A 136921-nucleotide genomic window follows, 5' to 3' on the forward strand; every position below is an offset into this window, starting at 1 on the left:
TGAGGTCCTGTTGATGCCTGGCTGTAACAGTCCTCTCCTGAAGATAGATCTATAGGGAGGGGGTCAGTAGTCTTCTTGGTATATTGGCCAAGAGTCTAGAAAGTCAGTGTTGGAAAGATCCAATCATGGAAGCACCATGTTCAAGCCTGATGCCCCAGAGCATCGTTGCAGGAGTTCCTCAGGGAAATGTCCTCGGCCCAACTGCTTCATCAATGACCTTCCCTCTATCATAAGGTCAGAAGAGGGAATGTTCGCTGATGATTGCACAGCATTCAGTTCCATTTGCAACTCCTCAGATAGTGAAGCAGTGCATACCCAAACGCAATATTCCTGGACAACATTCAGGCTTGGGCTGATAAGTGGCAAGTAACATTCACACCACACAAGTCCAGGCAATGTCCATGTACAACAAGAGAGTCTAACTATCTCCCCTTGACATTTAATGGCATTGCCATCACTGAATCGCGCACCAACATCCTAGGGGTCACCATTGACCAGAAACTTAACTGGACCAGCCACATAAATATTGTGGCTACAAGAGCAGGTTTAGTATTCTGCGGTGAGTAACACATCTCCTGACTCCCCAAAGTCCACCATCTGCAAGGCGCAAGTCAGGTGTGAGATGAATTACTCTCCACTTGCCTGGATGAGTGCATTTCCTACAACACTCAAGAAGCTCAACATCATCCAGGACAAAGCAGCCCACTTGATTGGCACCCGATCCACCACCTTCAACATTCACTCCCTCCACCATTGTTGCACAGTGGCAGCAGTGTGCACCATCTACAAGATGCAATGCAGCAACTCACCAAGCCTCCTTCGACAGCTACTTCCAAACCTACGACCTCTATCACCTAGAAGGACAAGGGTGCAGACACATGGCAACACCACCAAGTTACCTTCCAAATCACACACCATCCTGTCTTTAGTTTAGTTTAGTTTAGATTAGAGGTACAGCACTGAAACAGGCCCTTCGGCCCACCGAGTCTGTGCCGACCATCAACCACCCATTTATACTAATCCTACACTAATCCCATATTCCTACCACACCCCCAACTGTCCCTATATTTCCCTACCACCTACCTATACTATGGGCAATTTATAATGGCCAATTTACCTACTAACCTGCAAGTCTTTTGGCTTGTGGGAGGAAACCGGAGCACCTGGAGAAAACCCACGCAGACACAGGGAGAACTTGCAAACTCCACACAGGCAGTACCCAGAATTGAACCCGGGTCGCTGGAGCTGTGAGGCTGCGATGCTAACCACTGCGCCACTGTGCCGCCCATATATTGCAACTATATCGCTGTTCATTGTCTATGGGCCAAACTCCTTAACTAACAGCACCCTGGGAATACCAACACCACAAGGACTGCAGTGGTTCAAGCCAGGGGCTCCCCATCACATTCTTAAGGGCCATTAGGGATGGATAATAAATGCTGGCCTTGTCAGTAACAGCCACATCCCATGAAAAAATATGAAAAAAGGATGGATCACCCATCATTGACCTAGGGTCTGGATTTGGACATGACAAAGGCACACACAGCCCAGTCAACCCTGCAAAGATTTCCTCACTAGCATCTGGGACTTGTGCCCAAATTGGGAGAGTTATCCCACAGACTAGTCAAGCAACAGCTGGAGAGAGTCATACTCACAGAATCATTCCTTTGTCAATGTCCCAGAGTCCTCCATCACTGCCCTTGGATATGTTGTGTCCCAACGGCTGGACAGACCCACCAGAGGTGGCAGTGCAGTAGTATGTTGTGGTGAGGGAGTGGCTCTCGGTGTTCTCAATGCTGATTCCAGATACAATGAAGTCTCATGTTATTAGGCCAAATATACGCAAGGAAACCTCCTGCTGATTACAATCTATTGCCCTCCCTCAGCTGATGAATCAGTATTCCTCCATGTTGAGTACCACTTAGAGGAAGCACTGAGGAGAGCAAAGGCAGAGAATGTACTCTGGGTGGGGTACTTCAATGTGCATCACCAAGAGTGGCTCAGTATCACCACTACTGATCAAGCTGGTCGAGTCCTGAAGGACATATCTGTCGGACTGGGCCTTCAGCAAGTGGTGAGAGAACCAACACGAGGGAAAACGTATTTGACCTTGTCCTCACCAATCTACCTGTCACAGATGCATCTGTCCATGACGGTATTGGTAGGGATGCGCTCCACACAATCCTTGTGGAGACAAAATCCTGTTGTCATACCGAGGGTCATGTTGTCTGGCATTTGTGCTAAATGGGATAGATTCAGATCAGACCTAGCAGCTCATAACTGGGCAGCTATCAGCAACAGCAGAGTTGTACTCCATCCCTATCTGTAAGCTCTTGGCACAGCATATTCCTCACTCTGCCATTACCCTCAAACCAGGGGACCAACCCTGATTCAAGGAGGAGTGTAGAAAAGCCTGCCAGGAGAAGCACCGTGTATACCTAAAAATGAGGTGCAAACCTGATGCAGCTGCAATGCAGGATTACATTGTATGCTCAAAAGTGGAATAAAAAAAAACATGGAATTGGATTAGAGAACATGGGGTTCATCTCTACAGGGAATACAAAAAGATGTTAACAAAATTGCAGAACAGACATGTAACTGGGAAATGAGGTGTTTGCTTTTTTATTCATTTGTGGGATGTGGGCAGCAAAGGCAAGGCCAGCATTTATTGTCCATCCCTAATTTCCCTTGAGAAGCTGGTAGTGCAGTCCTTGTGGTGAAGGTACACACAGAGTGCTGTTACGTAGGGAGTTCCAGGATTTTGACCCAATGACAATGAAGAATCAGTGATATATTTCCAAGTCAGGATGCTGAGTGACTTGGAGGCGAACTTGCGGGCGATGGTGTTCCCATGTGTCTGTTGCCTTTGTTTTTTTTTGTTGACTCCTTTGCACCATGCGGAATGAAATGTGATAATAGAAACGTTTCATTAAAGTTGTGGAAAAGAAAAAGAAGAAAACACACATTCATTCTCAACACTCACTCATCAAATTCACTCATTAATCTTAGAATTGCTGCAGCTGGCTTTGTCTGCAACAACTATGCTGATTTAATTTTTTTTAGCTTTGTCAGGGATGGTTATGTGTGGGTTAGACCCCGGACAATGCATCAGCGATTGCATTGCTTTTTTTTTCTGCAATGCAACTTTAACCGTTCAGGTTCCAGCACTTTGAAAAATTTTCTCCCTATAGTGTCAGCGGGTAAAAAATTGTTTATTAGCCCCTGTGAGGTATCTAAGATTTCCTCCGGCCCTTGTTCTTGCTGGGGTCTGAATTGGATTTGCTGAGTTTGATTAGCTTTGGGTTTGGGATCTGATCATTGGGTCTTTTAGTGGTAGATCCACACTGACACACTGTTTTCTGGTGAGTCACACAAGTGCTGTTTACTTTAGGGCATTTTGCCTTCTCTTTTCCCTTCACTATGTGGAGGATCTCTTTGCTAATGTGCCCCATATTCTCTGGGATATTCCTCCTCGCAGGTGTCTGTCCAGCTTTCACTGCACTCCCCTGTGGCACATCAACTAGGTGAGGCATCACCCTCATTGTTGTTTTGCCTTTTTGGGAACTTTCCTTGTCCCTGCAGGTTTCTGTAAATGCTGTGAGCATCCTTGGTGGAGTACCTCTTTGGCTTGCATTTAAGTAGGAGAGTGTGGGGTCTAATTTCTTCAACGTTTCAGGGTTGGCTAACTAGACAGTCGGGGGTTCCAGTTGGGAATCCTCCCGGCCCTCCTCTAACCTGTCCTCACTGTCCTTTTCATCCCCTTCCTTCTTAAATGTCTGACAGACCTGTGCTGTCTGTCCCCTTCCCAGCTGTGATATTGTTTTAACATATTAATGTGGCACAGTCTTTGTTTTTTCCTTCGGTCTGTGGTATCAATTAAATAATTTACCTGGCCAATCATTTTTGCCACTCAGTATGAGCCACTGAACTGGGCTTTCAGGGGTTCACCCTGAATTGGGAGTAGTACTAATATATGGTCTCCAGGCCAAAATGTTCTGGCCCTGGCATGTTTTTCTGCCTGCCTTTTCATAGCTGTCTGGCAGTTTTTTAGGTAACTCCTGAGCCACTGCATAGGCTCTCGTGAGCTGCTCCCGGAACATGGAAATGTAGTCTAACATGGGAGACTTATCCCTCTGTCACAAAAACTTCTCCTTGATTAGCTTAAGAGGACCTCTCACCTCATGTCCGTAAACTAATTCAAAGGGACCAAAGCCGGTAGACTCATTGGGTGAGTCCCAAGTGACAAACAGGAGAAATCCCAGCCCTCTGTCCCAGTCATGGGGGTAGTTTAGTTTAGTTTAGTTTAGAGATACAGCACTGAAACAGGCCCTTCGGCCCACCGAGTCTGTGCCGACCATCAACCACCCATTTATACTAATCCTACACTAATCCCATATTCCTACCACATCCCCACCACCCTACTATTTCCCTACCACCTACCTATACTGGGGGCAATTTATAATGGCCAATTAACCTATCAACCTGCAAGTCTTTGGCATGTGGGAGGAAACCGGAGCACCCGGAGGAAACCCACGCAGACACAGGGAGAACTTGCAAACTCCACACAGGCAGTACCCAGAATTGAACCCGGGTCGCTGGAGCTGTGAGGCTGCGGTGCTAACCACTGCGCCACTGTGCCGCCCATCTCATCGCAGTATGCCCTGATCATTGTCTTTGGGGTCTGGTGGTACCATTCTAAAGCCCCTTTTGACTGTGGGTGGAAGGCTGAGGACTTTAGCTGGGTTATGCCCAGGTTACTGTTTGAATGATCGCAGACATGAAATTTGTGTCCTGATCTGTCTGGATCCCAGCAGGCAGCCCATATCGGGTAAAGAATTGGGTTAGCCCCTCCACCACTACCTTGGCAGAGATAGTTCTTAGTGGAATGGCCTCTAGGAATCGGGTAGCCACATCCATAATGGTGAGGAGATATGAGTAGCTCCTTTTTGTTTTCGGCAGGGGTCCCACATAACCCACCAGCACTCTGCTGATGGGTTCACCAAAAGCCGATATGGGAATTAGGGGTGCAGTTTTTATTGCAGGTTGGTGCTTCCCCACAAACTGGCACGTGTGGCAAGTTATACAGAACTCCACCACTCCTTGTGGAGTTTTGGCCAGTCGAAATGCTGTCTTATGCAGGCTTTGGTTTTTCATACATCGACATGGTCAGCCATTGGAGGTTCATGGGCTATTCTTAGTATTTCTTTATGGTACCTCGGCAGCTCCACTATCTGAGGAACCACTGTCCACTCTTTGTGTGCAATTCTGTGAGGAGGTTTCCACTTCCTCATCAGCACCTCATTCTTTAAATAGCAGCACTCTGGGACTCCCTCTGCTTCAGCTTCACTTTGGGCAGTCCGTGCTATCTTTTTAAACCCTGGGTCAGCTTGCTGAGCCTCGACCAAGGAAGACCTGTTTGACACAACCTTTGGGCCCTCTAACTTCCCAAAGTAGATTTCAGACAGCCAGACAGTAGGGTCATTTGTCTGCAGTGCCAGTTCAGCTGCTTTTGACAGAGCTTGTTTAGCCATGGACCAAGTCACCACACAGTCAGGGAAAATGTTGAGGACCTTCTCCTGCAACTGCTCTGTCTCCCTGACTTATTTCGGTCTCTCAAAACCACTGGGACAGCTACCACCTTTGCCCTGCCAGTGCATTACCCAGGAGCAGATCGACCCCATCCATTGGCAGACTAGTGACAATCCCCATGGTTACTGGTCCTGAAACAAGGTCATACTCCAGGTGCACCCAATATAAAGGCATGGACATATACCGCCCTCCGATACCATTCACCATCACTCAAGTGTTCATGCCTTTTCCCAGCAGAAGGGATTGGGTGGCCTCTGTATCCCTAACTATGACTATGGGCTTGCTTGCCTCACTTGAGGGGTATGGGGTCACTTTTCCTTGGGACGCAAAATCCTGGTAACTTTCATGGATTTTGTTACATTTTCCCACACTCACTGCGGTAGGTTTACTGTGTCTTACTGCCACAGTTAAAGCCACAGTCTGGTCTGCTGTGCTTTCCATCAGGGCCCCTTCTCCTGCACTGGTCTGGTGTGTCCTGATTAATTCTATAGGTTTTCCCCGTAACTTCCAGCAGTCAGCGCAAAGGTGACATGCCTTGTTACAATGGAAACACACAGGTCTTCGGGTCTCACTCCTGCTCTCAGTACCATCCTTTTTGGCCTGAGTAGGGCCCCCTGTGTGTCCAGCTTTCTCTTCTCACCCATGGCTGTTCAGTCTCCTATCACCCTCCCATCTTTTTCCTTTTTGGGTTTGTGGGGGTGACTAGGGAAGGGTTTCCCTTGGGGTAAGGGCTTCTGTACATGGGTAAATTCATCAGCCAGGATTGCTGCTTGCCTGGCTCTTTGAACCTTTGGTTCCTCTATGTGGGGTTTAATAGAAAGGGAAAGTGAGCTTTTAAACTCCACGGGAAGGATCACCCTTCTGAGGTTTTCATATGTGGGCTATACTTTAAGTGCCCATATCCACTGGTCAAAAGCAAGCTGCTTAACTCTTTCAAACTCAAGGTAAATTTGTTCAGGCTGCTTTCAGAGGGTCAGAATTTCTGGTGGTACGCTTCTCTTACCAGCTCATATGCCCCCAGGATAGCATTTTTAGTATCTAATAATCTGATGAACTTTCAGTGAGTAAACCTCATGGGCTTTTCTGATTAGTTTGCTTTGTAATAAGAGTCCAGCTCTCAGCCGGAAATTTCAGTTGTCTTGCAAGCTTTTCAAAAGTGACGAGAAATGTTTCCATATCCCACTCATTGAACTTTGGAATCAACTGGGAGAATTTTAAGAGCTCAGCACACAGTCCTGAGCTCGGGGTAGCTTCCTCACTAGCCTTGCCTTCACTGGGTACATAGGCTCTCATCCTAGTTAATTCAAGCTGCCTTAACTCTCCTACTCTTTCTGGAAAGCTCTCTTTTTTTCCCCTTTCTTCACCTTCTTTTCCCCTTTTCTTCTATTTCGTTTTCCTTTTCTTGACACTCTCTCTGCTCTTTCTCTCTCTGGAATTCTAATTCTAGTCTCCTCTGTTCTAATTGTATTTTAGCTAACATTACCCTGTCTGTTTCTGTCTCCAACCATGTTTCTGAATCTTCAGGTTCAAGTGAAAACTGGTTGACCAGTCTTAGGATTTTGGATTTCCTAGCTTTTGGATGGAATGTAATCCCTAACTGCCCAGTTACATTCCTCAACTCTTCAATGTATAGGGCCTTTAACCTGTGCAAAGTCCTAGCTTGGGAAGGTACTGGCTTCAAATGTGGGCATGTTAGTATTCTGACAGTGAAAACCACAAGAAAACCTGTATCAAAGTTTTAAACTTTGTTATGGTCCTGTAGTTATTTTTCTCTGGGGAATATGTGGCGTGTCTTTAAGACAGCAAAGGATCAGTATTGCTTTAAAAACTAGCAAGCCTCAGGAGTTGGAGAATGTGCATTTTGGTTGCTGTTGGATACAAGCATATGAAAAGGGAAGCAACCAGCTTCAAAGAATACATCCTGGTTACCCGGCAACAGCCATTTGGAGACTACGATTCCAAGGGTACACTCTCGTTACCTTGGATACAACCATTTGGACTGAGCATCACGCGATACATTTGTTACAATTCAATTTTGAACTGGCTTTTTAGTTGAAGACAGTTTGTTCTAACAGAGAACACAGACAGACAGCTGGTATTAGCCCCTGAAACAAGAGCTCTCAGCCATTTAAACTGAAGGAAGAGAATTTAGTCTGTTTAATTATTATTATCTCTCAAAATTCTAAAAAAAACTCAAGCCAAAACAGAGATCTCTGATAATTTAAACTGAAGGAAGGGAAGTTAGACTGGGACAATCTTTTATCATTCAAAAATCCTAAAGCCAAATTCATTTATTTAAAAATTGTTTACAAGTCATTAATTGTAGAAATTCGCTGAAGGAAGGAAAGCATAACTTACTGCTGGAATTAGATTATGGATTGTTCTACTGTGGAAGAACCTTTTTCCCCCATCGGACAGCTGAGAGGACTTCAAGCACTGTAAGTTTGCGAGGAGTCTAATTTTTTCTATTTTAAATGTTGTTTATATCTTAATAGTGTTTAAGAATTTAGTTTTTAAAAATTAAACAGTTAATTTGTTAATTTAAAGACACCTGGTTTGGTTAGCCTCATTTGGGGGTTAATAGATGGTCAATTTGGCTATGGTTTTCTTTAATTTGGAAAGTTTAAAAATTATACGTTAGGTGATCTGTGGAGGGACGGGATTAAATTAACAGTGCATTTCTCCCACCACAATTAGAATCGTATATTTTGATTGGGGGCTTTGTCTTGAGGGGTCGGTTGTAATAACTTTTTTTATGAGGAATCAATTTGATTTCCCACTTTCAATTTCTCATTTGTCATTGGATTATGATCGCAGACGAGCCCCCAAATTTCTGTTACGGCCAGGTGAGGAGAAGGTCATAGAAACATAGAAAAATAGGAGGAGGCCATTCAGCCTTCGAGCCTGCTCCTCACAAACTTCCCTCTTGCTCTTCCTCTTATTTGACTGCAACAGGGTTTATTCCTTTTTTTAAATAGTAGTTATGCTTACCACCTCAGTGAGTGTTTTACCTTTCTCCTTTAATGTGAACATGAAAGAACCAATCAGACATGTTTTCTTGAGCTTAAACAAGAAAGAGATGAGTTTATTATACTTAACAATCTAAAACCATTCTAAATAAAATAATAAATAAATATGCTATACATTCACGTGAATCACACACACAAACACACAAATAGATTACAGAGTGAAAAGTAGATTTTGTGGTTGGATTAGAGTCCAGAATAAATAAGAAAAAATTAAATACACAGTCTGTGAGGTTGAATAATTTGGTGGGCTTCCAGCTGAAGTTGTATTCTTGAAGTCTTTGGCTGGTCAAAGTGGACTTTGTGGCTGGCCTGCTTGGCTCAGGGTTTTCTTGGAAGCAGATTTGTAGGTGGCTCTCTTCCTCTGGTCTCTGTCTGTAGCAATCTGTAGGCTTGGAAGGTCTTCAGTCGCAGCCGGTTTTCAAACTTGAGTTGTTATCTGAAGAGAGAGGGAAGCTTTTCTGCTGCACTATCTCAGTTACTGCTTGTCTCCCTTTGTTCAAGGACACTCCTAGCTTTCACAGAGATGAGCAGACTTTCACATGATTGCCTCAGTGTACTCTCTGGAACCTTCTAATGAGATTCAAGGTTTGGAATTGGCTCCCCAGGCCCCAGGATGCCAATACTTACACTTGGAGGGGTTTGCTCTTTCAAAGTCAAGGTGTCAGGATTGCCTTGAATGCTGTGATAATGAAACAATCTTAGGTAATTCAATCACTTAGAGCAAGCCATTGTTCTGTGTCCATGCTCATCAGACATGCGTCTCTGGTTGGAGGATTTGGAATGTGAAAAGGTGTCTCAGATACAAATTGCAGTGGCTATCTTGGTTGCCAGTTTTTAAAAAAGTTAACTGCAGGCTTTTTTTCATTAAAAGTTTAATGTAAGTTTCCAACTGATTAATTAAAATTCCTCATTTGGCATATTGTTTTTCTTGACAATGGTGTAGGATTCAGTGATAGTATTGCCCTTATGGTATTGCCATTAAATTTCAAGGGCAGGTGGTTAAATTCTGTCTTGTTGGAGATAGTCATTGCCTGGCACTTGTGTGGCATAAATATTACTTGCCACTTATCAGCCCAAGTCTGGATGTTGTTCAGGTCTTGCTGCATGCAGACATGGGCTGCTTCAGTAGCTGAGGAGTTGCGAATGGAAGTGAACACTGCAGTCATCATTAAGTGCTGCATTTTGGTACGAGGAATAAGGAGGCCACCTGTTCCTTTGAGAATAATTAAAATGGGTTGAAGGCACAAAGGGATCTTAGGGGCACAGATTCACAAAACATTAAAAGTAGCAACATAGGGTAACAAGGTCATACAAAAATGTAAACAAAGCACTAGCGTTCATTTCTAGAGGAATAGAATCAAAAGCAGAGAAGTTATGTTAAACATATATTGAAACTTAGTTGGAGCACACTTGCAGTATTCTGCACATCTCTGGTCTCCATATCATAAAACTGATACAGAGTCACCGGAGAATCTGCAAAAATGGCTGACATGGATGATACCAGAACTGAGAGATATACCTATCAAGAAATACTGAACTGGCTGAGGCTTTTCTCTCCAGAAAATATGGAGAGATGGCCTGATAGAGGTCTTTAACATTATAAGGGGATCAATAGGGTATATGTAGAGAAGGTGGGCTGGATTTTATCCTGCCCTTGGAGATGAGAACAGAGGCGGGAGATGTGACACACAAATGTGGATGACATCAGGCAGCATTCCTGAAGTTGTCGTTCCCCCATGCTATTTTGTCTGTCGTGGGCTCAGAAGCCAATTATGCCAGGGGCTGCCTCTCGCCTCCACTGGCATTTTGCCGATGTCGAAGGAGCCCATCGCCATGTGAAGACACCACCAGGTCAAACCTGGCAGCCTCCTAGTGGGCTTGGGGGGAAAGGGGAGGTTGGTCCCTTCTCTGAGGGCAATCATTGGCCCACAGAGGTTCCGCCCAGCAATGATGGCCACTCCCGCGGCAAGACCCCTTCTCTCCGTCTTCAACAACAGCCTGCCAGTTTGGCCCAGACATTGCTGATCTCACTTACCTTAGTCTCAGGGTCTCCTCCATCAGTGCTACTCCTGGCCTCCTGCAGTACCGGCAAAGGCCACCACTCCCAATTGGCCAGCAGCTCTGAAGGCAAGATTTTTAAGGGACAGCGTCCCGCTAGCAGACAGTTAATTGGCTGCCTGCCATGCAATTCTGCCAATGGTTTGATGGGGGGCTGAGGTGGGGTCACCCCCTCATCCACCTACTCCCCGTGGGACCCGTCAGCAAGATAAAATCTGGCCTGATGTTTCAACTTATCTAGGAGTCTAACAGTAAGACCCATAAACGCAAGACTGCCACTATCAACAAAAACTTGCATTTACATAGTATTTTATCTTAGTATCTGCTGACACACAGAGCCATAAAAGGTGTGCAGCATAAAGAGTGTAAAAGTTAGGAGTTTGGTACAAGTGAGAGTTCAGTGCAGAGGAGGAAAAGGGTGCTGTTTTTCTCCAATACTTGTAGTGGTTCATGTAAGTTTGAGGCAGAAAGTATTTAAAATGTTTGTCCAGTGTTTTAGGGCTTAATGCAAGATAGTAGAAAAAGAAAAAACCTTACAACAAACTAAAATATAGATATAAGTGATAATAATTGTCATGCTAGGCCCCCACCTGCCAAGAATGAGGCACATTAATTTTGTCATGAACATTGATTTTAAACTGTTACTGGAGTGAAGAAAGGACTTATTAAACAGATCAGCTGTGGCTGGAAAAGACATTTGCATATTAACAGACAGTGATTGGAAGGACAAAGGACCATTCCCTAACACATTTAACCCACAATGGACCTTGATCAAAAGTTATTGTGTGTAAGAGGAGCTTTCCAGAGACTGCTAAAGTGATGTAATCCAAGATATAGTCAGACCAGTTGGTCACATGACTAACCTGTTTGGCAGCCTGGGCTTTCTGAATTGCACAAACAGTTTGAACTCAAAGTCTGTTTGCTCCTGAACTGAGATCAGGAAACATACCTTTAGATTAGAAAATTGTACAAGTCACTCTGCTATTTAAAAAAGTTGAGGGGGGAAACCAGGGAATTGTAGTCCAGTTAGCCTAACATTTGTTGTAAGAAAAATTACTAAAGTCTACAAATTCAAAAACTTTCAGAGAGCACCAGCATGGATTTGTAAAGGGTAGGTCATGTCTGATGATACGGAGTAAATTTTTTGAAGAGTTGACCAAAGTAGTGTTCAGGGGTATGTCTATGGCTGTTATTTATATGGACTTCCAGAAGGCATGTAAGAGAATGTTAACTAAGTTGAAGTCCATGGAATTGAAGGCAAATTATTGGCCTGGTTAGGAAATTGGCTGAGCAGCTGGAGATAGAATAGTAATAAAAGGCAGGCTCTCTAATTGGCAGTATGAGAGCAATAGTGATCCACAAGGATCTGTGTTGGAGCTTCAAATATTCACCGTGTTTATTAATGGCTTAGATGACGGAATTGAAAGCCCATATATCCCAGTTTGCTGCTGACACTAAAATAGGCAGTATTGTAAGTAGTGTGGATAAAGCATAAGATTACAAATACTAATAGATTAAGTGAATGGATTTATGTAGTCAAATGTGAGGTCAACCAATTTGGACCTAAAAAAAGGATAGAACAGGATACAAGTGGTGAAAAGCTACAAACATTAGAGGTCCAAAGAGACTTGTTCCATACATTGAGATCATTAAAATGTTATGAACAGGTACAGAAAATAATCAAAAAGGTGAACGGAATGCCGGCCTTTATATCTAAAGAAGTAGAATACAAGGGAGTAGAAGTTATGTTTCAGCTAAACAAAGGCCTGTTGAGACCACACCTGGAGTATTGAGCGCAGTTCTGGGCACCATACCTTAGGAAGGATATATTGGCTTTGGAGGGAATGCAGTGAAGGTTTACCAGAATGATACCTGCACTCCAAGAGTTAAGTTACAAGGAGTGATTACACAAACTTAGGTGAATATTCCCTGGAATTTAGAAGGTTATAGGGTGATTTAGTCAAAGTTTAAGATATTAAGGGAACATGTGCAGCAGATAGAGAGAAACTATTTCCACTGTTTGGGGAGTCTAGGCCTAGGGAATATAGTCTAAAAATTAGAGCCTGACCTTTCAGAAGTGAAATTAGGAAACATTTCTACACCCAAAGGAGGTTGAAGGTTGGAACTTTCTTCTGCAAACAGCATTTGATGTGGGATCATAAGAAATAGAAAAGAGTAGGCCATTCAGCCCCTTAACTGCACTTTTCTGCTGACTGCCCCATAACCCTCAACTCCCTTCTAGATCAAAAATTTGCCTAACTCAGTCTTGAATATATTCAATGACCCATTTAAATCTGAGATCTCTAGATAATCTAAAGGTATTAAAGAAATATGGGGAAAAGACAGGCATATGGAGTTAGGTCACAGATTAACTTGAGGGACGAATAGGCCAGCTCCTGTTCCTGTGCCTAGGTGCTTCACCAACCAAAATTTGACCTGAATCAAGGAGAGAAGGAAAAACCTGGCAATTACAGGCTAGTCAGTTAGTGATGGGGAAGCTTTTAGAAACAATAATCCTGGAGACAATTAACAGCCACTTAGATAAACATGAACTAGTAAATGAGAGCCAGCTTGATTTTATTGAGGGCAAATTACGTTTGACTGACTTGACGGAGTTTTTAAAAAGAGGAAGTAAGAGGGGCTCGATGAGGGCAGTGCAGTTGTTGTGTCTATGGACTTTCAAAAGGCATTTGATAATATGCCACATGGGATAAAAGGGGAAGTAACTGCATGGGTACAATATCAACAGTAAAAAGCAAGTTGTGGTGAATGGCTGTTTTTCCAGACAGGAGGGAGATGGTGATCCTTAGGGTTCAGTACTAGTACCGCTGCTGTTTTTGATATACATTAATGATTTGGACTAGAGGGTACAGGGCACAATTTAAAATTTTGCAGATGCCACAAAATTTTTAAAAATGTATAGTTATCAGCAAGGAAAGGTGTTAGATTTCAAGAGGACATTGACAGGCTGTTGGAATGTCCAGACATGTGGTAGATGAAATTCAATGCAGAAAGTGAGTTGATGCATTTTTGTAGGAAGAGCAAGAGAGAATACACGTTAAATGGTACTATTTCAAGTTGGTGCAGGCTTGGGCTCGATGGGATGAATGGTCTCCTTAGAATGGGTTACAGAAAGACAAAAACACCTGGCTGCGCTTGTGCATGAATCTTTGGAAGTGCAGGACAGATTAACAGAGCATATGAGATTCTGGGCTTTATAAATAAGAGGCAGAATACAAAGCCAAAAAGTTATGTTGAACCTATATAAAACACTACTTCGGTCCCAGCTGGAATATTATGCCCAATTCTGTGCACCACACATTTGGAAGTGCATGAAGGTTTCAGAGAGGGTATGCAGGAGATTTATTAGAATTGTTCCAGGGATGAAAGATTAGTTACATGGACAGACTGGAGAAGCTGGGATTGTTCTCCTTGGAGCAGAGTAGGCCAATAGGAGATTTGATAGAGGTGTACAAAATCATGAAGGGTTTAGACAGAGTAAAGAGAGAGAAACGGTGTTCAATGGCTGAACGGTCAGTAACCAAAGGGCACAGGTTTAAGCTGATTGGCAAAAGAACCTGAGGCGACATGAAGAAAAACCTTGTTATGCAATAAATGGTTAGGAATTGGAATGCACTCTGGTAGCTTTCATAAAGGAATTGGACAAATACTTAGAGAAGAAAAATGCAGGTATATAGGGAAAGAATGGATGAGCAGAACTAACTTGATTATTCTTCAAAAGAGTTAGCACAGACCCAATGGGTCAAATTGCCTCCTCCTGTGCTGTACTGTTCTACGATTCTCTGTTTCCAAATAGATGTTAGGAAAGGTATACAAATGATTGCTGTAGACATCGGTTTTAAAGAGCAACTTAAAAAGGTGGAGTTTTATAGGGAGGGAACTCCACCTTGAGGGGCCCAAATGGCTGAAGGTACAGCCACCAACATTGGGGTGAAGGGAATGTGGGTTGCACAAGAGGTCGGAGGTGGAACAATGCAGAGTTCTTGAAAAATTGGAGGAAGTTAGAGATAGGGAGGACCAAGGTATGGAAGGATTTGAACTCTAAGATGAAAATTTTAAATTGGAGTCATTAGAGGACCAGAAGCAAATGTGGATTATTGAACAGAGGGGTAATGGGTGAATGGGTCTTGGTGCAAGTTAGGATATGGACAGCAGCGATTTGGATGAGCTGAACTTTATGGGAGATTGGAAGATTGGAGGCTGATGAGAAGAGCATTGATATAGTTGATTCAGAGTTGACTAACATGGATGAGGATTTCAGCAGCAAGCGAGTGGAGACAGACACTCTCTTTACAAAACGTTTTAAACTCTCAAGTGCTTTCCCACTAAAATTATCAAAAAGGTAATGAACCTAATGTACCAAGCTTTGGGGAATAGTTTACTGAAAAAAGTTGATTGCTGGAAGAACAAATATTGAATATGCAACTTTGGTATATATATTTAAAACTCAAAATTCCTGAGACCATTCTTTATTTCTTAAAAGGGACCATCATAACCATTGCACCTAAATGAATCATGAATATTGCACCCAAATAAATCATTACATTTTACTATATAGATATATTAATTAGCTCTATAATCAATGAGATCAGTAAGATTGCTGTACAAAAAGATAGTTACAAAGATTGCCTGATTTACAAGCTTAAATTAAAGCATTACAAATTTCCAGGAGAAAAAGCTAATCCTTATTTCCTCTGCGCTGATGAGATATATGTTGCAATTTAATAACATACTACACTGGTCCCGAATAATGTTCTTCATTTCTACAGTGCCTATGCTATTTTACTTCATGAAGGAAATACATTTATCTTGTGTCTACAGTGATTCAGCTACTCAGTTGGACCTTCTTGCTTTGTAACCATTGCTGGTGTCTGCACGCTCAAAAATTGCGATAGTGTAATGTTTAACACAAACAAAAAACAAGATTGATTTAATTCAGTGATCATAGAAAACCAAATTACACAGAAGGTCAAGTCAGCAACTTGAAAAGGAGGACTAGTCAATGTTCCAGGTAGAATACTTCATCAGCACTCCATTGCGATGAAGAGTTTCACCCAACACATTAACCTATCCTCTTCATTCAGCTTTTGACTGCCCTGAAGTTATATATTGCATTTCCAGATTCTTTTGATCTCTATTGCCTTTGAAAAAAATAAAATTTGGGAATATTTCCAATAAACCCACAGTCCTTTTAAAAAATAAAGGATTCATCTGAAAAGATCAGAGAATTTTTGAGGCTCAAAATTGCAAGAAACAAAGCAGTCATTTTGTTTGTGGAACTATTTCACTTCTCAGGTAGTTTGCTTAGACCCTAGACACCTTCATGTTATTAGAGTACTTCAGATCACAAATCGAATATAAAAAGAAACACGGAGTGGGTAATGATGGGATGTGCCACTCCTGGTGTGAACCTCACTAGAGAGTAGCAAGGGTGGGGCATGTCATAGGAACAATTCTAATGTCACATGCCCCATTTCCAACCAGCGCTCCCCTCTCTCAGTGCTCTTATGGTGGTATCAGAGCCTCATAAAAGATATTTCTATTCAAAAATACAGTATGAAATGTCATCAAGAAAGATCTCCTACAAACAAAACAGAAAATGCTGGAAGTACTCAGCAGGTTTGAACAAACATTCTGATTTCAATGCTTCGGTCTGTGACCTATCATCAGAACATTTGTTCAGACCTGCTGAGTATTTCCAGCATTTTCTGTTTTGTTTCAGATTTCCAACATCTGCAATGTTTTGCTTTTGTGTTGTGGAAGATCGATCTTGACATTTTCATGCTGTTTTTGCAACTCAATGAGCAGCTGTTCAAGGAAAGTGCAAATGCAGCTTGTGTGCAACGGACTGGCATCTCTCACAGTACATAGATTTTATACGCTTAAGTACCACGTAACCCAAATTAACTAGTTACCTCTCCTCACCCCTTAATAAATATGAGTGCATGAAGGAATTGGTTACTCTCACCGAATACAAGTACAGATGGTAGGGAATGCTCTTGTACTGCTGAATTTATCCGTACCCAGGACTTTTAAGGGTATGCGCAACATTTCCATGGTGTCAAAAGAAAAAATGGATGGGATATAACCCATTTAAACAAAACATATATTCAAGCTGTTAAAAAAACATGAAAAATCAAGTATATCCCAGATTGTTTCTCAGTTTATGGTCTTTTTCTTGGTCACATGTCCTGTACTGCTTACAATCCATTTGAAATCACTATCAGAAACCGGATTGCAGAACAATGTTACTCTGATTCACAGCTCGTTTGAGGATCCGGTATTCAAGGCATTCTAGAGTTGGTGGATGGGCATGGAGTTCAAATTTATTGGCAAACAAGCAGTCTTTTTCATTCAACCACTTCAAATCCTCAGGTCCATAAATACAAATATTTCTGACATAGTGACCTGCAAGACAGAAAAAAAATCCAATGTATTATTTACAGTCCAAAGTTTGCAACTGCATTAGAAAGCCCTTTAGCACTCAATTGTGCCACACATGATAGCATTTATAGGTTATTCCAGTTCAGTAACTGTCACTTCCCAGGTTTAATTATTACATCCCCACCCTCAAACACAATCACATACGAACATATTAAACGCAAATAAAATAAAAAATGTTAGACAGCGTTATTGGCTGTGACAACTCAGCAGGCCATTGCATGTATAAAGAATGCAGAAGATGGCAAGGTGCCAGAACTGAGAAATAATGGAACCTCTGACCAATAGTCAAACTTGTTGCAAAAACAAGAAATGCTGGAATCACTCAGCAGGTCTGGCAGCATCTGTGGAAAGAGAAGCAGAGTTAACGTTTCGGGTCAGTGACCCTTCTTCGGTCAAACTTGTTGCCCTGGTGCATAATGGGCATAGAGAACAAAATATACAATTTATTCCACCAGTGTGAAGGCTTCAGCACTCAAGTTGATTAAAAGGATTTCCCTCAGAAGTAACAATGTATTAATAAACATATCTTATGTTTAAAAAGTGTTTACTCATCAAGAGAAGCCAATAAGACAGGAGAAATGTTTAACAATTTTATCTTCATGCCACAAGTTTGGTAATACAACAGACAAATAATAATTACACACAAAAATTCAGGCTGAGGAATAATTTTGAGAGAGAGTATGGGGTGTGAAATCCTCTAGTTGCTATATGAAACATCATTAATGCATTTGCACTTGGCTACGACGTTCCTCATGGAGACAGAACAATTCACCACCCTTCCCCAGATAATCCAGTGGAATGGACTGCCCTCTAATTGAATGTCAGTCATACCTTCTGACTCACACAAAGCAGGACCCAGCTTTGCCAACAGGCAGCTCTGATCATTTCTATCCAAAAAGTTTAAATATTGACTTTAACATTGCTGTCAAAGTAGAGGTGAGGCACTATTTATGCACAAATGCCACTGCCACTTACAGGCAAGAGCAGATGCATGATTAAATGTGAAAATAAAGATATTGCTGTCAGATGCACCACTCCGCTGTTAGCTTCATGAAAATGGCGTCTGGCTTCCCACTCAAATGCATTGAATGGCGTGAAGATCCTGTACTTGCATTGTAGATACAATGCAAACTCATCACAGAAAGTTAGGTCAAATCATTTCAAGTCCAAGTAATCTTTTAACAGCATGTCAAGTGTTAATTATTGCCAGTCAACCTCTCTGGCACTGAAAATTAGCGATTACATGTGTAAGGTCTCATTCCTTCAGATTTTGAATGTTGGAAATTTAAAACATCTGTATATTTTTTTACTTTGTATCTTTTCTCTCTTCCTCAATCCAATCTTTTTGTACCTGATTTGATATTGAATTCACAGTCCTAACTTACACTTCCTTACCCAAACTTGTGCTGTCAATTTCACAATCCTTCAATCTGTTGACCCTTTTCCTCTGTAGGGTATCAACTGACGTGATGGACAAAGATACACTGAAACCAAAGTCTCGTATAACTTCACTTTATTAGTACTAAAATCACAAAGCATACAAAGGCTTACAACAGTTTATTTAGGCACTAAATAAGTACAAGTCTCACTTCTTGTACAAGATACTACCCGTCAACACAGAGGTGATCAGTCTCTTGTCACGGTTGATCACTGAGCCTCCAGACTGAGGGTACTGCCTTCGAGAGTTGTTCCCAGATTCTCACTGAGAATACCCTCCAGTGTTAACCCTTATATATTCTTTCAAGGCTCCTTGCTTAACCCATGACTCACATGATCTTGTTTTGCACAAATCTTCAAGCATTATCTCATCTTTGGCAAGCATTAGCCATTTAGCCACCTGGACAGAAGTCCAGACTTGTTTACAATAACCACCGTTCGTTCCCCTATATCTGTTCCTCTTTTATCTATTCTTGTTCAACACTCTAATCTAATGGTCACATATCCCTAACCATAAGCTTTGACATGTCTGTTAGCTTACTTCAGCAAGTTCTGCACTTATCTTTAGCTGCCTTAGAGCATGCTGGGTATAAAGCGTTACTTGACCAACTTTTCAGGGCTACAAATCTGATTGGTTAAGGAGATGCGCAGTTGCTTGTGCTGTTCATTCAGATCCCAGATGTCCTGTAGCTAACGCTACATTGTTCCTGGAAGTGCGTGATAGAAACTATCAGAGCAAAATACCACCAACATTAAAATGGGCAAGGGCAAGTTTAATTAACAGCAAGCACTGCAAGTCAAGCAGTTACAGGAATTTTTGGGCCATAAGAAATAAAAGGGTCAACGACTGACATAATAGAATGCTGCACATTAGGCCTAACAGCACTTAATCTAAAATAAATCCTCTCAAGGTATGGGTTAAAAGTAGGGTTACCAACTCTCCAAGGTTGTCCTAGTGTCTCCAGGAATTCAAGATTATTCACTAAAGTAAAAAGCAAATTACTGCAGGTCCTGGAAATCTGAAATAAAAACAGAAAGTGCTGGAAATGCTCAGCAGGTCAGGCAACATCTGTGGGGAGAGAAGCAGATTTAAGGGGCTGAATTTTACTAGCCCTCCAGCATCGGGGATCATGGCAGGGGAACCTGGAAAATTCTTCCAGGGTAGGCCTGCCATGACCCCCAACCTTGAGAACGTCCCGCCACATTTTACCAGTGGCCTCGAGGCCTCAGTACGGCTCCCCCGCCACTTTGCGGCGGAGCCCTCATTTCAATATGTTAAGAGATTAATGAATGCAAATGAAGTCACCATATCCCGGCAGCCATCCGAAGCCAATATTACAGCTGCTGGCCGGAACTCCCATGCCTTCGGAACTTTGTTCGGAGTTCTGAGGCGAGACACTGGTGGGGAGGGGCGGGGGGGCGGAGGAGTGAAATTATCAGGATGGGAGGCGGGTGGGGAACAGAACAAACACTTTGTATTAGCCGTGGGGATGGTGGGAAGGGGTTAAAGTGCAAATGTGACAAGGTTGGGGGCGGGTGGGGGAGGAGAATGTTTGGGTTGGGAATAAAAAGTAAATTTTCATGATATAGGCCAAAAAAAACAGTGGAGCAGTGTTGTGGGGGGGTGGGGGGGGGGCAGGCGTTGGGAAAGGGCCTCCAGCTTTTAATTTTTTTTTAAAGAAAATGCACAATATAACTTTAAAAATTAAGTTTTGTTCTAAGGGCTTGAAGCCCTTTAAAAATGGCGCCTGATGTTGTGGACACCCCCTCTACTTCATCGGGGGCAGCCGTTCTGCCCCCTCCATTTAAATGAGCAGCCATGCGAAATATCGTGGGGGCTCAGCGGCGCGCGTGTGCCGCACCTTCTTTTAAGCTCACTGCCGAGAACTGCAGAGAGCTTATACAATTCAGCTCAACGTTTCAGGTCAGTGACTTTTCATCAGAACTCTGTTCTGACAAAAGTTCACAGACATGAAACGTTAACTCGGCTTCTCTCTCCACAGATGCTGCCTGACCTGCTGAGTATTTCCAGCACTTTGTTTTTATTATGCAAGATTATTCACCTGGACACTGCTGCAAGCGACCCAGACGAAAAATCAAAAGGCAAATTAAGAGCGTTTCTCCGCCCCCTCCTCCCTGTTTTCTTTGAATACTTTTGTTTATAGTTTAATTGGTATAATATTGAGGTTGGGAAAGAAAAGGGTGGGGCAGTTGGAGACAGGAGGCCAAATGAAGAAACCTTCAGGAATACAGCCTCAGTCGGTAACTAGTTCAGGCTAATTATGTGGGGGAGCAGGGATATGGGAGAACCTTTTCTTTAAATTGGGCACATGGTTTCATTTCATTTTTATATTATACTAACTATAAAAGCCTTTGTTCTCTTATGGAGATTTTGGTTATTGGAAACTCGGTTACGCAATTTTTAGAATGCAGTGCCAGATCTCCTCTTAGATGGTGACCTTTTGAGAAAGATAGTTGCCGAGATATGTGAAGTGTTCTAACTGCAGAGATCAGTGACTCAGTGTAACCTGGAACCAGCTTAGCCAGTTTTCATTATCAATTCATAGTCAGCAGTATGTTCTAAAAAAAAAATCAACTAAGGAGAAGTAGAAGTTGCATAGTGTCTCCTAGAGCGCATCTTCATTATTCTACAGTATGCATGTGTGCAGCTGAGTATATTTGAGAGAGGCTTTGCAAACAGAACCAAAATACAATTTGAAGATAGTTTGCTTGGTTTTGACTCTAGATTTAAAATATCAATACAAAGTTATTTCTCTGACTGCCACATCAGGCATGAAAATGCACACATAATTGACAGTTGCAAAGTTATTTCAATGATTTTAAATTCACAAATCAGTAAGGCCCTGATATTAAGGTAAAGGTGGGTTATGAGATTGGGGTTGGAGGGGCAAAGGCACGTGCCAAGCCCGGCATAAAATCAGAGGGTCACATTCAGTGATTTTATATTGACTGAGACAAGAAATTTTAACTGAGATAAAAGCAAAATGCTGCAGATGCTGGAAATCTGAAATAAAAACAAAAAGTGCTGGAAATACTCAGCAGGTCTGGCAGCATCTGTGGAGAGAGAAGCAGAGTTAACGTTTCAGGTCTGTGACCTTTCATCAGAACTGGCAAAGGTTAGAAAAAAATTAGGTTTTAAGCAAGTGAAGGGGAGGGGGATGGGGGAGGGAACAAAGGGGAAGGTGTTCGATAGGGCAGAGGGCAGGAGAGATTACATAACAAAGCTGTCCTGGGACAAAGGCAGAGAGTGTGTTAATGCTTGTGGTGAAAGACAAAGCATTAGTCCAGAGAATGTTAATAGCAGAATAATGAGCAGCTCTGACTACATGAAAAACAGGCACATGGTTAAAAAATTAAATATAAAAAAGTCAGTCATGCTCCGAAGTTATTGAACTCAATGTTCAGTCCGCAAGGCTGTAGAATGCCTAATCGAAAGATCAGATGCTGCTCCTCGAGCTTGCGTTGATGTTCACTGGAACACTGAAGCAGACGAAAGACAGAGATGTTGGCATGAGAGCAGGGGGCAGTGTTGAAATGGCAAGCAACTGGAAGCTTAGGGTCATGCTTTCGGACTGAGCAGAGGTGTTCCGCAAAGCGGTCACCCAATCAATTTAACTGAGGTTTTGCATCTGCAAACAACACAGTGGGTGTGCTGTGCATCTGCATTATACAATCTGAAGTCCACTAAAGGACTGGAGCAGAAATAGAATCGAGAAGCCAGGTGGTGTACAAGATGGATCCCTGCAGAGCAAGGGCTGCACGCAGATGCCTCACTGGAATTTGTGCTGTATGCAGTTAGGAAGAGGTGGGGCATACTTTTCCCCAGTAATGGGAAGAGGGCATCTGCTGCTATCAAGAAGGCATAGTTGGAAGTGGCTGAGGTAGTGAGGAGCTGGAGCATTGTGCCCCGGTTTTGAGTGCAGTACAAGAAACAGTTTAATGACCTAAGCAGGTCAGGACAAGTGAATATATTTGCTGATTCACCTTCATCCTGTGGTGTAAACCGCACCCACCGCCCGTCTTGCCAAGCATACTCCATTATATCACTCCTAACAGCCAACCAAATCGGAACTCAGTGATGCCATTTGATTCTCTAGCCAGCGGAAAAGCCCCTGGGAAGGACAGCATTACCCCTGAAATAATCAAGAGTGCCAAGCCTGCTATACTCTCAGCACTACATGAACTGCTATGCCTGTGCTGGGACGAGGGAGCAGTACCCCAGGACTTGCGCGATGCCAATATCATCACCCTCTATAAAAACAAAGGTGACCGCGGTGACTGCAACAATTACCGTGGAATCTCCCTGCTCAGCATAGTGGGGAAAGTCTTTGCTCGAGTCGCTTTAAACAGGCTCCAGAAGCTGGCCGAGCGCGTCTACCCTGAGGCACAATGTGGCTTTCGTGCAGAGAGATCGACCGTTGACATGCTGTTCTCCCTTCGTCAGATACAGGAGAAATGCCGTGAACAACAGATGCCCCTCTACATTTCTTTCATTGATCTCACCAAAGCCTTTGACCTCGTCAGCAGACGTGGTCTCTTCAGACTACTAGAAAAGATTGGATGCCCACCAAAGCTACTAAGTATCATCACCTCATTCCATGACAATATGAAAGGCACAATTCAACATGGTGGCTCCTCATCAGAGCCCTTTCCTATCCTGAGTGGCATGAAACAGGGCTGTGTTCTCGCACCCACACTTTTTGGGATTTTCTTCTCCCTGCTGCTTTCACATGCGTTCAAGTCCTCTGAAGAAGGAATTTTCCTCCACACAAGATCAGGGGGCAGGTTGTTCAACCTTGCCCGTCTAAGAGCGAAGTCCAAAGTATGGAAAGTCCTCATCAGGGAACTCCTCTTTGCTGACGATGCTGCTTTAACAACTCACACTGAAGAGTGCCTGCAGAGTCTCATCGACAGGTTTGCGGCTGCCTGCAATGAATTTGGCCTAACCATCAGCCTCAAGAAAACGAACATCATGGGGCAGGACGTCAGAAATGCTCCATCCATCAATATTGGCGACCACGCTCTGGAAGTGGTTCAAGAGTTCACCTACCTAGGCTCAACTATCACCAGTAACCTGTCTCTAGATGCAGAAATCAACAAGCGCATGGGAAAGGCTTCCACTGCTATGTCCAGACTGGCCAAGAGAGTGTGGGAAAATGGCGCACTGACACGGAACACAAAAGTCCGAGTGTATCAGGCCTGTGTCCTCAGTACCTTGCTTTATGGCAGTGAGGCCTGGACAACGTATGTCAGCCAAGAGCGACGTCTCATTTCATTCCATCTTCGTTACCTCTGGAGAATACTTGGCATCAGGTGGCAGGACCGTATCTCCAACACAGAAGTCCTCGAGGCGGCCAACATCCCCAGCTTATACACACTACTGAGTCAGCGGCGCTTGAGATGGCTTGGCCATGTGAGCTGCATGGAAGATGGCAGGATCCCCAAGGACACATTGTACAGAGAGCTCGCCACTGGTATCAGACCCACCGGCCGTCTATGTCTCCGTTTTAAAGACGTCTGCAAACGCGACATGAAATCCTGTGACATTGATCACAAGTCGTGGGAGTCAGTTGCCAGCATCCGCCAGAGCTGGCGGGCAGCCATAAAGGCGGGGCTAAAATGTGGCGAGTCGAAGAGACTTAGTACTTGGCAGGAAAAAAGACAGAGGCGCAAGGGGAGAGCCAACTGTGTAACAGCCCCGACAAACAAATTTCTCTGCAGCACCTGTGGAAGAGCCTGTCACTCTAGAATTGGCCTTTATAGCCACTCCAGGCGCTGCTTCACAAACCACTGACCACCTCCAGGCGCTTATCCATTGTCTCTCGAGATAAGGAGGCCAAAGAGAACACCCAAGTAAGTTCAGCATCACCCACCCTTCATTCCCTATGCAATTTTTTAACCTCCTTACATATCCATCCACTGCTGCCACTCACCCCAATCCTTAAATCTATGGCATGCATTTGTCTGTCATCTGCACCAAATGCACTGCATCCACTGGATGAATACATGACATTCAGTCACATACAGCTCTGTTTATTTTCACCCCTGGTAGGAATAAAGAATGCAAAACACAAGGGAAGTAACTAGAGGTGGACCACACAAATTGTCCAGCTCACTGATGCAGAAGAGGCAGCCTTGGAGACAAGTTGGAGATGCAGAGGCAGGGAGCTCGCAGATAGCTGGTGCCAGACTTAAAAATCTGACATGCATGTTGTCTATTTGATCAATGACTAAACTATGAGAAGACTGTGTACGGTGATCAATAAGATAGTTACTTTACCATGACTAATTCATAGCTTTTTGTCATCTTCCAGGGTCATCATGCATAAAGTGTCGCCGGAGATACATCGGGGGATTGGGGGAGGTGGTGCTTTTCATTTGGTATGTGTTTTAATTGCTATAGTTAACTGAACCTTCTAGCTATCCAAGGGCATTTGTGGCAGCATTGTACATGGCTGGATCAGCAGCGGGTAGCCCATTTCCACATTCCTCCTTATCCAAAAGGTGCCTGACGGACCCCTTTGTCCTCCTCCAGTTACAATCTTCTGTACTGTACAACGTTGTGCAGAATGCAGCTGGAAAGTACTGTAGAGCACCTGTATGTGTGCCTGTAGCTCATCATTGCTCTATGACATGTGGTGGTCACATGGCTCTCGTTGCACTCCTGCACCTCATTGGTGGGATTGCTCAAAACGTACCATGAATCAAGTTTGAAGCTTGTCTCGTAAGCCAGCCCCTAGTTCTGTTCCTGGAACCTTGGACTGTCTCAGTATGAAAGCATCATGACAGCTTCCAGGGAATCTGGCTCATACCTGCATGAATCTCTTCTGTAGTTGCACACCAGCTGCATGGAGTAATATCCTTTGTGATTGATTAAAAAATCCTGATTGCTGTGGTGTGGTGGTGCATCAATGGCACCATGCATCAGTGGGAAGCCAGCCAGAGAGATGTATCCCAGTGCCTGCTCATTCCAGCTATTGTCTTCATAGGGAAAGTGTACACAACAGCCCTGGCAAATAATTCATCTGTCAGCTGCCTTTTGCCCTTATGTGCAAGGGACTAAGAGAACTTCAATGAGTTTCTGGTAGCACACTAGAAGGAATCAGAGATAAAAATATTGTGGGCAGTGGTCACTTTCACAGTCACTGGTAATGCATGGCTGCCAGGTCCAGTAAGGAGCCTAGGAGCCTGTAGATGTCTGCCAACATTTGAAGTGACAATCTCAGCCTGCAGAAATACTGCTTTTCTGAGAGGTAAGGAAGCTGAGCCTCTTTCTGTACACCCCGTTACATGAGTAATGCCTCCCGTGACCTCAGCCCTTCTGCTCTGCTGACCCCACTACAACATGCTGTACCACAGTTAAATCGGAAAGTCAGCATATTGGAGTCAGGTTGAGGCTGCACTTCACGTCTCCAATTTTAAGTATGCTGCCTACCCCAACCTACTCATTCTTGTCTGTTAAAATTCCCTTCTAAAACTAGTAATGCAGGTTAACAAAACCATTAACAGTGTAGAGCAAAGCAGTGGGGTTCATTTCCAGAGAAAATTAATTCAGAAACCAAGAAGTTATTTTTAAACTTGTATAGAACCTGTTTCTGTCCTTGTAACATCCAACACTACCAAAAATAACTTGCATTTATATTTTGCCTTTCACCTAATAAAAACATTCCGCAGGAGCATTAATCAAACAAAATTTGATCAGTGATGTTATGGAGGTGTAAGTAGGCAGTCTTGGTGATGGAGGGGATAGGGGGTCAGAAGCTCAGTTCAGGGTAAAACAGCATGCCAAGATTACAAACAGTTTGGTTCAGCTTTAGACAGCGGCCAGAGAGAGGATGGAGTCCGTAGTTAGGGAACAGAATTTGTGGCAGGGACCAAAAATGTCTTCCCAATATTTATGAACTATTTATAACACCATGAACTGAGAGAAGTACCTATACTTTTCTCCAGTAATTGATGAGCTAAAGAACATGAGACGGTTTAATGACCCTTTTAGCTATATGTTGCATAAAATACAAAATATCACAACACCGTTTTTGGAAATATTGCCCTATTCAAATGCCAAATACTAGACTTATTCTCAATCAAGAGCAAACATTTATATTGAACCTTCCACATCCTTGGAGCATCCCACAGTGCTTCACAGCCAATTGACGGGGATGGGGTGGTGTAGTGGTAATGCCACTGGACTAGTAATCCAGAGGCCTAGACTAATGCTCAGAACATAGGTTCAAATCCCCCCATGGCAGATGATGAAATTGGAATTCAATTAATAAAATCTGGAATTAAAACGCTAGTCTAAAGGTGACCATGAAACAATTGTCAATTGTTGTAAAAATCCATCTAGTTCACTAATGCCCTTTAGGGAAAGAAATCTGCCATCTTTACCTGGTCTGGCCTACATGTGACTCCAGACCCATAGCAATATGGTTGACTCTTAAATGTACTCATGAAATGGCCTAGCAAGCCACTCAGTTGTATCTAACCACTACGATGTCTAAGAAAAGGAACAAAACTAGACAAACCACCAGCATCGACCTAGGCACTAGAAACGATATGAGCAGTAGGACAGCTAGTGAAGTAAATGAGGAGGACATAGTAAATAAGGCCAGTAGGACTAAGAGGAAGAGCAGGCAGGGAGATGTTGCTGAGCACAGCGGGACTGGTGGTCTGAAGTGCATTTGTTTCAATGCGAGAAGTATAACAGGTAAGGCAGATGAACTTAGAGCTTGGATTAGTACTTGGAAATATGATGTTGTTGCTATTACAGAGACTTGGTTGAGGGAAGGGCAGGATTGGCAGCTAAATGTTCCAGGCTTTAGAAGCTTCAGGCAGGATAGAGGGGGATGTAAAAGGGGTGGGGGAGTTGCATTACTGGTTAAGGAGAATATCACAGCTGTACTGCGGGAGGACACCTCAGAGAGGACATGCAGCGAGGCAATATGGGTGGAGCTCAGGAATAGGAAGGGTGCAGTCACGATGTTGGGGGTTTACTACAGGCCTCCCAACAGCCAGCGGGAGGTAGAGGAGCAGATATGTAGACAGATTTTGGAAAGATGTAAAGGTAACAGGGTTGTAGTGGTGGGTGATTTTAACTTCCCCAATATTGACTGGGACTCACTTAATGCTAGGGGCTTGGATGGGGCAGAATTTGTGAGGAGCATCCAGGAGGGCTTCTTGAAACAGTATGTAGATAGTCACTTCAGTTCCGAAGAAGGGTCACTGACCCGAAACGTTAACTCTGCTTCTCTTTCCACAGATGCTGCCAGACCTGCTGAGTGATTCCAGCATTTCTTCTTTTTGTTGTAGATAGTCCAACTAGGGATGGGGCCATTCTGGACCTGGTATTGGGGAATGAGCCCGGCCAGGTGGTCCAAGTTTCAGTGGGGGAGCATTTCGGAAGCAGTGACCATAATTCCATAAGTTTTAAGGTACTTGTGGATAAGGATAAGAGTAGTCCTCGGGTGAAGGTGCTAAATTGGGGGAAGGCTAATTATAACAATATTAGGCAGGAACTGAAGAATTTAGATTGGGGGCGGCTGTTTGAGGGTAAATCAACATCTGACATGTGGGAGTCTTTCAAACGTCAGCTGATTAGAATCCAGGACCAGCATGTTCCTGTGAGGAAGAAAGACAAGTTTGGTAAGTTTCGGGAAGCTTGGATAACACGGGATACTGTGAGCCTCGTCAAAAAGAAAAAGGAAGCATTTGTAAGGGCTGGAAGGCTAGGAACAGATGCAGCACTTGAGGAATATAAAGACAGAAGGAAGGAACTTAAGCAAGGAGTTAGGAGGGCTAAAAGGGGTCATGAAAAGCCATTGGCAAACAGGATTAAGGAAAAGGCTTTTTACACATATATAAAGAGCAAGAGGGTAACCAGGGAAAGGGTTGGCCCACTCAAGGACAGAGATGGAAATCTATGCGCGGAGCCAGAGGAAATGGGTGAGGTACTAAATGAGTACTTTGCATCCGTATTCACCAAGGAGAAGGACTTGGTGGATGATGAGCCTAGGGAAGGGAGTGTAGATAGTCTCAGTCATCTCATTATCAAAAAGGAGGTGGTGTTGGGTGTCTTGCAAAGCATTAAGGTAGATAAGTCACCAGGGCCTGATGGGATCTACCCTAGAATACTGAGGGGGCAAGGGAAGAAATTGCAGGGGCCTTGACAGAAATCTTTGCATCCTCATTGGCTACAGGTGAGGTCCCAGAGGACTGGACAATAGCCAATGTTGTTCCTTTGTTTAAGAAGGGTGGTAAGGATAATCCAGGAAATTATAGGCCGGTGAGCCTTACGTCAGTGGTAGGGAAATTATTAGAGAGGATTCTTCGGGACAGGATTTACTCCCATTTGGAAACAAACGAACTTATTAGCGAGAGACAGCATGGTTTTGTGAAGGGGAGGTCGTGTCTTACTAATTTGATTGAGTTTTTTGAGGAAGTGACGAAGATGATTGATGAAGGAAGGGCGGTGGATGTTGTCTATATGGACTTTAGTAAAGCCTTTGACAAGGTCCCGCATGGCAGATTGGTGCAAAAGGTGAAGTCACAAAGGATCAGAGGTGAGCTGGCAAGGTGGATACAGAACTGGCTCAGTCACAGAAGACAGAGGGTAACAGTAGATGGGTGTTTTTCTGAATGGAGGGATGTGACTAGTGGTGTTCCGCAGGGATCAGTGCTGGGACCTTTGCTGTTTGTAGTATATATAAATGATTTGGAGGAAAATGTAGCTGGTCTGATTAGTAAGTTTGCGGACGACACAAAGGTTGGTGGAGTTGCGGATAATGATGAGGATTGTCAGAGGATACAGCAGGATATAGATCGGTTGGAGACTTGGGTGGAGAAATGGCAGATGGAGTTTAATCCAGACAAATGTGAGGTAATGCATTTTGGAAGGTCTAATGCAGGTGGGAGGTATACAGCAAATGGCAGAACCCTTAGGAGTATTGACAGGCAGAGAGATCTGGGCGTACAGGTCCACAGGTCACTGAAAGTGGCAACGCAGGTGGATAAGGTAGTCAAGAAGGCATACGGCATGCTTGCCTTCATCGGTCGGGGCATAAAGTATAAAAATTGGCAAGTCATGTTGCAGCTGTACAGAACCTTAGTTAGGCCACACTTAGAATATTGTGTGCAATTCTGGTTTTTCCCAGGGTGGAAGAATCAGTTACTAGGGGACATAGGTTTAAGGTGCGAGGGGCAAAGTTTAGAGGGGATGTGCGAGGCAAGTTTTTTTTACACAGAGGGTGGTGAGTGCCTGGAACTTGCTGCCAGGGGAGGTGGTGGAAGCAGATACGATAGCGACGTTTAAGAGACATCTTGACAAATATATGAATAGGAAGGGAATAGAGGGATATGGGCCCCGGAAGTGCAGAAGGTGTTAGTTTAGGCAGGCATTAAGATCGGTGCAGGCTTGGAGGGCCGAATGGCCTATTCCTGTGCTGTACTGTTCTTTTGTTCTTTGATAACAGCAAACCCAGCCCCATCAACCTTGCAAGGTTCTCCTTACTAACATCTGGGGGCTTGTGCCAAAATTGGGAGAGATGTCCCACAGACTAGTCAAGCAACAGCCTGACACTGTCTGTAAGGTATGATTCCATGAGTATGACTATGTCCCAGACACCACCATTACCAACCCTGGATATGTCCTGGCCCACCGGCAGGATAGACCCACCAGAGGTGACGGTAGAGTGATATACAGTCAGGATGGAGTTGCCCTGGGAGTCCTCAACATTGACTTCGGACCCCATGAAGTCTCATGGCATCCGGTCAAACATGGGTAAGATTACCACCTACCGCCCCCGCCCCCCTCGGCTGATGAATCAATGCTTCCCCAGGTTGAACAACAACTGGAAGAAGCATTGAGGGTAGCAAAGGCGCAGAATGTACTCTGGGTGTGGGACTTCAGTGTCCATCACCAAGAGTGGCTTGGTAGCACCACTACTGACCAAGCTGGCCGAGTCCTAAAGGACATAGCTGCCAGACTGGGTTTGTGTCAGGTGGTGAGGGAACCAAGAAGGAAAAATCTACTTGACCTCATTCTTCGCCAATCTACCCGTCACAGATGCATCTGTCCATGACAGTACTGGTCGGAGTGACTGGGCACAGTCCTTGTGAAAATGAAGTTCCATCTTCACATAGAGGGTACCCTCCTTCGTGTTGTGTGGCAATACCACCGTGCTAAATCAGATAGATTTTGAACAGATCTAGCAACTCAAAACTGGGCATCCATGAGGTGCTGTGGGCCAGCAGCAGCAGAATTGTATTCAACCACAATTTGTAACCTCATGGCCGAGCATATCCCCCACTCTACCATTACTGTCAAGCTGGGGTCTAACCATGGTTCAAAGACGACTGCAGGAGGGCATGCCAGGAGCAGCACCAGGCATACCTCAAAATGAGGTTTCAGCCTGGTGAAGCTACAATACAGGACTACTTGGATGGCAAACAGCCTAAGCAACATGCAATAGATAGGGCTAAGCAATCCCAAAACTAACAGACCAGATCAAAGCTCTGTAGTCCTGTCACATCCGGTCGTGAATGGTGGTGGACAATTAAACAGAAGGCGGTGGCTCCACATATATCCTCATCCTCAACGATGGGGGAGCCCAGCACACAAGTGCAAAAGAAAAGGCTGAAGCATTTGCATCCATCTTCAGCCAGCAGTGCCAAGTGGATGATCCATCTTGGCCTCCTCCTGAGGTCCCCAGCATCACAGATACCAGTCTTCAGCCAATCCGATTCACTCAATGTGCTATCAAGGAATGACTGAAGGCACTGGATGCTGCAAAGGCTATGTGCCCTGACAACATTCTGGCAATAGTACTGAAGACTTGTGCTGCAGAACTAGCCATGCCCATAACCAAGCTGTTCCAATACAGCTACAACACTGGCATCTACCCGGCATTGTGGAAAATTGCCCAGGTATGTCCTGGACACAAAAAAAAGCAGGACAAATCCAACCCGACCAATTACCACCTGTCATGCTAGGCCCTCACCTGCCAAGAATGAGGCACATTAATTTTATCACGAACATCGATTTTAAACTGTTACTGGAGTGAAGAAAGGACTTGTTAAACAGATCAGCTGTGCCTGGAAAAGACATTTGCATATTAACAGATGGTGATTGGAAGGACAAAGGACCATTCACTGATACATTCAATCCACAATGGATCTAGATCACCAGGTATTGTGTGTAACAGGAGCATTCCAGAGACTGCTAAGGTGATACAATCCAAGACGTGGTCAGACCAGTTGGTCACATGACTAATCTGCTTGGCAATGTGGGATTTTCTGAATTGTATGAACAGTTTGAACTGAGAGTGTCTGTTTGCTCCTGGACTGAGAAGATCTCTCCTGTCTGCTCCCATCTCTTTCTCACAAGCCTCTGAATCCACTGAAGACACATGAACCCCAAGAGAGAAAAGTCTCCTACAGTGAACAAGGTTTAAGAATAATACTGGGCCCCAACGGAAAGCAAGATCTACTTACAATCAAGGACTCTACAATGAGCTCAATGAACCGTAACAAAAACTCTTCAGATATTGCCTCAAACTTTCCACTTTTTTTTTCTTCTGCTCTTTTCTGTCTCTATTTTGCATGTGTGTATCGCATGCCAGCGTACGCGCATTGTGTATCTGTTGGCGTCAACCAAATTAGAGTTTAAGTTTACTAAATTTCAATCTTTCTTCTTTAAACCTAAGAAAACCTGTTTGTGCTGGTTTCTTTGTCTTATAATTGGAAAGCGGTGAACAAGGATTCACCAAGGGGGAGCTAAAAACATGGTGTGTTTAAAATTAAACCCTGTTACGGTAAGACCAGGTGAAGGATGAAAGGGACCCCTAGACACCTTTCTCACCTGGTCGAAACACCGCCCATCAGTGTACTCTCGACATCAGCAAAGCGATGAAAGGGGTCGACGACAGTGTTCTCTAGCGGCATTTGCTCAGCAATAACCTGCTCACTGACAGTTTGTGTTCTGCCAGGGCCACTCAGCTCCTGACCTCATTACAGCCTTGGTCTAAACATGGACAAACGAGCTGAACTCCAGAGGTGAGGTGAGAGTGACTGCCCTTGAAGTTAAGGCAGCATTTGACCAAGTACGGCATCGAGGAGCCCTAACAAAATGAGTCAATGGGAATCAGGGGGAAAATTCTCCACTGGTCAAAGTCATATCTAACACGCAAGGAAAATGATTGTGGTTGTTGGAGGTCAATTATCTCAATTCCAGGACATCACTGCAGGGGTTCCTCAGGGTAGTGTCCTAGGAGCAACCATTTTCAGCTACTTTATCAATGATTATCCCTTCATCATAAAGGTCAGAAATGGGGATGCTCACTGATGATTGCACAATGTTGAGCAACTCATCCAGATGCAGCAAGAGCTGGACTACATTCAGACTTGCGCTGATAAGTGGCAAGTAACATTCGTGCCAGGAATGACCATCTCAAACAAGGAGAGTATCGAACCATCGCCTCTTGATGTTCAATGGCATTACCATTGCCGAATCCCCCACGAATATCATGCTGGGGGTTACCATTGACCAGAAACTGAACTGGGGTAGCCACATAAATACTGTGTCTACAAGAGCAGGTCAGAATTCTGCAGCGAGTAACTCACCTACTGACTCCTCAATGCCTGTCCACCATCTACAAGGCACAAGTCAGGAGTGTGATGGAATACTCTCAACTTGCCTGGATGGGTGCAGCTCCAACAACACAAGAAGCAGCCCGCTCGATTGGTCCCTCATCTACAAACATTCACTCCCTCCACTACCGATGCACAGTGGCAGCAGTGTGCACCATCTACAAGATGCACTCAGCAACGCACCAAGGCTCCTTGGACAGCACCTTCCAAACCTGCGACCTCTACCAACTAGAAGGACAAGGGCAGCAAATGCATGGGAACACCACCACCTGCACGTTCTCCTCCAAGTCACACACCATCCTGACTTGGAACTATATCGCCGTTCCTTCACTGTCACTGGGTCAAAATCCTGGAACTCCCTTCCTAACAGCACTGTGGGTGTACCTACACCCCAAAGACTGCAGCGGTTCAAGAAGGCAGCTCACCACCACCACCTTCTCAAGGGCAATTAGGGATGGGTAATAAACGCTGGCCTAGCCAGCGATGCCCACATCCCATGAACAAATCAAAAAAAAAAAACTTGAGAAGTGTGTCACTGTTGCAAGTTAAGCCAATGTACATCAAATTAAATACATTTTTTACTTGAAGTGCAGTCACTGTTGTAAAGGCAGGAAATGCAGCAACTAATTTGCACACAAAGTCCTGTAAATAGCAATGAGATAAATGTCTAGATAATGTGGATGTTAGTTCAGGGATAAATTTGGGTACAACTCTGGAGAGGACACTCCTGCTCTTCTTTGAATTGCAATCCTCCCCAGCCACCCGAGCAGGTGTAGTATCTAATCCAAAAAAAAGCAGTTCGAACAGTACAGCACTCTTCAGAACTGTACTGAAGTGTCAGCCTGGATTATAGTTCAACTCCCTGCATGTGGGACTCAGACACCAGTTCCAATATTTTAACAGCGAAATTTTCCTCAGTTACCAGCATTACTGAAGAGATCTTGTGAATGATACCAGGAACAAGAGGAATAGAATGCACGGACAGGCCTCACCACCCATAAGACTAAGATTTCTGAAACCTTAATCACTTAGAAGACTGGAATTGTTGAAAGCTGCCCTGATTGTACTGTCAAATCGATATTTTGCTTTGAAAAAAAAAATGTGGCATGAAGGAAAGTGTACAACCATTTTTATTGGCGGGTTACGGTTCATAAATGTTGGCTTTAGCAGACTGCATTTCAGAGACATTGACACTAAACCAAATCCTCAAATTCAATTATGCTTTACTAATAAAATACATGCAACGGTAAAAACACTAGCAAGAGCAAGTGTTTCCCTTTCCTTCCACCCCTCCAACTACCCCATTAATCTGATTGATGCATGTTTTGATGTGGGATATGTGCCTGTGTCTAAAACCCAGAATTGGGCCCCTAATCTCTCTCTGTTGTTATGCCTTTGGAAAATAGTGTCACATTTTCTCAGACTCTCTCTTTCCTAACCCCCCTCCCCCACCATTTCCCCTCTTTACACTTCCTTATTTCCTGGGTTGTTAAAATCAGTCAGGCAATGCTGTGCTTTGCAGAACATTGGTGCATTCAACTTTTAATCATGAGTCACTGGAATAAGCTTTTAAGAACAGAATTGGTCACAGTTCATTTACTCGTGGTCACCAGGAAGTGGTGCCTTAGAGATATTTCCCGTAAACCTGAGTACTGTTTAATTATTGAAAAATTGCAATCGAAAACAGAGCTACAGATCCTGAAAAATGGATGCAGTTCTCAGCTAGAGAAGACAATGGAAAAACAACATATGCAAGCATGATGCATTAATCCATTCAATTTTTTAAATTGCCAATACATTGTTTTGGAAAAAAGGTTAAAAAGTAGAAGCCGTCTGGCTGAATGAACATTTTTGTATAAATGTGCATTGAAATGTCATGAAAGGTTTAAGCAGACAATCCTGAGGTCTACTAATATTATACTATTAATTTCCCTTCATATTGTAGTAATGTTTATCTTTAGCCTTTGCCTGTTAAGCGGGAATCTATTACGCCAGTTTAAAGTACCACTGAACCATTGGACCTGGGCTGACCCTGCAACAACGGTCAGCTGCAGGATTAAGTAGTGAGACTTAAAGATTGCAGACTGGATAATAACAATGTGGAAGAACAGGTCAATCTGCAAAGCGAATCATCTGGGCATTCATCATCCTCCTTAATTGGCACCAGCGGTACAGAAAACAAGGGAAGGTTTTTAACTAAAAGTTTTATTTGGTAGACGAATGAGTAAATGGAAGAATGAAACTATTGATAAGATAAAGTAAATGAAGTTAAGTACGGCAAACTTAATAATTAAGAGTTTGTTAAATAAGAAAAAAATAAATAAGTTTTTGATAAGGGACGTCAGTTAAATTCTCCTTATACAGAATTGAATTTTAAGTTTTGCACAATTACATAATGTAGAATTGTATGGACAGTCATGTAGAAGGAGTAAGAGAAATATATAAAAACTGTATTAGCAATGAGTGTGAAGATTTGTGAAGACCCAAGATACTGAACTGAACTGTAACACATTTGAATCCCCAACTTTCATTATGTGTGCTTGTAAGTACCACCCTTTAAGTATACATCTAAATACTATTGCATATACTGTATGCTTAAGAAATCAAAGACATCTGATGTCAATGGTCAAGAGCCTTAGAGAAAATTTTATGCTTACAGAAGGGGAACAACAAATACACCTGGGCACACATCACATGGATCTCTCATCAGAACATGCACTACAATTTCTCTGCAATTGCTGGGCGTTCTAGAGTCATAGAGTTATACAGCACAGAAATAGGCCCTTCGGTCCATTGTGTCTGTGCCGGCCGTCAAGCATCTATCTATTCTAATCCCATTTTCCAGCACTTGGCTATTGTAAGCTATGGTTTTTCAAGTGCTCATCTAAATACTTTTTAAAATGTTGAGGGTTCCTGCCTCTACCACCCCTTCAGGCAGTGTGTTCCATATTCCAACCACTCTCTGGTTGACATTTTTTTTCCTCAAATCCCCTCTAAACCTCCTGCCCCTTACCTTAAATCTATGCCCCTTGTTTATTGACACCTCCGCTAAGGGAAAAAGTTTCTTCCTATCTACGCCACTCATAATTTTGTCTACCTCAATCAGGTCCCCCTCAGCCTTCTCTGTTCTAAGGAAAACAACCCTAGCCTATCCAGTCTCTCTTCATAGCTGAAATGCTCCAGCCCAGGCAACAGCCTGGTGAATCTCCTCTGCACCCTCTCCAGTGCAATCACATCCTTCCTATAGTGTGGCAACCAGAACTGTACACAGTACTCCAGCTGTGGCCTAACTAGCATTTTATACAGCTCCATCATAACCTCCCTGCTCTTATATTCTATGCCTTGGCGAATAAAGGCAAGTATCCTATATGCATATTAAACACAATCTTTGGTTCTGTCTTCACAACCGAGGACACAAATAACCTCCCAGAAATGTTAGGGAACCAAGGGTCTAACGAGAAGGAGGAACTGAAGGAAATCAGTACTAATAAAATAAATAGCGCTAGGGAAATTAATGGGGTTAAAGGCCGACAAATCCCTAGGGCCTGATAATCTACATCCCAGAGTACTAAAGGGAGTGGCCCTGGAAATAGTGGATGCATTGGTGGTCATCTTCCAAAATGCTATAGACTCTGGAGCAGTTGCTATAGATTAGAGGGCGGCAAATGTAACCCCACTATTTAAAAAAGGAGGGAGAGAAAAAACAGGGAATTACAGACCAGTTAACCTTACATCAGTAGTGGGGAAAATGCTACAGTCTATTATGAAGGATGTGATAGCAGAACACTTGGAAAACAAACGGGATTGGGCAAAGTCAGCATGGGTTTATGAAACGGAAATCATGTTTAACAAATCTACTGGTGTTTTTTGAAGAGGTAACTAGTAGAATAGATAAGGGAGAACCAGTGGATGTGGTGTATTTGGACTTTCAGAAGGCTTTTGATAAGGTCCCACGTAAGAGGTTAGTGTGCAAAATTAAAGCACATGGGATTGGGTGTAATATACTGGCATGGACTGAGAATTGGTTGACAGACAGGAAACAGAGAGTAGGAATAAACGGGTCTTTTTCCGGGTGGTGGGCAGAGACTAGTGGGGTACCGCAGGGATTAGAGCTTGGGCCCCAGCTGTTCACAATATATATTAATGACTTGGGTGAGGGAACTAAAGGCAACATTTCCAAGTTTGCAGATGACACAAAGTTGGGGGGGCAACGTGAGCTGTGAGGAGGATGCAAAGAGGCTCAAATGTGATTTGGACAAGTTGGGGGAGTGGGCAAAGGCATGGCAGATGCAGTATAACGTGGATAAATGTGAGGTTATCCACTTTGGTTGTAAAAACAGCAAAGCAGATTATCTGATAGATTGGGAAAGGGAGAGGTGCAACAAGACCTGGGTGTCCTTGTACACCAGTCACTGAAAGCAAGCATTCAGGTGCAGCAAGCAGTTAGGAAGGCGAATGGTATGTTGGCTTTATTTGCAAGAGGATTTGAGTACAGGAGCAAGGATGTCTTACTGTAGTTATACAGGGCCTTGGTGAGACCACATCGGGAGTATTGTGTGCAGTTTTGGTCTCCTTATCTGAGGAAGGATGTTCTTACCATGGAGGGTGTGCAAAGAAGATTTACCAGGCTGATTCCTGGGATGGCAGGATTGACGTATGAGGAAAGATTGGATCGACTAGGCCTATATTCACTAGAGTTCAGAAGAATGAGAGGGGATCTCATAGAAAACTATAAAATTCTAACAGGACTAGACAGGCTAGATGCAGGGAGGATGTTCCCGATGGTTGGGGAGTCCCGAACCAGGGGTCACAGTCTCAGGATACGGAGTATGCCATTTAGAAGCGAGTTGAGGAGAAATTTCTTCACTCAGAGGATGGTGAACCTGTGGCATTCTCTACCGCAGAAGACAGTGGAGGCCAAGTCATTAAATATATTCAAGAAGATGACAGATATATTTCTTAATGCTAAAAGGATCAAAGGATCTGGGGAGAAAGTGGGAACAGGGTACTGAATTAGACGATCTGCCATGATCTTTTTTGAAAGGCGGAGCAGGCCCGAAGGGCTGAATGGTCTAATCCTGCTCCTATTTTCTATGTTTCTATGCCTTCCTAACCACCTTATCTAACTGTTCTGCTGCCTTCAGTGATCTATGGACAAGTACACCAAGGTCCCTCTGACTTTCTGTATTTCCTAGGGTCCTGCCATCCATTGTATATTCCCTTGCCTTGTTAGCCCTCTCGAAATGCATCACCTCACACTTCTCAGGATTAAATTCCATTTGCTCTACCCATCTTACCAGCTCATCTATATCGACCTGTAATCTAAGGCTTTCCTCCTCACTATTTACGAAACCACCAATTTTCGGGTCATCTGCGAACTTATTGATCATACCTCCTATATTCACATCTAAATCATTAATGTACACTAAAAACAGCAAGGGTCCCAGCACCGATCCCTGCGGTACACCATTGGTCACAGGCTTCCAATTGCAAAAACAACCCTCGACCATCACCTTCTACCACCTACCACTAGCCAATTTTGGATCCAATTTATCAAATTGCCCTGGATCCCATGGGCTCTTACCTTCTTAACCAATCTCCCATGTGGGACCTCATCAAAAGCCTTATTAAAGTCCATGTCAACTGCATCAACTGCTTTACCCTCATCTACACATCTAGTCACCTCCTCGAAAAATTCAATCAAGTTTGTTAGGCATGATCTCCCCCTGACAAAGCCATGCTGACTATCCTTGATTAATCCCTGCCTCTCCAAGTAGAGATTAATCCTGTCCCTCAGAATTTTTACCAATAGTTTCCCTACCACAGATGTTAGATTCACTGGCCTGTAATGACCTGGTTTATCCCTGCTACCCTTCTTGAATAATGGTACCGCATTCAATGGTTCTGACACAGCTCTCAATATAAATGCTCACTCCGTTACTTTTTATATATGTTTCATATAGAAAACAGATGGAGGAAAACACAAAGAGTGCAGCATATGCACATCAACCCAAAAAGAAAGTCTGTTATGGAGGTGAAAGCAATCAAAATGGAAAAACATTCAAAGAAGGGAAATAGAGCAAAAGTACTGGAGAGTTAATGCTTAAATGCAAATCAATAGATGGCAGGATCCCCAAAGACACATTGTACAGCGAGCTCGCCACTGGTATCAGACCCACCGTCCATGTCTCCACTTTAAAGACATCTGCAAACACGACATGAAATCCTGTGACATTGATCACAAGTTGTGGGAGTCAGTTGCCAGCGTTCGCTAGAGCTGGCGGGCAGCCATAAAGACGGGGCTAAAGTGTGGCGAGTCGAAGAGACTTAGTAGTTGGCAGGAAAAAAGACAGAGGCGCAAGGGGAGAACCAACTGTGTAACAGCCCCGACAAACAAATTTTTCTGCAGCACCTGTGGAAGAGCCTGTCACTCTAGAATTGGCCTTTATAGCCACTCCAGGCGCTGCTTCACAAACCACTGACCACCTCCAGGTGCTTATCCATTGTCTCTCGAGATAAGGAGGCCAAAGAAGAGATGCAGTTACACTTCCGCATGGAAGAGTGATAAAACTACTATTACCAACAATTCAGGATGAGCTTACATATTAGACAAAATTTAAATAAGAACATTTTACACAAATGGTCAAATAATGTGCAGTAAGATTCAAAGTTTAAATTTAAATAAATTACCGTGGCAACCACCATGGTCTTTTTGATCACTCCATTTTATGGCACGCAAGTTCCCTTCCCAGGCTGCTGATGGCATTGAACCAGGTGCACCTGAAGGGTGGACATCGAGCATTAATACGGAGAACAGCAATTACAAATATTAAAATCTAATCATTGCGCTTAAAAGGAGAACTTGGTATGTCACGCCATTGTCAATAAAACAGCAGAGGTACTAAATCTTTTTCTTCCACTAGAATTTCTGTAAAGTGTAATGATAAGCGTGTGAAATCTCCAATTACACAATAAAAATCGCAGCAGCACAATTATAGGTGCTATTCCTCCAAAATTTTTGTCTCAAAAGCAGCATTTTGAGCTACAGAACTCCAGGGTGAAAAACCATGGTCCAGATTTTGCAGTTAGCAGCAAAGCAAGGGCACTTGTTGCTTACCTTGAAAACTTCCTACAAAGATCTAGTGGTGATCTCTGTGGTGAGGTCTTCTTTCCTGGCAGCAGTTTAAATCTGGTGCCAAGTCAAGGGGATCGCCAGGCTTACAGCAGCAGTGATGCTAGCAAGCAGGGTAAGTAGCTAATCACAGTTAAAATTTCATGCACAGAAAACCAGGAAGTTAATACCACTAAATCCCTTCACTTTTAACTTAAATTTTCAGTTAGAAGGTGAAATAATGTATTTTGTTATGATAATACAAAGAATAAACTTCTAAAAAAAAGAAAAATATCTTTAAAATGAGAAATTTGACATTTCCCAAACAAAAAAAAAATTACGCTTTCAGGACCAATGAGGTGGTGTTTGGCAGTAATTATGAAGTCAGTACACCATTAAAATTTCAATTACACCTCAATCAAAAAGGTGCAGTTTTTTTCCAAGGGTTTTTATAGTGAGACCAACGACCAATGTGGAAGATTTCATCAAATCATGATTGCAATGGAGATTGCAGCAATTGGGAACCTCTAGAGTACATCCTATGGAGGAGTATAGATTCACTGACAGCAACTTCTGGATTTCCATGCTATTCTGTGCATGTGCAGGCTGCCCAAAGTTGCTGCCAGTTTCAGTGTAGTGATGACAGCGAATGTTGACAGTTGAAGTTTACTGTCATTACCACAGCAGAATCCAGACTATTATGGGTTATAGATGATTACTCATAGGTGGCAGCAGTCATGGCAGCAGTTTGAGATGAAGAATTAATATTCAGATGTAATAAAGCATTGGAGCGTAAGAGCTCAAGTATGACACTTCATACTGTGTATTAGCACCAGCATTAAAATAAATTGCTACAAGAGTAAAGTACAATAATTAGCTGAACTAGACTTAGTTTTTTTTTTAAACTGGATTGCCAGAAGACATTAATCTGAAATCCCAATGAAATTTTGTGACTCTTGTATTAGTATAGAAATTGTGAATGGACTTTATCAGACTCCAAGTAGATGAGGGAGGCATTGAGAGTGTCTCACTGTTCGAGATGTGGAGCTAGAGGAGAAACTTGGTGCTACAGGTGCCCGAAGCTCTCAAATTCATGGGGAGGTCAAGTGCTGTTTATTTTTTGGGGAAAAGTCCCACCTTCAAGGGACCTTGAATTTTTTTTTTTAACCTGCTCAGATTATGGCCCTCCTGTAGTATAGTGATCCATAACTGTTTATTGGGAAACCAGAAAGCTCCCAAATGTACAAGAAAGGTAAAGACAGATACGCAATGTGGCAAGAGACAAAATTGCAACTTCTGAACTCAACCTAGAGAAGGAAGCATTACACGTAATAAAAGGATACCCAGACAGAAGTAATTTTAGTGAGAATCAGTGAGTCTAAATTATGTAAGGGTAGGAACAGACTGGATGTTAGGCAGTTCTCTTTTTCCAGAGAATAGTGATATTCTGGAATGCAGGGCACATTCTAAGTCCCTGGGAGGTTGCTGTGAAAACTGCAATGATTCTATTTATTCAGCAGTCCCTCATCCGAGGAAATCTGACTTCTTAATCGATGAAACATATTCTCACCCTCACCCACAATGTGTGGGCCACATAACCCTTCAGTAAGCATGTTAATTTTTATTTACCGCCCAATAAATAGATTCAAAAGTAAGTGACTTTAAAGTCACAGCTATCCATGTAGGGTAAAAGAAATAACTTGAATTTTTATAGCACCTTTCACAACCTCAGACATCCCAAAACAGACTACACCCAATTCAGTACTTGTCTTTGAAGTGTAGCCCCTTTTAGAAACGTAGAAAATTAGAGAGAGAGGTGTCTTTGGGCCCATGGTGTCTGTGCTACTGAGTTTTCCAATCTAATTCCACTAGTGAGTACTTTGTCGGTATCCATGTAGGTTATGGCATCTCAAGTGCTTATCCAAGTATTTAATACTATGAGGGTTTCTGCCTCCACCACCCTTTCAGGCAGGGAGTTCCAGATTCTCTCAACCTCTGGGTGAAAATATTTCTCCTCAACTCACCTCCAATTCTTCTGCTATTTACCCGAAATCAATTCCCCCTGGTTATTGACCTCTCTAGGGGAAATAGGTCCTTCCTATCCACAATCTAGGCCCCTCATTATTTTATACACATCAATTAAATCTCCCCTCAGCCTCCTTTGTTCTGAAAACAATTCCAGCCTATCCAATTTTTCTTTATTGCTAAAATTCTACATTCCTGGCAACATCCTCATAGATCTCCTCTGTACCCACTCTAGTGCATATCCTTCCTGTAATGAGTGACCAGAATTGTACACAGTACTCTAGCTGTGATCTTACTAGTGCCATGATACAGATACATTCAGCATTCCTTCAACTAAATAGTGGGAACAAGGGATCAAATTTGGGAAGATGTGATAAATCAAAGAGTAGAGACAAGGCAAGAGAGAAAGGTATTAATATGGGAAAAGATAAACTGACCGTGACAGGAAGGGACAGTGAGTACAAATCTAAGAGTAAATCAGCAGCACACAAGGCTAGAGGTTACAAAAATAATGGAAAAGGACAAAACTAAAGGTTAGTGTGCAGGTACAGCAAGTAATTAGTAAAGCTAATGGAATGTTATTGTTTATCGCGAGGGGAATTGAATACAAAAGTACAGAGGTTATGCTTCAGTTGTACAGGGCATTGATGAGACCACATCTGTGTACAGTACTGGTCTCCTTATTTTAGGAAGGATGCAAATGCATTGGAGGCAGTACAGAGAAGGTTTACTAGACTAATACCTGGAGTGGGCGGGCTGTCTTATAAGGAAAGATTGGACAGGCGAGGCATGTATTCGCTGGAATTTAGAAGAGTAAGAGGTGACTTGATTGAAACATATAAGATCCTGAGGGATCTTGACAGGGTGGATGTGGAAAGGATGTTCCCCCTTGTGGAAGAATCTTGAACTAGGGGTCACTGTTTAAAAATAAGAGGTCACCCATTTAAGACAGAGGTGAGGAGAAATTTTTTCTCTGTGTGTCATGAGTCTTTGGAATTCTCTTCCTCAAAAGGCAGTGGAAGCAGAGTCTTTGAATATTTTTAAGGCAGAGGTAGATAGATTCTTGATAAGCAAGGGGGCGGAAGGTTATCAGGAATAGGTGGAAATGTGGAGTAATCAGTTCAACTTATTGAATGGTGGAGCAGGCTAGAGGGGTCGAGTGGCCTACTCCTGCTCCTAATTCGTATGTTCTACACTCTGTATCTGAATTCACCTAGCATTCGAAACAAAACAGATGAACTGAAAGCTCAAATAGAAATAAATATGATCTGATAGACATTCGAGACATGGCTACAGAATGACATAGATTGGGTCCTTAATAGCGAAGGGTATGTGAAATCTAGGAAGGACAGGAAGCTAGGAAAAGGTGGAGGGGCGGCTCTGTTAATTAATGACAATAGGGAGTGATGACCTAAGTTCAGGAAACCAGGAAGTAGAAGCAGTTTGGATCGACATGAGAAATGATAAAGGTAAGAAGTCAATTGTGGAAGTGGTGTACAGGCCCCATAACAGTAACCACACAGTAGGATGGGGTATAAAGGAAGAAATAGTGGGAGCTTGTCAGAAAGGTACGGCGATAACCATGGGCGACTGTAATCTACTTATAGACTGGAAAAATCAGATGGGCAAATGTAGCCTAAATGAGGAGCTCATACAATGTTTTCCGGATAGTTTCTTAGAACAGCACGTTTTGGAGCCGACCAGAGAGCAGGCGATGCTGGACCTGGTATTGTGCAATGTGATAGGATTAACTGATGACCTCATAGTGAAAGCAGTGATCACAATATGATTGAATTTTACATTCAGTTTGAGGGAGAAGCGTGGGTCTAAGACTAGTATTTTAAACTTAAATAAGGGCAATTATGAAGGCATGAAAGCAGAGCTAGCAAAAGTGAACTGACAAAGTAGGTTAAGGGATAGGTCAACAGATGCAGTGGCAGACATTTAAGGGGATATTTCAGAATACACAGAACAGATACATTCCACCGAGAAAGAAACATTAAGGGGAGGACCCACCACCTGTGGTTAACTAAAAAAATTGGATAGTATCATGCTTAAAGAAAAAGCATATAATTGCACAAAGATGGGTGGCAAGTCAGAAGATAGGACAAAATATAAAAAGCAGCAAAGAACGACAAAGATCCGTCATGCTAGACCCCTGCCTGCCAAGAGTGAGGCACATTAATTTTGCCATGAACAGTGATTTTAAACAGTTACTGGAGCGAGGGGAGGACTTGTTGAACAGATCAGCCGTGGCTGGAAAAGACAATTGCATATTAACAGACGGTGTTTGGAAGGACAAAAGCCATTCCCTGACATTCAACCCACAACGGACTTTTGATCACCAGCTGTTGAAGGTGGGGGAGCTCGCATTCCAGGTTGACTGCTAAGATGGCCGAATACACAATCGGACATGGGAAAACCAGCTAGTCACATGACTAACCTGCTGGGCAACCTGTGTTTTTTGAATCTGTACAAAGAGTTTGGGCACAAAGTTGTTTGTTCCTGGACTGCGAATATCTCTCTCCTGTCTGATCCCATCTCTTTCTCACAACTACTCTTCAGATATTGCCTCAAACCTTTCCATTTTATTTTTCTTCTGCTCTTTTCTGTCTCTATTTGCAAGTGTGCATTGCGTACGCATGCTAGCGTAGGGCGCGGCGTGCATTCGTAGGCGTTAACCAAATTAGAGTTTAAGTTTAATAAATTTCAACTTTTCTTCTTTAAACCTAACAAAGCCTGTTTGTGCTGGTTTCTTTGCCTTATAATTGGAAAGCAGGGAACATGGATTCACCAAACAGGAGCTAAAAAAAGTTTAAAAATTAAACCCTGTTACAGTAAGACCAGGTGACGGCTGAAAGGGAACCCTAGACCTCTTTCTCACCTGGTAACAGTTCAATAAGGAGGGAAAAATTAGAGTGAGAGAGAAAGCTGGCTAGAAATATAAAAACAGCTTCTATAGTTATTTAAGAAAAAAAAATTGTTAACAAAATGAGCGTTGGTCCTATCGAAAGTCAGTCAGGGGGATTGATAATGGAAAATAAGGAGATGGCGGATGGACTGAACAGGTATTTTGCATTGGCAAAAGTAACATCCCAGAAACAGCTGTAAATCACAAAATAGAAGGGAGGGAGAAACTCAAGAAAATTACTATCACCAGGGAAGTAGTACTGAGCAAAGTGTTGGATCTGCAGGCTGACAAGTCCCTGTGTCCTGGACTTCATCCTAGGGTCTTAAAAGAAGTGGCTAGTGAGATAGTTGATGCATTGGTTTTCATTTTCCAAAATTCCCTAGATTCGGGGAAGGTTCCATAAGATTGGAAAATAGCCAATGTAATTCCTTTATTCAAAAAGGGAGGGAGACAGAAAGCAGGAAACTACAGGCCAGTTAGCTTAACATCTGTCTTAGGGAAAATGTTAGAAGCTATGAAAGCAGGGAACTTAGAAAAATATCAAGGTAATCAAGCAGAGTCAAGTTTTGTGAAGTGAAATCATGTTTAACCAACTTATTGGAATTCTTTGAAGTAACTTGTGCTATGGATAAAGGGAACCAGTGGATGTACTGTACTGAGATTTCCAGAAGGCATTTCACAAGGTGCCACATGAAAGGTTACTGTGGAAAATAAAAGCTCATGGTATAGGGGGTAACATTTCAGCATGGATAGAAGATTGGATAGCTAACAGGAAACAGGAGGCATAAATAGGTCATTTTCTGGTTGGCAAGATATAACCAAGTGGTGTGCCACAGAGATTGGTGCTGGAACCTCAACTTTTTAACAATTTATATAAATGACTTGGATGGAGGGACCAAAGGTATGGTTGGTAAATTTGCTGATGACAAAAAGATAAGCAGTAAAGTTGTGAAGAGGACATAAGGAGTCTACAAAGGGATCATGTGAGTGGGCAAAAATGGAGTATAATGTGGGAAAGCGGGAAATTGTCCATTTTGGCAGGAAATTTTTTTCTAAAAGCATATTATCTAAATGATGAGAGATTGCAGAGCTCAGAGATGCAGAGGGATCAAGGTGTTCTAGTACATGAAAAGCAAAAGGTTAGTATGCAGGTACAGCAGGTAATTAGGAAAGCTAATAGAATATCATTTCTGCAAGGGGAATTGAATACAAAAGTAGGGAGGTTATGCTTCATTTATACAGCACATCTGGAGTACTGTGGACAGTATTGGTCTCCTTATTTAAGGAAGGATGTAAATACATTGGAAGCAGTTCAGAGAAGGTTTACTAGACTAATACCTGGAGTGGGCAGGTCGTCTTATGAAGAAAGATTGGAAAGGCAAGGCTTGTATCCACTGGAGTTAAGAGTAAGAGGCGACTTCATTGAAACATACAAGATTCTGAGGGGTCTTGACAGGGTGGATGAGGAAAGTATGTTTCCTCTTGTGGGAGAATCTGGAACTAGGGGTCACGGTTTAAAAATAAGGGGTCGCCAAGTTTTAAGATGAGATGAAGAGAAATGTTTGTGAAGGTCGTGAGTCTTTGGAACTTTTTTCCTGAAAAGGCGGTGGAAGAAGAGACTTAAAATACTTTTAAGGCAGAGGTAGATAAATTCTTGATAAGCAAGGGCGTGAAAGGTTATGGTGGTAAGTGGAAACGTGGAGTTGAGGTTACAATCAGATCAGCCATGATCTTGTTGAATGGCGGAGCAGGCTTTTATTCTGCACCTAATTCATATGTTCGTATGAATTGCTGTTCTTGCCACATCCTGTCCATCCCTAGTGCTTTATACAGTTCTAGCATAAGCTCCCCACTTATCTTCAACGCTTCAGTTAATAAAGGAAAGTATCCTGCATGCCTTAACTACCTTATCTACTTACCCTGCTACCTCCAGGGATCTATGGACATGCACTCCAAGATCCCCCAGTTCCTCTACACTTCTCAGTATCTTATTACGGACAGGTGGTATGTGGCATGGGTGGCTTCCACTTTTCATCTCCCAACTGTTAAAAATGGTGTCAGTCCCAGAGTGTTTTTAGGGTCAAATACAGAGACAAACGACAGATTCTCTCATAGGTTTAAAGATTGATTTTTTTTCAAACAAATCCCCAAAATGGATACAACCTTACCCACACATGCATTTACACACACATGCGCAAACAAGAATAGAGAAAAGAGGGTAGGATGCAATTAGAATCCAAATTGCTGTACAAAACTCCGTTGTTTAAAAACCTTCAGAGTTTCTTGCTGGAGGAAATCTTCTAACTGTGTTGCAGGCCTGAATGTTCCTTGCCTTGCAAGGTGTTGTAGTCTTGTGGTTAAAACTCAGCCCAAGTTGGTGTGAATCCTGGTTTAGTTTCGCAGATGGAGACACTCAAATCACCTTGCAAATTCTCCGCTGCAGTGGTTGTTCAAGTTATTGTTCAGCAGGGTTCTTCTGCTTGGCTGGACCATATCTCAGCCAGTTTCAACCAGAAACTTTCTGTGGTCTTAGGTTGATCTAGCCTCTCCCTTAGCATGAACATACAATGGTTCAGGATATGAAACCCTCGTTATCTGCTGCCATCTGGATGGGGACTATTCTGCTATAATGGTGCTACTTCACATTGATTCATCTTGGTTTGGGCTGTGGAATCAGTCTGCCTATAGAACCTTTGTTAGCCCTATTCCTGTAGCTAGGAGTTATTAACATTAAGTGGCCTTCTCTCCATTTCAAGGTGTTTTCCCTAAAGCTAATTCAGATGGAGTTGATGAGTTTCGTCTTTGCAGACAGGCTAGTTTATTGACAGTACAGGAGGAGGTGAAGGGGGGGGGGAGAGGTGAGGTGAAGGGGGGGGGTCACCTGACCTCACCAGTCTTGTCTGTAGCCTGAATATATCCATTTTCTTGTAGCTCTGTTCAAACAGTTGGCTTCTGTTCCTCAATTCCTCCAGTTCATTTCATTTTCCAACACTGCTCCTTCCATGAGCATGACACCTACCATTCATTGTGCATTCCCTTGCCTTGTTTACCCTCCCCAACTGCATTACCTCACTTCTCCAGATTGAATTCTATTTTCCACTTTTCGCTAATGCCCTTCTGATGATACAGCCTTTACCCTACTACAAGAAAACTGGTACTTTTATTTTTTCTCTTTCAAATTATTACTCCTCATAATTAATTAGTGTTGGATTTGAATCCCGGATGAGCCCCCAATTAATGTGTTATGACCAACGTGGGAGTAATGCACTGTTAATTCAGTCCCACTACTCCACAGCTCACTGCATATTTGTAAAGTTTCCCACTTACTGGAATTAGCCAAATTAAACACTATTTATGCCCCAGAATAAAGTACGCCAAACCAGGTTTCTTTAAACAAAGAAAATTAACTGTATTAATAAACCACGTTTTAAATGATGAGATAAATCTACATGTATGAACAGATTTTATAACTCCTTATTCTTCCTAACCCTCATGTGCACAGACATATATTCAAAAATCGGTTAACCGGGGAAAAAGGGTGATTTAAGTTGTAACTGTTTCTTAGGAACAATAAAATAATTGTCGGAGTCTGGTAGAATATTTCTGAATTGGTGAGGTGTCCCAGAGTCAAAGAGTCAGATGCCACTTGATGTCTCCCCAGGTAAGTTTGATAAACTGTGATGGGTAGGCGTTCAAGGCAATTTGTCTGCAGCAGATGTCACACAAATCTTTCAGCTCAAGGTGTAGCAACAGGTCTACTTAAGTTTTAGGGTAGCAGACTAGCAGTCAAAAACTTTGAGATGTCAGGATCTTCCAAAAACACAAAAAGCAACAGAACTCACTCAAGGCAGGAATTCTTCAGACTGAAGGCAACAGCAACCTGCCGCACCCAAAACGCAAGGCTTCCTTTCTCCAAAAGAGTGTTTCCCCACAAAGCACTTCATCTTTCTCTGGGTCTTTTCTCTCTCTTCGGGCAGGTCAAAACTTCACCTTAAATGTAGCACCTTTCCCCTTGAAATGGAAAGCTTATTTTCAGAGAGAATAGGTCTTTTTCTCTAGTCTACAAACCCAGGTCTCCAACAGCAACTGGCTTTCCACCAATCCACTTTCAAAAATGCTAAAGGCCTAATACTTCCTCTTTCACTATAGTTTATCCAATCCAATTTTCACACTATACCTCCTCCTTTACTAGAATGTCTGCATTGCACCCGACTTCATAAAAGAGGGGGACAAAGTCGTCATTAAGAACTATGCCCACGTCGTCTGCCTCCACAAACAAACGGTCTCTAATCTTTCCTTAGTTAGTTATTGTCTGGCTGTTTATGTATTCATAAAACTTGTTAGGATTTTCCTTGATTTTATTTCCAAATTTTTTTATGCTCTCTCTTTGCTTTCCTAATTTACCTTTTTTTAAAAAAAAAAAATCATTCCTGCATTTTCAATACTATTCTAAGCTTTCTCCAGTATTGAGCTTTCAGTATCTGACATAAGCATTCTTTTTTGCCTTACCCTACTCTGTATGCTCTTGACAGACAGAGGGTCAGGGAGAGGGTCTAAACTTTGGAGTCTCACAGTTTTTCTTTGTGGAAACAAACTTGTTCCGAGCCCTCTCAATCTCCTCCTTGAAGGTCTCCCACTGCTTGCACACGGATTTACCTTCAAGCAGCAGTTGTGATGCCGGGAAATGCAGTAACCTATTTGCACACAGCAAAGTCCCACAAAACAGCTAAGATGAAGTGATGTTGGTTGATGGATAAAGATTGACTAGTGACTGGAAATAAATATGGATATAATTATTGGTTGTCAGGACACACTCAGAACATTGACTTTTCCACTTATCTGACTATTTTCCTTCTTTGGATCCATGGTCAATGGTGGGGACTTTAATTATACTTCTAAGCCCAAGCTAAAAACCCACCTGATAACTTGGCATTTTCTTGCATTTCATTCTTCATGGTGAACATTTGACAATGGTGTAACCTGATAGTTCAGATTACACCATTTGCTCAAATCCCACAAATCCAAAAATTTACAACAAGAAGTCTCAAGCTACTGCATTGAGATGTGCAAGATCTCCCCATATCGCATGGGCAAACCTTCCTGCCTGATGTTTCTCTTTGCACTTCATCTAGCAATAATTCAACAATTCCAATCCTCCTTGGATTCAGGAGTGGTGGCTGAGGACTGGAAAATTGCAAATGTTACACACCCTTTTTTGAACAAGGGTAAGGATAAGCCCAACAACTACAGGCCAGTCAGTTTAACTTTGGCAGTAGGAAAGTTTTTAGAAACAATAATTTGGGACAACATTAACAGTCACTTGGACAATTGCAGATTAATTAGGGAAAGCCAGCATGGATATGTTAAAGGCAAATAGTGTTTAACTAACTTGTTTGAGTTTTTTGAGGGGGTAACAGAGAGGGTTGATGAGGGCAATGCAGTTGATGTGGCATACATGGACCTCCAAAAGGCATTTGATAAAGTGCCACATAACAGGCTCGTCAGCAGAACTGAAGTCCATGGAATAAACCAAGAAACATAGAAAATAGGAGCAGGAGTAGGCCATTTGGCCCTTCGAGCCTGCTCCGCCATTCATTATGATCATGGCTGATCATCCAACTCAATAACCTGTTCCCGCTTTCACCCCACATCCTTTGATCCCATTAGACCCAACAGCTATATCTAACTCCTCCTTGAAAACATACAATGTTTTGGCCTCAACTGCTTTCTGTGGTAGCGAATTCCACAGGTTCACCACTCTCTGGGTGAAGAAATTTCTCCTCATCTCAGTCCTGAAAGGTTTACCTGTATCCTTAGACTATGACCCCTGGTTCTGGATTCCCCCACCATCGAGAACATTCTTCCTGCATCTACCCTGTCAAGTCCAGTTAGAACTTTATAGGTTTCTATGAGATCCCCCCTCACTCTTCTGAACTCCAGCGAATATAATCCTAACCGACACAATCTCTCCTCATATGTCAGTCCCGCCATCCCAGGAATCACTCTGGTAAACCTTTGCTGCACTCCTTCTATAGCAAGAACATCCTTCCTCAGATAAGGAGACCAAAACTGCACACAATATTCCAGGTGTGACCTCACCAAGGCCCTGTATAATTGCAGCAAGACATCCCTGCTTCTGTACTCGAACCCTCTCGCTATGAAGGCCAACATAACATTTGCCTTTTTTACCGCCTGTTGCACCTATATGCTTATCTTCAGCAACTCATGTACAAGAACACCCAGGTCTCGCTGCATATTCCCCACTCTCAGTTTATAGCCGTTCAGATAATAACCTGCCTTCCTGTTTTCACTACCAAAGTGGATAACTTCACACTTATCCACATTATACTGCATCTGCCATGCATTAGCCCACTCACTCGACTTGTCCAAATCACCCTGAAGCCTCTCTGCATCCTCCTCACAACTCACCCTCCCACCCAGTTTTGTGTCTTCTGCAAATTTGGAGATATTACATTTAGTTCCCTCATCTAAATCATTAATGTATATTGTGAATAGCTGGGGTCCTAGCACCGATCCCTGCGGTACCCCACTAGTCACTGCCTGCCATTCAGAAAAAGACCCATTTATCCCTACTCTTTGTTTCCTGTCCGCCAACCAATTTTTTATCCATCACAATACTCTATCCCTAATCCACTTTAATCACTTTAATTTTACATGCTAATCTCTGATGTGGGACTTTGGCAAAAGCCTTCTGAAAGTCAATAAAAGGGACAGTGGCAATATGGATACGAAGTTGGCTGAGTGTCAGGTGTCACGGAACTGTTTTTTTTTCCTCCTCTGTTTAAAACAGTGTGCCTTTAAGACTAAGCACAGTGTGCCAAGAGCTACACCCGTTTCCCAGGCCACAGCAGGAGAGAGAGGTCACATGGTGTACTGTAACCTTTAGCTGTGGATAAAGACTGGTGTCAACCAGTTTGAACTAGTGTCCAATGAAGCATGCTCTGAAGGAAGAAGCTGTTTATTTCTCTTAGCAGGAAAATCTACATTGAGTTGCAGGCTGTGTTATTGCCTAACAAGAGAAAAACACTGGAAAAAGAGCATTTACCTTCAAGATTGACTCTCTGTCATTTGTTTGTGTTTGCTGGAATTCTCAGGAATGTTTCTACTGAAAAACTACCAATTTTAGAATCCAAATAGACCTGTGGCTATATTCCTTGTTAAAAGAACTGCGTGACGCCTGCTGTAACCAAAGTGCTTTGAATCCCTATCTATTAAAAGACTGTTCCATCAAATACGCCTGGAGACTTCGAGTGGTATCTGATTATTCTAATCTGGGACACCTCACCAACCAGGAACGTAACTTACCAGGACTTACAACCCAGCTACTTATATTATTCCTAAGAAATACTATTTTTAAAAAACCAGTTAACCGTTGATTTTTGAATGTATGTGTGTGCGCATTAGGGTTAAGAGAAAATAAGTTATAAAGTCTTTAGACATAAATTTATCTTATACTGCTTAACATTTAGTTTATTAACAAATAGTTAATTTGTCGTGGTTTAAAGATACCTGGTTTGGTTTGTTTTATTCTGGGGGTTACTAAAAAGTGTTTTAATTTGGCTGATTTCTGGTTAGGTGGGAAAACTTTAATAATATGCTGTGACCTGTGGAGTATTGGGACGGAATTGACAGTGCATTACTCCGGCCTCGGTCATAACACAGCAAAGAGAGTAGCAGTGAATGGTTGTTTTTTGGACTGGAGAATGGTATATAATGGGGTTCCCCAGGGGTTGGTACTAGGACCACTGCTTTTCTTGACCTGAAGAATGACCTAGATTTGGGTGTGCAGGGCACAATTTCTAAATTTGCAGATGACACAAAACTTGGAAGTATTATGAATTGTGTGGAGGATAGTGATATACTTCACAAGGACATAGGCTGGTGGAATGGGCAGACATATGGAAGATGAAATTTAATGCAGACAAATGTGAAGTGTTATATTTTGGTAGGAAGAATAAGGAAAAGCAACATAAAATAAAGGATACAATTCTAAAAGGGTGGGGGGGGGGCGGTATATGTGCACAAATTATTGAAAGTAGCAGGACAGGTTGACAAAGCAGTTAATAAGGCATATGGCATCCTGGGCTTTATAAATCAAGAAGTTATGGTGAACATTTATAAAAGACTGGTCTGGCCTCAACTGAAGTATTGTGTATAATTCTGGGCACCACATATTAAGAAGGATGTGAAAGCATTGGAGAGGGTGCAGGAAAGATTTACAAGAACGGTACCAGGGATAAGAGACTTCAGTTATGAGTTTAGACTGGCAAAGCTGGGCTGTTCTCCTGAATGAGAGCTTGAGAGGAGATTTGATAGGTGTTCAAAATCACGAGGGGTCTGGACAGAGTAGATATGGAGAAACTGTTCCCATTAGTGAAAGGGTCGAGAACCAAAGGACACCAATTTAAAGCGATTAGCAAAATAGCCAGAAGCAACATGACAAAAAAATCTTTTACTCAGTGAGTGGTTAGGATCTGGAATGCATTATCAGTGTGGTGGAGGCAGATTCAATCATCATGACTTTCAAACAGGAATTGGATAATTATCTGAAGAGAAATGATTTGCAAGGCTATGGTGAAAAAGTAGGGGAGTGCAACTAGTCGAATTGCTCTCACAGAAAGCCAGCACAGACACGATGGACTGAATGGCCTCCCTCTGTGCTGTAACTATTCTATGATTCTCTACCATGTACTCCCAAGTACTAAGAGATCAATCTGATCCATTGAGCAAAATGGCCTCCTTCTAGTTTGTAACTTCTATCGTCCCAAAGGAATACCCATTTCAGCTTAGGCAGGCTTGGAGGAAAAGTTAGAAAACCAGGTACCAGTCTTATAGAAAATACATGCAAGATGAATATGTAAAAATATCACAATGTGCACTACCAGGTATCACCTAAAGATGTTCAGAATATAAATTTCTTTATAATGAAACAAACAATTTTTACACTACTGAAGGTTGTAACTGTGACACAACCATAAAGATACTGCAATATGAAATCAAACAACTGTTGCTTGTCTTTGACCAATCGCTCTGGATTTAGAGAATATAAAAGAAAACAAAATCGCACAGAATATATTCCAGTAACTGGCAGAGAATTCAATTCCAATTATAAATTTGAAGTTTATTCCGACAGTGAGGATCTTCTACAACAGCACCTGCTGCCCTTGGCCCCTGTGGTTTATGAAAGCACCTGAGCCCATTACCAAGACTCTCATTACACCCACTCAATTTTGTGGATCGGCTGTCGAGATAAGGAATGTTAGACTTTATATTTCAAGCACTCCCAGCATTCTAACTTCCCCAACATGTCTGAGGCCTAGCCTTACACTCCCAAACAAAATGTGGCCTTCCCCTCCCACCTATCCGGTGGCCTTTTGAGTGAGGCAAGTGCTGAGGTTCAAGCTCACTAAACTGCACAGTTTCATCTTGCATTCCTCCCTGCAGAGGCAGCAGATGGAGGAAAGAATGAATTACTTGCATTTTTATAGCACTTTTCAAACCCCAGGTCATCCAGAAAGTGCTTTACAGCAAAAGTACTTTTGAAGTGTCCTCACTATTGTAACGTAGGAAACACAGCAGCCAACATGCACACAGTAAACTCCCACAAACAGCTCTATGATAATGACCAGATGTGTTTAAATGATAATGGTTGAGGGATAAACATTAGCAAGAACATCAAGTAGCACCCCTCTGCTCCTCTTTGAAATAATACCATGGGATCTTACCTCCATCTGACAGTGCAGATGGGATCTTGGTTTAACACCTCATCTTCGGCACTGTAGCACTCCCACACTACAGACTTAAGTCTAGATTATAGGCTCAGATCTCTGGAATGGTTCTTAAACCCACAAACTTTTTACTCAGAGACCAGAGTGCTATCACCTGAGCCACAGCTGACATTCAAGGAGACTTTTGTCCCATCAGTCTGGCCTGAATTTGAAACTGCTTCCCCAAGGCAAAAGCTGGAATCAAACCCAACATTCCATCCCACTCATTCTTTATGGAAAATACAGATGTTGCACGTACCTGGTATTCTGTTTAAGGTTACCCAATAGTGTTCATCAGGACTATATGTGTCTTTAGACCATTTTAACAAATCCAAAGCTCGTTGGTCTTTCAAAATAAATTCTACGAATTCAGTTGTCAAAGCATAGTATGCAGACCCAAAATAAATAGTTAGGTTGTGGGGAGGGGGGGATTTCTGCTTCGCAGTTCTGGCTACATAGGATTTACTGGCAGACAGAACCTGCTTGTACACAAACTTAGTGCGGACTTTGGCATGTTCTGGAGGCAAAATGCCAGGGGTAATGTTCTTCCCTTTAAAGGCTTTGAGGTGACGAATGATCTCCAGGTTGGTTTTGAGCGGGTAATCCTGACCGCAGAGGTTAAGGACATATTTCCAGTTGGTCCTAAACCTGAGGAGATCCGTCAGGCAGCTGATGTCCGCTTCCAGCCGGGAAATCCCTCCGTAGATGATGGGCACCATCCTGGAGGCAAGGAAAACATTGCCGAAGCATCCCTGTAAACGCTGCAGTTGCCTATGGAATTCCCCAGGAGATTTCTCATCCACGTGGATGCAGTAGAGGTTGTGAGGCCGGTAAATGGCCCTGAAGAGCCTCTCGAAGGTGTCGAACTCCTTGTGCACGGTAATGATGAAGGCCAGAGGGAAGCTGATCTCCTCGGCTGTCAGCGGGCTCCGGGAATAGTGAAGCAGCGCCTGGAACCTGCTGCACTCAGCCTCTGAACCATCTAGCAGCCCGAGAGCTGCCGGGGGCGCCCCATTCCAAAGGAAGACTTTCTTCCCTTGAAAGAAGGAGTCGCAGACAGACTCCGAGCGAGATCCCTCCCTTTGAGGGAGTCTGTTGGGATTCTTGGATTTATCCCCATTCCCACCAGACTGAATCCGACAGAACCAGTAGAAACTCACAAGCACGAACAGCAGCAGCGTGGTGAAACCGAGCTGGAGCTTCTGATTCGCCTCCATTCCTCAAAGTCCCCGGTTCTCTTTTTTTTTCAGCTACAGTCTAATAAAGCCGAACAGCGATGGATGGCGAAGAAGCCCCCTCTACGCTTCTGTTTCTTCTGCATTTGGACGAACCTGGATTGGGAGCAGCTTCAATGAGCTATAGCAACCTAGTCTTCCCCAGTCGGCTGCCAGACCTATTTCCGCACTCTAACATATGCTATTTACAAGGAACTATTCTCCAGTTCAAACCATTAAACAGTTTCCACTTGAGTAACTGAGCACACTTGTGTGGAAGTAACTAGCAATTAACTCGCTAGTATTTTTAAAGTAGCAGCTTATTTTTTCAAAAATCAGAGAAGGGATGGGGGACTGGGATCATGCCGGTGATTTGAAACTATAAACGGATTCATAACGTTTATGCTCAGAACCAAATTAGGAAAGACTGCCTTCTACTTTGGATGGATAATTTGCGGCTCACACATTTCAACAAACCCGCCCACTCATTGTATCAGCCTATCAGCTTCAGCCCTGAACAGATAGTGATCTGAAAAGAGGAAATGGCCACTGCTTTTTTCCCCCAAAAACTGTTCAAAGGATATTGTGCGGTAATTGTACATGTTGAGGAAATAAAAAGAACTAATTGTTACTGTTGATGTAATTTAGAGGTGAATAGCTACAGCAGCAGAATGTTTTATTAACCAATAACTGGGAGTACAGATTTGGAGTCATGTTAACCACAACAGCACAGAACAAAAACCCAAATTGGGAGGGAAGCGAAGGGATTGCTAGTCGGAAAAGGGCCATGGTCCCACTAGTTCACCATCTACTATCCTGGTAGTTACATGATTCAATGATAATGGCGTTGTTGACTAATCATAGCAATTAATCTCTATTTCCAATAAATCTACACACCAAACCCAGACATATAGAGTGGAAACCCTAGGTCTAGAAGCAACTTTTTTCCTTCCAAGCATGCTACATTTGCCAGTTCTCAAATTATTCACATACTATGGTATATCCCAAATATTATTTTCTGAAGTAAATCTTTCTCATTTGCATTTAAATGAATCAATACTAACTGCTGCAAGGGGTGTTTGTTCCATAGATTGATCACTCACTCACTAAAATATTATTTCCGCAGCTTAGTTTGGTTCCACACATTGGGTCAAGGTAAAATAGCTTGTTATGGTTTACAATATCGAGTCCTTTTTGAATCCTGAAAACAGGAATCATTTCACCTCTCAACCTCTTTTTCCAGTGAGAACTTGCTCAATTTACATAATCGTTCCTCATAATCCAATCCCTCCATCCCTTATTCTGATTGCTTGCTTCCATATCTTTACAAAAGTTGCAACATCCTTTCTGGACTGTGACAACCAGAACTATACACTATATTCCAAGTGCAGCTGTACCAATGGTTCATAGAGGATTACCTTGGGATTTTGGCAATATTTATACAAACAGAACACATGAAATACTTACCACTTCTGTGTTTGAGCAAAACAGCTTGAGCTTCACGGAATGGAACTATACTAAAAATAGTGTGTGATCTTTTAACTAACTGTTTTGGATAGAAACAGAGTTTAAACAGTAATGTGCAAAAAAATTGCAGTTGCTAGAAATCTGAAACAAAAACAGAAAATGCTGGAAACACACAGCAGCTCCCACGTTATCTGAAGAGAATGGACAAGTTGACTTTCATATATGGAACCTTCATCAGAACTCATGATTTTTCTGCAACTGAAATGTCAACTTGTCTGTTCTCCCCATATAAGTGAGATGATTCTACTCAGTAGTTTAATTTTTGAAGTGGACTTAAAAGAGTGTTTACAAACCTTGTCGTAAGGTTTAGAGTAGATGAAAGTAAAATAGAAGGATGCAAGCCAGCTAAATGAACTGAGGCCAATAGAGCATTTGGATGAGAACTATTAAGCGACAGCTTGGCTCAGTTGCTCATACCTGCACCTCAATGAGCTGTGGGTTCATATGTCAATATAGACTGCAGCACATAATCTAAGCTGACACTTCACTGCCCTACTGAGCAGTGCTGCACTGTCAGAGATGCTATCTTTTAGATGAGGCATTAAGCTGTCTGCCAGCTAAAATGGATGTAAAAGCTGCCATGGCACAATGGAATATTTTACAGTTCTGATGAAAGGTAATCAACCTGAAACGTTAATTCTTTTTCTAATAGACAGCATGTTACATAGTATAATTACCCTGTAATACATGAAGCATCATGGTACAATAATATGGCAACATAGTGGTTATCTCACAGGCCTACTAATTCAGAGGCAGCTGGGGAATTTAAATAAATCTGGAATAAAAAGCTATTATCAGTATTGGTGACCAGGTAACTACTGTATTGTTGTAAAAACCCATTTGGTTCACTAAAGTCTTTTAGGGAAGAAAATCTGCTGTCCTTGCCTGGTCTGGCCTACATGTGACTCCATACCCACAGCAATGTGGTTGACTCTTAACTGCCCTCTGCAATTGCCTAGCAAGCCACTCAGAGAGGTGTAAAAATGATAGGGTAATAATGGTAGGGGATTTCAACTTTCCCAATATTAACTGGGATAATCTTTGTGCAAAAGGCTTAAAGGGGGCAGAATTCTTAAAGTGCATCCAGGAGAATTTTTTGAGCCAGCACGTAGGAAGTCCTACAAGAGAAGGGGTGGTACTGGAGCTAATCTTAGGGACTGAAACCAAACAAGTGGTAGAAGTGTCAGTGGGGGAGCATTTAGGGGATAGTGACCATAACTCTGTAAGATTTAAGGTAATTATGGAAAAGAACAGAGATGGACCGGAAATAAAGGTACTGAATGGGGGGGGGGAAGGTCGATTTCAAAATGATAAAACAGGATCTGGCCAAAGTGGACTGGGAGCAGCTACTTGTAGGAAAGTCTACATCAGACCAGTCAGAGTCATTCAAAAAGATAGTGAAAGTTCAGGCATGTTCCCGTAAAGGTGAAGGGTAGGACCAACATGTCCAGGGCACCCTGGATGTCAAGGGATATAGAGGATTGGATCAGGGGGAAAAAAAAGGAGGCTTATGGCAGATTCAGAGGGCTGAAAACAGCGGAGGACCTGGAGGATTATAGAAAGTGTAGGGGGGGGTACTTAAAAAAGTAATTTGAGCAAAGAGGGGACACGAAAAAACACTGGAGGGCAAGATAAAGGAAAATCCCAAGGCATTTTATGTATATTAAGGGCAAATGGATAACCATAAAAAGAGTGGGGCTCAGTAGGGACCAAAAAAACAATCTGTGTGTGCAGCCGCAGGACGTAGGTGAGGTTTAAATGATTACTTTTCATCTGTGTTCGTTATGGAGAAGGGCAAAGTAGGTGTAGAGATCAGGGATTGTGATATACTTGAACAAATTAGCATTGAAATGGAGGAGGTATTAACAGTTGTTGCGGGCTTAAAAGTGGATAAATCCCCAGGCCTAGATGAGATGTATCCCAGGCTGCTATGTGAGGCAAGTGAGGAGATTGCAGGGGCTCTGACACAAATTTTCAAATCCTCTCTGGCCGCAGGAGAGGTGCCAGAGGACTGGAGGACAGCAAATGTGGTACCATTATTCATGATGGGTAGCAGGGATAAACCAGGTAATTACAGGCCAGTGAGTCTAACATCAGTGGTAGGGAAACTACTGGAAAAAGTTCTGAGGGACAGGATTAATCTCCACTTGGAGAGGCAAGGATTAATCAAAGATAGTCAGCATGGTTTTGTCAGGGGCAGATCATGTCTAACAAATCAGATTGAAATTTTTGAGGAGGTGACTAGGTGTGTAGATGAAGCTAAAGCAGTTGATGTAGTCTACAAGCTGTGGACTTAGTGCTAAAGCTAGAAAAAAGTGAATTCGGAAAAGCAAGAATAACTTACCACAGACACATAGTAGGGCAAGGACAGGTATTGCCAAAAATGGCAAAGGTACAAGCCTTAATGGAATTCCCTATCCCTAAATCTAAAATGGGAAGTATTGAGGTTTTTAGGGATGTGCGGTTTTTACAGGAAATTTGTACGGAATTTTAGTACTGTGGCTGCTCCACTAAACGATTTGCTACAAAAAAAGAAAAACAAAGTAGTATGGCCAGAATAATGTCAGGCAGCTTTTGAAAAGCTAAAGGCAATCTTAACTAATGAACCAGTGTTGGCTGCTCCAAATCTTGCTAAACCTTTTAAAATAGCGACCAATGCTAGCGACCTGGGGGTTGTTGCAGTCCTATTGCAGGATGACAAATTGGGCATAGAGAAGACAGTAGGATACTTTTCAAGAAACTAAATTGCCATCAAAAAAAGTATTCCACTGTAAAAAAAAAGAAACATTAGGACCTTTGCTGGCTCTCAAACATTTTGAAGTGTATGTCTGCCAGGACTATAAGGAAATACTAATATACACTGACCGTAACCCATTAACGCTTCTGGAAAAGTTTAAGAACTGAATGCTGGAATATTTTGATGGAGTTTGTTGTTACAGCCTTACCATCTAAAAATTGTACATATTTCAGGGAAAAATAATATTATCACTGATGCTTTGTCATGCATTTAACCATGTTAACTTATGTTGATGGCAATGGAACAAAGAAAATACTGTAAATTATTGGTAGAGTAAATGGTGTGTGTATGTGAAAAAATATTTTTGTTTTTCCCAGTTTCTAATTTTTTTGGCATTGTAATGAAACACATTTCGGGAATGGTATTTCGTTTCGCCAAGGGCAGAGGTGTCATGCATCTGTAATTACTTTTTCTCCTTAGATTAAAAACAGTGTGTATGCCTTTAAGACACTGTTAAAAACAGTGCACCTTTAAGGGAGAATGTTTTGGAGAGGTAGTGTGCCACAGCTGCATTTTCTGTTACCCTGGGCAACAGCAGGAGAGAGAGGTCACATGGTGCAACGTGTCCACTTGACTGTGTGTGGAACTGGCAGAAACTGGCTAAAACCAGTTAGTTCTGAGAGACTTTACAGCGAGGCAAACTGAAGAGAAAGAAAGCTGTTTATTTCCTCTCAGTAGAAGATTCTACAAGAAGCTACAAGCCAAGTTAATTCCCTAAGTAAAGAAGAAAATCCTTTTTTTCAAGACACCGTTTGTATTGCTGTGCTCATCATTCAAAGACTGTCTAATGATTGCTGCAGCTTATCTTCTGAAGGACTATTTCCATCAAATCCAGATGAAGACTTTGAGTGACATTTGGCTATTTCCACATTGGAAGACTGCATCCATCAGGAACGTAACCTACAAAGACTTCCTTATTTTATTTATTCTTGAGACAGCTAATTTTTAAAAAGACTCCACCTTTAAAACCAGTTAACTGTTAGTTTTTTTGAGTGTATGTGTGTGAATGGGGAGTTAGATTAAAAATAAGAAATTATAAGGTCTTTAGACATAGGTTTATCTTAATAGTGTTCAAGATTTAATTGTTTTTAATAAATAATTAATTTGTTGTCTAAAGATACCTGATTTTGTCTGTTTTATTCTGGGGTTACTAGAGTGTTTAATTTGACTGTTTTTCCAATTGGGTGTGAAAAATCACTAATATGCTGCGACCTATGGAGTGATGGGACTGAATTGACAGTGTGTTGCTCCTGCCGTGGTCGTAACAATGTCCATTTCAGACTTCCCATCACAAAGTCCCCTTGAGTCAATAAAGGACAACAGCAAAAGCATTCACTCAACAACTTTATCCAGCAATACATCAATAATACAAAAATAAACAGAACTAATCAACCTTGTGCATTGCTTTAGTGTCTTTCTTGTGGGTGCCTTTTTCCTCTTCCTTTGCAGTGCTATTTCAGTGACTGCAGCATAGCTGATTGAGCTTCCACTGTGGCACTGATACATCAGGAGGCCTCCACCTATGCTGCATTGGAAGGTGTAACAGTGGCCAGCAGATGCTCCATCATGGAGGTTCACCAGGATGTTGCCTGGTATGGAGGGCGCTAGCTATGAAGAGAGGTTGAGTAGATTAGGATTATTTTCATTAGAAAGACGGAGGTTGAGGGGGGACCTGATTGAGGTGTACAAAATCATGAGAGGTATAGACAGGGTGGATAGCAAGAAGCTTTTTCCCGGAGTGGGGGATTCAATTACTAGGGGTCACGAGTTCAAAGTGAGAGGGGAAAAGTTTAGGGAGGATATGCGTGGAAAGTTCTTTACGCAGAGGGTGGTGGGTGCCTGGAACACGTTGCCAGCGGAGGTGGTAGACGCGGGCACGATAGCGTCTTTTAAGATGTATCTAGACAGATACATGAATGGGCAGGAAGCAAAGAGATACAGACCCTTAGAAAATAGGCGACATGTTTAGATAGAGGATCTGGATCGGCGCAGGCTTGGAGGGCCGAAGGGCCTGATCCTGTGCTGTAATTTTCTTTGTTCTTTGTTCTTTGTTATGGGTTGGTCTGGCAGTGCTGCAATGGAGGTGCCCACCACTTCCACAGTGGTAAGGATGGAATCCAAGCATTGTGCAATGCCCTGTTCCACAGTGGAGCCAGACTCCTCCATGCTGCTAGCCAGTGACTGGAGGTGCCTGGCAGGCCTGTCAATGCACCAAGCATCTTAGTGTGCACATTCATCAGCGTTCTGCTGTAGTCTGCCCCAATGAGGTCCTAATTTGAGTCCCCAGCAGCAGAACTGAGGTTGACCTCGCCCTCTGGGGAGTTCACACAAGTGCTGACCTATCTCCATGGCTTGCCTCCAGTCCACTCATGCTCAGTGACTCATCATGTGCAGATCATGATTCTTAACTAGACCCTAACATTTGAGCGGGGCCAGTATCTGAGCTGGTGGCTGCAAGCATTAGGTTGAGTGACAGTGCTTCTTCCTCAGAGCTCTCTTCCTCCTCTTGTCGTTCTGCCTGACATTGCCGGGGCTGAGCAACCAGCAGTTCTTGGCCATCTGAAAGTGCAAAAGTAGGGGTGAGGGAAGGTGGTGGTGGGGAGGTGTAGGTGAGGGGGGTTGGTGTGAGGTAAAGCAGAAGGTCCATGGTCACTCCGTCAACAGTTTCCATTTCATGCTACATTTCATCATGAGGGTGAAAGGTTAGTGGAGAAGGTGCAGAAGGCAACAACTTGCCATCATCCAGGATGGCCTTGGTAGCACCGGATGCCACTGCCTCCGTGACACTGGCACCCATCATCCGGAGGACCTTCTGTTTGAGGGATGGATTCTTGGTAGCCCTCCACGAGTCATCTGCCTCTCCTGTCTATTGTGGGCCTCTTTCTCCTGCAAGAGAGAGAGCAGAATGTCAGAGACTGTGGGCAGGATTTTCTCCGCAGGCTTCAGGACCCCACCGTCAGGGTCAAATGAGGGTCAGAAGCTTGCAATGTGTGGAGAACAGTCCCTCAGCTGAGATTTTCCCTGAATTGGGCAATTAGTGGCCAGAGGGTGGGCTTGCTGTCCAATTAAGAATGGTGGGTGAGCTCTTGAAGGTGGAGGCCCTCCAGCACTGAAGAAGCCAAAGCTGGGTTTTCTAGGTAAGTGAGGAAGAGGGTGGCTCAAGAGGGCATGATCCTCTCTCCAACTTTTTAAAATTTCAAATAAAAATGTTCTTAGCAGCCAGGCCACATTTGCGGAGGGGGAGCCCCTCTTCAAAGGGTGTTTTATGGCTGCATCTGTAGCCAGGCAACCAAGGAGGACTTCTAAGTCTGCCTGGAATGCTGCCCACCCAAGTCTGCTGCCAGGAGGCTGCCTCCAAGCAGCTATGTTGTTCCGACACCTCTGGGAACCTGGAGGCCAACTGAAAAATTACAGTTGGCCTCCAAAAATAGGCCTTAATAGGCAATTAACAAGGTCATAAAAGCAAAATACTGCAGATGCTGGAAATCTGAAATAGAAACAAGAAATGTTGGAAATACTCAGCAGGTCTGGCAGCATCTATGGAGAGAGAAGCAGAGTTAACGTTTCAGGTCAGTGATCCTTCATCAGAACTGGCCAGTATCAGAAATGTAATAGGTTTTAAGGAAATAAAGTGGGGGTGGGGCAAGAGATAACAAATGTGAAGGTGTTGCTAGGACAAGGTCACAGAGAATAACTGACCAGAAGGTCATGGAACAAAGGCAAACGGTATGCTGAAAGACAAAGCGTTAGCACAGAGTGTTAATTGACAGAAAAAATGAGGAGCCCTGGCCCAAAGCACAAACATGAAAAAAGTGGGAAAGCACAGTAGAAACAAACTAAACAAACTAAATTAAAACAAACAAAGAAAAAAGAAAAAAGAACAAAAAATAAAAATAAAAAGGGGGGGCCAATCATGTTCTGAAATTATTGAACTCAATGTTCAGTTCAGTAGGCTGTAGCATGCCTAATCAGTAAATGAGATGCTGTTCCTCGAGCTTGATTTGATGTTTACTGGAACACGGCAGCAATCCCAGTACAGAGATATGGGCATGGGAGCAGAGGGTGTGTGTTGAAATAGCAAGCTACCGGAAGCTCAGGGTCATGCTTTCGGACTGAGTGGAGGTGTTCCGCAAAGCGGTCACTCAATCTGCGTTTAGTCTCCCCAATGTAGAGGAGACCACATTGTGAGCAGCGAATACAGTATACTAAATTGAAAGAAGTACAAGTAAATCGCTGCTTCACCCTGAAAGGAGTGTTTGGGGCCTTGGATAGTGAGGAGAGAGGAGGTAAATGGGCAGGTATTACACCTCCGGCGATTGCATGGGAAGGTGCTGTGGGAAGGGGACAAGGGGGTAATGGAGGAGTGGACCAGGGTGTCGCAGAGGGAACGATCCCTTCGGAATGCTGACAGGGGAAGGGAGGGGAAGATGCATTTGGTAGTGGCATCACGCTGGAGGTGGCGGAAATGGTGGAGGATGATCCTTTGGATATGGAAGCTGATGGGGTGCAAAGTGAGGATAAGGGGAACCCTGTCGCGGTTCTGGGAGGGAGGGGTGAGGGTAGAGGTGCGGGAAATGGGCCGGACATGGTTGTGGGCCCTGTCAACCACAGTGGGGGGAATCCTCAGTTGAGGACAAAGGAAGACATATCAGAAGCGCTGTCGTGGAAGGTTGCATCATCAGAGCAGATGTGTAGGAGTCGGAGAAACTGGTTGAATGGGATGGCCTTACAGGAGGCAGGGTGTAAAGAAGTGTAGTCGAGGTAGCTGTGGGAGTCGGTGGGCTTATAATAAATATTAGTAGACAGCCTATCCCCAGAGATGGAGACAGAGAAATCAAGGAAGGGAAGGGAAGTGTCAGAGATGGACCATGTAAAGGTGAGAGAAGGGCGGAAATTGGAAGTAAAGTTGATAAGGTTTTCCAGTTCACGGTCAATTTGGCTACCTGCTGCTTGCAGGCAGGTGGTCCTAGTGCCCACCCTCCCTCCCCTTCCTGCCTCCAGGAAAATGGCCTGGGGGTTGATGGAGCTGGGGAACTGACATGCCGGCCAGTGGCGTGAAATTCCATGCCTGCCTACCTCCGTGCCCGACCCCATCAAGCCTAAAACTTCAGCCCTGTGTGTCAGTGTCTTTGGGTGATATTCCTGCAATAGATGAATAGCTGGAGATATGTGGAGGCAGTAAGAAGTGGATGTAAGGCTGACTATATTGATAAGAGTGTGATGGGGACATGGCACACTGAGCAGTGTGAAAGGTGTGTTATGTGGTGGGTGAGAAATGTGATGTGCAGATGCATTCACTCACTTTGACACCTAAGTGAGTCATTGAACTTTTTCCAATACTGCCTCCAGATTCTGGGAACCACATGCTGGGCATTGATTACCCTTGCCACTATTGACTCCCTTTAGAAGCTTCACCTTGAGGGTTTCCTGCTCCTTGCCGGAAACATGGCCTCCTTCCTGGCTTAGACCACTTGACATAATGCATCCAGGGTGGTGTCACTAAAGCAAGGAACCCTCTCCTTCCCATGGTGTGTCATAGCTTGTCCCTCAATGGCAATAAATGATTGTCAAGTAGCCTACCGTGCAATGCTGCAAATTCCCTTTTATAGGGACTGTACTTCCAAAAAGGGAAGGCTGCCTGAAGCACATGGTTTCTTCCCAATGCTACTCGGTCCCCTGGAGTCTGCAGAGAATGCCAGCAGAGAAATGAAGTCTGGGGCTATGTAGGAGCTGCTCGTGGCCACACTGCAATCAGGGTAATTGAAACATGTGTCTTACCCACCACATTTCCAAAAGGTGCAAGCATGCTGCCAATCATGGCCTCCGTGCCCAAAAATCGTGGTGAATGTATTTCGTGCCCACTGTGCACTACTTGCTATCACGATCCTATCATTCTAAAATAGCCTAACATTTGATTCACTACAAACAACACCGCAGAGTATCTGCTCATTATATAACAATACATTTTGCTTTGACAGTATACTAGATCTCTCTTGTTATTTCTGGCTGTCTTCTCAAGATTTGCTCACGAAAATTTAGCAACTGTGAAGTTACCACAGGTTTCACATTCTAGATTTTTTTTCACAGGGTGGTTTGGATATACACATATTAAAGGAGGTTGCTTGGTACTGATAGCAGCCATATAGAATTCAGACCTACAATATTTATCCTTCACTAGTTTACTTATCTATTATGTTTGCAAGGTCCCAGGAAGTTAAGAAGTCATCATGTCCCACACAGTATTTGATCATGTCTATCTGAATTATCCAAATAATCCACAAATTCTATTCCTAATATTCATTCACCTCTTAAGAAACTTCATAACTGCTGCCACGTCTGAAATTGTTCCAAACCAAAGGATATTTGGAATGGGGTGGGGGAGGGAGGGTCAGCAGGGTATGTGGGTGGGTGTGAGACTGGCAATATTGATAAGTGTGTGAGGGTGAGGTATCGGGGAAGAACATTTGAAGTGTGCTCACTTACCTTGATAACTCGTGTGAGATCATTAAACCTCTTGCTACACTGCACCCAGGACCTTGAGGCTACACTAAAAGCAAAATACTGCAGATGCTGGAAATCTGAAATAAAAACAAGAAATGCTGGAAATACTCAGCAGGTCTGGTAGCATCTGTGGAGAGAGAAGCAGAGTTAACGTTTTAGGTCAGTGACCCTTCTTCAGAACTAATAAATATTAGAAATGTAAAAGATTTTAAGCAAGTAAAGTGGGGGGTGGGGTGGGAGGGCAAGAGATAACAAAAGAGAAGGTGTTGATAGGACAAGGTCACAGAGAATAACTGACCAGGAGGTCATGGAGCAAAGGCAAATGGTATGTTAATAGTGTGCTGAAAGACAAAGCGTTAGTACAGAGAGGGTGTGAATAGACTGGAAGGCATAAAGCACTCCAAGCACAAACATTAAATTTAAAAAAACAGGAACAGTGGGTAAGCACAGTAGAAACAAACTAAACACACTAACTCCCCCCCCCCACCCCACCTGCCCTCACCAACAACCCCGACCCCCCACCACTACCACCTCACTGGGGCCTGGGGCCTGCCTGATTGACCCCAGTGACCCCAACCCCATTCACCCAGGTTCCAAGGCAATGTCCATGTTGCTGCTTCGGGCCAAATGTAATCCCACCAGTGGCTGCCGCTCCCAGTGGTGCTGCTGGGACTGAAGAGCTGCTGACCCTCCGATTGGCTGGCAACTCTTGTAGGCAGGGTCTCCACCCTTAAAGGGTTGATGGGAGCCCTGACACTAGGCAGTTTTTTTTTTAATTTCCAAAATATACTTTATTCATAAAAATCTGTAAAAATTACATTGCCAAACAGTTTCCAAACAGCACCAAAAAATACAAACATTGCAAGGGAGATCAGTTTCCTTCAATATTGTCATGAGTTTCTTCCCAACCCTTCCGTTTCACAATTGTCATGTCAATTACAGTTTTACATTTACAGCAATTGAGAATATTAACGATACAGTTCGAGGGGTTTCCCATGGATCCAGCCCCTCAGTCCAGCTTGGTGGGGGGACCTTACACTGTGGTCTTTCCCCATTGAGCCTTTGCTGCGGCTGCCCCAAGCTTTAGTGCGTCCCTCAGCACGTAGTCCTGGACCTTGGAATGTGCCAGTCTGCAACATTCGGTGGTGGACAACTCTTTGCGCTGGAATACCAGCAAGTTTCGGGCAGACCAAAGGGCGTCTTTCACCGAATTGATAGTCCTCCAGCAGCAGTTGATGTTTGTCTCGGTGTGCGTCCCTGGGAACAGCCCGTAGAGCACAGACTCCTGTGTTACAGAGCTGCTTGGGATGAACCTTGACAAAAACCACTGCATCTCTTTCCACACCTGCTTTGCAAAGGCACATTCCAGGAGGAGGTGTGCAACCTTCTCTTCCCCACCACAGCCAACGCGGGGGCACTGTGCGGAGGGGGCGAGACTTCAGGTGTGCATGAAGGATCTGACGGGGAGGGCCCTTCTCACCACCAGCCAAGCTACGTCTTGGTGCTTGTTTGAAAGTTCTGGTGATGAGGCATTCCACCAAATGACTTTGACGGTCTGCTCGGGGAACCATCCGACAGGATCCACCGTTTCCTTTTCCCGTAGGGATTTGAGGACATTCCGTGCAGACCACTGCCTGATGGACCGGTGGTCAAAGGTGTTTTCCCGCAGAAACTGCTCCACGAAGGATAGGTGGTACGGCATGGCCCAACTGCATGGAGCGTTCCACGGCAATGTGACCAGGCCCATCCTTCGCAACACCGGGGACAGATAGAACCTCAGCACGTAGTGACACTTGGAGTTTGCGTACTGGGGATCTACACACAGCTTGATGCAGCCGCACACGAAGGTGGTCATCAGGATGAGGGCGATGTTGGGTACATTTTTCCCGCCCTTGTCCAGAGATTTGAACATCGTGTCCCTCCGGACCTGGTCCATTTTAGATCCCCAGACGAAGCGGAAAATGGCTCGGGTGACTGCCACGGCGCAGGAGTGGGGTATGGGCCAGACCTGCGCCACGTAGAGCAACAACGTGAGCGCCTCGCACCTGATGACCAGGTTCTTACCCACAATGGAGAGAGATTGCTGCCCCCACATGCCCAACTTTTGTCGTACCTTGGCTACTCGCTCCTCCCATGTTTTGGTGCACGCCCCGGCCCTTCCGAACCATATCCCCAGCACCTTCAGGTAATCTGACCTGACGGTGAAGGGGACAAAGGATCGGTCAGCCCAGTTGCCAAAGAACATGGCCTCGCTCTTGCCGTGGTTAACTTTGGCTCCCGAGGCCAGTTCGGACTGGTCGCAGATGCTCATCAGTCTGCGCACGGACAGCGGATCCGAGCAGAAAACGGCGACGTCATCCATGTACAGGGAGGTTTTGACCTGAGTGCCTCCGCTGCCTGGGATTGTCACCCCTCTTATGCTCGCATCCTTCCTAATAGACTCAGCAAAGGGTTAATTGGCTGATCGGCACAGTATCAGGTTGGTGCTCCCGGAAATGGCTGAGATATGGGGTTGCCCCCGGCTTTCCAGCTCACCATCAGGGCCACGGTAGCCTGCTTGGTACTGATAGCAGCCATATAGAATTCAGACCTACAATATTTATCCTTCATTAGTTTCCTTATCTATTATGTTTGCAAGGTCCCAGGAAGTTAAGAAGTCATCATGTCCCACACAGTATTTGATCATGTCTATCTGAATTATCCAAATAATCCACAAATTCTATTCCTAATATTCATTCACCTCTTAAGAAACTTCATAACTGCTGCCACGTCTGAAATTGTTCCAAACCAAAGGATATTTGGAATGGGGTGGGGGAGGGAGGGTCAGCAGGGTATGTGGGTGGGTGTGAGACTGGCAATATTGATAAGTTTAGTTTAGTTTAGTTTAGAGATACAGCACTGAAACAGGCCCTTCGGCCCACCGAGTCTGTGCCGACCATCAACCACCCATTTATACTAATCCTACACTAATTTCATATTCCTACTACATCCCCACCTGTCCCTATATTTTTCCCTACCACCTACCTATACTAGGGGCAATTGCTAATGGCCAATTTACCTATCAACCTGCAAGTCTTTGGCATGTGGGAGGAAACCAGAGCACCCGGAGAAAATCCACGCAGACACAGGGAGAACTTGCAAACTCCACACAGGCAGTACCCAGAATTGAACCCGGGTCGCTTGAAGCAGCTTGGGCAGCACAGTGGCGCAGTGGTTAGCACTGCAGCCTCACAGCTCCAGGGACCCGGGTTCGATTCCGGGTACTGCCTGTGTGGAGTTTGCAAGTTCTCCCTGTGTCTGCGTGGGTTTTCTCCGGGTGCTCCAGTTTCCTCCCACATGCCAAAGACTTGCAGGTTGGTAGGTAAATTGGCCATTATAAATTGTCACCAGTATAGGTAGGTGGTAGGGAAATATAGGGACAGATGGGGATGTTTGGTGGGAATATGGGATTAGTGTAGGATTAGTATAAATGGGTGGTTGATGTTCGGCGCAGACTCGGTGGGCCGAAGGGCCTGTTTCAGTGCTGTATCTCTAATCTAATCTAATCTACTGTTATCACTCCTCCCTTGACCCTCTGTCCTTGTAAACTATTGCCCCATATCTTGCCACACTTTCCTCGCCAAAGTCTTTGAAAGTGTTATTGTCTCACAAATCTGGGTATATCTTTCCCATAGTTCCATATTTCAACCTCTCAAATCAGGTTTCCATCCCTGCCACAGCACTGAAACAGCCCCAATCGAAGTTACAAATGACTCTGACTGTGGCCTCATCCTTCCTAAACTCTTGGCAGACTTTGACATGGTTGATCCACCATCATCCACCAATGGGGGGAATTTTATGCTTTCCCATGCAGTGTATTTGGAGGTGGGGAGAGCATTTAATTGGGTGGGATGGTGGCGGGGTCCCACCTCCACCCCAACCAAGTCCATGGTGGGAAGGCCCATGAAAGGCCTTCCCACCCTGCCACCAGTTGAGAACCTTAAGTGGGCAATTAATGCCCAATTTAGGTAATCATCCCACCTTCGCCAGTATTAGCTGAGTGGTAGGCAGGCCTATTGCCACATGGGGAGCACACCAAGCAAACGCATGCGGGTTGCTTTCCGGGGGTACGGAGAGGTTTTCCCTCATTAAAAGGCACAGTGACTAATCCGAGGGACCTGGCATCAGGAAAGGGGGCCCACCGAGAGCCACAGCCCCCCGCCCTTGCTGCTGACCCCCCGACAACCCTCTCCCCCGCGAAATCCCTCCCGACCTGACTCACCTGTGGCCTGGATCCCTCACTTCCAGTGGGGACAGTACCGGCAGCAGCCACCGCTTCCATGGTGGTGCTTCTCAGTGAAAGAGCTGCAGACCTTTGATTGGCCGGCAGCTCTCAGCAGGCGGGACTTCCATCACCAGGGTCCTTAATCCCGGGGATGGCCCGCCACTGTCCATTTAATTGCCTAAATGGCACGTAATCACAGATGTGGTGGACTTCCCCAGAGGAGGCGACGCAGGGCTCTCTTCGGTGCTTCAGCCGATGGCTGACACCCCTGCCTCCCACATAAACCCCCACCCCCCCTGACAATGTCTCCTCAATTCTCCACCATAGTGGAATTGCCTTTTCCTGGTTCTACTCTTACTTGTCCAATCATAGCCAGGGAATATTCTGCAACAGCTTCTCTTTCTACCCTACTCTATTACCTCTGGTGTCCCTCAGGGATCTATCCTTGGAACACTCCTATTGCTCAACTACAGGCTGCCCCTCGAACAACATCATCCAAAGCCAGGACTTCAAATTCCATATACAGGCTAATGACACCTAGCTCTACCTCACCACCACCTCTCTCAACTCCTCCACCGACTCTGTGTTGCCGGACTGCTGGTCCAATATCCAGTCCTAGATGAATCTTACATTCCTCCAATTAAACATTAGGAAAACCTAAGCCATTGCCTTCAGTGCTGCTGCAACCTCCATTTCTTTGCCAATCAATTCAATCCCCCTGTATTGACACTATGCCATGTTAACCTTGGCATACGACTTCACCTTAAGTTGAATGTCATGCACCATCTCAACCATATGCCACCACCCCCCCACCGACCCCAAACCAAGCAGCCATGTGTATAAGGCTTGCCTTCAGTTTACATTTTGATTGGAAGTCTGAGGTTGAATGTACCTATTTATCACTATATCATGTGATATGCATGGTTGGGGGGGGGTGCTATATGGTAGTGGGGGATGCATGGTTTGCAGGGGACAGCATAATTGGGGGAGGACAGAATGTTTGTGGGGGGGGGTAACTTGATTGGAAGGGGGGGGGCACATGGTGGGGCACAACAGTGAAGGGCTGCCAATTGTGTGCTGGGCACTTTCCTTTTGTTGTTGGGGAGGCACGAGAAATGGTGCAGAGGGGAATGGGAAAAGGAAGCAAAGGGTAGAAGCACCCATTTAAAAATAAATTAAAACATCCTCCCCTTTAGAGCTAGTCCCATAGGTGTGTTGTCAGCTACAGCTGCTGTACTCAAATCTCCGAGGGGGGTCGGTTAGCTCAGTTGGCTAGATGGCTAACATGTGATGTAGAAAGACGCCAACAGCACGAGTTCAATCCCTGTAGTGGCTGTAGTAGTTCATGGAGGCCTGCCTCCTCACCTTGCCCCACACTTGAGGAGTGGTGACCCTCAAGCTATACGTCACCAACTGTCTCTCTTTAATAGGCAGAGATGCCTATGGTCCTTTGGGACTATGGCTAGAACAACAACCCAAATCCCCTGGCAGCAGGCACATGTGGTGCTTCAGCATGGTGATGTGTGGAGTTTGAGGTATAAAACTCTTATGAATGATTGTTGTGAATATGAGAAATAAATGCAAGGAGATATAGATGTTGGAGTTGATGAGTTGATAGTGATTTGTAGTTGAGACAGAGGGCCTAGAAGTATGTGAACAAGATAACTAAGATAGGACAATATTAATCCTTCACATCCTCATTGAAACACAATTATACACAGTACAACTAACAGTTCACACTAAATAATCTGATTGTGTTTATAGCATTATTTGCATTTGGAACTATAATGGAGTTTGATTTATTATTTCACTATGAAAGGTTAAAAATAACAGGGTGTGTGGAGCTCATTTTTATCCCATCCCAACTCCTTTCGCAGCAAAATTTTAGCTAGCTTCCTCTCATATTCTAATTTGTTTCGCCTGATTAACCTTTTGTCATTCTCTGTCATTCTTTATATTCTGACCAATAACCAACCTGCCACTCATCTTTGTGCAATTATATGCTTTTTTCTTAAGTTTGATAATTTCCTTAACTTCTTTAGTTAACTACAGATGGTGAGTCCTTAGAATTTTTTTTTATAGTAGGAATATACTTATTCTGAGTATTCTGAAATATCCCCCTAAATATCTGCCACAGCTTCGCTATTGATCTATCTCCCAGCCTAGCAACCCAGTTCACTTCAGCTAGCTCAGCTTTCATGCACACATAGTTGTGCTGTGGATAAAGGGGAGCCCATTGATGTACTGTGCTTGGATTTCCAGAAGGCATTTGATAAGGTGCCACATAAAAGGTTATTGCGCAAATAGGAGCTCATGGTGTAGGGGGTAACATAATAGCATGAATAGAAGATTGGCTGGCTGGCAGAAAACAGAGAGTATGCATAAATGGGCCGTTTTCTGAGTGGCAGGATGTGACGAGTGGAGTCCCACAGGGGTCTGTGCTGGGGCCTCAACTTTTTACAATTTATATCAATGACTTAGATGAGGGGAGCGATGGCATGGTAGCTAAATTTGCAGATGACACAAAGATAGGTAGGGAAGTATGTTGTGAAGAGGACATAAGGAGGTTGTAGACTGATATAGATAGTTTGAGTGGCTGGGCAAAAATCAGGCAGATGGAGTATAATGTGGGAAAATGTGAAGTTCTTCACTTTGGCAGGAAGAATAAAAAAGCAGAGTATTACTTAAATGGAGAACAACTACAGAATTCCATGGTGCAGACTAGATGTTCTAGTGCATGTCACAAAAGGTTAGTATGCAGGTACAGCAAGTAATAAAGAACGTTAATGGAATGCTATCCTTTATTACGAGAGGAATTGAAAATAAAAGTAAGGATGTTATGTTTCAGTTATAACAGGGCATTGTTGAGACCACATCTCGAATACTGTGTGCAGTTTTGGTGTCCTTATTTAAGGAAGGATGTAAATGTGTTGGAGGTGGGTCAGAGGAGGTTTAAGAGATTGATATCTGGAATGAGCAGGTTGTCTTATGAGGAAAGGTTGGACAGACTGGGTTTGTTTTCACTGGAGTTTAGAAGAATTAGGGGAGACTTGGTTGAAGTATATAAGATCCTGAAAGGTCTTGACAAGGTGGATGTGGAAAGGATGTTTCCTGTTGTGGGGGTGTCCAGAACTAGGGGCCACTGTTTTAGAATTAAGGGGCATCCTTTTAGGACAGAGAAGAGGAGAAATTTTTTCTCTCAGAGGGTTGTGCGACTTTGGAACTCTCTGCCTCAGATGGTGGTGGAGGCGGGGTCATTGAATATTTTTAAGGCGGGGGTAGATAGGTTCTTGTTAGGCAAGGCAATCAAAGGTTATCAGGGGTAGATGGGACTGTGGAATTTGAAACACAAACAGATCAGCCATGATCTTATTGAATGGTGGTACAGGCTCAAGGGGCCAAATGGCCTACATTTGCACCTAATTCGTATGTTCGTTTGTATGTTCGTAAAAAATCCCCAGTACTCTGCAGGATTTCAGTGACCAAGAACTGGAGAACTGTTATCATTATCTCTTTGGATCTGCAGTTCCACTGAAACAAATTTGATGAAATATTTTTGGATTTTCCAGCAGGATCTTTTATTACTCGACAGAAAGACCAAAATCTTCCAGGAACCTGCACCCAGAGGGACCTACCATGTTTATCAAAAAATCAATGATGGAAAATAATGCCTGTACAAGGATCACAAAGATGACAAAAGCCTTTCAGCCCAACTTAGTTCATCAGTTCATAAAGACCCTAGGTTCTCCAATTGCAGAATCAAATTGTTTCGTAACTAGTTTAGGGTACATCCACTATTTTCCAATTAGCTAAAACTGAGTTCAGAGCCTCTGAGCATTTTGGCTATGGTGGTTAAACATAAGGTATAGGTCTGGCTTGTAGCTTTGAGATTCAGTGGCTGATTTCTGGTGCAATATATTCTGCACTCTTGCTCCTCCACTTCCTTTTTGTGACTTTTGGCTTATTGTTTGTCACTCCCTATGTTTAGTGTTGCAACCAGATTGCAGAAAATTTCTACACGTCCTCATGGGTATCAAAGGTGTAGGTTTTAAATCATTGTGATACTTGCTGTGATGACTGCTGCTATTCTATTGTTGAATATGTTAATTTGCACTGATTGTATTTTTTTTCTCTCAAGGATGGATGAATATCAGGCTTGTTTCTTCTTCAAAACCAAGGTGAAATTCTTCAAAGTGTCATTCCACCTGCTGGGACCTAGGCCTTTAAATTATACAGAAGACTCACAAAGCTGAACTTATCTTAATTGGAGAAAAGAAGATTGGTGGGAGGCATGATCCAGATAGTCAGGTCACTGAGAGACATAGACAATGTAGATATAAGGAGACTTAGATTTGAACTGAGCACAGAGTTAGAGGACACAGGTTTAAAACTAGCCATGACACTAGCGAATAGTCGATGCAAAGGTTGGCCTTGGCTCAGTGGTGGCACTCTTACCTCTAGGTCAAAGGGTCACTTCACTGCAGTAATGAGGGAAATGCCATCTTCTGGTTGAGCTGTTAAACCAAGACCTTGACTGCCCTCTCAGATGGATGCAAAGGATCTCATAATACTATTTGAAGAGCAGGGGAGTTCTTAAGGTCCTTTATCTCATTGCTATTCGTGGGACATTGCTGTGCATAATTTAGCTTCTGCATTTGTAAACAGTAGAACAACGACTACACTTTATTGGCTGTGATGTGCTTTGGGAAATCTCAAGGATGTGAAAGGTGCTTCTCACAGAGTAAAAGAAGTCGAGCCTGAATTTCCCTCATAAAAGAAGCTGGATAAATATTTTGTTACAAATAAGTTGAGAATTGAGAGCAGGTATAGACTGAAATTATTAATTATTCCATGGGACACTGTTGCACAGGATAATATTGGGATAAATCTTGCTGGAGTGTGCAAGTATAGATGTTTTGCTGAATTCTTCAGCATGAGAATGTTTTGCACTGTAACTTGCTGGAACAGGAAGCTGATACCAGTCTGGTGAGGGCAATAGGCTGCATAGAACCTTAGTGAATGACAGGACCAACAGTCTATCTCCTTAACCAATGAGATATGAGGTTTGAGAAAGAAACAAAAGAACAAGGGAGGAGGGTGAAAAAGAGTGGGTAAAGTAGAATCAAATCAGATACAGAAAGCGAAATAAAGATTTTTTTAGATTTAGAGATACAGCACTGAAACAGGCCCTTCGGCCCCCCGAGTCTGTGCCGACCATCAACCACGCATTTATACTAATCCTACACTCCTACCACATCCCCACCTGTTCCTGTATTCCCCTACCACCTACCTATACTAGTGGCAATTTATAATGGCCAATTCACCTATCAACCTGCAAGTCTTTTGGCTGTGGGAGGAAACCGGAGCACCCGGAGGAAACCCACACAGACACAGGGAGAACTTGCAAACTCCACACAGGCAGTACCCAGATTTGAACCCGGGTTGCTGGAGCTGTGAATCTGCGGTGCTAACCACTGCGCCACTGTGCCGCTCCAAAGAGGTGAAGAAAGATTGGATTAAGAGAGAGATTAAAAGCGACCGAAAGGAAAAGTAGGAAAAAAAGAAATATGAAATGTTTAAACCCTCTAACAACAATTTACAAGATGCAGAAATTAGATTCAATTTAGTTTAAACTGTTCCCTTCCTCGTCGGAGAGATTGGCTGGCAGTCTATTAACAATTACCATGTTGTTAAAAGGTATTTATATTATTAATTATGAGCCCTAACTTTCTATGGCAAGCTTAAAGGTTGCAAATCCAGAAAGTTCTTAAAAATAATGGGGACACTAAGGATGTTTGAGGCAAAAGGCAGAATGGCATAAATTTATCTCCTGAACCTTTGGCCAATTTGCACATTAATAATGATGTGTTGTAAGCTCACCATTATCTTATAGGAAAATGAGTGTTTCCGAATTTCACTCCTTAAAAGTCTGGCTCTAACTTTTCTAGAGTTCTAGACTCCCCAACCAGTGAAAATAGTTTCTCTCTATCTACCCAATATGCTCTCCTTAATAACTTGAAAACTTCAAACAGATCACCCCTTAACCTTTTGAATTCCAGGAAATATAACACTAGTTTGTGTAATCTCTCTTTGTAATTCAACTTTGGAGTCCCAGTATCATTCTGGGAAATCTACATGGCACTCCCTTCAAGCAATATATCCTTCTTAAGGCGTGGTGCCCAGAGCTGCTCACAGTACTCCAAGTGTGGTCTAACCAGGGCTTTGTATAGCTGAATCATAATTTCTGTCCTCTTGTATTCTAGTCATCTAGATATAAAGGTGAGCATTCCAATAGCCTCTTTGATTATTTTCTGTACATGTTCATAATATTTTTATGATCTATGTACCTCTACCAAGTCTCTTTTTACCTCCACTGTTTTAGCTATTCACCAGTTAGAAGGTACCCCGTTCCATCACTTTTAGGTCCAAATTGGATGACCTCACATTTGCCTATATAGAAATGCATTTGCCACAGTTTTGCCATTCACTTCATCAATATCTTTTTGTAATGTTATGCTTCCATCTACACCATTAACAGTGCTGCCTATCTTTGTGTCATCAGCAGATTGGGATACCTGACTTTCTGTTCCATCACGTAAATTGTTAATAAATATGAATAGTTGAGGCCCCAGCACAGATCCTCACAGGATGCCACTAGTCACATCCTGCCAATTAGAGTACTTATCCTTTATCCCTACTCTCTGTTTTCTGCCATTCTGCCAATTTCCTAACCAGGTGAATAAAATTACCCCCCCCCCACCCTAGACTCCAACCTCCACCTCTCTCATTGGGGCCCAGCCAATTGTCCCTGGCGAGGGACAAACCCTATTTACCTTTTCGAAGGGTGCAATTCATCATCCTCTTCTTGCTGGGTGCAGTTCCAGCAGTGGCCACCAGTCCCGGCAGCACTGTTGGGACTGAAGAGCTGCCGGCCCACTGATTGGTCAGCAGCTCTTGGAGGCAGGACCTCCTGCCTCAGAGGAGCACAAGTCCTGACCGAGGCCAATTAAGGACCTGGGCCACATAAAATTGCAGTGTGGCTTTCAGGCCGGTGGACACGGGCTCTCCCCCACTTCTTAGCTGCTGGGCAAGGTCATTGCCTCAATGTAAAATTCCAGCCTATATCTCTTTGAAGTCCCCTTCCATCTGCCTCACGGTTTACCTTCTCACCTACCTTTGTACGGTCAGCAGACTTCGATATATTGCACTTGGCCCCCTCATCTAAGTCATTGATTTAGATTGTAAATAGCTGAAGCCCAAGCACAATTAGTTACATCCTGCCATCCGTAAATGACCTGTTTATTCCTACTTTTTGTTTTCTGTTCGATAACCAATCCTCATTGCTTGCTAATGTTTTACCCCGAATCCCATGAGCCCTAACACTGTGTGGCACTTTACTAAATGACTTCTGAAAATCCAAATATGCTACATCTACTGGTTCCCCCTTCTCTACCCTGCTATTTACACCCTCAAAAATTCTAATAGATTTGTCACATACAATTTCTCTTTCATAAAACCATGACTCTGCATAATCATACTATGATTTGCCAAGTGCTCTGTTACCATGTCCTTAATAATAGAGTCTAACATTTTCCCTGTTACTGATATCAGGTTAACTGCCCAAAAGCTCCCTGTTTTCTCTCTCTCTCTCCTACCTTGAACAGTAGGGTTACATTTGCTACCTTCCAATCCTTGGGAACCATTCTACAATCTGGGGATTTCGGGAAAATCAAAACCAATGCACCCACTATCTCTGCAGCCACCTCTTTTAAAACCTAGGGCTGGATTTTGTGCTGGAGGCGGGTCTTCCAGTACCTGGCCGATAAAGGCGGGGGGAACATTTTTGCACTCCTCCAGATCGATCCTTTGGTCTTTTTATAACAAAGTTTCAGGAGGTGGATCCCCGTCTTTAAAGGGACGGGGATCCTGCCTCCATGTGCCGTTGGCTAATCAGAGGGCCAGCAGGGAGGTCCTGGGGGGAGTAATCCATGGGCCACAAATTGCACATGGAGGAGGAAACCCCCCCCCCCCAAGCCCGCAGGGAGTGCACCTCATGTTAAAAGGCGACCTTCCTGCATGACGGAGGCCCCCCACAACTGGTAAGATCCCAGCGGTGGCTGGAAGAGTCCCTTAATTGGCTGTTAATAGGCCACAAGGACCTCAATTGGCCTCTGGGTAGGAAGGCTGGCGTCGGCCTATCCTGCCCCTGGGAAGATCACTTGGTGTTGGGGAGGCAACGGGCCCTCTGCCCTGCCGCCTGCCACCCATTGCAATTCTCCGTGCCCCCCTGCCTATGATCCTGCCTCATGGGGCCACACAAAATCCAGCCCCTGGGGTGTAGTCCTATTATTTTCTCCAATCCTTTTTCCTTATTAACATTGCTTACTTTGAGTTCCTCACTCTCATTAGATCCTCGGTTCTCCACAGTTTCCAGTATGCTTTTTGTATCTTCTATTGTGAAGACAGACATAAAATATTTGTTTAATGTCTTTGCACTTTTCTTATTCTTCATTATAATTTCTCCCGTCTCTGCCTCCAAGGAATGTTTACTTTTGCCAATCCCTTTCTTACATACTTGTAAAAGCTCTTACAATCTGTTTCTTCTATTTCTTGCTCATTTACTCTCATATTCTATTTTCTCCCTCTACCAATCTCTTGGTCATCCTTTCGTGATTTTTAAAAACCTCTCTATTTTTAGGCTTACTACTTTTCTTGGCAACGTTGTACACTTCTTTTTTAATCTAATACTATCCTTAATGTCTCTAGTTAGCCATGGTTGTACCATTTTTCCAGTGAAGTTTTTATTCCCCAAGTGAATGTATATTCATTGAGAAATATTAATTTTAAAAAAAAATGTTAACCATTGCTTATCTACTGTTATATATTTTAATCTAATTTACCAATCTACCTCAGTCAACTCCACCCACCCCCCCCCCCCCCATAACTTTGTAATTGGCTGTTTAAATTCAAACTTAATATGACATTCTATCATGTTTTAATCACACTTGCCCAGAGGCTCCTTTACTATAAGATTACTAATTAACACTGGCTCATTGCACAGAACTGAAATAACCTGTTCCCGAGCTGGTTCCTTGACATCTGGGGCTGGAATTTGGAAACCTGCCTCTGGGCCATTTTTAAAGATGCAGGTTGGGCAGGGTGAAGGCTACCTACCTGTCAGCGGTAGCTTGTGAACATAATTAAAAGCCCTATTAAGGCTATTGATCTGAGGTCAACTGGAATTCTTCTCTTGGCCTGCAGGCCCTCCCGCGGCATCTGGAGCCCTACAGATGATTAAAGGCAACCTCCCAGCGGCAGACTGGGTGGCCAATGCTACATGATCATTTTGAGGACACCCCTGCCTCCCACAGCTACAATACCCTCATAGCCATAGCTGCAGTCACAGGCAGGATCACAGGCCGTAGGATCCCCCCCCCACAATTGTGGTCCGGCAGATGTGGCCATTTCTTTTTGTAAAAGTTTGTAAAAACTGCTGAGAGCGTCTCCACCTTGATTTTTTGGGTAAGAACCTTTCTCCCTCAATCCTTTATTATCATGGATACCCATCCTCCTTTTCCATTTTGTCTATCTTTTCTAAAAGTCAAGGATAGTGAAACATTTAGTTCCCAATCTTGGTCCCCCTGTAACTACATCTTGGTAATGACTACTAGTTCAAACCCATTCATCCCTATTGTGCCATTATTTCATCCATCTTGTTATGAATGCCTTGAGCATTCAGATGTAGTGCCTTTAATTTTACCTTTTTAGTATATTTCCTTGATGTGACCCGAGTCGTGAATGCCCTATTACTCTTATTAAACTCTCTATCCCTTCCTGACACAATCTGCTTGATTTTACCCAAAGCAGTGACTCTTATCTACGGCCATGAGTTTTCTCCAGAGTTATAATTTTACCCTTATCTGAACCCTCCTTTCCTTCTTATTAGTTTAAAGCCTTATCTACCAACCTGGTTATTTGATTTGCCAGGACACTGGGCCCAGCCCAGTTCAAGTGGAGTCCTTCCTCTTTCGAAGAGGTTTGAGTACCTCAGGGATCAGGATATCCAGGTAACTCTCCACCTCCTAGGACATTGCAACGTCTACACCTCAGACTCCGGATCAACAACTCTGAGCCGAAGTTCTTTTGAGTTACACACTTACCACAGATATGGTTGTCTGGTATCACGCCACTCTTCACAACCTCCTGCCTGCTGCAGACGTGGCACACCTCCTGCACTGCCATCTCTGTGTAACCTGGCTTTATATATTTAATTAATCAAAGCTTAATGCAATTAATTCATTTGATTTATTTTTAGTTTTCTTAAAACTAATTAATTTAACTAGTCTAAATTATTAATTTACTCAAGTATTAGTTACAGGTTCTGAGTTTTAGATACTAACTGCCTCAAGCTTGCACAAATCATTTCCCCCAAATTTTCAATTTCCCATTCTGTTTACGATGCACTCTGTTCATGTTGCAATCTGTGGTTACGCTCTGTACCTTAGCTCTGTGCTTATGTTGCAATAAAGACAACATCTTTTTGTACTCTAGATGTTCTCTCAAATTTGGTTTCAAATTCCTGGACTTCTCTCGGCATCATGAAGATACTTCTGTTCTAGACTCCACTGGTTATACCATAAGACACATCTTCTGTCTCTGATCTGCTGCCTTTTTGTGATATTTAAGGTAATTTTGATCAGTTTACAGACCTTCCCCCACCATTGCTATGATTGAAAGCTTTTAATCCCTGCTGAGCCTGTGATTGCCCACTCGTTAAACTGGATTTTTAGCTTCACTCTGTTCCTGACCAGAAAATCACTCACTTGGGCTGAAAAACAAAACTCTGCTGCTTTTGGATTTAACGGTGTCCTCCAACTTTGTCATTGTCTTTCTGATTGTACAACTGACTTTGTACACCTCCTGCATCCTGATTCTCACAAAAATACCACCATCAGTGCATCTTACTATACTCTACCCTCAAATAGCTTCTGGACTTCACTCGCTACACCTGTCTACGAATTCAACCAACAGTTCCTCAATGCTCCACAGTGACTCCACCCTACCTACGTCACCATTATCCCACCATGGGACCTCTGACTTTAACTCTGGACTCTCTTTCTATTATCTCCTAGCTACTTTCTGTTTCCCATTTACTATCAGGCTTTTATGTATCCTAATTTATATGTAACCAGGCCTCAGTAACTTGAACTTTCCCTGATCCCATTCATATGTGCCCATCACTCTATTTCCACTTATTATTTTTCTTCTACCCCTCCATGATATCTCTCTTCTATTGTCATGCCTCCTTTCACTTAGGAATTCTACCCTCTCAATTCCCTACCCCAATCCTTCAGTTTCCCTTGACCTTCCTGCTTTCTTGACGTCAGCACAGGCCTGACTCCCTCTTAGATAAATCTACAGTTTCCCGCTGTGCCTCTCATGGCATCCTCTAATGTAGGGTTGTCCAACATATGGCCCGCAGGCCAGGATACGGCCCACCAAAGGTTTCCATCTGGCCCACGGGTGTAAACTGTACCAGGAGCCTTCCTTATCCAGGCTTTGAGACTGGAAATGGGAAATTTCCCTTTATCTTATTCTTGCAGACCTGCCTTTTTAAAAACATCGCTCTGAGTTTCAAAGCTGACAGTTGCTGAAGCAGGAAAACGCTTCCCAACTTTGATAGATATGGGGTTTTCCAATTTTTTTTAAAAGCTTGCTGGAAAACCCCAAATCTGTCAAAGTTGGGAAGCATGTTCCTGATTCAGCACCTGTCAGCTGTGAAATTCAGCACAATGTTTTTAAACAAGCTTACCAACCACAATCTGCTGTGCTGAGCGCTCCCACTTAGCATCAGAGAGAGGGAGAGAGAGGAAATAAAGAGAGAGAGAGGGGGGAACAGATAGAGAGGGGAAACAGAGAGAGAGGGAAAACAGAGAGAGAGGGAAAACAGAGAGAGAGAAGGTGGGGAGACAGAGTGGGGGGATCACAGAGAGCGAGGATGACATGGGGGGGGGCAGGAACAACACAGGGGGGAACACAGGGAGGGAGAGAGAGATCAAGATCACTCCTGATGGATGGACATTTATCCAGAATACTCTGCATCGCTATATCAAGTGTGTGGGCAGAGATTGACTACTTATGCAAGCAAAAATAATGCCAGATATGTCATTAAATCAGTTTTCAATATAGTGACGAGAAAGTAAGTCAATAAATTAGTCTTCTCATTTAAAGCTTCTTCACAAAAATGCACATTTGTTGTTATTGTGAGTAAGATAAATTTTTAATGCCTTTATCTTTTGAAATTTACTCACCGGCCCCCTGGGCCGAGCAAAAATCGTAATGCAGCCCTCTGCCCACAAACGTTGGACAACCCTGCTCTAAAGGGTTCACTGCAAGCAGCAATCCCAATTGCCCCATACCATTCTCTCATTGTCCTTCCCATCCAGTGCACCCACTGGGGGCTAATCTTTCTAATCTCCATCCTGTCCAACTCACCTGTTCCATTGCTGACCCTGTGGACTCTGCAAGTGGATCTGTTCTCAACACCCCTCTATGCACTTCCCCCCAGGATGTCTGTTCACTTGTAAACAAGACCCTCACCATCCATGAACTTATTGCGGATGATTGGATCAGCATCATGGCCTTAATGGAAAACTGGCTCAGGAGTGATTGCACCTCTCCCTTCATGAAGCCTCCCCGCCTGGCTATATCTTCCAATCTTGCCCCATCAAGACTGCCATAGTGGAGGTGTGTCACTTATCACCAAATCCCACCTTGGACTCACCCCGACTCCTTTGCCACTTTCTCCTGCTTTGAGCTTCTCATATTGTTCCACCTCTCTCACCTCTCATTCTGTTACAATCCCATTAGGGACCATTAACTTTTAAAAAGATTAAGTCAAATTCTGAGTTATTACTGAAATAATTATGCCCCAAGATTTCACGTTTTAAACAAACACTTTACTGTACAAGAGTTAAACAAAGCAAAACACTATTAACTTAACACTACAATTTGGAAACACTTATACTGTAAACTTAAAATCTTAACAGAACATGAAGTCATATATGTTAAACTTTAAATCTCAACAGAACACTCCTGTTTGACTTTTACGTTCACCCCAAGAGTTCCCTTATGCGTTACAGGATCTTGGCAGTTTGTTCACTTCTCCTAGAACCAATCCAAAGTGTACCAAAGCTCTTAGGAATTCACTTTGATTTCCTTAATTTCTCAGTTATCTTCTAAGGTATTAGAGCTCCCAGATCTGGACTTCTCAGCTTGAGCAGGGGCCTTACTCAAAACTGAAACACCCCTGGTTCCCAATGGCCTCTTTGCTCCTGAGAGAAAATGTTTTCAAAGCCAACAGCTTTCAAAAGCCAGCTGCTTTCCCTGTGACCAACAGACTGAAGCCAACCACTTTCCCAAAAGCCAACTGTTTGTCTGTCAGCAAGCACACAGATCAAAACACCAACAGGCACCCCCTGCATCGTCTATCTCCATAGCAATGTGGTACACGTGAGATATCCCAGATAGCAATTTAAACTAATTATTTCCAACTTCAAATTTTCTCTTTGTTCTGGGAAATCATATGAATAATTTAAACCCCTGACTGAGACAGCTGCAGGCACACCATCTCCATCAAGACGTTCAGAGAGGTTCCCATTGCTTAGGGTCTTCACACTTCCCATTATGACCTTATTAAATAAACATGGGCACCGTTTGATTTGTAACCACCCGAGGTTTGCTTGCCAGCTTCTCAAACCAGGTTCTCATTTGTCCTGCATTAAGATGAATTCAATTCCCAAATTAAAAGTTACCTCTAGAAAATGAATACAAATCATGAACCAGGTGATCGTAATAATTGAAAATCCTCATTCTCTATTGTCATCCCAAGTATGATAAAAATGTTCTCATCGACATATCTTCATTGCTTTCCTCCCTCTGCCTCTGCACCAAATGACTTCTCATCCTCGGTGATTTCAATGTCCATCTCAACTCATTATGTTCTCTCTCCTCTGAGTTGGTAGAGTCCACAGGATGATATCAAAAGAAAAGTCATACAATGTGGTGAAGATTAGTGGTAGGCAGAAGATTGGGAAAAATTTAGAAACCAGCAAATGATGATCAGAAAAATATAAAGAGGGCAAAAGTAGATTATGAGAGTAAAGTAGAAAGAGATATTAAAACAGACGGCAAGAATGTCTACAGAGAAAAAGAGAGTAGCTTAAAGGATGACGCTGATGAATTAATGGGAAACAAGGAAATGGCAGAGACTTAGAACAAATATTTGTATCTGTCTTCAAGGTATAAGACACTAAAAGCAATCCAATAATAGTAGAAAGTCATGGGGCAAAAGGGAGGGAGCAGCTTAAACTATCACTAGAGAAAAAGTACTAGGAAAGCGAATGGGACTAAAGGCTGACAAGTCCCATGGACCTGATGGCCTGCATCCTAGAGTCTTAAAAGAAGTGGCAGCAGAGATAGTGGATGCATTGGTTGTAATCTTCCAAAATTTCCTACATTCTGGAAAGGTCCCAGCAGATTGGAAAATTGCAAATGTAACATCCCTATTCAAGAAAGGAGGGAGAAAGAAAGCAGGAAACTATAGACCAGTTAACCTGATATCAGTCATTGGGTAAATGCTGGAATCCATTATTAAGGAAGTAGTAGCAGGATATTTAGAGAGTCAACATGGTTTTATGAAAAGGAAATTGTGTTTGACAAATTTATTAGACTTCTTTGCGGATGACCAAGCAGCGTGGATAAAGGGAAACCAGTAGATGTCGGTTATTTGGATTTTCAAAAGGCTTATGATATGCTGCCACATGAAAGGTAACTGCACTACTTAAGAGCTCATAGTGTTGTGGGTAATATATTAGCATGGATAGAGGATTGGCTAACTAACAGAAAACAGAGTCAGGATAAATCTGTTATTTTCAGGTTGGCAAACTGTAAATAGTGAGGTGCCACAGGGATCAGTGCCAGGGCCTCAACTATTTATAATCTATATTAATGACTTGGATGAAGGGACAGAGTAAATCGTAGCCACATTTGCTGACATTACAAAGATAGATGGGAAAGCAAGCTGTGAGGACGCAAAGGGCAGAACTTTACTGGCCCCATGACAGTGGGAACAGAGGCGAGGGGGTCAGTAAAATGGCATAGGCCAGGGTCTGGACGGCTCCCCAACATTGTACTGCCGCTGACCAATTTTACAAGATGCAGGTGGTGGCAGACACATCAGTAGCGGCCAGGTAATTAAATGGCCAATTGTTAGGCATTTTCCTACCTCTTTCCGATTTTACAAATGGCACACAGATGCACGGAGGCTGAGTCTCACCTCTTTAAAAGAGGCAAGATCTGAAAGGAAGTTGATTTGTGGAGGGAACTGGCAGCCATACTTTGAAGCTGTCTGCAGAATGTGTCTTGATGAAGCCAAACTATCAAGTTTGGAGGCACGGCCGAGGATGGGGCCAAAGTGAAGTGCTCTTAATGGAAGGGAGTCTTCCAGGTCTGTAGCAGCCGTTGAAGTTAGGACAAGGTTCTTGAGAGGTGCATTGCAGTAGAGGCTTCATTTGGCTATGGGGGTCAATGCTTTCAGACTTTGACTCCTCCACTGAGGAGGACAGTGGGACAGAGATGGGATGCAGCCACATGGAGTGCCTGTGCAGTGGCCAGGGAAGTTCCAGCTGGTTGAGGAAACCATTCGATGTGGACGGGGAGGGCACACGGGGGCAAGTGGGCAACTCCATGGTCACAGAAGGCACTACCCAGCTCAAAGGGTGTACTATCAGAGGCTCAGCTTCATGGAGATGTCCAAACACCAATGGCTACAAAGACTGCATCTCTAGGGAGGTGGTGGCAGAGCTGTGTGGTTTGCTGGAGCAGGGAGTAGATGGCAATGGGAACTGGCAGACACCCAATGCCGAAAGTGTTAAAGGAGACATTGGGATTCAACTAGTTTTGCCTGTAGTTCGTTCTGGGTACTGCCTGTGCGGAGTTTGCAAGTTCTCCCTGTGTCTGCGTGGGTTTCCTCCGGGCGCTCCGGTTTCCTCCCACATGCCAAAGACTTGCAGGTTGATAGGTTAATTGGCCATTATAAATTGCTCCTAGTATAGGTAGGTGGTAGGGAAATATATAGGGACAGGTGGGGATGTGGTAGGAATATGGGATTAGTGTAGGATTAGTATAAATGGGTGGCTGATGGTCGGCACAGACTCGGTGGGCCGAAGGGCCTGTTTCAGTGCTGTATCTCTAAACTAAACTAAACTAAACTAAACTATGTGGCATCTCTCAGTCAACAGCCCATCGCTGCATAACAGAGGCCACAGATGCCATCGATCAAGTTCACAACCAATCAGGCCAGAGGGCAGCTACAGGGGCACATTGACTGTACTGATGTGGCCATCAAAGCTTCCTCAGAGCAGTCAAGCACCTTTGTGAACAGGAAGGGATTCCACTCCCTGAATGTGCTAGTCAACTGTGACCACCGCAAGTGGATCATACAGGTGTGTGCAAGGTTTCCAGGAAACTGCCATGACTCCTACATCCTCAGACAGTCCCAATTGCCTCAGCTCTTCAGGCCACTCAAAGCCTTTGTGGCTGGATACTGGGGGCAAGGGATATCCACTAAAGACCTGGATTCTGGCCTCTGTGCCCAACACCAACACACAAGCAGAGGACACATACAACTGCTGCCATATGACTGTAAGGGCCACCATCGAGCAGGCAATTGGCCTTTTGAAGATGAGGTTTAGGTTCCTCAATAGATCTGGAGGAGCCCTACAATACGCACCCTCAAGGGTATTTCACATCATTGTTGTCTGCTGTGCGTTACCCAACCTGGATCTCCAGAGGGGAACAGTGCTGGAGACAGAGGAAGATGCAGAATGAGCGACTCTGATCAGCAGACCCTACACATGAGGTCAAGTGCAAGGGGTCACTGAACCAAGAGGTTCTCTCCCCAAGGCAGCCTTGCTGACCTTTCATAAGAGGCCCTGACTATCTCTCTGTAGTTATTATTACTTGATGCCAAGGCCTTTTGTCAACACAAGTGATCATGAGGCGCTCACCACTACAGACCGTCCAGATATTTGATTCCACATCTGGTCACTGTAAACAGTTGCATAAAAATAAATGCACGGGTCACTATACATTTAAAGGTCTTGACATTCACTCTCGTAAAACATGAAAGGCTTCTGCATGTAACAAATAATTCACCCAATGAATGCCCAGCGCCTTGTCCATGCATTTACGTGCTCACCTATGGTAACTTCTACATGCTGTTCTCCCTGTGCCTGGAGTTGATGCTGGGGAAAGCTGCTGCCTTTCTTGCTGTGGTGCATGAGATGGCTGTGGCTTGCATCGTCTGGATGTCTGAGCCATACTGGGGCCTGGCACATCTGAGGCCACCTTTATCTGTGCAGGGGCTGCCTCAGTCATCAGACTAAAGCAGCATTGATGTCACTGTCAAAGGGGCCGGAGATCCACTTTCAGTGATCGAAGCGCATTGCAAGGAGCGCCCAATGCCTTCAGCCTGCCCCTCCTCAGCCCTTTCAGGCCTCACATGTGTTCCAGTGGTTGCCTGGAATGGTTCCGTTCATGGCAAAGATGAGATGAGAGGCTAGCCCCTCTCCCCCACCCATCGCTCCATACATTTTGGGGATGAGGACACCCTATGGAGGGCTGTGCACACTCTCTGCATCCACTCAGTGCCATGCTGCATGTGTCTCTCCATGAGGGTCACCACTTTCTCAATGGAGGACACCATGTGCTCACATGACAGAGAAATGGCACCACGCATGGCATGAATGGGCTCCTCCATTCTTTGCACATGGGAACGCACCACCTCTGGAAACTCCGCCAGGTTAGGTTTCACTAAATTCATGCTGCTGCTGAAGCATCTGCCACTTTGCTGATGACACCCAAGGCTCACCATCTGCATGAAGCTGAACAATGCCTGACCTCTCCTCACTCCTCTGAGCGGAAGTGGTCGTAACCGCCACTGCCTCCATTACCTCCTCCTGTGCGTCTGTGCAGTGCTCACCAGATTGTTCCACCTATTCTACACTCACAACAAAGACCGCCGATTTGAGTGTATCTGCACTGGTGGGGGATGCGCTGGAATGAAGTGATGCAGTGTCTTAAGATGGCGATGCATCCTCTAAGCTATCCAGTGTAGCAGGAGCCCACGTCTCTTCCTCATCTGCTGCTCTACCTGCTGGAGGGACATGATTGAAGTGAAACAGCTGCTCCTTCAATCAACCCGTGGTGCTTGCCCTTGGTCAGGAGCTTCCAGTGGTGTTAAAGGTCCAGACAAGCGTCACAGCCCACATATTGTCTTGGGAATGATGGATGCAAATATCGCTTTACTCAATCTCCATTGTTTCCACATGTGCCTCACCCTCAGTGACAGGCTGCCCTGATGTAACCACCTGATGTCTATGGCCTCCTTCTGCACTATTGGTGTCACCATGGTGATGAATGGCACTCCACATCCTGTGCATTGATGCTCCCTGCTGTTATGAGCATGCTTCTCCTGCAAGCACAGACATACGCAGTGTCACTTCAGTCCCATGCTCATCTGTGCTGGTCACTCTGAGGGACTGTAAATGTGCAGCAGCGCGCTGGTGGGATGGCATGGACATGCGGCCATTCAGCCACCCAAATGCAGCTGACTGTGGGCTCAGGTGCACTTGAACTGGGCGCCTCAATGTGGACGTTGGTGCCTGGTGTTGCCCTATGCATGGGTCTACCACCTGGCCTCACAATTCATGGATGCCTTTTAATTCATACTGGGCTTCCAGTTTGCAACTCTAAACGCCACTCACCTTTCCAGACCACAACAGGTCACTAGATCTCTTCCTGCACTGGATCCAGGTTCTTGCAACCACCTCTGGGCTACTGACTTCCTCTGCTACCTCCATCCATGCCTTCTTCATTAGGCTTGCTGGCCTCCTCCTCCCATCTGCTGGAAATAGGACCTCTCTCCTTTGTCTTACTGCCTACAGGAGCACCTCCAGGGAGGTGTCACTGAATCGTGGAGTGACCCATTCTCATGATGAATGCATTCCTCCACTGCCTCCGTTGATAGAAACCCCCTCCTCTGTAGCCTGTGTCTGCAGCCTGCCTGAATGCTGTACATGTGTCTTTAAAAATGGCGCCTCACAGTGAGTTACAAACACAAGGACCTGCCCGCTACCCTTAATTTGCCAGTTCCCCCGGCTGCCGGCCCTTAATTGGCTCTTCCTCGTAAAATCACCAAGGAAGTTCCACTGCCTGCCCATGCATGCTGCCTACCTGAATATTTGCCCTGACATCAGGTCACCCACTCGATTGATAAAATTCAGACCAAAGAGTCTGCAAAGGGATACAGATAGGTTAAGTGAATGGATAAAAATTTGGTAGATGGAGGATCATGTGGGAAAATGTGAGGTTATCCACTTTGGCAAGAAGAATAGAAAAGGAAAATATTATTTAAATGAAGAGAGACTGCAGAATGCTTCAGTACAGAGGGATCTGGGTGTCTGTGTACAGAGCCCTTTCCTATCCTGAGTGGTGTGAAACAGGGCTGTGTTCTCGCACCCACACTTTTTGGGATTTTCTTCTCCCTGCTGCTTTCACATGCGTTCAAATCCTCTGAAGAAGGAATTTTCCTCCACACAAGATCAGGGGGCAGGTTGTTCAACCTTGCCCGTCTAAGAGCGAAGTCCAAAGTACGGAAAGTCCTCATCAGAGAACTCCTCTTTGCTGACGATGCTGCTTTAACATCTCACACTGAAGAATGCCTGCAGAGTCTCATCGACAGGTTTGCGTCTGCCTGCAATGAATTTGGCCTAACCATCAGCCTCAAGAAAACGAACATCATGGGGCAGGATGTCAGAAATGCTCCATCCATCAATATTGGCGACCACACTCTGGAAGTGGTTCAAGAGTTCACCTACCTAGGCTCAACTATCACCAGTAACCTGTCTCTAGATGCAGAAATCAACAAGCGCATGGGTAAGGCTTCCACTGCTATGTCCAGACTGGCCAAGAGAGTGTGGGAAAATGGCGCACTGACACGGAACACAAAAGTCCGAGTGTATCAGGCCTGTGTCTTCAGTACCTTGCTCTACGGCAGCGAGGCCTGGACAACGTATGCCAGCCAAGAGCGACGTCTCAATTCATTCCATCTTCGCTGCCTTCGGAGAATACTTGGCATCAGGTGGCAGGACTATATCCCCAACACAGAAGTCCTCGAGGTGGCCAACATCCCCAGCTTATACACACTACTCAGTCAGCGACGCTTGAGATGGCTTGGCCATGTGAGCCGCATGGAAGATGGCAGGATCCCCAAAGACACATTGTACAGCGAGCTCGCCACTGGTATCAGACCCACCGGCCGTCCATGTCTCCGTTATAAAGACGTCTGCAAACGCGACATGAAATCGTGTGACATTGATCACAAGTCGTGGGAGTCAGTTGCCAGCATTCGCCAGAGCTGGCGGGCAGCCATAAAGACAGGGCTAAATTGTGGCGAGTCGAAGAGACTTAGTAGTTGGCAGGAAAAAAGACAGAGGCGCAAGGGGAGAGCCAACTGTGCAACAGCCCCAACAAACAAATTTCTCTGCAGCACCTGTGGAAGAGCCTGTCACTCTAGAATTGGCCTTTATAGCCACTCCAGGCGCTGCTTCACAAACCACTGACCACCTCCAGGCGCGTATCCATTGTCTCTCGAGATAAGGAGGCCCAAAAGAAGAAGAAAAAAGAAGTACTGAATCACAAAAACCTAGCATGCAGGTACAGCAAGTAATTAGGAAGATAAATGGAATGTTGACCTTTATTGCAAGAAGGATGGAATGTAAAAGTAGGGAAGTGTTGCTACAATGGTACAGGGTATTGGTGAGACCACACCTACAGTACTGCGTACAGTTTTGGTCTCCTTATTTAAGGAGGGATATACTTGCATTGGACGCAGTTCAGAGAAGGTTCACTAGGTTTATTCCTGGGATGAAGGAGTTGTCTTATGAGTAAAAACTGATGAGGTTAAGCCTATACTATTGGACTTTAGAAGAATGAGAAGTGATCTTATTGAAACATATAAAGGTTATGTGAGGGCTTGACAGGGTAGATGCTGAGAGGATGTTTCCACTCATGGGGAGATCTAGAGCTCGGGGACATAGTTTCAGAATAAGAGGTTACCCATTTAAGATGGAAATGAGGAAGAGCTTCTTCTGTCAGAGAATCATTAATCTTTGGAATTCTCTACTCCAGAGAGCAGTGACGGCTGTGCCACTGAATATATTCAAGGTGGAGATAGGCCAGGGTTGTTCAACCTTTTCACATGGGGTGGGGGGGACACATTACAATCTTTGTCTTACATAGAAGGCCGGTGAAACGGTTTGGGAAAGATAAAAATTTATCTTACTATTAATTAAAAAAGCAAATGTGCATTTTTGTGAAGAAGCTTTAAATGAGAAGATTAATTTATATATTTACTTTCTCATCCCTATGTTGGACACTGATTTAGTGAGATACCTGGCACTTTCTTGCTTGCACAGTAGTCAATGTTTGCCTGCATACTTCTTGTAGTGATTTGGAGTATTCCAGATAGATGTCCATTTGTCAGGAGTGATCTTGATCACTCTTTCTCCCTCGCTCTCTGTCTGTCTCTCTCTCTGTCTATCTGTCTCTCTCTCTGCCTTTCTATCCCTGTATCCCCCCTTCTCTGTGTTGCACTCCCATGTGTTTTTCCCCCCTCTGTGTCGTTCTCACTCTGTGCCCCCTCTCTCTCTGTCTCTGGTCCCCTCTTTATCTCTGACAGTTGCAGGGAGTGGGAGCGCTCAGCACAGCTTTGTGGTTGGTCAGTTTTTTTAAAAACAAATTGCAAGTCACTTTCACAGCTGACAAGTGCGGGAACAGCAGTTTCTGAACTTCAGTCCCCAGTAAAACCCTTACTTTCTATCACCTTAGCTGTTCCCCCTCGTAGGGCCCTTATCTCCACTCCCTCAAGTCCAAGGGATGCAGACTTGAAAGGATATGGCAGACAACTGGTTTAGATATTCACTGCCAGATCTGGCTGAACCACTTAAAACACTATCGGGTCCTGCTGTTTGCAAAATCTGCTCACTATTCCAGGATCACCCTGGAATGCCAGGATAACCTCTGGCTTCTTTTCTCTACTGGAAACTATCTTCTTAAACACCTCTCCTCTGTCTCCTTCACCCTCACCTCCAACTGTAAGTACAAGGAGCTCATGGACTTCTTTGTCACAAAGATCAAGATCATCCATCAGCTGTCTTTACTGCTTTCCTCCCTTACACTAGCCAACAAGGTCAAACTTTCTCCCCCCTGACCTAGCCCTGAACTTGCATCTTTGAGTTACTCTCCTATCTCCCCTGATGCCCTCTCCGAGCTCATCTTGTCCATGAGACCCACCTCCTGCTACCTGAACTCTATTTTCACTAAACTTTTGATCACCCAAATTCCCCTACAGGTCCCCATGTTAGCCAATACTGTTAATCGTTCTCTCTCTTTAGGTGGAGGATTTGGGTGAAGGGATATTTAGAAATCCAAAGAGAAAAGTTGAGGCAATGGAACAGTGTAGTTATGTTGGTGAAGACCAGCAGTTTAACAGTAATTGTGCATCAGTAAATAAGGTCAATGCAGGGAGAAGTAGTAAAAATAATGAAATTAAAGGGTTTTTTATATGAATGTGCAAAGCATCTGCAACAAGATAGATGAACTATTGGCACAAATAGAGGTAAATGGTTTAGATTTAATCACCATTACAGAGAACATGGGCCAGAATTTTCCGCCGCCCCAGTGGGTCGGATGGTGGCATGGGGGCGGCGTAAAATTGAGCGGCAGGCTCCAGGAGGCCTAACTGCCCTGATTCCACCTCCGATCAGATTTAAGAAGGTCTAGCAGTGGGGGGGGCGGGGCGGGGGTGAGAAGCGGCCCGCCCGCCCGAGGCCAATCAAAACCCTTAAGTGTCCACTTAACAGCCACTTAAGGGCCCTCGCCCACCTCCAAGGGTATTTTACCCGTGGCAAGCGGGTGTGTCAGGGACGTGAAAGGCCACCCAGCTATAGCTGCCAGCCTTTCTGCACCCTGGGCGGGGTGTGGGGGGGCCTGGCAATCGGGCACAAGGTGCCCGATTGAGGGTCGCCCCCGCCTCCCAACCCTACCCCAGGATCCAAGATGCCCTCCCCTCCCCCCAAACGACCACTCTAGCCTCATCAGAGCATCGATTCCCAGGTGAGGCAACCCAAACTTACCTGCAGTCCCGGCTCCTTGGTATCCTCCTCAGTCAGCTGGACTGCAGTCCCAGCTGTGGCCACCACTCCTGGTGGCGCTGCTGAGACTAAGAGCTGCCAGCCCGCTGATTGGCCGGCAGCTCACTGAGGCGGGACCTCCTCCCTCAAGTGGGTGGAAGTCCTGCCTCGGGCCAGTTAAAGCCTGGGGATCTGTAAAATACGGGACGGATCCCCAGGCTAGGCGGAAGCGGGTTCGGCACCGACATTTACGCGGAGTCCGGCTCCCGTCCGCCCACTGTAAAATTCCGGCCATGGTTACAAGGTGACTTAGATTGGGAAATAAATATTTCAGGGTATGTAATATTTTGGAAAGACAGACAGCATGGCAAAGGAGGAGGGGCAGCCCTGTTAGTAAAGGATGACATAGGACATTAGTAAGAAAGGATCTGGTCTCAGAAAATCATGAAGTAGTATCAGTATGGGTGGAAATTAGGAATAGCAAGAGTCAGAAAATGCTGGTGGGAGTAGTTAATAGGACCCCTAACAGTAGTTATACCATTGGACAGAGTATTAAACAAGATGTTTCTGGAGCTTGTAACAAAGGCTACATAATAATTGTGGGGGACTTTAATCGTCATATAGACTGGGATAATCAAATTGGGAAGGGTGGTCTAGAAGATGAGTTTGTAGAATGTTTTCATGACAGTTTCCTGGAACAATATGTTGCGGAACTGACTTCGGGATAAACCAATTTTAGATCTAGTATTGTGTAATGAGGCAGGTTAATTAGTAATATCATAGTAAAGGATCCACTGAGAAATAGTGATCATAATACCATTGAATTTCATGTTAAGTTTGAAAGTGACATACTCCAATCACAAATAAGAATCTTAATCTTAAACAAAGTCAATTAGAAAAGTATGAGGGAAGAACTGGCTAAGGCTAATTGATTAAATAGACTAAAATGTATGGCAGTAAATTCTTTCTTTTCTTTCTTTTGGGCCTCCTTATCTCGAGAGACAATGGATACGCGCCTGGAGGTGGTCAGTGGTTTGTGAAGCTGCGCCTGGAGTGGCTATAAAGGCCAATTCTGGAGTGACAGGCTCTTCCACAGGTGCTGCAGAGAAATTTGTTTGTCGGGGCTGTTGCACAGTTGGCTCTCCCCTTGCGCCTCTGTCTTTTTTCCTGCCAACTACTAAGTCTCTTCGACTCGCCACAATTTAGCCCTGTCTTTATGGCTGCCCGCCAGCTCTGGCGAATGCTGGCAACTGACTCCCACGACTTGTGATCAATGTCACACGATTTCATGTCGCGTTTGCAGACGTCTTTATAGCGGAGACATGGACGGCCGGTGGGTCTGATACCAGTGGCGAGCTCGCTGTACAATGTGTCTTTGGGGATCCTGCCATCTTCCATGCGGCTCACATGGCCAAGCCATCTCAAGCGCCGCTGACTCAGTAGTGTGTATGGGCAGGACGTCAGAAATGCTCCATCCATCAATATTGGCGACCACGCTCTGGAAGTGGTTCAAGAGTTCACCTACCTAGGCTCAACTATCACCAGTAACCTGTCTCTAGATGCAGAAATCAACAAGCGCATGGGTAAGGCTTCCACTGCTATGTCCAGACTGGTGGCCAAGAGAGTGTGGGAAAATGGCGCACTGACACGGAACACAAAAGTCCGAGTGTATCAGGCCTGTGTCCTCAGTACCTTGCTCTACGGCAGCGAGGCCTGGACAACGTATGCCAGCCAAGAGCGACGTCTCAATTCATTCCATCTTCGCTGCCTTCGGAGAATACTTGGCATCAGGTGGCAGGACTATATCTCCAACACAGAAGTCCTTGAAGCGGCCAACACCCCCAGCTTATATGGCAGTAAATAAACAGTGGGAAACAGTTAAAGAAATAATTCAAAATGTTCAACAAAAATATATTCCATGGAAAAACAAAACTGAGCAAGGAAGGCTCATCCAGGTCTCATTCAGGAAGTTAAGGATAGTATTAGATTAAAAGAAGGGGCTTATAATATTGCAAAGAACAGTAGAAAGTCTGAGGATTGGGATGTTTTAACAACCAACAAAGGGCCACCAAAAAGTTGATAAAAAGGGAAAAAATAGAATACTAGTACATAGAATAGTAAACTAGCCAGAGATATAGGCACAAATTTTACAGAACCCCAACGTCAGGGGCTGTAGTGGGGGGGCAAGATAATGCCGCCGGCAGAGGCCCACTATGGGCATCGACACCGGGAAGGCCTGGCCCAATATTGCTGGCGGCAGCAAGGCCTCGTGGAGGCACCTCTCCCCCCCACCCTCTGCCACTTGTCGACAGGAGCAAAATTTACATATATAAAATATAGAAATAAATTTAAATAAAGGAATTAATTAAATTTATGCTCCCGCTGTCCATCTCTGAGCGATATTGGTGCCGGTGGCTGGCACTCCTGTGCCTTTGGATCCCCATCCGGGGATCCGAGGTGGAACACTGGTGGGGAGGGGGGTACAGGTAAGTTTGTCGGTGCGTGAGGGGGTTGCAGTGTCAGAGTCTTTTCAGTGGTGTAGGGGATGGTGGGAAGAAGTGAAGTTTGAAGTTTATGAACTTTGGGGGGGGGGGGGGGGGGTTGTGGGGAGGAAGGTCAGGTGCACAAGGTAAGTATTTTGGGGGGGGGAGTGAGAGGGCAAGGCATTCAATCTACGGTTGTTGGGGGGGTTGGGAGAGGGGCAAGATCAATTAATTTAATTTTCTCAAATCCATTCTCCTTTAAATATTTAAATGTAACGATAGGGCTCGAAGCCCTTTAAAAATGGCATCACGCCTGCACAAAGGCAGCTGACGCCATTGACGGGGACAGACTACCTGCCCCCTCCATGTCATTGGGGGGGAGCAGTCCGTCCCGGCCATTTAAATGAGCTGCCGTGTTTAATATTGCAGTGGCTCTACGAATTGTTTACGTTGGCGGCGGATGTATAAATTTCAGCCCATAAAAACAGATTGTAAGAGCTTCTATAAGTACGTAAAAAGGAAGAGAGTAGCTAAAGTAAATGTTGGTCCCTTAAAAGCACAGACAGGAGAAATTATCATGGAGAATGAGAAAAAGGCAGAGATGTTGAAAAAATGCTTTGCGACTGTTTTCTCAGTAGAAGGCAAGTTGCATGCCAGAAATAAAGGGTAACCTAGAGACTAAAAAGAGAGATTGAGGAAATTAAGGTAAATAATATCAGCAAAGAAAAAGTATTGGAGAAACTTAAGGAACTAAAATTCAACAAATCCCCAAGACCTAATGGCTTACATCCTAGGGCTCTAAAAGCGATAGCTGCAGAGATAGTGGATGCCTTAGCTATGAGATTTCAAAAGTCCTTAGATTCAGGAACAGTCCCATCAGATTAGAAGTTGGCAAATATATCACTGCTTTTCAAGAAAGGAGGATGAGAGAAAACAGGGAACGACAGGCCAGGTAGCCTGAAAGCAGTCATTGGGAAAAGCTGGAATCTATAATTACGGAAGTCTTAATACACTTAGAAAAACACTCCCCTGCTTTTTCCCCAAAACCCTTAAATTTTTTCCCTTCAAGTATTTATCCAATTTCCTTTTGAAAGTTTCTATTGAATCTGTTTCCACCACCCTTTCAGGTAACGCATTCCAAATCACAACTCACTGCTGTAAGAAGTATGGGGGTTTATAGAAGCATGGAATTTTATATATTATTCATGTAACTGTGAATTTTAGGCACCATAATAAACACTTCTGTGGTGTGGGTTGTTTTGGGAAGCAAGGAATTGAATTACTGGATTTGGAAAGCTGCATTGTTTAAGTTAAGTGTAAACAAATGATGGTGCATGATGATTAGGGACATTACGTTGGTGGAGACCAGACACTTATAGAAACGAAGGGCAGAACATTGGAACAACCTAGGTTGATTGGATGGAAATGAGAACAGTTTAGAAGAATTAAATCTGTCTGGGGAATGTGTAGTTCGAGACTACAAGATAGTCACAGGGGTGCACTGTTAAAGGATCCCACTGTTAAAAACAATGTATGCCCTTCAGATGTCTGCATGTTAACCCCACCCAGAGTAATCCAGGAAATGGCCACGATTATGTGTAATGGTCTGCAAATATAACCATAAATAGGCTATAGATTGTATCAATTATGATGTAGATGGTGAGTGTCAAAGTTAATTGCTTTTACCAAATATTATGAATGCTGTCTGGCAAACCTAAGACCTCATAAAAGAATGAATGAGTTCAATGTCTGGACCACTGGAAATATACAGTTGCACCTGTATAAAAATTCCTGAAGCCTGCCTAAAGATACTCTAGTTTCACTTGAAGGAGGAGAGACCCGAGGGGAGAACATCACCTAAAGTCCAACTGTTCGGGGAAAGCAAGGACCTGTGGACAGTCATTGCTCATTGTCTATTTGTTAAGAATACCTTAATAAATTCTGATTGACTGGCTATATTTTGGCTGTTGTCTCTCTGTCTCACCAGATTAGTTGTCTTGTCCGAACTAAATCAAAATAGAGGGATATATTTGTCCCTACAAATGGCGACCATGGCAAGACTAAGAGATAGACAACAGACTTCAGCCCATAGTTGAGCCAAGCGGACTTCAGTTGTGCTGGCCTGATCAGTAACCACATCGAAGAGGGAAGAACCTGGGGGCCAACCTGGGGGAATGCGAGATCTAACACCAATGAGTTAAATGTTTGGATCCTCGTAGTCAATAAGAATTCTGTTTTCTTTTGATATTGTGATTAAGTATGTTGGGTAAAATATTGTTGTGAGCTATAAAGTCTGTAAGGTATATACAGAAGAAGTGAAAGTTCTGTTGACAGAATGTTTAAGTAAGGGAGAGAGAGTCCCGTTTGAAGAAGTGATGAATTTCATACAAGAGCGAGTTAACCAGAAGAAAGTTAAAGCAGATAAAGCTACCAGATTGATCACATATACAGCCTTCTATTGTACTCAGCGAAATGATGAGCACTAAAGGAAGTTGAAAGGTGAAATGGACAAAATCTGGATGGATTTACAGTATGAAAATGAAAGTTTAAGTAAACAAATACATATAGCTGAGATGGAGGAAGCTAGAACCTCAGCCATTTTGCAGCAGCGGCAGAGCATGATGACCCTCCAGACAGGGAGTACAATTCAGGAACTGCAGGAAAGTAACAGATTCCTAGAGAAATGTAAGAAAGAAAGTGCTGTCCTTAAACAAATCCTCGGGGATGCAAGAGGGGCACTGCGTGAAGCCCGAAGACAACCCTATAGACAGACTGACCATATCACATAGTATGATTAATACAAGTCAACATGATTTTACAAAGGGAAATTCTGTTTCACAAATTTATTAGAGCTTTTTTGAGGATGTAACTAGTAGGGTAGATGAAAGGGAACCGATAGATGCAGTATACCTGGATTCCCAAAAGGCATTTAATAAGGTGCCACACAAAAGGTTAATACGCAAGGTAAGAGATAATGGAGTTGGGGGTTATATATTAGCTTGGATAGAGGATTGGTAAACTGACAGGAAGCAGGGAATAAACGGGGCATTTAAGTTTGCAAGTTGTGACCAGTGGAGTGCCGCAAGGATCAGTGCTGGGGCCTTGGCTATTTGCAATCTATATTTATGACTTAGATGAAGAGACAAAGAGTAATGTATCTAGGTTTACTGATGATACAAAGCTTGGTGGAAAGGTAAGCTGTGGGGAAGACACAGAGGCTGCAAAGAGAAAAAGACAGGTTAAGTGAATGGGCAACAAAGTGGCAGATGGAGCAAAATGTGGGGAAGTGTGAAGTTATTCACTTTGGTTGCAAGATTAGAAAATCAGAATATTTTTTGAAAGGTGTGAAACTTTTAAATGCTGATGTTCAGAGAGACTTAGATGTGCGCGTACAAGAAATGCAGAAAGTTAGCCTGCAGGTACAGCAAGCAATTAGAAAGGCAAATGGTATGTTGGCCTTTATTGTAAGGGGATTGGAGTGCAGGAATAAAGGAGTCTTGCTACAATTGTACAAGACTTTGCCAAGACCACATCTGGAATACTACATGCAGTTTTGGTCTCCATATTTAAAGGAAGGATATACTTCCATTGGAGGTGGTACAGTGAATGTTAAATAGATTTGTCCCTGGGATGAGAGAGTTGTCTTATGACAAGAGCCTGAGTAAACTGGGCCTATATTCTTTGGAGTTTAGATGAACGAGAGGCGATCTCATTGAAAGATACAAGATTCTGAAGGGGCAGATTCTGGAGGTTGTTTCTGCTGGTCGTGGAATCTAAAACACAGGACCACAGTCTCAGGATAAAGGACTGAGATGAGGAGAAATTACTTCACTCAAAGGGTTGCGAATCTTTGGAATTCTCTACCTCAGAGGGTTGTAGATGCTCCATCATTGAACACATTTAAGGATGAAACAGACAGATTTTTGGTCTCTCAGGGAATTAAGGGATGTGGGGAGCAGGCGGGAAATTGGAGTTGAACCCCAAGATTAGCCACGATCATATTGAATTGCAGAGCAGCCTCGACAGGCCATATGGTCTATTCCTGCTCCTATTTCTTATATTATGTGCTCATGTCTCTGGAATGGGTCTTGAACTGACAGTCTTTTGGTCCAAATGAGCCACACTGACAGTGCTGTGATATTAAAACGGAGTTAAATGACATTTAGAAATCTCATGAAATGTATACCAGCAGGTTATGATTTAAAATTAGAACCAATTGACAAAGACAAACCCTGCAACAAATATGTGGGGACTAATTAGAGCAATCAGAAAATCAAAGGGTGATTAATTTTTCTTTCACTATTAATGCAATGTAAGTTTTTTTCAAGATTCTACAAGGTAAAAGTTGCCAGTTGCAAGGGCAGGGAACATCAGAATTTAAGAACAGGAAAAGTGCAGTTGAACCAAATACGCCTACCACCATCACCACCTGCTTATATTTCCCTCAGTCACTTCTCTCTTCAAAAGCACATCCAGTTGACACCTGAACATATTCATAGGGCTGAATTTTATGGAGACCACCCCCCCCACCCCCCCAACGTCGGGGGTCATGGCGGGGGTGGGGGGGGGGGTGGCGGGGGGGGGGTCGGAAAATTTCTCTGGGAGAGGCTCACCACGGATCTCGCGCCGGGAAGGTCCAGCCTTCGGTGACGGTGAAATTAACTGGCGGTGGCGAGGCCTCGTGACAGCCGCCCTTGCCACTCGGTAACGAGAGCCCAATTTAAATATTTAAATTGATGTAAATAAATTAATTAATTACTGTTACGCTCCTGCTGTCGGTCTCGGTGCGATCTTCACGCTGACGCCAGCACTCCCACGCCTTCGGTTTCCCATCTGGGGAACCAAGGCGGAACACTGGTGGAGAAGGGGGAGCACGTACGTTTCTCAGTGCGGGGGATGGTGGGGGAGCGGGGTCAAAGTAGAATCATTGGTGTAGGGGATGGTGGGAAAGGTTATAGTTTAAAGTTTATGCACTTTGCGGGGGGTGGGGGAAGGTCAAGTGGACAAAGCAAGTGTTTTGGTGGGGAGAAGGCAAGTAATTAATTATATGGTTCTGTGGGGGTGGGAGAGGGGCGAAATAAGTGATTTAAATTTTTTTCCTTCATTCTCTCTTTAAATATTTAAATTAAAATGTAGGGCTCGAAGTCCTTTAAATATGGCATACACACCTGCACAAAAGCAGCTGACGCCATTGCCGGGGACGGACAGCGCCCCCCCCCCCCCCCCTCCATGTCATTGGGATGGGCAGTCCGCCCCAGCTATTTCAATGAGCCACCGTGCTTAATTTCACATTGGCTCCATGCAGACCGCCATAGTTTTTGCCCACTGCCGATTTCAGTTGCGGGACCATAAATTTCAGCCCAAAAAGTTTGCTTCAACATCTTTCCCTGGTAACTTATTCCACACTATTTGTTTTTGTCCTTTTAGTGTAACTTTGATATTAAAGGACAGCATCCAAAAATACATTTAGATATGAAGCTGTAAGGGAGCTGATTCTAAGGGCCCTAAATTCAACATCATTGAGCCCAGCAATGACAAATTTAGCAGAGGAAAGGCCCACACCCAATTTGCATTTTCACCGACCCAAGTTCTAGAGGAGAGAAGAATGTGTTCAGCCTTGTCTGATAAGCATACCTTCTCAGCTCTGGTTTCATTGTGCCTTCAACAATGCCTCTATATCCTTTTTATAATATGGGAACCAGAACTGTGCACGGTACTAATAGTGTGTTCAAAGCAACATTCTAGTCAAGTTTAACGTGTCTACTGTTTTTCAACCGCATTCTTCTAGAAATTAACCCAGTACTTTGTTTACTTTTTAAAATGGCCTTATTAACCTGGGCTGTACTTTTACTGATTAGTGTATTTGTACCACGAGATCCCTTTCCTCCTATACTCCAGTTAGACTCTTATTTTCCAAGGATTATGTGGCCTCCTTAATCTTCCTATCAAAATGTACCACCTCATTTATCTCCATTGAAATTCATTTGCCAACTGCTCACCAATTCTGCAAGTTTTAAAATATTTTTTTGCAGTTTGACACCATCTTGCTCAGTATTAACTATATTTCCCCAAATTGGTGCCAACTGCAAATTTTGAAATTCTACTTCCAATTCTCAAGTCATGCAAATGAACAACAGTGGTCCCAGCACTGCTCCTTGTGGAACATCACTTCATCATTTGCCAGTCTGAGTAATGAGTAATGACTCACAGCATCCTCCCAATCCAACTATTAATCACTGAACCATCTCTGCTTCACCCTATGCTTGCTTACATTGTCAGCTGCCCCCTTTTCTTTGGCTTTGATCACTTTTAAAAGTGCTATCATGAATCCTCTTCTTATAAAGTTCTCTCTTAACTCCTTCTATTATTTCCAACTACTGCTAAGCTTTAACCTCTCTCTCTGCATCAAGGCACTTAAATGTCTCATTGTCATCTAACTCTGCACCCAGCACTCCTTCCATGGACTCCTTCAGTCTAGTTTCCATGTAGGTTGGCATCCTTCTATCTACAAAAGATGATGGACATGCAGCAAATAATTTATTTAAGTGGGGTGTCTTCTTTTGGTGCACCGTTGCTGATGGCTTTGAAGGCCAATCCTTAACAGGCAGGTTCTGCCACAAGTGCTGCATGTGAAGCTGCCAAATGATGTTGTGAGTTGTTGTTTTTGACGTTGGCACCTGTTGCCAAGCTGCTGTAGCAACTGGTCATCGTGATAGTGCACCCAGGTCCACAGGATGTGGCGCCATTTCCCTCGTTCGCCAGCTAGTGACTCCCATGTGTGATACAAGAACACAAGAAATAGGAGCAGAAGTAGATCTTTTGGCCCATCGAGCCTACTCTGCCATTCAATACAATCATGGCTGATCTTGAGCTTCAATTCCAATTTCCTGCCCACTCCCCATATCCCTGGATTCCCTGTGAGACCAAAAATCTATCTATCACAGCCTTAAATGTATCCAATGATGGAGCATCCACAACCCTCTGGGGTGGAGAATTCCAAAGATTTACAACCCTTTGAGTGAAGTAATTTCTCCTCATCTCAGTCCTGAATGATTGACCCCTTATCCTGAGACTGTGTCCCCATGTTCTAGATTCCCTGACAGTGGGAACAATCTCTCAGCTTCTACCCTATCAAGCCCTTTCAGAATCTTGTATGTCTCAATTCGATTGCCTCTCATTCTGCTAAACTCCAGAGAATATAGGCCCAGTTTACTCAGCCTCTCATCATAGAACAACCCCCTCATCCCAGGGACCAATTTAGTAAATTTTCACTGCACTGCCTCCAGTACAAGTATATCCTTTCTTAAATGTGGAGACCAAAACTGCACACAGTATTCCAGGTGCAATCTCACCAAAGCCCTGTACAATTTTAGGAAGACCTCTTTATTCCTGTACTTCAATCCCCTTGTAATAACGGCCAACATACCATTTGCCTTCCTAATAGCCTGCTGCACCTACATGTTAACTTTATGTGTTCCTTGTATGAGTACCCCCAAGTCTCTCTGAACAGCAACACTTACCAGTTTCACACCTTTCAAAAAATATTCTGCTTTTCTATTTTTATGACCAAAGTGAACAACTTCACACTTCCCTACATTATACTCCATTTCCCATCTTGTTGCCCACTCACTTAACCTGTCTATATCTCTTTGCAGCCTCTCTACATCCTCCCCACAGCTTACCTTTCCATGAGCTTTGCATCATCAGCAAACTTAGATACATTACTCTCTGTCTCTTAATCATTAAGTCATTAATATAGAGTGTAAATTAGCTGAGGCCCCAGCACTGATCCTTGCAGCACCCCACTATTCACTGCCTGCCAACTTGAAAATGCCCCATTTATGCTCACTCTTTGCTTCCTGTCTGTTAACCAATCCTCTATCCACACTTAAAATTGCCCCCAAAACCATGAGCCCAGATAGTCGACATTTAAGGCCTTCCGTCACGCTTGCAAGCATCCTTGAAGCGGAGCTTTGGGCGCCCCACTGGTTGTCTGGCCCTCGCTACCTCACCATACACAAGGTCCTTGGGTATGCGATCGTCTTCCATCCAGCGTATGTGTCCGATCCACCGAAGCCGTCTGTTTGTTTAGTGCCAACACACTTGGGAACTCTGCCTTTGAGAGGACTGCCACATTTGTGATTTTGTCCTGCCAGGATAAACCCATAATGTGTTGCAGACAGCGAAGGTGGAAATTATTGAGCTGCTTTTCCTGGTAGCTGTAGGTCGCCCATGTTTCACAGCCATACACAAGTTGCTGAGGACACACGTTTTATAAACCATGAGCTTGGCCCAAAGGCTCAGCTTGGTGTTATTCCATGCGCATTTTGCAAGTCAGACAAAGTTAGTAGCTGCTTTTCCTGTTTGTGTATCGAGCTCTGCATCAAGGGACAGATTGTCTGAGTTACGACCGAGATAAGAGGAGTGCACTGTCATTCTTTAGTTTCACTTCTCTACAGGTCACAACATATATTTAAATGTTTACCCAGTTACTGATACTGCCTATTATATACTCTTTTTTTATTTCAGCTATCACGCATTGGATTCTCAGGGTTTCTTAGAGAGGTGGAGAAAGGATGAACTGGTGTCTTCTCTCTTAGCAGGCTGACACCCAACTGACTCAAAACAAAACTAACTTTTGCTGTTCTTCTTGTCCTACTATGCACTCTAGGAGTTACCCACAATTTTGCAAATTCACTTTTGGCAAGGTTTATCACCAAATCAGCTGACTGTAATTTTCTAAATAGAGCTTCTAGTTGTTCCAAGTGGTCTTTCCAAGTGTCACTATACACCAGCACATCATCAAGGTAAACCACACAGTTAGGAACACTGGCTACCACTTGGTTCATTAGTCTCTGAAAAGTTGTTGGGGCATTTTTTAGCCGGAATGGCATCACTCGGCATTGGAAAAGACTGTCCAGCGTGACAAAGGCCAATATTTCTTTAGCTCAGCGTGTTAAAAGAACTTGCCAGCATCCCTTTAACAAATCTATTTTGGTAAGAAATGTGACACTGCCAACTCTGTCAATATAGTCTTCCAAGCGAGAAATTGGGTAGGAGTCTGCCTTTGTTACTGCATTAACCTTTCTGTAGTCTATGTAAAATCTAGTTGAACCATCAGGCTTAGGTGCTAACACGAGTGGGAAACTCCAGCTGCTTTGACTGGGTTCAATTGGGCGGTTTTCCAGCATGTATTGGATTTCTGCTTTCACCTGGGCCTGTTTCTCTGGACTTAAATGATAAGGATACTATTTTATAGGATTCTCCTACATCCACATCATGTACGGCTAAGGTTGTACATCCTGGTTTTCCCTACAGACTCTTTTAAATGCTGTGAGTAGTCTTGTTAGGTCTTCTCGTTGTTCTGCAGCTAAATATGAAAGTATAGTGCTGGATTTTAAGGAGCCCTTGCCATCGGGATCTGTGGAGGAGGCGGCCTGAAAATGGCCCAAGATGAGACCCGCCCTGGACTTCAACGTTGGCAGGGCCTGGCCCAATCCTCCTGGCCGTGGCGGGACACCATGGCGGCCCCTGCCACTCGGCGACAGGAGCACAATCAGCATATGCAAATAAAGGAAATCAATAGATTTGCATGTACTTACCATTAATCTTCTGTCCCGCTGTGATCTTCGGCCCAGCGACCAGCACTTCTGCGGCTTTGGATCCTCATCTGGGGAAACGAGGCACAACACTGATGGGGAGGGGGGAGGAGGTAGGTTTCTCAGTGTGGGGGGGGGCGGTGGGAAACGGGGTCAAATTAACATCATGGGTGTAGGGGATGGTGGGAAGGGTTGAAATTTAAAGTTTGTGCAGTTTGGGGGGTAAGGTCAGATGGTAAAGGTAAGCTTTTGTGGGGGAAGGGCAAATAATTAATTTAATTGTTATTGGGGAATGGGAGAGGGGCAAAAGAGATGTATTTATTTAAGTACATTGCATATTTCTTTAGATATTTAAGTATACCGGAAGGGCTAACAGCAGGCACTGATGCTATTGCCAGGGGCAGACAGCCCTCCCCCTCCACGTAATTGCGGTGGGGGCAGCCTGCCCCGGCTATTTAAATGAGCCACTGCATTTGGAATCATGGCGGCTCTTTGGTGTGCGGCCTACATGTGAGGTCTGCCATTTTTTCCACCCACCGCTGATTTCAGCAGCGGGCTTATAAAATTCAGCCCATAGTGTCTAGTCTCCCTAACACTCAGTATTAGCTAACCAGATAGTAGGAGGTTCAATTTGAAAATTGTCTACACCTCCTTCTGCCTCATCCTCACTATCCTTTCATCCTTCACTGTCCCTACTACCTGACATACCTGCACTCGCTTATCCTCCTCCCGGCAGTGATATTGTTTCAATGTATTTATATGACACAGCTGATTCTTTTCCCAGTGATCTGGGGTGTCAATCAAATAATTTACTTTATCAATTCTTTTGACTACTCTATATGGTCCACTGAACCACGCTTTCAGCGGTTCATCCTGTAAAGGCAGTAATACTAACACCTCAGCCCCTGGTTGAAATGTTTGGGTCTTGGCATGCTTGTCTGCCCATTTCTTCAAGGTTGTTTGGAAAGCTTTCAGGTGTTCCTGACCCACTTTGCAGGCTCTCGTGAGCTGCTTCCGGAACACGGATACATAATCTAACACAGAAGCTTCGTCCCTCTGTTCTAAAAATTTTGATCATTTTTAGAGGACCTCTTACCTCCATAAACTAATTCAAAAGGACTAAAACCGGTAGACTCATTAGGTGAATCCCTTTCTTTGGCCTCCTTATCTCGAGAGACAATGGGTAAGCGCCTGGAGGTGGTCAGTGGTGTGTGCAGCAGCGCCTGGAGTGGCTATAAAGGCGAATTCTAGAGTGACAGTCTCTTCCACAGGTGCTGCAGAAATCCCTAGTGGTGAATCCCTAGTGGCAAACAAAAGAAATTCTAACCCTTTATCCCAATCATGAGCATATTCATGACAGTATGCTCTGATCATTGTTTTGAGGGTCTGATGGTCCCTTTCTAAAGCCCCTTGTGTCTGTGGATGGTAGGCTGAAGACTCTAACTTTATTATACCCAGATTACTCATAACTTCCTGGAAAATTTTAGACATAAAATTGGAACCTTGATCTGACTGAATCTCAATCGGTAATCCATATCTAGTGAAGAACTGAGTTAACTTTTCTACCACTACCTTAGCAGAAATTGTTCTCAAGGGAATGACCTTTGGGAACTGAGTAGCCATATCCATAATAGTGAATATATATTGATGTCCCACTTTTGTTTTTGGTAAAAGTTCTGCACAGTCTACCAACACCCTACTAAATGCTTCCCAAAAACTGGTATGGGAATTAGAGGTACCGGTTGTATGGCAGGTTGCGGTTTTCCCACAATCTGGCATGTATGGCACATTTAACAAAACTGCACCACGTCCTCGTAAAGACCTGGTCAGTAAAAGTGTTGACTTATACGTGATTGGGTCTTCCGGATCCCTATATATTACACCATAGGAATTTCATGGGCTATCCTTAATATTTGCCGGCGGTACCACTATCTGATGAACTACCGTTCATTCTTCGTCCACATGTCTGTGAGGAGGTCTCCACTTCCTCATCAGAATTCCATTTTTAATATAGTAGCTTCCTGGAACTCCCTTTGCTTCAGCTTCAGTTAGAGCCCATTGTGCCACTTTATGTAATGCTTGCTGAGCATTGATCAGAGAAGACTTATTGAATATTTATTTCGGATTATCTAAAGCCCCAAAGAAAGTTTCAGATATTCGGCTATCTGTCTGTGGTGCCAATTTGACCTCCAACAATGGAACTTGTTTAGTCATTGCTCGGGTCGCAACACATTAAGGAAATATTGCTGGAACATTTTCCTGCAACTGCTCTGTCTATTTGACTTCACTTGGTCTTTCCGTGACTACTGGAGAAGCTACTACCTTCGCGCCGGCCAAATCATTCCCCAGGAGTAGGTCAATTCCATCGACAGACAAACTATGGACAACTCCTACAGTTACTGTTCCAGATATTAGGACACATTCCAGGTGCACCCAATACAAAGGTATATACTTCCCACCAATACCATTCACTAACACCTTTGATTCAGTGCACTCACAGGTGGTAAAGTAACTGAATCCTAGCTAATTCAACTGAACTACCATCTGGATTTCCTTTTCCTTCTTCCAATTTCTTCTAACCTCAATAATGTCTGCTTTCTTCACCCCTGGTTTTAACTCTAACTCCAACTTTGCTGCCAATTCCTTTAGCCTAGCCTTCGTTAAGTTTTTCAAGTCACTTAGGGATAAATCCTTCCTCCTCAGAAAGGTCATAGCAACTGACAAAGCCATTCTGGTAGTGTAAACTTTAATCTAATGCACAAGAACCTGGTGTTTTCCTTTTCCCTTTTCAGTTATTATTACCCCACTTACAATTGCACATCGTCTGCTTTGGGTTATCCCACACAGAGCCCCCAATTATATGTTAGGACCAAGATGGGAGGAGCGCACTGTCTTTCTTCAGTTGCACTTCTCCACGGGTCACAACATATATTTAAATGTTTACCCAGTTACTAATACAGCCAATTATATACTCTATTTTTATATCAGAATAAAATCCACCAAACAGGTTTCTTTAGTAAACAACAAAATTTATTATAAAACAAGATATAATTGAGGTAATAGCGCAACATTTGAAATTGGAAGAAGGAAAAGGAAATCCAGATGGTAGTTCAGTTGAAATAGCTAGGCTTCAGTTACAGATGAAGCAGCTTGAAGCAGCTTGGGCAGCACAGTGGCGTAGTGGTTAGCACTGCAGCCTCACAGCTCCAGTGACTCGGGTTCAATTCTGGGTACTGCCTGTGTGGAGTTTGCAAGTTCTCCCTGTGTCTGCGTGGGTTTCCTCCGGGTGCTCCGGTTTCCTCCCACATGCCAAAGACTTGCAGGTTGATAGGTAAATTGGCCATTATAAATTGCCCCTAGTATAGGTAGGTGGTAGGGAAATATAGGGACAGGTGGGGATGTGGTAGGAATATGGAATTAGTGTAGGATTAGTATAAATGGGTGGTTGATGGTCGGCACAGACTCGGTGGGCCGAAGGGCCTGTTTCAGTGCTGTATCTCTAAACTAAACTAAACTAAGTGGAAGGGAAAAGGAAGAAAGACAGAAAAAGGCTACTTTCAGGTCATGCTGTATCTTAGCTGTTGGGTTTATGTTGTGCATCATGTAGGCTTTGTTATTTGCATCAATGACAGATATCATCTCAGCTGAGTAGGTCTCAAACCAGCTCTTGTGGGTTCCGCCTTTACCAAATGATGCTTCTGCTGCTTAGTGACTTCCAAGCTTCACCAATGCCGGTATCGGTGCTTTCCATTAAGGCTTTGGTGGGTAGCAAGTGTTCTAGCGACAGTGCGAAGTGCTGGTATTTGGCATATTTGCTTATGCAAGGGATGTTGATGCATGGTGGACCATCACGTTTGAAGCTGTGGAACTTTCGTTGGGTGGGGGGAGGAGCCTTCACTCTGCTGCTGATAGAAGAGTGGTCGGTGTCGCAATCTGCGCTATGGTAGGTGTAGGTGTGAAGAACACTGGGCAGATCATGCCCCCTCGTGATGACTAGATCTAGTTGGTGCCAATGACCATAACTTGGGTGATGCCATGACACCTGGTGGCGATGTGTGCCCTGGAAGAAGGTGTTGGTGATGCAGAGTTCATTCAGGGCACAAAGCTCAAGAAGGCATTGTCCTTTATCGTTGATCTTGCCCACCCCATGACAACCAAGGCACATTGGCCATGAATCACTGCCTGCCCCAGTGCGTTAAAGTCAGGGGTGAATAACCTCTCACAATTTGGGATGCTCGTCAGAACGTCACCTAGGGAGTCATAGAAATGCTCTTTATCTGAGATGCTGGCATTCAGAGTTGGTGCATAGACGCATATGATGTTGACTGTGCCTCCATCAGATGATAACCACAGGGAGATGAGGTGCTCCGAGCAGGCTACTGGTGTCTCACTTGACTGTGTCAGCCGATCGCTCACTGTGAAGCCTACACCATACTCACGGCGATCTTCAGCGCTCTTGCAATGCCAGTCGAAGGTAGAATTAGCCTCTCGAATACAGCCTGTGTCAGCTAATCTGGTTTTGTGAGTCTTAGGAGCTCTCTTCCTCAAAAGGTGGTGGAAGTAAAATCTTTAAATATTTTTAAGGAGGAGGTAGATAAATTCTTGATAAGCGAGGGTTATTGGGGGTAGGCAGGAATGTGGAGTTGAGGTTACAATCAGATCAGCCACGATCTTATTGAATGGCGGAGCAGGCTCGAGGGGCCGACTGGCCTACTTCTGCTCCTGAGTTCATATGTTCTTGTAGAGCAGCAATGTCAATACCAAGCTGTGTAGCTGACGGTCAATCAGGGCTGTCTTGCGTCAACTTGCTATAGAGTGTGGGTCGCTGTTCATTCCAGGACACATAGTCCTCACATTACAGCTTCCAAGCCGAAAGGTTACCTTTCTTCGTTTGCTGCGTAGTGTGGTTTCAGGAGGTGCAGACTTGCCTAGCATCTGCACCCCTCTCTCGACCTCATAGGCTGGTGTCCAGGAAAGACGAAAGACTATACGCCTGGGGCCTAATCGATTGCAGGAGTTGCCGGAAGGTGCTAACTTGAGGGAAATACCAACCACCTATTGGGACTCCACTCCAGATTTTTGACCAATCAAGATGGGTCCTGGGCAGTCAGCTCTCTAGGGATCTTCTCATTGTTCATGTCTATTCGTGACCACCTGTTGCCATTGTTATGACCGACTGCTCAAATAAAGCCCCCAATCAAAATATATGATTCTAATTGTGGTGGGAGAAATGCACTGTTGATTCAGTCCCATCACTCCACAGATCACCTAACATATCATTTTAAACTTTCCAAATTAAAGAAAGACCCAGCCAAATTGTACCATCTATTAACCCCCGAATGAGGCTAACCAAACCAGGTGTCTTTAGATCAACAAATTAACTGTTTAATTAGAAAAACTAAATTTTTAAACACTATTAAGTTATAAACAACATTTAAAATAGAAAAATTAGTGTCCTTGCATATTTACACTCCTGCCGAAATGAAATCTTCCAATGTGGAACAATCCGAGGTTGCTCGAAGTCCTCACAGCTGTCCAATGAGGAAAATAAAAGGTTTTTCAACAGTAGACTAGTCTGTAGTCTAGTTCCAGCAATGAATTTCAACAATTACAGTTCAGTAGTTAAAGGAACTGGTTATTTTCTTTTAAGAAATTAATCTGGCTTGACATCAGAATTCTGAGAGTATAATAAATAGGGTTTAATAAACCAAGAGAGAGAGCTCTTTTCCTTCAGTATATGCTGTCTGACAGTCTGTGTGTGTCTGTTAACTGTCTCAAAAGCCAGTTTTTCAGCTAGTTTCAAATGTCAATCAGCAACAATGTATCTCTCGATCCTCAGTCTCTGAGTGGCTATATCCCGGGGCAACGAGAATGCATTCTTTGACTCAGTCTCTGGAGCTTGTTGTCTTAAAGCAGTACTGCTCCTTTTCCAGCCTTAAAGGGACACCACATTCTTCCCAGAAAAACAATCTACAGGATCATAACACCATCTGTTGCTTTTTCTCCCCACTAAATCCTCTCTTCTGCTGTTCAAGTTCTGATTCTAACATTTTTAGCCCAAACTTCAAGTTAACTGTTAGTTTAAACAGCCTCTGATGGTACAAATCCCATACCCTGACCTTACCTTGTGAGCTCTTGTAAAGATCTGGAGATGACCCTTTTTTCTCTCAATTCTGGTTCAAATTCCTGGCTTCACTGGCCATCGAGATCATGCTTCTGACCTGGACTACACTGGTAAAAATGTAAGATTCTGCTTCTGTCTATAATCTGCTGCCTTTTTCTTTGTTTTTCTGATCTGTGAGCTGTGGAAAAGATCTGGCAAAATCTAGATCTAGATATTCTTTGAAACTTAGCTTCAACTTTCTGGACTTATCTCAACATCAAGAGGACACTTTTGCTCTGGACTACACTGCTTAAAATGTAAGACCCAACTTTGTCTCTGAATTGCTGATCTATGATATTTAAAGTAATTTTGATCGGTTTACAGTCTGATGTTGATGTGATTGAGAGACTTCAATCTCCTGCTGAGCCTGCGACTGGCCACTGGTTATACTGGTTTTTCTGCTTCAGCTTATTCCTTGCCAGAAAATCACTCGCCTGTGCTGAGTTCACTCCTAAGCAACCGACTGTCATCTCAGACCTGTGGGTGTAGTAGCTGGAGGGTTCGGGGGATGGAGGTGGCAACCTGGAGGTGGGAAGCAGTGACCTGTAGCTGCTCCCTTCGCATACCTGGAGGACAAGAACACCCATACTTTTGTGCCGATCTTGGGCCCTGCCAGTTGATGCCTTCAACAACATCAAAAGCTAATGGTTTCCATGTAATTTACTGTATTAATACCAGTCTGGGTGAAGTCACCAATGACATCCTGTATGTCTACAACCATGTGTGCTATCCTCTCTTGACTTCTCTGCAGCCTTCGATATGGTCAAAATTGGGTAAATTGGGGGAAGGCTAATTATAACAATATTAGGCAGGAACTGAAGATTTTAGATTGGGGGCGGCTGTTTGAGGGTAAATCAACATCTGACATGTGGGAGTCTTTCAAATGTCAGCTGATTAGAATCCAGGACCAGCATGTTCCTGTGAGGAAGAAAGACAAGTTTGGCAAGTTTCGGGAAGCTTGGATAACACAGGATATTGTGAGCCTAGTCAAAAAGAAAAAGGAAGCATTTGTAAGGGCTGGAAGGCTAGGAACAGATGAAGCACTTGAGGAATATAAAGACAGTAGGAAGGAACTTAAGCAAGGAGTTAGGAGGGCTAAAAGGGGTCATGAAAAGTCATTGGCAAACAGGATTAAGGAAAATCCCAAGGCTTTTTATACATATATAAAGAGCAAGAGGGTAACCAGGGAAAGGGTTGGCCCACTCAAGGACAGAGTTGGGAATGTATGCGTGGAGCCAGAGGAAATGGGTGAGGTGCTAAATGAGTACTTTGCATCAGTATTCACCAAGGAGAAGGACTTGGTGGATGATGAGCCTAGGGAAGGGAGTGCAGATAGTCTCAGTCATCTCATTATCAAAAAGGAGGAGGTGTTGGGTGTCTTGCAAAGCATTAAGGTAGATAAGTCCCCAGGGCCTGATGGGATCTACCCTAGAATACTGAGGGAGTCAAGGGAAGAAATTGCTGGGGCCTTGACAGAAATCTTTGCATCCTCATTGGCTACAGGTGAGGTCCCAGAGGACTGGAGAATAGCCAATGTTGTTCCTTTGTTTAAGAAGGGTGGTACGGATAATCCAGGAAATTATAGGCTGGTGAGCCTTACATCAGTGGTAGGGAAACTATTAGAGAGGATTCTTCGGGACAGGATTTACTCCCATTTGGAAACAAACAAACTTATTAGCGAGAGACAGCATGGTTTTGTGAAGGGGAGGTCGTGTCTTACTAATTTGATTGAGTTTTTTGAGGAAGTGACGAAGATGATTGATGAGGGAAGGGCGGTGGATGTTGTCTATATGGACTTTAATAAAGCCTTTGACAAGGTCCCGCATGGCAGACTGGTGCAAAAGGTGAAGTCACACGGGATCAGAGGTGAGCTGGCAAGATGGATACAGAACTGGCTCAGTCACAGAAGACAGAGGGTAACAGTGGATGGGTGTTTTTCTGAATGGAGGGATGTGACTAGTGGTGTTCCGCAGGGATCAGTGCTGGGACCTTTGCTGTTTGTAGTATATATAAATGATTTGGAGGAAAATGTAGTTGGTCTGATTAGTAAGTTTGCGGACGACACAAAGGTTGGTGGAGTTGTGGATAATGATGAGGATTGTCAGAGGATACAGCAGGATATAGATCGGTTGGAGACTTGGGCGGAGAAATGGCAGATGGAGTGTAATCCGGACAAATGTGAGGTAATGCATTTTGGAAGGTCTAATGCAGGTGGGAGGTATACAGTAAATGGCAGAACCCTTCGGAGTATTGACAGGCAGAGAGATCTGGGCATACAGGTCACTGAAAGTGGCAACGCAGGTGGATAAGGTAGTCAAGAAGGCATACGGCATGCTTGCCTTCATCACTCGGGGCATAGAGTATAAAAATTGGCAAGTCATGTTGCAGCTGTACAGAACCTTAGTTAGGCCACACTTAGAATATTGCGTGCAATTCTGGTCGCCACACTACCAGAAGGACGTGGAGGCTTTGGAGAGGGTACAGAGGAGGTTTACCAGGATGTTGCCTGGTCTGGAGGGCATTAGCTATGAGGAGAGGTTGGAAAAACTCGGATTGTTTTCACTGGAACGACGGAGGTGGAGGGGCGACATGATAGAGGTTTACAAAGTTACGAGCGGCATGGACAGAGTGGATAGTCAGAAGTTTTTTCCCAGGGTGGAAGAGTCAGTTACTAGGGGACATAGATTTAAGGTGCGAGGGGCAAAGTTTAGAGGGGATGTGCGAGGCAAGTTTTTTACACAGAGGGTGGTGAGTGCCTGGAACTTGCTGCCAGGGGAGGTGGTGGAAACAGATACGATAGCGACATTTAAGAGACATCTTGACAAATATATGAATAGGAAGGGAATAGAGGAATATGGGCCCTGGAAGTGCAGAAGGTGTTAGTTTAGGCAGGCATCAAGATTGGTGCAGGATTGGAGGGCCGAATGGCCTGTTCCTGTGCTGTACTGTTCTTTGTTCTTTTTGTTCTCTTCTTCCGTCACCTCACCTGTACATTTCAGCTCTGCGGCACCACTCCTTAAGGTTCTATTCCAACCTGTTCTAATGTAACCAAGATAGTGCCTACAATGGCTTTTCCGGTCAGGTTCACAGGTTCACTTATAGCAGTTTTTCTCAAATGGAGTTCACGGCATCCTAGGGGTTTGTGAGAAGATTTCAGGGGGTCCACCAGTTGGTCTGTTCCATCAGTAGTCTCCCTTGTTTATTGAGGCGAGTCGAATAGTCTCACCTGCCAGCAAAGGTGGGGCCAGTACATACAGGAGGTTAAAGAAGCAAAGAAATGTTGGCATGTCGGGAGGCCAGCAGGAACCCACACTTAACTCATGCACATTTTGCTGGCGTGAGGGAAACTCCCATGGGACAGGTAGATCTGCAATTAACATACGCTAAAAGGCAATTGACTGCATCTTTAACCTTGGATTCTGGTTTTAATTGCCAGCACACAGGATCCCCAGGCTGTCTGAAACTCACCACGTTGAGCAAGGCGAGAGGACAGTGGGGATTGATGGGGCTGAGGAATTGACATGTTGGAAATATTTAAATACTGAGATCTGACAACTGCTTCTTTGTCATAGCAAAATTGTTTTGCTCTTAGTCCGAGAGTGTGCTTTCACTGGTTTTAAGGTGATTTCAAAGACTGTGGATGTAATTTCTGCTACTTTGTACTTTTTTGCTTTTGATATGGACTTCACAGCCTTCAGAACCTTCTCAGCAGCATGGGAACCAGTTATGCAGCTCTACTTTGGATCTCCAATGTGGAACAAGAGCAGCAGCACCAGCATCAGGAACAAGACCAGCAACATTCTCCACAGCTCCACAGACAAAGGGAATGAACACAGAAATCCAGCTCACAGGAGGCAATACCTCCAGCACAGGATATATATGCATCTGCACCCCTTTCTGGAGCAGTAGTGCCTCAGGAGGCTCAGACTTTCATGGCAGAACATTGCTGATATTTGCAGCCTCCTGGAACAAGACCTCCTTTCATGTGGACTAGGTAGGCATACATTGCAGTCCTGAATTTCTTTGCCTTTAGCTCATTCTAGACAGCTGCTGGTGACGTCTGCAGAATCTCACAACCTGCTGTGCACAAGTGCTTCTCGTTGGTGATCAATGCCATTTTTGCCAGGGCCATCACTGGCATTCACTTTGCTGCTGCTGAGGCCAGTCAGAATGAGGGCCCTCACATTTGCTGCAGGGAATTGTAGATTGCACGCATGTGGCAATCAAGGCACCCTCATATCAAACAGCAGTCTTTGTCAATTAATAGGGATTCCACTCCATCAATGTTCATCTGGTATGCAACCACCAAAGGATTATCATATATATCTGTGCAAGATACCCAGGAAGCTGCCATGAAGCCTTTATTCTGCAGCAGTCAAATCTCCCACAGATATTTGCACCTCTAAGCAGAGACGGCAGGTGGCTCAATCAGAACAAGGGCTACCATCCAAGGACATGGTTGATAACAGCTGTGAGGAGTCCAACTACTGGAGCACAGGAAAGATACAACAGAAGTCAATGAGCACAAGAGTGGTCATTGAATAAGCCATTGGGATGCTGAAGGTGCAGCTTCCATGCCTGAACAGATCTAGGGGCATTGTTCAGTATGCACCAGCAAGGGTGTCCAGAATGATAGTGGTCTGCCTTGCACAACATAGCACAGCAGAGAGGACTGGAGTTGGAGGAGGAGGAAGGGAATGACTGCTCTGCATCTTTGAATGAGGAGGAGGCTCAAAGTCTAGGGTACCTGCAGCTGCTCAATTAGCTGCAAGCATGCCCAGGATGGACTCATTCAGGCACACTTCAGCTATTCTGAGGCAGTGTAGCCATCTGGAACATCAATACTGAACCTAATGGACCTTCCGCCAGCTCCCAACACAATGCAGTTTCACAGTCAATAATCCATCCCTCTCATTGACATAAATTGCTCATCTTCTACTCTTGTCATACCATTTTTCCTCAAGGCTGAAGGCCACCTGGCAGGCAACAGGCAATAATGGGGAGGACTGGATAATGGAGCTTTGAAATAAAAATTTATGGTGCATAAACATTGACAATAAAAGTGACAATTTAACAAATGTTTAACATCCTAGTGATTTCCTTTGTGAAACTTGTCACTAGAGTTTTTTTAAATTTGAAAGCTTAGAATAATTCTGTGTGCTTTTAAAAGACTGAGAAAAAGGATTTTCTGTGACCATTGAATGCTGAAACTCAGTGTTTGAACCTGTTTCCAAGCAGCTCAACAGGGAAATGGCAGGATGATTTATGACTGTCACACGACTTGATTGTGGGTTTTAGTTGCAGTTTTGCAGTGTGAAAAAGACCTGGGAGCTGGAAGCAGCATTACAGTAAGTTGGCTGGGACCTATATTTACAGACCAGAGAAAGACATAGGCCTAAATTTTATTCAGGTGCCGCACTCTGCGGTGGCGCACTTTGAACTTGGCGGTGTGCCCGCATTGAGCGGCTGCCGCTGAGCCCCTACGATATTACGCACAGGGGCTCATTTGCATCACTGCAACCTGCCAACCCCCGCATATTATGTGGGGAGAGGCGGGACATCTGGCACAGTGAGGGACCTTTTGACAGCTGTTCAGCAGCTGCTGGAGCCCTATTTAAAGCACCCCAGCACCTGCTTCCTGACATCTGGCAAAGAAATATTTACCTCACTGTTGAAGAGTGGGGCTGCTGTGAATCAGGCAGCAAAGTAGAACGTGCTGGAGAAACTCAACAGGTCAGGCAGCATCTGTGGAGAGAGAAGCAGAGTTAACTTTCAGATCTGTGACCAAATTCATGGATCAACTATGTGACATGGCATGGCATGGCATTGCCCATCTTGGCTAACACTCAGAGTGACACAGCATGACCACATAAAGATCCTACCAGCTGCATCGATTGCCCCCACCATCCATATAATCTTAATGCTCCTACCCTTTCTGGCACCCTTCCCTCACACAGGATGACTGGAGTGCCATTGCTCCTCCACACATACAAACAAACGCAGAGCATACACAGTTTACGGAAGGAGGGTACACAGTACCTCCCTTCATGCTTGCACAGCTTTGTCTCCAGTAATCCCAGACCCCCTCCCTCCTCCCTTTAAGAATGCAGAGTGAGACCTCTGAATATCGCGCCTCCCTCCTCCCTTTAAGAATGCAGAGTGAGACCCCTGAATATCCCCCCTCCCTTCCAGTAATGCAGAGTGAAACCCCTGAATAGTCCCCTCCCCCTCTCTTCCAGTATGCAGAGTGAGACCCCTGAATAGCAGAACTTACCTTCCATATCGAAATTTTCTGCCTCTGATGATCCGCTGGCTTTTCTGTTCGTTAACGTAATATCTGGAAATGTGCATCGAGAGGTGGTGGGCTGCATAATCTGCAGAAGTAAGTACTGTTTTGAATATGGCAATTGGGATGCTGCCGCCAAGCGGCAGTGGGGGGTGGGGGGGGGGAGGGGGAGGGCGGGGGCTAGCCGCACCAAGGTCCCCCCACTGCCAGTAATGTGCGGCGCACCCTTCTTGATGTCAGAGGTCGAGGTATGCCTCTCCACGCAGAATTGTACCGGCCCCCGCGCCGCAACCCACGGTGTCAAGGGGCCGGTAAAATTCAGCCCCTACTCTCCGAAAAAAGATTTGCCTCTCTTGAAAAAAGGAATTCTACATATGAGGTGGGGGCTGTGGTCTGCCTAGAGAGAGAAAAACACCCCCAGATTGGAAAGGACCCAGGAAAAGAGGAGTTGCTGCTCTCTGTGGAGAAAACCTGCTTTGCAGAGAGGAAGATAGCAGATTCCTATTCTCCAGTCTCTGAAAAACCCTGCCTCAGGAATGATTCCTGTTGCTTCTTATGTTTTAGCAGATCCTGAAAGCTTAAGAAATCTTCTATTGCTGGACTGTTATTTCAAAACCCAAGTAGACCTGTTGCTACACGTTTTCCTGAAAGAACTGTGTGACACCTGCTGCAGAAGCAGTGCCATGAACGCCGACCCATCACAGACTGTTCATCAACCTCACCTGGAGAGAGTTCTAGTGGCACCCAATTATTTGACTCTGGGACACCTCACCGACCCGGAAATATCCTACCAGAACATGACAACCTAATTATTTTATTATTCCTAAGAAACAGTTGTAAACCAAAACATCCTTTCAAAACCAGTTAACCATTCTTTTTTAATGTATGTGTGTGTGCATAAGGATTAGGAAGAATAAGAAGTTTGAAAAGAATCTTTTCACATATAGAGTTATCTCATTATTGTTTAAGACTTAGTTTATTAATAAATAGTTACTTTAGTTGTTAGTTAAAGAAACTTGGTTTGGTGTGCTTTATTCTGGGGGACAAATAGAGTGTTTAATTTGGCTATTTTCCAGTAGGTGGGAAACTTTACTAATATGCTGTGACCTATGGAGTAGCGGGACTGAATTAACAGTGCATTACTCCCCCCCCCCCCCCCCTTGGTCGTAACAAACTACAAAGTATTTCTTTTCCTTTTCATATTACTCTTATGCGGCGAAATTCCTGCGGCTTCAGCAGAGCTAGAGGCAAGCTGCTCATTCCCCTGCTCTAACAGCCAAGATGCCTGTGGTCAACATCCTCTGGGTTTTGGGGCATGTGAGGGCCCTGCCCAAGACTGCCCCACTTGCACCTGTGCAGGAGCAGGTTCAGTCACTGGGATAGGAGGCAGCATGTGGAGCTCTGACTGATTGGGGGGTGAGGCTGGGTGTTTGCAAGTGGGAGCACTTTGAACAGAGTCTACTCTTCCATGTCCCCTTTCTCCATCTTCCCTCTCATGGCCCCTCACCTTCACTTCCTTGCTAGTCAATCGCTGGAGAGCACTTTGCTGCACTTCAGTGAGGGTCTGAACAGCCAAGTGAGGCTTTCCTCCATCCTATTTAAGCTGGCAGACGGAGTGTGCATGACATAGGTCAGTTCAGTTTATATTTGATTGCCTGTCACAGCTAAGGTCCCATGCAGTTGGCCACTCTTTCCATGGACGTAAACATCAGTGCAAAGGCCCGAGATACATGGCACTCATGCTAGAGATGGACTCCTCCAATATCTCTCCAATGGTGCAGACTGTCTCTAGCGATGCTGACAGAACTTCACACATTTTCTGTTGTTGCTCCAGAATAGTCCTCTTCATTAATGATCCCTGAGGCTCAGCATCCGTGTCCAGCTGAGTAGAACTTGTAGGATCCTGCACCCTCAGAGGGGGATTCTCAACTGCTGTCCCTGTCTCCAACACCTGCTGCTGCTCACTTGTGACAACACAGCTACCTGTCTTAGCGCCCCACCAAGGTTCTGGAGAGCACTGTATCTGAGCTGGTGGAGGGTGCGCATGAGTCGTGTGACAGTGTTTCCTTCTTCTCCGGCACCAGCTCCTGAGTAATGCTTGAAGGACCTGTGGGAGATAAAAGACATGAATTAGAACTGATAATTACTGTTTTACCATTATGACCCATTACCTTACCAGGACCTTTCCATTCCCTATTTTCCTCTCTTTTATGACACACCAAATCTTCTAAATTAAATTCTGTCTCAGATGGCCTTATATGATGCCTCAGAGCTCTCCGAACTTTCTCAGAGACCTCAGCCTTGATGAAAGCCTGTCTCCCTGCATGTAAAGCATTCAAATATGTAGAAAAAATTGGCAAATCCCCCTCCACTATCAGTCAGAAACTTAGCTGGTGCCCCAAGTCTGGTCCCTATCCATTTCTCAATGATTTTATCCATAATCACTCCTTTTGTCCTTGCTATGTATTATTGCCATGCATGAACTTATTCTAGATGACTGCATCGACATCATGGCCCAAATGGAAACTTGGCTGAGGGATGATGACACCTTTCCTCTTAATGAAACCTACCCACCTGGCTATATCTTCCACTGATTGCAGTGGCAGTGTGGCACATCACCAGATCAAACCTGGCCTGACCCCCTACCCCTCTTGCACTTTCTCCTCCTTTGAGCATCTCAGCGTGTTCCACTCCTCTCACCTCTCTTTCAGAATCCTTGTTCTGTACCACCCTCCCAAGTATGATAAAAATTTTCTCACCAAGATAGCTTCACTGCTTTCCTGCCCCAGCCTCTGCATCAACCAACTTTTCATCCTCACTGATTTCAACATCCATCTGAACTCACCATGGTCTCTCTTGTCTGAGTTCACTGCCCTCTTATCCTTTTCCTCCATGCAAACTCCCTAACCCATATTCATGGCCACCCCCTTGACCTTGCCATCCTTCATGGTCTTGCTTGTCCCATCATTTCAATCAGAGATGAAACCATCTCTGATCACTTTCTTGTATCACTCACCGCCCACATCTCCCTTCCATGCCCAACCCTATCTCATGGAGTATCTGTCCCTGGAAAAACTAACCCCTGATTCACTTACCACTGCACTTTCAAAATCCCAACTGCCCATCCTTTGGCCCTCTGTTTGCCACAACATTTCCGGAGCTATTGATGTGCTAACCTACCCTTTGATGCCCTAGTCCCCAATAAAACCATTACTCTCTCTCACCCTGGATGTGCCCTGATATGGGTCTCATCTCTGCTCCCTTAAGTCCAAGGGATGCAGACTTGAAAGGATATGGTGGGCAACTAGTTTAACCATCCAGGTCAGATCTGGCTGGACCTCTTAAAACACTATCAGGTGCTGCTCCCATTTGCTAAGATTGTTCACTATTCCTGGAACATCCTGGAATGCAAAGATAACCCCTGGCTTCTTTTCTCTACTGCAAATTATCTTCTTATACCCCCTCTCCCCTGTCTCCTCCACCCTCATCCCCAACAATAAGTGCGAGGAGCTCATGAACCTCTTTGTTACTAAGATCGAAACCATCCAATCATTTGTCTCTGCCATGTCCCTCCATTCCACTAGCCAATGGGTCAAACTTCCTCTAATGCTCACCCCCCCCCCCACCCCGTCCTTGCCTTGAACTCGCAGCTTTCACTAGTTTCTCTCCTATCTCCCATCATATGCCCTGTCTGAGCTCATCTTGTCCATGAGACCAACCTCCAGCTCCCTTGATCCAATTCCCACTAAACTGCTGACCACCCAGCTTCCCCTCCTGGTCCCCTTGTTAGGTGATATTGTTAATGGTTCTCTCTATTCAGATGTTGCCCCTCTCTCCTTTAAAACTGCTGTCATCACCCCTCTCCTCAAAGAAAACCTGACCCCCTCTCCTCAAAAAACACTTGACCACACCACTCTTGCAAATACCACACTTGCTGCAACCTCCCTTTCCGCTCCAAAGTCCTTGAATGTGTTGTTGCCTCCCAAATCCATTCCCATCTTTCCCAGAACTCCATGTTTGAATACCTCCACCCACGTTTCCACCCCTGCCACAGTACCGAAACAGCTCTTATCAAAGTCACAAATGACATTCCATGTGACTGTGACAAAGGTAAACTTTCCCTCCTGGTCTTTCTCAATTTGCCTGCAGCCTTTGACACAGTTGACCACACTATCCTCTTCCAACGCCTCTCCACTGACATCCACTGGGTGGGACTGCTCTCATCTGGTGCCATTCTTATCTATCTAATCGTATCAAGAGCATCACTTGCAATGGCTTCTCTTCCTGCTCCTGCACTGTTACCTCTGGTGTGCCCCAGTTTTCTATGCTTAGCTGCCTATTTCTCATTTACATGCTGTCCATCGGTGACATCAGCTGAAAGCACAGCATTAGTTTTCACATGTACGCTGAAAACATCCAGCCCTACCTCACTAACACCTCTCTCAACTCTTCCACTGTGATAAATTATCAGACTGCTTATCGGACATTCACTAATGGATGAGCAGAAATTTTCTCCAACTAAATATTGGGAAGACTGAAGCTCTCATTGTTTTCGGTTATCCCTCCAAACTCTGTTCCCTAACTACTGACTCCATCCCTCTCCCTCCCAACAAGAGACTAAACTAGTCTGTTCCCAACCTTGGTGTCAAATTTGCTCCTGAGATGAGCATCCAACCACATATTTACACCATCACTCAGACCACCTACTTCCACCTCCGTAACATCGCCCTGTCTCATTTCATCTGAGTTGAAACTCTCAGTCATGCCTTTGTTACCTCTAGACTTGACTAGTCCAATGCATTCCTGGCTGGTCTCCCACATTCTACCCTCTGTAAATTTGAGGTAATCCAAAACTCTGCTGCCTGTGTCTTATTTCACACCAAGTCCCGTTAACTATCATCCCTGTGCTCCCCTGTCCTACATTGGCTCCTGGTCGAGCAACGTCTTGATTTTAAAATTCTCATCCTTGTTTCAAATACCTCAATGTCCTCACCCCTCCATATCTCTGTAATCTCCTCCAGCCCCACACCCTCCGAATTATCTGTGCTCTTAAGCATCCCTGATTTTAATTGTTCCACTATCGGTGGTTGTGCCTTCAGTTGCCTAGACCCTAAGCTCTTGAATTCCCTCTCTACACCCCTCTGCTTCTCTACCCTGCTTTCCTTTTTAAAGACACTACTTAAAATCTACCTATTTGACTAAGCTTTTTGTCATCTGACCTAATATCTCCTAATGTGGCTTAGGTGTCATATTTTGTTTTATAATGCTCCTGTGAAAGGCCTTGGGACTTATATCACATTACAGGCATTATATAAATATAAGTTGTTGTTGCTGTTATTAATATATATTGTAAATACCTGACACCCAAATACTGATCCTCGTGGTACCCCACTAGTTACAGCCTACCAACCTGTGCCAATCAGATGAAAGGTCACAGACCTGAAACGTTAACTTTGCTTCTCTCTCCACAGATGCTGCCTGACCTGCTGAGTATTTACAGTACTTTCTGTTTTTATTTCAGATTTCCAGCATCATTTTGCAATCGCGTTTCCAAAATGGCTGTTAAATCAAACCTATTAATTTCTATATGTGCTTTTAATTCATCTAATTTGTTGTGAATGCTTTGTGCATTCAGATATAGTGCCTTTAGCTTTGACTTTTTTCTAATTTTCCCTGGCGTCACCTTAGTCACTAATCCCTTTATTACTCTCACTGTTCTTTCCTGACCCATTTTGCTTATTTTTACCCAAACAGTGCTCTGCCCTAGAGCCTAGACATTTTCCTTGCTGTTTGTGAATTTACCCTTTCCTGAATCCTCCCACCTGCACCCCCTGTCTTTTATTAGTTTAAAGCACTGTCCACTTCCTTAGTTATTCAAATTGCCAGGACACTGATCCCTGCCCAGTTTAATTGGAGCCCAGACTAACAGAACAGCTCCCTCTTTCCCTTATACTGGTGCCACTGACCCATGAAGCGAAACCATTGCCTTCCACACCACTCCTTCAGACCCATTTGTCTGCACAATGTACTTGGTAATTCTTTAAAAGTGCAGCGCTGAAATGTAAAACACAATTTTACTATTACTATAATTTCTAACATTCTTAAACCATTGTCCTGTGCCCTTATCACACAGCTTCCTCCTATAGCTTATATGTTCTCAGGATCCGGAAAGTGTGCAACTCCTTAACTCCCTTAGCCTTCCCTTCCCTCTACAATCAGCAGGCTTATAAAACGCAAGCTTGGCATTACCTAATCATTTGAGACAAGGAGGGATGCCATCAATGTACAGTACGTGCACCATGTGGCCTTAGAGTGGGGGAAAATGGATGCGGAAAGAGACTCTAGGCTGTGGCAAAGCTATAATATTTCTTTAATTCTTTCATGGGATGCGGGAGTCACTGGCAGAGCCAGCATTTGTTGCCCATCCTTAACTGCCCTTGAATAACTGAGTGGCTTGCTAGGCCATTTCAGAGGGCAGTTAAGAGTCAACCACATTGCTGTGGATCTGGAGTCACATGTAGGCCAGACCAAGTAATGATGGCAGATTTCCTTCCCTAAAGGGCATTAGTGAACCAGATGGGTTTCTACAACAATCGATGATAGTTTCACAGCATCATTACTGAGACTAGCTTTCACCTCCAGACTTTTTTTTAATGAGCGAATTGAATTTAAATTCCACCAGCTGCTGTGTAAGGATTTGAACCCATGTTCCCAGGGCATTAGCCTGGGCTTTTGGATTACTAGTCCAGTGACATTACTACTGCACCACTATCTCGCCCATAATTGGGATCTGGTGTGATTCTCTCCTTCAGTGTCTTCAGCTCGAGTTAATAAAATAGCTGAAGATGTTATCAAGGTTTTCCTTGTACCTCAGACTGAGAGCTTTATATTCATAGCCACGTGCTTCTTTGACTGATGGATAGGCCTGGTCTGGGCACTCATATCCTTTGAGCCGATACCGCTGGCTATTTGTTAATGGGTTCGGCAGGATGAAAGAGGGGGCCTGCCTTTGTTAGGAAGGGAGTTCCAGAATCTTGACCCAGCGACACTGAAGGAATAGTGATATAGTTCCAAGTCAATATGGTGTGTGGCTTGGAAGGGAACTTGCAGGTGGTGGTGTTCCCACGCATCTGCTGCCCTTGTCCTTCTAGGTGGTAGAGGTCGCATGCTTGGAAGGTGCTGTCGAAGGAGCCTTGATGAGTGTCCACTTAAGGGCCTCTTTCCACATCTGCTGGCATTTTATCAGCAGCTGGTGGGCCCTTTCGCAAGTGGCCTCCATGTGGGCTGGGGGTGTCAGGCGAGCCATCCTGGGCACTCTGTGGTCCAAGAAGGGACCCCGGCAGCAAGGGCTGCACCCGTTGAAACACCATTCCCACCCTCACCAACCATCTGCTCCCCCTCCACCCCTCGCCAGGTCCTGTCAGATTGGCCTGGGATACCCCTGACCCCATTTATCTTGTGGAGAGATCAGCATGCATTTTTGACAGCTGCTGATTGACTGACAACGCCTGGAGGCGGTCTCCCCTCTTTTAAAGGGAGCGAAGCCCTGGCACCAGGAATTTAATTGCTGGAGCGCCGAAAAATGCAGCTGGGAGTGCCCCAAATGGCTGAGGTGTTGCCCCCGGCTTTCCAGTCTGGCATTGGGACCCTTGCCTTGCCAACAAAATTCAGCCCCATATGTGCGCTAGAAACATTCAACGTTAAAATCAGCCTCAACATCAACTCCATAATGATATTGTGGGGCCTGATGGCAAGTTCAAAATTGTTGTGGATAAGCCAAAACTTTCTTCAGTTCAACATTGGCAAGACTGAAGCCGTCCCTGTTCAGCTCCCATTAGAAATTCTGAACCTTGGCCCCGAATTCCATTGATGTTTGTTTTTGCTCACCAAGGTTGGACTCAATAGTACACAAACTTGTTTCCTGCTCATCCCTTCCTATGCTGAGTTTTAAACCTTATATTAAGTACATCACCAAGACCATCTATTTCCACCGTCCCAATATTGCCAAACTGCATCACAAGTTCAATCTCCACCACCATCGAAACCTTCATTCATATCTTTGTCAGTTCCATATTCAACAGCCCAGATAGTGTTCTTTTCCCTGTGCCCAGACATTAGTCAGGTCGAGCACACCGGAAATGCACTGTGCTTGACATGACCTGAACCCACCTGTATTTTCAGGTTCAGGTCATTAGCATGGACTCAACATGCCTCAGCACAGGCCTGGCCCTTGGCAGGTGCCTGTGCTGAGATTGAGAAGGAAATCCCTGAAAGCTAGCAAGTCTTGAGAGCAGCTGTAATGGCCTCGAGAAGACCCCAGGACCCAAGAATCCAGTGGGTGCCTTTGTGATTAGCACTCCTACCACTGGACTCAATGTCCATTCTCTCTACCTGGACCTGCAATTTTTATATTCTATTGGATGTGCAGCATCAACTCATCAATGTTACTTTGACTGTAATTCTTTGCCTATAACAGAGAAAGATACAAGCAGCAACATCATGGAAGCACCATCACCTTCAAATTTCCTTACAACTCACATCTATGCTAGCGTTGGCATAGATTGCTGTTCCTTCATCAGCACCGAATTAAAATCCTAGAATTCCCTATCTAACGGCATCATGGAAGCATCAGCAGCACATCAGCACAAGGACCACATTATTTCAAGGAGAAAGCCCACCACCTCCTCGGGGTAACTAGGGATGGCCAATACATGCAGCCTTGCCAAAGTTGTCCAAATAAAGCAAAAATGCACTCCTTACCTTTTTGGCTCCTTTGCCTTGCTCCCTTGTCTTCTCCAATCTCCTGATCTGAGGGAGAAAGGTATGGAGTCGACTGACAACGTCTTTGTACACAACTGCAAATGGGCACCCAACTTCTGTATCCAAAGGAAAATTAGGTAGAAGACATCATTATGTTCCCTTCCCTCATTTTGAGGCCATTGATATGCCTCTGCCTCTCCCTCAGTGGCTCTGAAAGTCCCTGTTCAACACAAAGAAGGCAGAGTTTTGGTGTCATGGATCTCTGCCCCTTTTATCTTGTCCTCCTTTGCCCTTGTGAACTGAGCATTCCCAGCAGTATGGGGAGGTACATCGAGACCATTTCTTCAATGGCTTACTCACTGGCCTCCCTAGCTCCAGTCTACACAAACTCTGACATCATGAATGCTGCCAACCACACCCTGTACTAAATCCTGTTCATCCATCATGTAGTGCATTGCTTTCAAAATCTTCATTCTCATTGCCCAATCCATCTATGGTCTTATTCTACCTTATCTCTTAAACCTACTGCAGCCTATATGCCAGTCACACCATAAGCTTTCCACCTTCGTACACTCACCACTGGTTCAGAGGGTCAGACGTTGTATCCCAGCACTCTGGAATTCTCTTCCCCAACCCTTCCAATCAATGCACGATGTCTGCTCATCTTCAAAAGCCTCCTCAAAATATACCTCTATGACGACGCCTTAATTTACCTCCTTTAACTCCTGCTTGGTATTGGATTTCCATTGCAAAGCAAAGCTGTTTTAAAGGAACTGTTTGAGTACAAGCTTTGTTGTTGGCTCTCAGCTGCAATCTTATTTCAAGGTCCTTTGACATAATGCATGGAAAGGGTTAAGAAATCTCTGAACTAGGTACAAAATGCTTCCAGGAGACCAAAGTGACATTTATGTACATACAGTTTAAAGTACAGAAGTCACCAAGGCCATTAAATGTTTAATTATGTACTAAACGTCTAAAAATTGGAACCAGCAAAAACTAAATTTGCTACAATTGTGACAATGGCACATTGTCTCAACTGCTGTTAACCATTTTGCTCTCAGACCATTTAGGCCTTTTGCTCCCTTGAATGTTTAGGACTGAAAGAAGGAAATAAATTTAAAATAATCACTAAACCTTTTATCACTGCTTTGGTTTAACTTCCAAACTGAAAGATTACGTACTTAAGTGGAAAGCAAACAGACCATGAAAAGGAAAAGCTAGCAGCTTTCAAGGCCAGATTAGTGGCAGGCCATCAATATGCTGCGCTGCGTTCTTTCTACATGGCATCATTCCAACAAAATGAATGAACTGTTCTTCTAGCTATTTGTCCTGAAAGGTCTGACAAACACTTTTTAAAAATTGAGATAGTAGGGTAGATCTTGGCCTTGTGAAATCAATGGAAATAGAAACAGAATCCCGTTTCATTATTATCCATTTTATACTATCACTCAAGATCAAGCTCTACTCCAGTGTGTCTAGGTGCAGTACTGAAGGAGTGTTGCCTGTCGGAGGCATTGGACTGTCGGAGTTCCATTTCAGTCAATGAAATTAAATATCAGGTGCTACATATAAGAAGTGGCCAATCTGATTCCACCTGTTTTTGTGCCACTGTCTGAGACCAATTTCTACCCCACCACTGTATTTTGGATGTGATGTTCAAACAAGGTCCCATCTGCTTCTTCAGGTGGGGGTAAAAGAGCCATGGCACTCTTTCAAAGAAGTGCAGGGAGTTCTTCCCAGTGTCCTGACCAACATTTATCCCTCAAACAACACCTAAAGCAGGTTATCTGGTGAATGTCATATTGCCGTGTGTGGGACCTTGCTGTGCATGTATTCGCTGCTGTATTTCCTACATTACAACAGTGACTAAATGTCAAAAATATCTCAGTGACTGTAAAAGGGTTTGGGAGCCCTGAGGTCGTGAAAGGTATGATATAAACTCAAGTGCTGTGAAATTATTCATATAACGCCGCTTCTAGTGCCACTGTGCGAGCCTACCTGCAGAGTTGAAGGGCGAGAAGCACAACTGCCACTTCCTCTGCAGCCTGCATGGTGTGAGGTGACTCTATGGGCACATATGGAGGTGCGTCTCCTGTGGGTGGCCAAAGAGGTTGAAAGATTGAGATCATGACGGATGTCATCAGGCCAAAGCAGCACACAAATACTAAAATTATGCAGGGAACACCTTGTTATGATACCACCTTAACAGTCTGAGTACTTCACACATTATCACAGGAAATGACATCAACTAACACGCAATAGCTCAGTTGGAGTTGTGTCAGTCATCTAATCACACATGTTTAAAGATCACTTTTGTAAACCTGTGATTTAATAATAACGAACCCGCTCCTTAATTACCCTTTCAACTCAAGATTGTTTGGTACCTTATTGCTGAAGGAGGAAGTAACACAATATGGTGGCAGCTTCTGGTTTCTGAAGCTTTTCAAGTTCTGGGCACACCATCCACAGCCTGGTAGCATAGAGGTGTAGTTGAAGGCCCCAGCGTGGAGGTAGCAGAACACATCGAAGTAGCAGGACAGCAGAGAGCCTCAGCAATGGCATTCATCAGGGACAGTGATGTCTCCTGTTGAAGTCCATCGGAGGTAGCAGCAACGATAAAACACTGTCAGGTTTGACGACAATCCGCTGAATTTGCTGCTCCGGAGTGTGTGAGTACATGAAAGAGGATTGTTATTTTGATGTTTGTTGGCGAGAAACAGCGATAATTGGGCGGAATTGGACACGGAAAAGGCGAGCAGAGTTAGTTCACGTTGGGGCAGCAGAGTGGCGCTACCATTGCACCATTTCCTGCCATAACTGCTTCGTGGGCGTAGTCTCCCGATAACAGGATGAAAGCCTGCGCTGCAGGCACTGAATACAGGCCGTGATTGAAGTCCGGCGCTGTGCTCACAGGTGAACTGCAATTGTTTTCCTTTCAGGGAAAGCCTCAGAAAAAAAGGGAGTCATTTAAAGAAGAAAGCTCCAGCTAAGGTTTTTTGCAAACAAGTGATTGAGCAGTGTGAGTACCAAATACCTGTCAATGTATTGGAAAGCCCAAGACCATGCCCATGAATTCTAACTCTTCAGGCAATGCAAGGAATTACATTGCTTGGATCTTGCTGCCATTGAGCTGGACAAGCAAGTGATCGAAATAAAAATCGTGATCGGCAGTGTGGGGCTGCATTGTATTCAACACCTCGGGATTATCTGAAGCGGACCAGTAGGACCCAGCGAGATTCTGAACTACACTAGGAGGACCAGTTGACAGATCAAGATTAATTTTCAAATCCATCGTCTTGAACTGATGGCGTACAGGCAGCAATCGAAGGAGACCATCGATCAGTTCATAAGCAGATGCTGCAAAAAAGGAAAGGTCTGTGATTTCTCAGAAATGAAGTCATCCGAAAGGATTGTGCAATCAGTCTACCCCGATAAGAAGCTTTTCAGAAAGAGTTACTAGACAAAGAAAAAGGGTATGATATAGAAAGTATCCTGAAAGAAGGCAGGAAATTTGAGGCCATTGCCGCAAGCAGGCAATGCATACAAGCACTTGGGACAACAACTGAGGTAACCTATCACCTCAACAAGGCAAGATATGTGGCAAGTGCAGACTGGTATACCAACTGAGAAATTGTCCCACTTACATGGACAACTGCAAGGTGTGCGGCAAGAAAGGACACTGGGCGAGGCTGTGCAAGAGGTCTGGTACTGGAAAACTGACCAGAAGTCCATGACCCGACAAGAAAAAAACACTTTGTGAGCGAAACAGGGATACATTCAGAAGAGGCCAATCCCAACACAGACATAACCACAAGATCGATACGGGCATGAGTAACAAGGAGACCACTGACAGTGAACAAGCTTTTCACACAATAACAATTGCACATCAGATAGACGTGGTTACTCAGTAAAAGGTATTCACCACCATTGACATCATATGTCCTGAGAAAGATGCACAGCACAAACTACAACTCAAGGTCGATACAGGGGCTAGTGCAAATATTTTGCCACTGAGAATGCTGAAGAACATGTACCTGGCAAGATAGGAAGCCATGATGCAATCTACAAATGCAAGACCTACTGCGTACAATGATACCCTAATTAAATGAATGGGAATACTAAAGCTGAAATGTAGATATGGAAACTCTTTGTGGTCACAGCAAACTTTCTGCATGGTCAACACGAATGGTTCAGGATTTGCAGGGCTAACCGGCATGTAGCGAGCTTCAAATTGTGACAATCAATGAGATCAGCAGTGTGCCAAGGACAAGCACCCAAAACAAGTGTGATCCCATTGAATCCAACCTAGATTTTGCAACGAATGATAAGCACAAAGTACTGATTGTGAAGTGTCAAGTAGTTGAGCAAGATCTGCTAGTAGCCATGTCACACGTAAGAGCAACACCCCCAGCACAGGATTACCATCACCTGCAGAAATTATATTTGGCAAACAAATTAAGATGACTCTACCAAGTCATCACTTCCTGAAATCTTCATCAATACAGGACAAACTGATACAGAAGATGAAAGCAGTGCAAGACAAACATACAGGCGTGGAACTACCACCATCACAGATTGAACAGAGGGTCCAAGTGATCCATCCACAGGAGGGAATGTGGATTCCTGTGGAGGTGTCCAAAATCTGCACTGAACCAAGATCGTATGAAGTTACCACCCCTAATGGAGCAGTACTAAGGAGAAACAGATGTCAGCTGCGGGAACTAACGAACAACATTGTGCCTGACTACCCTATTGCTTTGAGAACACATTCACACTCCAATCCACAGAACATAGAGAAGAAAAGTGACAAATGTGATGCTCAAGCACAGGATGACAGTCAGAACATACACACAGGTCAAGAAAAAAAGTTGACAAGTCTAGTTCTCAACCAAGCTACACAGTGACAAGATCAGGTCGAGTCAGTAGACCACCTGTATGTTTTAGAGAGACTTGACTAAAGGACATGAAAGTCAGTGCATATCTAAATATTGCTCAAAACTGTTTTCTTTCATCATGTACATAGTTTATCTGTTGTGTATTTCCATTTTAGGAAAGGGGGATGTTGTGATACCATCTTAATAGTCTGAGTACTTCACACATGATCACAGGAAGTGATATCAACTAACACGTGATAGCTCAGTTGCTGTTGTGTTATTCATCTGGTCACATGTCTTTTATAGAGCTCTCTTGTAAAGCTGTTACTTAATAATAAAGAACCCACTCTTTAATTACCTTTCAACTCAAGGTTGTTTGGTACCCTATTCTGAAGAAGGCAATAACACAACACACCTTCCTTATTCACTCCTGAAACAAAAAGTGTTAGGAAACAAGATAGGCCCTGTTCTAGGGCTACTTAAAGGGCACCTCAACAAGTTGCAGCTGAGGTGCTTTTGATTTACTTGTGCTCAGGCAAGTATGGAAGTGCTGTGGTGAGTTGTTGGAAGAGTTTGAAGGTTTCTGTTAACCACACAAAGGCAGAAAATTACATTGCCTCTGATAGGTATGGGGCAGTAGTTTCAGGGCCACTTGCTCTGCAGCATGAGCAGGACATGGAGAGGAGGAGGCACAGAGGGGAACCTCTATGAGGACGGAGGAAAAGGAGGGCTCTTCCGGGAGTACCACTCCTATTTGGGATGAGTCAGGAGCAGTCTTTCAGGAGGCTTCACTTCATTAAGGAGGTGGTGACGGAGTTGTGTCACCTGCTTCACAAAGATATGGAACCTCAAAACAGGGCGAGGAGGGTCCTCCCAGTGGCTGTGAAGATTACCATCGTTTTTTCATTCTTTGCAACTAGTTCTTTCCGGGCTACAGCTGACGACATCAGTAAATTGTATCCGGGAGGTGAGAGAGGTGCTCTAGAGAAGGAGGGTCTTCATTCTCTTCTCCCTGAGGAGGGAGAATCACAATGAGAGGGCTCATAGGTTTGCCAGGATTACAGGCTAACCAATGGTGTAGGGCACCATCGACTGCACACACGTGGCTCTGTGCAACATCCATGTCACAGTGAGTAACACCACAACTGCAAAGGCTACAATCCTGTCAATGTGTGGTTGGTGTGCGACCACACCAAGAAATTCATCTCATTGAATGTCCATTATACTGGCGGCACCCACGATGTTTTTATTCTGTGACAGTCAGCAATTTCCACCGTCTTCGGGCCTCCAAGATACACCACAGGACTGCTGTTCAGTGACAAGGGCTATTCCCATCTATACATGGGATCATGACCCCCTTCCACCATCCCACCACACAAGGGTCAGAGGGCTTTCAACAAGAGCAATAGGGCCATCCCCAACACCATGGGACAAGCAATCAGGCTCCTAGAACAGAGATTTCACTGATTAGATTGCTCAGCAGGATCTCTCCAGTACAGTCCCCAGAGAGTCTCCATGTTCATTGTAGTGTGCTGTGTCCTCCACAACCTCACATTTACAAAGACCCAGCCACTACCTCCTGGACTGGGAGGCCACCTCAGGAGAAGGAAAAACATGATGATGAGGAGGAAGAGAAGATCACATACCACAAACAACTAGACTGAGCAAGAAGGACCACACTGTGAGGCTTCGCTTCAGTCAAAAGTAACTTGGCCAACCGCAATATGGACCCACCCCATTCCCTAATAGTCCATCCATTTCAGACTCCCCATCACAAAGTCTCCTTGGCCTATGTCACTCAATAAAGGCCAACAGCAAAAACCTTCACACATCAACTTTATCAAGCAATAGATCAATAATAACATAAAACCAAGAACTAATCACCCCACTGCACCCCCTTAATGCCAGTCTTGTGGGCGCCCTTGACTGGCCTAGTGCTCCTATGCAATGCTATCCCAATGGCTGCAGCATGGCTGGGTGAAAAGCTGCTGATTTTCACAGAGTAACTCTGGGTCTTGAGGGTACGGCCCTCGGACTGCATCACCTAAGCATGTTTGCCAGCAGTCTGGGCTGGCTGAGTGGTAATGGTAAGAGCGCAAATGCTATCATCCAGAGAGAAGACAGCAGATTTGTGCTGCATGGTGCCATTGCCACTCCCACAGGGCAGGACCTCAGCAATCTTTGCAATCTGCTGCAGCACAGATTGCTAGACTGTTGTGAGATCCTGCATGCCCTGACAAATGGCAACAGTCTGAGCCTGCATGCCAGCAGCTGGGAATCTCATGATCTTCCACCGCAGCACTGATACAGTGCTTTAGTGGAAGCTGAGATACTGGCCAGCAGACGCTCCATCATGGGTTTATTTGGCATTGCTGTCAAGGATCAACTCGAAGCTCTCTGCAATGTCTTGTACCACAGTGGATGTCCTCAGGACTTGAGTGAGGTTTAGCCGAGTTTGTTATGATATGAGGCAAAGACAGGGAGATAAAGACTGCAGCAGCTGAACACAAAGGCTTCTCCTTTTATTCTGTCTTAGTTTCATTTTCTCTTTGCTTGCATGTGTGTTCTACAGCAGCCTCTAGAGTACACAATGCACAATGCAATTGCAAATTTCAAAACACTACGTCACTACATCCCTCCCCTTCTTAGTAAGTTAGATACATAGCATGTTTCAATGGTTTGTTTCTAAAATGTAAATAACAAGCTTAAACATAAATAGTTCATTTCATATCATAGTCACTTAAGTATGGTGGGTGTTTTCTCACAAATAAGATATCATCTCATTTTACTTATGTTCTTCATCTGAAGCGTCGATGTCAGAATCGGATTAAATGCTTGCGAATGGTGTTTTCAGTGCTTTGAATAATGATACATTTCTTGTGATGATTTGTGAGTACTTAGCAGTAATCACTGATACTTTTGTGTTGGTCACAACAAATGGTTGGATGTCACAAGGGGTTGTTTGTTTTTCAAAATGACCATCAGATTTCACAAGTACTTTATCTCCTGGCTTTACCAGTGTAGCTCTAAGTTTTATGTTTCATTCCGCATGTACATTCATTCGATCCTTCTGTTCTCGATCATGTTTGTGCACAGGTTGACCATTAGCTCCGCAAAGTAGCTCAGGAAGACATGTGTGCACATTGGATGTGTAAAGATGAGTGTAGCTAGAGGTTTTCCAGTAGTCGAGTGAGGAGTTGCTCTGTCATTACAAAGAAAGTGATGTAGCTCTTGCTTCCATGACTTATTCTCAGCTGCAGCTTTATGTATCACTTTCTTCAAGGTTCGTATAAATCTCTCAACTTTACCAGTAGCTCTTAAATTTGCTATGAGTGAACCCTGGATAGTTCGCGAATTTGCTGAACTCATCGCTGTTGAATGGGGGGGGTGCCATTGTCACGCCTTACCGTTTGACAGATTCCAAGCAAGGCGAAGATCTGGTCAAGCTTTGGGATGACTGCTTTCGTTGATGTTGACATTACTAATTCCATGATTGGGAATCTGCTGAAGTCATCAGTAACAATTGCAGCCATTCACCAGTGGGAAAATCTGCAAAATCAACACTGACTTCAATCCATTGCCCTGGAGGCAGTCGGACATTTTGAGAGGATTATGAAGATTTGACATTGTGGTTGCTTGACATGGCAAACACTGATTGATTTTGTGCTCTACCATACAGTAAATTTCTGGGAAGCATACCTTTTTCCCGAAGGAGTTGTTTGGTTTTGATAATTCCTTGGTGTCCTTCATGTGCTAAATCAACAACACATACCCTCAATGAGTGTGGAATGAGAATACAGTTGTTGCATAATACGAGATCAGATGTGGTTGCAATGGTTATCTCATTTCGAACATTGTGAAGACCTTGTAGTGTGTCCACGATTTCATTTGTAGACGCTTTCTCGATCATGTCTTTCCAGTTTCAAGATTCCATAGCCTTCATTCATAGTTGCAACGCCTCATCTTGTTTTGTTGCTGCTTTGACGTCAGCTAGTTTTAGCGACTTTGGCACAGCATTTATGCTTACGTAGTTAAGATGTTGTTTAGCATCCTTTTCCTCATGACTAGTAGGACCGATTGTCGGCAGCAGATGTTGCAAAAGGTAATCTATTGGGTTGTGC

At 44.1% G+C, this 136921-nt stretch overlaps 2 protein-coding genes across 2 annotated transcripts; both read right to left on the reverse strand.

Annotated features, from left to right (window-relative positions):
- Positions 1–15159: 15159 nt before the first annotated feature.
- On the reverse strand, positions 15160–56751 carry LOC137383888 (N-acetyllactosaminide beta-1,6-N-acetylglucosaminyl-transferase-like). Its single transcript, XM_068057259.1, has 3 exons — positions 55337–56751; positions 39933–40022; positions 15160–17105 (listed from the first exon to the last, which is right to left on the reverse strand). Exons 1-3 carry the CDS (start codon positions 56292–56294, stop codon positions 16921–16923), a joined length of 1233 nt encoding a protein of 410 aa, XP_067913360.1. The 5' UTR covers positions 56295–56751; the 3' UTR covers positions 15160–16920.
- A 63595-nt stretch (positions 56752–120346) lies between these two features.
- On the reverse strand, positions 120347–128763 carry LOC137380564 (uncharacterized). The gene is made up of 3 exons (XM_068052585.1): positions 128640–128763; positions 127927–128042; positions 120347–121273 (listed from the first exon to the last, which is right to left on the reverse strand). Exons 1-3 carry the CDS (start codon positions 128761–128763, stop codon positions 120875–120877), a joined length of 639 nt encoding a protein of 212 aa, XP_067908686.1. The 3' UTR covers positions 120347–120874.
- Between the last annotated feature and the right edge of the window lie 8158 nt (positions 128764–136921).

The sequence above is a fragment of the Heterodontus francisci genome, chromosome 2 (assembly GCF_036365525.1).
Source record: "Heterodontus francisci isolate sHetFra1 chromosome 2, sHetFra1.hap1, whole genome shotgun sequence".
NCBI lineage: Eukaryota > Metazoa > Chordata > Chondrichthyes > Heterodontiformes > Heterodontidae > Heterodontus > Heterodontus francisci.

Bases quoted from the DNA above. Each gene is read 5' to 3' on its own strand.
- LOC137383888 (XM_068057259.1), bottom strand. From the start codon at position 56,294: ATGGAGGCGAATCAGAAGCTCCAGCTCGGTTTCACCACGCTGCTGCTG. The intron at 40,023-55,336 runs GTACGTGCAACA...TCCACCCTTCAG, and splicing joins AACCTTAAACAGAATACCAG to GTGCACCTGGTTCAATGCCA. The intron at 17,106-39,932 runs GTAATTTATTTA...TCTGTCTTGCAG, and splicing joins AGACCATGGTGGTTGCCACG to GTCACTATGTCAGAAATATT.
- LOC137380564 (XM_068052585.1), bottom strand. From the start codon at position 128,763: ATGTCAAAGGACCTTGAAATAAGATTGCAGCTGAGAGCCAACAACAAA. The intron at 128,043-128,639 runs GTAAATTAAGGC...CTTTGGATACAG, and splicing joins CCAAGCAGGAGTTAAAGGAG to AAGTTGGGTGCCCATTTGCA. The intron at 121,274-127,926 runs GTAAGGAGTGCA...TATCTCCCACAG, and splicing joins AAGGCAAAGGAGCCAAAAAG to GTCCTTCAAGCATTACTCAG.